This window comes from Mesoplodon densirostris, chromosome 17 (genome assembly GCF_025265405.1).
Source record: "Mesoplodon densirostris isolate mMesDen1 chromosome 17, mMesDen1 primary haplotype, whole genome shotgun sequence".
In the NCBI taxonomy this organism is placed as follows: domain Eukaryota; kingdom Metazoa; phylum Chordata; class Mammalia; order Artiodactyla; family Ziphiidae; genus Mesoplodon; species Mesoplodon densirostris.
In genome coordinates this window covers 15684731-15806585 of record NC_082677.1, presented here as the reverse complement: position 1 = coordinate 15806585, position 121855 = coordinate 15684731, and the positions used below count along the sequence as shown (strand labels likewise).

Below are 121855 nucleotides of genomic sequence, written 5' to 3'. Positions count from 1 at the left end.
GGTCATCGTGTCCCCTTACAGGATTAAGAAACAAACGTTATCCCCTGAGGAGTTACCTTGCTGACACCAAGAGAAAATTGCTGTTTGGGGGTGTGTGTGTGGTTTTTTTTGTGTGTGTGTTCTTTGGTGAGCAGGCATTTCTGTGTCTTCTAAGGGGATCTAGCTAATGTATAATGCACATGCACAATGCACACTAAAAAGGCGTAGTGGTAGAAACCGACAGAGAGAAAATTTTGTTTAAAAAATTTTCTTGTCCTGTCTTAAAAATAATTTTATTTCATCAAACCTCTTTTTTTAATCTCTTTTTTTAAAGCTGTAAGTGCTGAAAAACCTTATTCGTGTAAGTAAGTGAATGGAATTGGAAGTTTTGTTAAAAGTGACCCTCAATTCTTGCCTAGCTGTATGTCAAGAATTATATAGTAATCTATCACTCAAATTGGTTTCTAATCATCCATTAGAATCTCTTGAAATTCTGTTATAAGCAAAACCCTGCAAACCATCTGACTTTCAAAAGGATTTGTCATCCCATCAAGATTCATTCAATCTCTCAGTAACTATACATAGTTTCAAGTTCCCTGTGTTGGCTGGTTTGGAAATGTTTCCACCCTGGGGCAGTGCTAAGATTTGAGATGTCTAAGAGGTATCAAATACAGTATTTATGGAAGCCGAGTACCTGGCAATATCCTCTCCACTTGAGAATAGGCTGGATTTAGTGTCTCAGAGTGACTAGAAAATGGAAACGTAAAATTAGGAACTTACAGCAGAGACCCCGGCAGACACTGCCTTAGCCAAGAGATCAAGGTTAACAACAGCAGTAATGTCGTGAGGAGACGGCACACCCCTGACAGATGTATTGGGAAGGGCACTTCACGTCTGTGGTGTTCAAACACTCACGCTCAGTCCCATCATGAGACAAACATCAGACAATCCCAAACTGAGGGACATTTTACCAAACATCTAACCAGTACGCCTCAAAATTGTCAGGGTTCTGAAAAATAAGGGAAGATGGAGAGACTCAGAGACCAGAGGAGACTAAGGATGACCAAATGTTTTGAGTATAAATAATGGGGGATGGGAGCGGGGGTGGTGAAAGCTATAACACAGTTTTTGTATGTTAAGATTTTTTTAAAATGTTTAACTCTTTAAAAGACATACGTAGTCCACATTTCAGCAGACCTTTATTAATGATCCTACTGTAGTCTCACAACTATTTCCCCCTTTTGTTTATTTGAGCATCGTTCCCTATACCAGGCCAGGCTTATGCTGTTCCCATACTTTCTCCCCTGTGGGATCCCCTGCGAAGAGCCAGTTTCTTTAGTAAAATAGTCTCCCTTCACTAAAGCATCACAGGATGAAATGACAGGCCTCGGCACATGTGTGTCATGGTGACCCAGACGTGTTGGGGTCCTGCCCGCCATTAGGTCCACAACACTGGTTTCTGCTACTTGCTGTATGAACTTCTCACCTTTCGCCCCATTCCTTTCTCATATACAGGACCACCAACTTCTGACCAGTTCCATAGCCCACCCCACTCCTCCCATGGCTGATCCTCTGACCTGGGCTCTTTTGCGCATCCTGTGAGGGGCTGTATTTTTTTTTTTAACATCTTTATTGGAGTATAATTGCTTTACAATGGTGTGTTAGTTTCTGCTTTATAACAAAGTGAATCAGTTATACATACACATATGTTCCCATATCCCTTCCCTCTTGCATCTCCCTCCCTCCCACCCTCCCTATCCCACCCCTCTAGATGGTCACAAAGCACCGAGCTCATCTCCCTGTGCTATGCGGCTGCTTCCCACTAGCTATCTATTTGACATTTGGTAGTGTATATATGTCCATGCCTCTCTCTCGCTTTGTCACAGCTTACCCTTCCCCCTCCCCATATCCTCAAGTCCATTCTCTAGTAGGTCTGTGTCTTTATTCCTGTCTTACCCCTAGGTTCTTCATGACATTTTTTTTCTTAGATTCCATATATATGTGTTAGCATACGGTATTTGTGTTTCTCTTTCTGACTTACTTCACTCTGTATGACAGACTCGAGGGGCTGTATTTAAGGACAGCTGGTAGTTGGTGATCATTGAAGATGATTGATCACTACCCAGAAATAGGCCTTACTGAAAAATCACACACATTATTATGTTATAATTAAATATATTTAGATCCTCAAACCTTTAGGAGACATAAAAAGAGCTACATAGTAATAAGCATAAATCATAACAATGCAAATAATAACATTAAGGGCTGCTGTGATGGTCTAAGGTCAGCATCCCTATGAGGTAGGCATTGTTATCCTCATTTGTAGTTGAGGAAATTCGGGCTCAAAGAGGTTAAGTAATTTCTCACAGTCACACAAGTAGTAGGTGGTAGCATTCAATTTCTGTTCTGACCGCAAAGCCCAAACCTCATACCCATTCTGCTATGCCTTCTCCTCTGAACTCAAAAACTCATAAGAGCTCTAGATTTTTTATACCTTATCATACTAACCAGGAATAATTTTAAATATTCGGTTTCCCTCTCTTCACTCTGTTTCTAAAGGAAAATACACATCCCGTGAGTTAAGTATTATCCAAATATCAAGTCCTCACATTAAACATCTCCTCAGTGTGACTAAGGAACATTTCCTTGGGTGTTATCCATCAGACACTCCTTGCCAGCCAGCTCGCTGTTTCAGTTCTGATACCCAGTCAGAGTCGTCATCTTCCTCAAAGTCCCTGTGAAAAAACAATCTGGATATTAAGCCTCCATTTAAGGAGCACAGTTAATATTTGCCGATGGGTTCAAAGCAGTACACCACTGTAACAATACCGACATTTTTGAAAACTGAGCTCCATAAGGCAACTGAACAGAGGAAAAAAAGTGGTTAGCCTTCCAAAGGATCACTTCTTTCACTGTTTCTACAACTTTTTCAATATAAAAATCTGGTATATTAAAAAATAAGTCCAAGCTAAATGATTATAAACACATGGCTCAGTCAGGAATTCTGTGATAATACCATAATACATTACCCATGCCAGACAAAAGATCAAGATATAAATATTCATTAATGATGTAAAGTAATATAACCAGCTCCTGCTAAACCAGAAATGATTAAAGTACAATTTAAATGACATGCACGCACACGCTATCTGGGTACATCACTTACGTATCCTCCTCATCCGGTCCAGGTTCAAGTCTCTCTGGATCCAAAATGACAGAATCAGGACTTCCATCAACATCATCTGATGCGTCTGTTTCCTCACACAGGGGGCCTTTCAAGAACCTTTTTGCACCTTCAGAGGAATATTAACAGAAATTATGCCAAGTTAAGCAGTTTTTACTTATTTCGCTCATGTTGCACTAAATTCCTCCAAAGGCTTGTGGGCTAACTGAGGGCAGTGCCATGCTCTGTATCTTTCTGTAGTGTCTCCCTGCATTACTCAGCATGATTCTGGCATAAAACAGGCCCAGTAAGCACCAGTAGAGGTATTAAATTTTTAAACAGCACTTTCTTCAAAACCAGAACTCAGAAAATTATAATTAAAACCCTCAAATATACGAACCCATATTAAAGCATTAAAAGTTGTCTTTGGACAGCTGGATAACAGTTAATTTTTTCTTCTTTGAGCTCTCCCCTCCCCCTAAGTTTTCCCAATGGAGGGGAATAAAATTAGGGAATTAAGACCAAATGCATGCTGTTAAATTTTTTTCCAGGTAGTAATTACTTTCAGATTTTTGCTTACAAAACGATAACCTAACATGAAAATGTGGGTTCAATCTTTATAAAAATCCTTTCACAATAGAGCTATGATATATGTTTTAAATAGTGACCTTCCTGAAATGACAACATCTTCATCAATGGACCAGAAACAAAATCCAGGATCTATAATTGCTAACACAAAAGTCATAATCATTAACCTTCCTTAACACCTGCCTCCCAATGCACCCACCTCTCCTAGGGACGCATAACTGTCTGCACACAGCTCTATCAGACACGTGGTACACAGCTCTACAATGCTCTGCTTGTGTGTTGGTCTCCCAGATAACCAACTCTTTCAAGGAAAGAATTATGTTTTATTCTTTTTTTAAAAAATATTAACCTAGTACATGTTAGGCACTCAATAAATACCGATCAAATCAACAAATACACTAAATCTGCTACAATACATACAGTCAAGGCTTGCCACACCATGACATGCTCTCCTTGGCATAATTTATCTTAGATCTTAAACCAAGCAAGACGGCTCTAGTAATTGAATTACCAAAATTAAACACACGTGCACTCACACATACACACCCTTAATTCAGTCCTTTGGCCCCAATTCCTAAGGATAGTATCTTAAAAAATTATGTTGTATAATTTTAGTGAAAATGTCTGTAGAAACGATAAAAAAAGTCAAATCCTAATTGTTCATCTTTTTTTGTGTGTTCTATTCAATATAACAGAATCCAAGTACAGAGCCAAAGAAATCTTGAAGTTCCTCAGCGTTTACTAGGATAAAGTCTGAGCTACAGAGTCCCTAAACAGGGGCGTATTTGCACGGCAAAAACGGGTCACACTTCAAAGTGATCACATGATTATTAAAATAAGCAAACAAATGGGCAAACAGAAGGAATGAAGCTCTAGGGGAAATTTTAATTATGGCTTCAGACTGGCTAGAAAAGATTCAAGAAAACCTAAAACTACAATGCTACTAAATATTTCATAACTTTAAGATCAAAGGGTTTCTGGGAGGAGGGAACAGGGAGTTATTATCTAATGGATAGAGAGTTTCCATTTTGGAAGATGGAATGTGGTGATGACTGCACAATGTGAAGGTACTTAATGCTCCTGAACTGTACACTTAAAAATGGTTAAAATGGTAAATTTTAGGTTATGTATATTTTACCACAATTTTTTCAAAAAAATCAAAGGGTTTCCACAGTTACGTAACAGACATGAATCACCTGGTCTATATATTGTGTATGTTTGAAACGCCAAGCTGAGGTCAGCGTGCTTAAGAATGTTCAACAAGGTCTCAGGAGTCTCCTTGAGCCACTGCTTACGGGTATTATTTTCACTGTACTTTATTACAGAACCACCTAGTTGGGAAAAGATAAAAAATTAGTCCCAGATAAAAAAGATTTTCAGCATATATCTTCAGATCATATTTCAAGCAAAGCTAATTATATTTAACTCTCTACCCAGAACTATTTCACTTGCCTGAATGAGCAGCGCTCTGATGTGTGATAACCAAATATCCTTCACAGAGTGACATTAAAAAAAAAAAAAGAAAAAACTCTGGCTCCTTAAACAATTATCAGACAATGTTCCATAATAAAATAATAGAATTCAGGGCCTCCCTGGTGGCGCAGTGGTTGAGAGTCCGCCTGCCGATGCAGGGGATACGGGTTCGTGCCCCGATCTGGGAGGATCCCATATGCCGCGGAGCAGCTGGGCCCGTGAGCCATGGCCGCTGGGCCTGCGCGTCCGGAGCCTGTGCTCCGCAACGGGAGAGGCCACAACAGTGAGAGGCCCGCATACCGCAAAAAGAAAAAAAAAAAAATAATAATAATAGAATTCAATCTACTAACCTCTATCGTCCTCTGCCGTTAAACTGGAGGTGAGTAATGATGCATTTTCCAAAGCTGTAAGAGCTGTACTGGATACATTTTTCTCCCACTGTCGCCTGAGAGGACCTGACGAACTGGCTTTTAAAGTGTAAAGAAGAACTGCTGAGCTTATTCTTTTATTTATTCATCTATATGCACACAAGTATTTCTCTAAAAGAAAAGTATTTCTTTTCTCTTTCAAACTCAGATCTAACAACACTCTTTCAAGTCTAAGTAGTAAAGGGAATGAAAAAGAAATCCAAATGAAAAGGTAAAGCTAATCATTAAAGTGAATTTTTAAAAATGCTATGTATAGGGGCTTCCCTGGTGGCTCCATGGTTAGGAATCCACCTGCCAATGCAGGGGACACGGGTTCAAGCCCTGGTCCGGGAAGATCCAACATGCCACAGAGCGGCTAGGCCCGTGCGCCACAACTACTGAGCCTGCGCTCTAGAGCCCAGGAGCCACAACTACTGAGCCCGCGTGCCTAGAGTCCGTGCTCTGCAACAGGAGAGGCCACAACAATGAGAAGCCCGCGCACCACAATGAAGAGTGGCCCCCGCTTGCCACAACTAGAGAAAGCCCGCATGCAGCAACCAAGACCCAACGTAGCCAAAAATAAATAAATATATTTACTTTTTTTAAAAAATGCTATGTATATACTCACATATTACACAATGTACAAGAATTAAAGGCCCAAGAGGACTTAGGGAGACACTGTGTGCCAGGCTTTTTATGGTGGAGAGCATAACAAATACTATTTTTTCTGAAGCCTCTTATTAATAAACACGATTTTCTCTTTTTTTATAGGTAAATAAAATGTTCTTGTAACACTACTGGATAAGCAAACACAAATCTGCCTATCTACTTGCTTATGAAGCCTACGACCTAGTAAGGTGGAAACTGGTATTCCTTGTATATTCCCCAGTTCTCCACTTATACAATGATTAGAATTTGAATAACTTACCTATCTCTTCACTGTTTACTCTCCTCAGTGCACTTTCAACCAAATTTTTATTAATGCTTTCTAAGTCAGTGTGGCTACACTTTCCACCTGGTTCTTCCCTTTGCTTTAAAAGAAATTAAAAATAAAGGTTAAGTAATGCTTGAATTGCTGCAAAAAAAGGTAAACAAGTAGGCAAATACAGCTATTTTAACTTTAAATATAGATGGATTAAACATCAATAACCACAGAACCCCATACATCCATGTAAATTAAGTCATATAATCATATATATGTGTATATTAAAAACCATATATATGCACATACATATGTATAAATATATATATATTAATAGTCATATACCTTAATAGCCATTAATATCAGTCATTGCAAATGTGAAAAGGATATATAAAAATAACAGAGATATTTGAGAGGTCTTTATAGAGGAAATGAGCAATGAAAAATTTCTGTGCTTTTCATGCTGGAAATATCAAAATGAAATATTTTATAAAGTTACCATACAGACGGTCCTCGAATTACGATGGTTTGACTTATGATTTTTCAACTTAATAATGCTGTGAAAGTGATACACATTCAGCAGAAACTGTATTTCAAATTTTGAATGTTGCTCTTTTTCCCAGGCTAGTGATATGCTGTATGATACCCTCTTGTGATGCTGTGTAATGGCAGAGAGCCAAAGCTCCCACTTAGCCACATGATCACAAGAGTAAACAGGCGATACACTTACAACTATTTTGTACGCAGGCAACCACTGATTTTCACTTTGAGTTCAGTACTGAATACACTATATGAGATATTCAACACTCTGTGTTAGATGATTTTGCCCAACTGGAGGCTAATGGAAATGTTCTGAGCACATGTAAGGTGGGCTGGGCTAAGCTAGGATGTTTGGTAGGTTTAGGTGCATTAAATGCATTTACAACTGGGGGGATGGGATTTCTATGTCTTGACTGTGGTGCTGGTTATATGACTGTATAAAATTACCAAAATTCACCAAACTGCATGCTAAAAATGAGTAAATTTTACTGTATATAAATTAGGCCTCAATAAAGCTGGAAATAAACAGATATTACTAACAGATATTACTATGCAAAGAAAAAGTACAGGGGCAGAATAGATTCCATTTGTAGTAACATAATGGGGAATGGTGTTATTTATTTACAACCTAAGGTTCATTCAAAAATTTACAAGTTTAATTACTAGTACATTCCATAAACAGAATCATTTGTTGTTACTACATCTTTTCTTTTGGGAGTTAAAAGGTTGATTAAAATGATGAAGAAAGAAAAAAATTATCAATAGGACACCAGTTACTGGGTTGGGTGTGGCAAAACTGGAAAGTGGATTTGCTGTTACTATTTATGACTTAACTGCCGCTATCATGTAAAAGGGCACAGCTGCCTGGAGCCAAATGAGACAAACAGGACCTTGAATGCCAGGCTGAAAAATGTCCACTCAATTCGTGGGCTTAATGGGGAGGCACTAAAAGTTTTTGAACAGAAAAATGTCAAGATCAAAATAGTGATCTACATATTATTTAGCCATAAAAAGGAAGGAAATTCTGATACAGGCTATACCATGGATGAACCTTGAAAATATTAAGCTAAGCAGAAGAAGCCAGACACAAAGGGACAAATATTGTGTGATTCCACTTACTTGAAATATCTAGAATAGGCAAATTCATAGAGACAGAAAGCAGAATAGAGGTTACCAGGGTCTGAGGTGGAAGGGAGGGTGGGGAGGAATGGGTAGTTATTGTTTAATGGGTTTCTGTTTGGGGTGATGAAAAAGTATTGTGAATGTAATTAATGACATTAAATTCTTACAATTCAGCTTAAAAATTGCTGCAGTGATAAACTGTATGTTATATATATATATATATATATAGTACCACACACACAAAACCAACCAAGAGCCAGGCTAAAACAAGACTTTCATGCCTATAAGCAGGGCTAAGTTCGCTCACATCTATATTGAAACCACTTGTCATCAATAATTAGAAATGAAGGGCCTCCCTGGTGGCGCAAGTGGTTGGGAGTCCGCCTGCCGATGCGGGGGATGCGGGTTCGTGCCCCGGTCTGGGAGGATCCCATATGCCGCGGAGCGGCTGGGCCCGTGAGCCATGGCCGCTGAGCCTGCGCGTCCGGAGCCTGTGCTCCGCAACGGGGGAGGCCGCAACAGTGAGAGGCCCGCATACCACAAAAAAAAAAAAAAAAAAAAAAAAAAAAAAAAAATAATAATAATAATTAGAAATGAAAAAACAAATAAATGCGGATCTAAAGTGGCTCGGCTGGCAGTACAAAGAACAGCCTCCAGTTACTTCCCAAGCACAAAGATGAAAAACTCCTGAACCCAGGGACCAGGCAACAGTCTTCCAAATATATCCCAGCACCTAATGATGCCTGGTACCCAGTAGACAGTTTTAGAAATTCAACTTTAAAGCACTTACCACTGTGCTTGCTTCATTTTCCAAAGCTATCCTGATTCTGCTGGGGTCTGCTCAAAGAGAAAAGAGAAGGTAGAGAGAAAACACATAAAGGCTTCTAATATGATTTGCAGAAAGCCTGAGTAACAAAGACAAATGAAGTTTTTAAAGTCAAAGAACCAAAGCACTAGCCCATATAGTGATACCAAGCTTTAATTGCCTAATAATACACCTCAGCTGTTAAAGAGATTATTTCTGCTGTTTTATTCGAATGTTAACATCTGCAAGTTAAGACATCTCTATTCACTTATGCCAACCCATTTAGGCACCAGGAGGTAAGACGCTCTGTATACTCGGAAGGTCATTATCACCTTTAGCATAAGCTTGCTACCCAGTCTGCTTTCCTGACAGCTATTACAGTAGGTGGAATAGGTATCCCTCTCAAGAAATCAGCTACTTATTCCCTGAGGAGGGGCCAGCAGCAGTCATGGAGGCAGGATGGCTCCTGCCTTATTTTCCGTTGCCAGAGCCTGGGGTCCGTGTTCCTCATTCATTCAGCATTTTAAACAATTGCTACTGAGCATCTATGATGACAGCACTGAGGATACAACAGTGAGCAAATGAGACACGGTCCCTGCCCTCACACGGCTTTCACTGTTCTGGTCTCACTGGCTACAGACTAGATGGAGATACCACCAGACACGTGCTCCCCATATGGCTTACTCCTCTTTTTTTTAGAAATTGTAAAACTACACTTTCTTATCTTGAAACTACACTGTCTTGAAACTGTTCTTAGACTGCTTTTGTTGTTGTTGCTCAGCATTTTAAAACTAATTTCCCACTACCCTGGGATGTGAACAGAAGCTACGAAACAGTACATAAAATAAAATCAACACTAAAACTGCTGAAGCAAAGGTAACTAACTACCTCTTAAGTAACAGAAAAAAATGCTGAATTGTAAGACTGAAGGGTTTATATCACTAAAAGGGTTTACATTCTTACAAAAGTAACATTTAAAATGTAACTTCAAAAAAACAGTAGTTTAGAAATGTTTCTTTTGAAACTAACATGACATTGTAAATCAACTATACTTCAATAAAAAAGAAATTTAAAAAAAATAGGAGTAGGGCCTCCCTGGTGGCGCAGTGGTTGAGAGTCCGCCTGCCGATGCAGGGGATACGGGTTCGTGCCCCGGTCTGGGAGGATCCCATATGCCGCGGAGCGGCTGGGCCCATGAGCCATGGCCGCTGGGCCTGCGCGTCCGGAGCCTGTGCTCCGCAACGGGAGAGGCCACAACAGTGAGAGGCCCGCATACCGCAAAAAGAAAAAAAAAAAAAAAAAAAAAAAGGAATGTTTCTTTTGTAGTATATAACACTAAGGTAACAGGCACTAAATAATGGAGGTTTTACAACATCTCCCTACAGTGGATGACCTTCTACACGTCTTAATTCTTCTCTCTTATCCTGGTCATTGTAGGATTTCTTCAGATGAAAGATGTGTCATTGATGACAAATGAAAAGCAACAAAAAGAGCTTTGAAAAAATTGAGATGACAACTTCCAAAGAGACAATAAATTACATTTGAAATTTGCTCAGGATTGACTACAGATGTGTGGAAATTTTGTGCACCTATTATGTGGACAGTTCCAACTTTTAAAAAGACTCCATTAAAAAAATTTTGTTTATAAGATGGTCCTTAGGGATACAATTTCCTACATTATATTTTCATGGTTAGATTCCTAGGTGAGATCACAGAAGCCTTCTACCCGATCCATAACAAACTAGAGTAAATATGGTTCTAAAAATGAAACAGAGAACAATCTTTACATCTCTAAAATCTCCAAACTAGGTTTTTTTTGATCCCTGGAAAACTAAATGTATAAGATTCGGTATAGAATTATGCCTGAAGGAATAAGAAGCAAATTTTGATTTGAGGAGTATCTCTGGAAATCATCTCTAATAACCTGAAAATTGTATTTTTCCTTTTTGTTATACTGTATTTTTTTTTTTTTTTTTTTTTGCGGTATGCGGGCCTCTCTCTGTTGTGGCCTCTCCCGTTGCGGAGCACAGGCTCCGGACGCGCAGGCTCAGCGGCCATGGCTCACGGGCCCAGCCGCTCTGCGGCATGTGGGATCTTCCCAGACCAGGGCACGAACCCGCGCCCCCCGCATCCGCAGGCGGACTCCCAACCACTGCGCCACCAGGGAAGCCCTGTTATACTGTATTTTAAAAGAACACAAAAAATAAGCTTTTCAAAGTTCTTACCCTTTTTTCTTGGTGTACTATGTATAGATTTTTTGGTTTCTTCTAATACCTGTTCACCATATTCTGTGATGATCTGAAAGTTTAAAGCAGAGCATTTAAAGATGTGAAAGATGCTTTTCTTTAGATACTGCCATGACATCATTTAATTATCAATATTCTTCCCCACAGTAATAAAGTTGAAAAGTAGAAACGCCATTTAAAAGATCCATGTAGGGACTTCCCTGGTGGTCCAGTGGTTAAGACTCCGTGCTTCCACTGCAGGGGGCAAGGGTTTGATCCCTGGGCAGGGAACTAAGATCCCACATGCCGCAAGGCACAGCCAGAAAAATAAATAAATAAATAATAAATAAAAGATCCACGTAATTTAAACAAACAGACATTTATATACGTCCAAAAAGATCTGGAAGGATAATGCAAACAATATCCATGATTATATTTGGGGAATAGCATCGTGGAAAGAAGAAGAGGAGGGAAAGCCCGTTTCAACTTTTTATTTTATTTTTTTTACAAGGTACTTTTTAAATATATGTCTGCATTATTTGAATTTTTACAGGCATGTATAACATGTAATTGTGTTTAGAAGATAACAAACACTGGGAAAACTGTTCACAGTCAATCTCACATGTACCATACCTCTGGGGGTAAGCACTTCTGGATGAGCCGAGCTAAAGAGCCTCTGGAGAGAAGAGTTGTAGCTGAAGGGCGATATGAGGGGTTCTTTTTAAACATCTGCTTGATCAGATGCTGAAGCTCATAGGAATAATGGGACGGCAGTGGGCTCACGGACCCCTGACAAATTTTGAGGATAAGACTTTTCCAACTATTTGCCTGAAACTAAAAAGCAAAACTGAACTGTAAAAGCATATACAAGGAAAGAGAACAGAAATAAGTAAATACCAGCTGAACTGAATTTATATGAATTATTTTAATTTTAGAAATTCTTCTCCCTAGAGGTGTTTTTAAGGTGCTTTTCTCTAATCTTTTTTTTTTTTTACTGATCATACTTTTTTCTTCGTATTTTCAAAAAAATTATTTTATTGAAGTACAGTTGATTTATACTGTTAATTTCTGCTGTATAGCAAAGTGATTCAGTTGTACATCTATATACATTCTTTTTCATATTCTTTTCCATTATGGTTTAATCACAGGATATTGAATATAGTTCCCTGTGCTATACAGTAGGACCTTGTTGTTTATCCAACAAACTCCCACCCCACCTCCCAACCGGTACTATTCTAAAATCTTACGGTTGTTCAGGAGAAAGGTAAACATAAATAGTAAAAGATGTTCCCATCTGGAGGAAGTCTTACCATCAGTGCCCGTTTTGGGTACTTCATTACTCAAATCAACGTTTTCACAGATACACATTTTTAATATATTTAAAAAATCAAAGTAATAAATACATACGGCTTTTTAAAAAGTCAGATGATATTAAGGCTTATAATAAGTGTAACGTTTCTTTGCTTCTCTCCTCCTCAAAAGTCCCCAGGTCTGGGCTTCCCTGGTGGCGCAGTGGCTGAGAATCTGCCTGCCAATGCAGGGGACACGGGTTCGAGCCCTGGTCTGGGAAGATCCCACATGCCGCAGAGCAACTAGGCCCGTGAGCCACAACTACCGAGCCTGCGCGTCTGGAGCCTGTGCTCCGCAACAAGAGAGGCCACGACAGTGAGAGGCCCACGCACCGCGATGAAGAGTGGCCCCCGCTCGCTGCAACTAGAGAAAGCCCTCGCACAGAAACGAAGACCCAACACAGCCAAAAATAAATAAATAAATAAAATTTTAAAAATTAAAAAAAAAATTAAAATCCCCAGGCCTGCTCCCTGACAAAATGCACTTTAGACTTTTCCTATTTTAAACTTCTGCTGCAAAATCCTTTTTACCTTTCATGTCATCAAAGTAGTTATCACCGTTTGACAAGTAATAGAGTAGGATATAAAATGTCATACCAGAATAACATTTAAAGTTTTCATTGTATAATAAACATACTGCGGGGGCTTCCCTGGTGGCGCAGTGGTTAAGAATCCACCTGCCAATGCAGGGGACACGGGTTCGAGCCCTGGTCCTGGAAGATCCCACATGTCGCGGAGCAACTAGGCCGGTGCGCCACAACTACTGAGCCTGCGCTCTAGAGCCCACAAGCCACAACTACGGAAGCCCGCATGCCTACAGCCCATGCTCTGCAACGGGAGAAGCCACCCAAGTTCAAATCTGTGCCCAAAGAACAGAATTTATTTCTATGCAAAGTTAACACTTAATAGGGATCAGCACTAATTATTAATTCTGTGTAATAAACAACTGCTAAACAAGCAGGGCAAGTGATTTAACCTCTTTTTATGTTAAATTATTTTTAAAATATCTTTTAAAAATATATAATATAGAGCAAAGTCTATTTTCTCAGGATATTTCAGTTAGAGAAGAAACTGGAAGAAGTGAAATCTAAGTGATAACAAGGTAAGTATAAACATGGTGCAGCCACTCTGGAAAACAGTTTGGCAGCTCCGCAAGAAGCCAAACATGCAGTTACCATGTGACCCAGCGTTTCCATTCCTATGTGTATACCCCAGAAATTGAAAACAGGGATTCTAATGGATACTTGTACACCCATGTTCACAGCAGCATTATTCACAATAACCAAAAGGTGGAAACAACCCAAATGTCCATCAACAGATGAATGGATAAATAAAATGTGGTATAAACATAGAATGGAATATTATTAAGTCATAAAAAGGAATGAAATTCAGACATATGCTACAACATGCATGAACCTTGAAAACATTATATTATGCTATGTGAAACAAGCCAGACACAAAAGGAAAAATATGGTATAATTTTACTTATACAAAATAACTAGAATATGCAAATTCACAAAGATAGAAAGGGAGGGAGGGAGGGAAGGAAGGAGGGAGGCAAGCTAAATATAGAACTATAAATACTAAATCATGGAAATTTCCTATTAGTATATACTACAAAAGTAGCTCAAAGCAAAGATGACAGCAACTGGAAACATGAAAATCTTATAATGAATTCACCCTAAGGAAGCAAACCACCAGTTGAAATCTGGCACATCACTTAGGACTTAGCCCGATACAACCAGAGGCTGCCTTTCCCATTTTGCACACCATACTTACTGGATGCTTAAGGGTACAGAGTTCATAGAGAATGCATCCCAAGGACCAGATGTCACTGGAAGCATAAAGAAGCAATGTAATGATGAGTGGGTTATGAGTAATCATATGAAAATATGTATATGTTGTAATACAAAAAATAAAAAATTACTCTACCTTTGATAAGAACAGACATTGCAGGTACTTCTTAGCTATTGAAATAAAATATACAGCAATTTTGGTCTAACACTTAGATACGTACTAACAGTAATGTTCACAATAAAACTGACTGCTCCCCAACCCCTGCCCCTCCAAATCTGGGTTGTTCGGGTATCAGTTCAGTAGTATCAATACTTGGTGCAAGAGGAGTATCCATGGACTCAGATTATCATAGTTGGAAGAAGGGCTTTAGAAGTCAACCAGTACAGCTTCCACCCAGACTGCCTGCACAACACCTGGCCTTTGGTCACACATCCTGATGGACAGCTCTCTGTGCCCCCAGTGGCTGGCTCTAAGGGACAGCGTTCTTACTCTTCCACATAAGAGCTCTTCAGAGCTCAGCAAAGAGTTCTATAGTTTGCCCTATACGCCCACCCTTCTTCAAACTAAGCACCTCCACTTTCCTCCAGAATTCTCACCACCTTGTTGTCATCCCCCAGACTTTTTCTACATGATATTCTTTTCATTTTAACTAAGGTTGTTTTTTTCTTTTTTATCAACTATTTCCCCCAACTTTTAATTTTCTAAAGTTTGAAACCTACAGGAAAGTTCTAAATGCCCACATGCTCCTTCCTAGGTTTCTCAGCCATTAGCATTTGCCACGTTTGCCTGCTTTTCCTCTCTTCCTTCTAGATCTGAACCTCTTGAAGGAAAGGCTGCAGACATCAAACACTTCACCCCTAAACACATCAACATGGATCTCCTAAGAGCAAGGACACTCTCCCCCGTGAACACAACACCATTATCACATCCAAGAAATTTAACCTTAATTCAATACTATTATCTAATACTTTGTCTAAACTCAGATTTCCCCAGTTGTCCCAGGAAGTCCTTTCATAGCTGTTTTGTCTCCAATTCAGTCAATTTTACTCTTTTTTTTTTTTTTTTTTTGCATTATGCAGGCCTCTCACTGTTGTGGCCTCTCCCGCTGCGGAGCCCAGGCTCCAGACGCGCAGGCTCAGTGGCCATGGCTCATGGGCCCAGCCACTCCGCAGCATGTGGGATCTTCCTGGACCGGGACACGAACCCGTGTCCCCTGCATTGGCAGGAGGACTCTCAACCACTGCGCCACCAGGGAAGTCCCAATTTTACTCTTAAAGGAGTCTATTTATTATGGATTATCATACCCTTTTCAGAAAACAACTTGGCAGATGGTAACAAGAACCTGTGGGTGTTTCTCTTTCTAGGAATTCATGCCAAGAATGTGACAGACAACAATGACATATTTATGCACAAAAGGCATATTAATCACAGCACTGTTTAGGATACTGAAAATTGGAAATATATCATAAGGCCAATAACAGAGGAATGTGAAATAAATTTTGGAAGACCCATGTATTAAAATATTATGCAACCATTAACAATAATTATGCAGAGTTTTAACATGGGATAAAGTGAATATGATATAAAGTGAAAAAAGCAGGATACTAAATTGTATATAGAGCATATAAACGAAGTTTAGGGGAAAAAGAGAATGGATGGGGGAAAAAACCCAAAATGTTATCAGTAGTTGTGTAAAGTGGGTGATCACCATTTCCTTTCTTGTATATCTCTACATTTCCAATCCTTCCCCTGCCCACCCACTCCATCAATGAGCACATATTACTTATATTCAGAAAAAAATTATGCTTTAAATCATAAGGACTTCATACTATCTTCTGATAATCAATGAACCTATCAGTCAAGTGCTTATTATCTAGTCCTGTAAATGTCAACTCAATGACATAATCCAGTGGTTCCCCAATTTTGCCGCACATGGGACTCACTTAGTGATCCTGGAAAATTACTGATGCCTGCTGCCCACCCCCAGACAACTGGATTTAACTGATGTGGCTACAACCTGCGCTTTGGGATTTTTAAAGTCGGGAGAGGCAAAGTTTGAGAAGCAGTAATATAATGCATACTGTCCCCAGAAATGACTAGCCTTTCTTTCCGCATTTACATGTAGTTCCTCTCAGCTCTGATTAAAACAGCGGGAAAATTATGACTTTCATCTAGAGGCCTGGGAATTTAAATTCTACACTGCTTTCAGATATACATTTTTAAAAACCAAACTTCACCTGTAGGCTACAATGCCTGTACCAAACTGTCAGCCCTGCACCAACTACATACATCACTTACCTTTTATTGTTATAAGGCATGTTTTCCCAAATTTCTGGGGGCACGTAATAAGGTGTTCCCACATACGTACAAGCAAATGCCATGGGACTAAAACCAGAAAGAGGCACAGAATGATTACAGAGCGTTTCTGAATGATGATGTTTTGAATACTGTCACTACTACAGAAGAGACATACGTACCTGGAGAGAAGACGGGCAGATCCAAAATCACCCAACTTTACTTTTCCCTTTTGGGTGAGGAAGATATTCTGCATTGAAAAAGAAGAGCTCAGATTACATCTACCCTCATTCAAATATAAGGCAGAGATATATGTGGAACCTAGAAAAATGGTACAGATGAACCAGTTTGCAGGGCAGAAACAGAGACACAGATGTAGAGAACAAACGTATGGACACCAAGGGGGGAAAGTGGCGGGGCGGGGGTGGTGGTGGGATGAATTGGGAAATTGGGATTGACATATATACACTAATATGTATAAAACAGATAACGAATAAGAACGTGCTGTATAAAAAATAAATAAATAAACAAACAAACAAATATAAGGCAGACAGTGCCGGCAGAAGCTGTCTTTCAAAGCCTGCCGATGATGGAGATCAGGGGTAGAAATGCTGACAGCCGAGTCCTCGAATGCAACATAAAAAGACAAGATACCCTCTGGACAGCTGCACTTTCCTGCTTGGGAATTCAGGATGACTGATTAGAAATCTAACAGGCAAGCTTCAGATTGTATCGGCAGACCCTGCTCAACTGACCAGAGAACCTGTGTCCCGGTAACTCCAGGTGGCAGGCCCTGGTCTCAACCATTTTCCATCTGAGAACATGTGGTCTTAGGAAACAGTCACTAAGACAGCTGGAACTATTAACATACACTACTAAAGAGATTTACTGACCTGTTCTCAAGTAGTACCTTATTTGGCTAGCAAAAATACCAATATTACATTGAGAAATATTTCTAAACTAGATAAAAATGCCCCCAAAGGAAAGAGAATAACACAGAAAAAACATGGCATGAAATAGTTTCCGATTTTTTTTTTTAGGACCAAAATGTTTCCACTTACCTTGGACTTGATATCTCTGTGTAACACACGTTTCTTGTGAATGTGATTTACTCCAAGGCACATTTGTGTAAACCAATTAAGTATCTGTAAGGAAAAAAGCATGCAAATCTGCAAGAATGCAATAATGGGTTCATGGCAACCCAAAATCCCAAAGAATCATCTTCAGGCCCTGGCTGACCTGAGTTTTACATAATATAAGTACAGAACTCCTGAAAATTACATAGTTCAACTAAGATTCAGTGTTGCCTGGAGAAACTCAGAAAAGCTGTGAATCAGTCCCATATGTGTCATCGTGTTATGTATGATCCAAATAGCAATTTATTTATTTACTTTTTTGGCCATGCCACATGGCTTGTGGGATCTTAGTTCCCCCAGGGATTGAATCCGGGCCCTTGGCAGTGAAAGTGCAGAGTCCGAACCACTAGACTGCCAGGGAATTCCCAACAATTTATTTTAATAAAAATCCCAGGGCCTCCCTGGTGGCGCAGTGGTTAAGAGTCCGCCTGCCGATGCAGGGGATACGGGTTCGTGCCCCGGTCTGGGAGGGTCCCATATGCCGCGGAGCGGCTGGGCCCGTGAGCCATGGCCGCTGGGCCTGCGCATCCGGAGCCTGTGCTCCGCAGCGGGAGAGGCCACAACAGTGAGAGGCCCGCATAACGCAAAAAAAAAAAAAAAAAAAAAAAAAAATCCCACTATGTTTTTCTTGTATTTAACCAAATAAAAATATTTCTTAAATATACGTATAAAAGTAGTTCGCCATTTAGAAATGAATATGCTATAACATTTTATAGTGTAATCATTACATCAGATTTTCATTCACTTTTTCGGAATATTCATATGTTAACATTAAAAGATTTCATTATATTACCAACAATCCTTTGAAGCCAGGCTGACATGCTACAATGGAACCCATATTCTTAACAATACAACTTCTAGATGAAAAATATTTATACTAATATACTCTCAAAACATGTTATACCATGTATCAAACTAAGCCCCAGTAAAGCTGTTTATTGAAGTATTTTCCTTAGTCAACTCATTCCAATAATATTTAATACACAACTTTCCATTAAAAAGGCAGTATTTTAAGAGACTATGCTAAACTGTAGAAGGAAAAAGACTAAGAATACGTGTTCCTGAAAAACAGAAATGCAGGCTTCATTCTTCAGATGATCTGGAAATACAGAAGAAATCCATCTGCCTTCTAATATTTCACTACAAAAAATAAAAATTTTAAATGTCTAGTAGAAAGTATGATAAATAATATAATTTTGAAATTCTTCTAAACATGGAAGTGTTATTCCTTGATATTTTATAAACTTATATCTATTTTACTCCCTAAAAACATCTCAGGCAGCCAATCTCACTAAGCAGCATCATGGATACAGAAATGAGTCATTTCTAACTAGTGTGTCAGGTAAGCACAGACAGCAATGCTTTTACTTTAACACATACAAATTTTATGAGAAAAGTTGCTTCCAAAACTTGAGGGAAACTTATGTAAGTCGGTCTCTTACCATATCTTCAGGAAACAACTTCCCTTTCTGATGTTTAATCTTCTGCATCAGGTCCCCTCCATCACAATACTCCATCACAATATACAGATGTCCTTCAGCTAAAACAGATGTAAGACTCTTTAAGAAAGCCCCAGGGACTTCCCCGGTGGTCCAGTGGTTAAGAATCCTCCTTCCAATGCAGGGGACGGGGATTTGATCCCTGGTCGGGGAACTAAGATCCCACATGCCGTGGGGCAACTAAGCCTGTGTGCCACAACTAGAGAGAAGCCCACACACCGCAAGGAAGAGCCCACGTGCTGTAATGAAAGATCCTGCACGCCGCAACAAAGATCCTGCTGGCCACAACTAAGACCCGACGCAGCCAAATAAATAAAAAAAAAACAAAGCCTCAGTGGCCATGAATCAAATTCAGAAATGCATGTATTGGGGGAAATTCATATTTACCTTCAAATGATTCCTTAAAGGCAACAATATTGGGGTGTTTCATTTTGGCTAACAGAACAGCCTCCTTCCTAGAATTCTGTGTGTCAGAGAAAGCCTAGAAGGAGATTTAAATAAGCGTAAATGTAATACTAAAACTGAGAGTAAAACGATGTTATAGTAGTTTGTATGATATTTCAATGCTAGACACAATTTCATAGCACTGTACTTTGACCCAACTTGAGTTTATCAAACTCCACGAGAAAACATGTGCAGATTTTTCAACTATGGCTATATGCATGCTTAAGCTGACCTCTTGTATCTTTACAAGTATGGAATGTAAACTACTCTTAACATCAGCCTAAGTATAACCTGACTTGGAGAGCCAGTATGCCATCAACAATAGTAGCTTCTTAAAGAAAAACTAGGGTTTTCATGTTTTTACTGTCTGCATCACTTTATCAGCCCACTGGTTCAGATGAAAAATATATATACTCGTGTATTACAGCAGCATGGACAAAGACCATATGCAAAATAAGTTTACAAAACTGTTTATCCCCCAACTTACTCTATGAGGATAAAATCCTGAATGACTTATCTTATAATTAAGAAACTGCAACTGATTATGTACTAGCCCAAGGGGGCTCAGACCAGGAGCATCACCACCAGCTGGGAACTTGTTAAAAATGCAAATTCACAGGCTCACCAGGAACTACACAACCAGAAACTCAGGCGTAAGGCTCAGCAATCTGTTTTAACAAGCTCTCCAGGTGATTCTGATGCCCACTAAACGAGGTCAAGATTGCAGTGGGGAAAAAACATACTCTGAGAATTTTATTAAAATGTATTTTTTTTTAGTTGATCAAAATATTAGGCAGCCTCCATGGTATGGCTTCTTTCACCCGACAACTATGTTACATGGTGATAAATACAGTTTGACCTTGAACAAGGTTGGAGGCACTGACTGCATGCGGTTGAAATTCCAAGTACAACTCATAGCTGGCCCTCCACGTATGGAGGAACCCCTCCATTTCCTCGGTTCTGCATCCACGGATTCAACCAACTTCAGATCGCACGGCACTGTAGTATTTACTATTGAAAAAATCTACGTGGACCCACAGCAGTCAAACCTGTGTGGTTCAAGGGTCAACTGTACAGATAAATCAGCACTTTCCTCATCTTACAGGGAAATAAAACCTATAAACTAATCCACAGAATAGGTTCTCTGATACCAAAGGTTAGCATTTTAGGTCTCAGCTCTTCACTGTATGTTGATGTTCCTTTTTTCAATAATATGGCACCCGAGTTGCATTTGGGCAGCTTCCCTACACCCTTAAGTATGCAAAATTGGAAATTATCACAAATTATTCACAGATAAACAGCAATCACCACCCAAACCTTGATTATTTTTGTTAATGACAATATCCTAAGAACCATGTAAGATATATCAAGACCTTGTAAAGCTAATGAATAAATCCATTAAATCTTGTGCACAAAGGAGCAATTCCATGTTCAATTTCAAGAACTTGTTTTCCTATACAAATTACATGTACACGTTCAACATGAGCTAATTGCTTGAGCAGGGACCTTGGGAAGCCTTATTTCTTTCATGGCAAACATCTGATTACTGCTCTCCTGCTGAACCAAAAGGGCTCTGCCAAAGGAGCCCTCCCCGATCACTCTCAGGACCGTGTAACCGTCCATGCTGGGCACCGCACAGGGGCTCCACTCCCGCAGTCACCACCGGCTCTCCCAACCTAGATTCAAAAACAGAAACAACTGAGAATTACTGCAACGCAGAAACAGAGACACAGACGTAGAGAACAAACATATGGACACCAAGGGGGGAAGGGGGAGGTGGGATGAATTGGGAGATTGGGATTGACATATATACACTACTATGTATAAAATAAATAACTAATGAGAACATGCTGTATAGCACAGGGAACTCAGTGCTCTGTGGTGACTTAAATGGGAAGAAAATCCAAAAAAGAGGGGATATATGTATACGTGTAGCTGATTCACTTTGCTGTACAGCAGAAACTAACACAACACTGCAAAGCAACTATACCCCAATTTAAAAAAAAAGATTCGCCCCCACACACAAAAACAACTGAGAATTAAATTTACTTTCAAAAGGCAGAATTAATTCAAAGTAGCTCTAATCACCATGATAGGATGACTTATTCCTTTATTCATTCAACAGGTGGACACAGAGCATCCGTGCCAGGTTTTATAATCCTGAACAAATCTCTCAACATTCAGCCCTAGCCATCATGCACACTCCAAAGCAGATGGGACCACGGCCTCAACAAATGCAGGGTGGCGAGTCTTACAGGGAGAGTCATGCTGGCCCTCGGCAGAGGTATCCTGGGGAGTTAGGAAGATGACATTTAGGCTGAAGCCTGAAGATAAATGGAAGATATCTAGGCAAAGAGGAGGGACATGATGGAGGCAGAGGGAATCGCATAGTTAAGAGCAAAAGAGATTGTTTCAGGTCAAGGACTTGAAAGAGGACTGTAAGGCTAGTAAGGCAGACTGGGCCTTGCCTCAAGGTCACTGTAAGCAAAGTTCAGGTTGATGGATTTTATCCTGGGGTAATTCACAGGCTGTCTCTGAAGGGTTTTAACCAAGAGAGCAAATTCACAGCTTAGAAAAATTACTCATGCTGGCTGCAGAGCAATGGACCAGACAGGGGAAAGGGGAGGAGGGCTGGAGCAGGACTCCTACCACAGAAAAGGCAGGAAAATGATGACACAATGGAATAGGGGGGTGGCGAGGGGGATGAAGTCAACGGGAAGGAACATGTAGAAATAACTGGCAAGATTTTGGGTTACAGATTTATGGGGGACAACTAGGGAGAAGGGAACAAGGTAGACTCAGGTTTCTGGTGTAAATTGGGCAAATACTGATACCTTTCCCTGAGAAAAAGGAAAGGCATGATGGTTGTGTACCTGGTGTTTTGGGTTTGATTTTTCTGGCGGTGACAGTGGGGTGGGTGGGGAAAGGCATGGGGAAGGGAAACATGTGCTCCTTTGGGGACATGCTGAGTTGGAGGTGCCTGGGAGGAAGAAGACATGTTAAGCAGAGTCCTTGAACTTCAGTCTCCCTTTTATATTTCCTGGATGAAGCAGCTCGCTGGATCTCTTAATACATCAGAAAGCATGAATATAAAGTTCCTAACACTTTACCTGGTACATAGGGGGCCCTAAAAAAAATGGCAGCTATTATTATTATTAAACCTTAGAAAGGTAATGCTTTTTTTTTTCATTACAGAAAAAACACTGGAATGAGTTTACTTGATTTTCACAAAACTTACTTGTAGTGTCTTATGTTCATAAAAATCACACCACAAAGATTTATGAGGTCCAGAGAGCATGGCGGGTAAAGCAAAAATCACAAACCAAAACCTACAGTTCTAGCGACCATTTGTATTCCTGTTTACCTAGACTCACCAGGAATCTCTAGAATTTCTCCATGTAACCAAATCAGATGCATCGTTTTCAGAAACAATTCTTTTCAAGGACAGTAAGGTCTTTCTGGATATGACGTGAAAGAAAAAAGTTCTTTGACGCTATTCTAACTGACCCCTGGCATTACACGATTTGACAAGACCTAGTTTTCCCGTATTTTTATTCTTTTTTACTTCGGGTATTTATTCTGTGAGCGGACAGTAACTGATAAGCAAGAACAACCACTGACTTTTCTCAGCTGAAAATCACATTTGGTCCTTTCCGTCCACGTTTTCCCCTGTTACTCATTACACACCTAAGCTCATTAAAAGACCTGTATATGCTCTGAATGTGACAAAAGCGTCGCTTCGCAGGCCTATACCGATCAAAGGCTAATAAAGTGATGTGCAAATGTAAATGTAGGATGCAGCTTAGAAGGTGAGCGCGGTGACCGCACCTCAGGGGAGACCCGATCCTCACTCCCGGAGAAGCCGCTCCGCCTCGCATCCCTGCCCGCGCTACCCCCGCGACCCCCAGGCCCGGGTCCGCGAGCGCGGGAGCGCTGGCCCCGCTCGCCCCCACCCCGCGTGGGCGCCGCCGGCCCAGTGCCCAGCGCCCAGCGCCCACCCGCCCCCGCCCTCGTTCCCGCGGAGGGTGCCTGCCCGGCCGGCCGGCTCACCGCCTCACCGGCTTCCCGGAGTTCCTGAGCCGGGCGCGTTTCCGGGGGGCGGGCCGGCGGGTCGTCTCTCGGGTTGCCGGCAAAGGAAGCTTCCCGGGTCGAGCGGGAGGCGCTGTTCTAGGGGTAGCCGGGCCTACGAAGGGCGCGTTTTCAAAGTGCTGTTCCACGTCGCTCCAGAACAATGCCAATAATATTGAGGGAAAGTATCCTTCGCGGAACGTAAGTTCTGTCTCCAGTTTAAGCGAACAGCCCATGTAGATAAGTTTCATGGGCACAGCACTAAGCTTACCAGTTGTGTGAACTTGGGCAAGTGTGGAGGGGAGATTAATGGTCCCCCAAAGATGGCCACACCTATCCATTATTATAGATAACACACACAAGTTACGAGGGGCTAAGCACTCTTTTAAGTGACCTTAGCATGTAAAGTGCATAGAATAGGACTAAAGTGTTAGCTATTAACTCATTTAATCTTCAAAACAACCCTAAAGTTAGGTACAATTATTATCCCTGAGGCACAGAGAGGTTAAGTTCTTTGCCTCAGGTCCCACAGCTAATAAGTGGTAGAAGTAGAATTAGAACCCAGGCAGTTTGGCTCCAGAGTCTGACCCTTAACCACTACACTGCAATAATGTCAGAGACACTGCAGTGGTAAACAGTCTGAAAAGCTGACCCAATTACAAGGTCTGAAGAGAGGCTATCGGATTTAGCAACAGAAGGTCATGGGTAACCTTGAAGAAAGTATATCAGTGATGTGATGTGGGAGAAACCAGATTGCAGTAGCTGAGGTGAGATGGTCAGAAGAATCAAGGAGTTCAGGATATTTTCAAGATACTTAGCCTTGAAGAGAAGGAGAAAGGGTGATAACCATGGGTGGAGGGAAGCACAAGATTATTTATGAGGGTATTTTATTAATGGGGAAATTGTAGCTATATGTTGAGGGATAATAAAACAATGGAAGGAAAGAGAGGCTGAAAGTGCTAGCAGGAGGGGGGCCAGGAAGGTCTAGTTGATCCAAATAATGTGTTTTTATTTTTTATTTTATTTTATTTTTTTGGCTGTGGCTTGCAGGATCTTAGTTTCCCGGACCAGGATTTGAACCTGGGCCCTCTGCAGTGAAAGCGCAGAGTCCTAACCACTGGACCGCCAGGGAATTCTCCAGGAAGGTCTAGCTGAGATGAAAGGATGGCTTTTAGAGCCAGGAAGAGAATTAGCCTTGGACTAGATGAGGAACAGACAGATTTGCTTCTGAGACCAGAAGAGGAAATAAAGATGTGGATGGATGTAGATAATATCAAAGAAGGAGAAGGAATCTTGAAAGCCTCAATTTTCTCTATGAAAAAGAAAATTAAGTCATCTATAGCATATGGAAATCTTGAAGGGAAACTCTTTTTTTAAATCGAGATTTTTATATTATTTATTAGTTCTATACAGTAATATTCTGAGTAGTGAAGTTTTGATTGTTGTTTTCAGAATAACAGAAGAAGCTTATGTGGGCAAAGGTGATCAAGCAGCTCAGAGGTGATTCTAATGCATAATTGTGTAGTCATCTCTAGGAGTAAGAAATTTGGATTAATCCAAAATTGGGATTATGTAGATAACAGAATTACACTAGGACAAGGGAGTTAAGCGTGCTGATATAAGGATGATTGACGTGACACACCTCGGTGTCTAGACCGAATATCCCTGTGAAGGAAGTGAAGTCTAGAAGGGCACCATCCATTATGTAGGTACTAGACACGTGTGGCTACGGAGCACATGAAAACTGGCTGCTGGTGCAAACAGAAATGTGCTGTAAATACACACAGAATTTTAAATAAAATCAGGTGGTAATGGCTGGCTGAAGAGCCCTCCCCACTTGCTGGGAACAAGGCAAGGATTCTTGCCAGCCCATTTTACTCAGCATTCTACTGGAGATTTTAACAGGTCAATAAGACAAAAGAAAGAAATAAAAGGCATAAATATTAGAATGAAAGAAATAATATTGTCATTGTTCACAAATAAGATTATATCTGTGAAAATAATCTACAAACTTTAGAGTTAATGAATGAATTTGGCAAGATTACTAGATGAAAGATTAATGCTCAAAATTTAATTGCATTCATTTATCTATTTGAAAAATGTAAAACACCAAAAAAAAGAGTAAAATATCCCATTAATCCTTTGTGTATTGATTACCGCTGACTTGATTTTTTATTTTTTTGGCCACGCTGTTCAGCTTGCAGGGTCTTAGTTCCCCAACCAGGGATCAAACCCGCACCCTCAGCAGTGAAAGTGCAGAGTCCTAACCACTGGATCGCCAGGGAATTCTGAATTCATGTTTTTGAATAAAACATTATGAACTTGAATTGTACCTGTTTCTTTTAACTTTTTAAAAATACTAGAATATTTTAAGTTACATATGTAACTTGCAATATATTTCTATTTCTAGTGCTGGCCTAGACGGTCTCGATGATGAGCTAGAGGTCTGAATGAAGTCAAAGAACCACCATGGAGGGAACAAGGGAGACAGCTGGTGTGAGAGGAGTTGTGAAGAAAACAGGACCGTAGTCTCAAGATTTCAGAGGTGACCGCAGTTCTTTGCAAGCCAAAGTCCATGTTGCCGCCTAGGAATCAGTTGCTGAAGTGGGGGGCACAGTTCGTTGGAATGAGAGGTGAGGTCGTCAGATAGCATTAACAGGGAGACAGGAGCCGGTAATCTAGTTCAGGGTTTCTCCCCTCAGCCCTGTTGACAGTTTGGGCTGGATAATTCTTTGTTATGGGGATGAGGGTGTGGCTGCTTGCCTTGTGCCTTGTAGGTTGTTTAGCGGTTATCTCTGGCCTCTGCCCGCCAGATGCCAGTAGTATCCCCTGCCCTCGGTTGTAACAAACTGTCTCCAGATATTGAAAATGTCCCAGGATGGGAGGTGGGAGTGGAGTGGGGAGAACTGGCACAGAATAGTCCCTGACTGAGAACCACCAATCTAGTTGGATGCTCTGAACCTCAAAAGAAGGTGGAAAAGTAATGGTCTTTTTTTTTTCTTCCAGTTTTATTGAGATATAATTGACATACAGCACTGTGTACGTTTAAGGTGTACAGCATCATGTTTTGACTTACATACCTTATGAAGTAAGTAATGACCACAATAAGTTTACTGAACATCCATCATCTCATACAGATGCAAAATAAAAGAAAAAAACGTTTTTTTTCCTCGTGATGAGCTTTCATACAAACATACAACACTGTTTATACATTCTATTTATCATGTTGTATGTTACATCCCTAGTACTTATTTATCTTATAACTGGAAGTTTGTACTTTTTGACCACCTCCATCCAATTCCCCCTCCCGCCCCGCCCCTCTAGTAACAGCAAACCTGAGCTTTCTCTATAGGTTGGTTGGTTGGTTGGTTGGTTCGTTGAAGTACAATTGACCTACAACACTATGTTAATTCCTGGTGCACAACATACTAATTTGATATTTCTATACATTTCAAAATGATCACCACCGTAAGCCTAGGAAAAGTAATGGGCTTTAGGGGATAACAGCCTAGTAGGCATTTGCAGACAACACCTCTAGCTTTGCAGAGTATGGTGTACAATGAGCAAGTAAGAGCTGATTAGAGTCTAGTTTCCGTCCTGATAAGCCATGTAGAAACAACAGATATTTTCAAAATATTAAACAGATATGATGCCCAATGACCTTTGAATCTCAAAGTTAATTTTCCTGAGTTCCTAATGAGATAATAGTTTCAAACTCCAGGCCCTATTGATACAGAAAAAAAGATTGTCTTAATTTTATAAATAAGAGACAGAGTCTCTTCATCTTTTATTTATTTATTTATTTATTTTTATTTTTATTTTTTTTTGCGGTATGCGGGCCTCTCACTGTTGTGGCCTCCCCCGTTGCGGAGCACAGGCTCCGGACGCGCAGGCTCCGGACGCGCAGGCTCAGCGGCCATGGCTCACGGGCCCAGCCGCTCCGCGGCATATGGGATCCTCCCAGACCGGGGCACGAACCCGTATCCCCTGCATCGGCAGGCGGACTCTCAACCACTTGCGCCACCAGGGAGGCCCTTCATCTTTTTTTTAAAAATAAATTTATTTATTTTATTTTTGGCTGCTTTGGGTCTTAGTTGCTGTGCGCGGGCTTTCTCTAGTTGCAGCGAGCGGGGGCTACTCTTCGTTGCAGTGCGCGGGCTTCCTATTGCGGTGGCTTCTCTTGTTGTAGAGCACGGGCTCTAGGCAAGTGGGCTTCAGTAGTTGTGGCATGCAGGCTCAGTAGTTGTGGTGCACGGGCTTAGTTGCTCCGCAGCATGTGGGATCTTCCCGGGCCAGGGCTTGAACCCTTGTCCCCTGCTTTAGCAGGTGGATTCTTAACCACTGCACCACCAGGGAAGCCCTACTTAGTATGTTTTTGAGGTTCATCTATGTTGCTATGTTTATCAGTAGTTTGTTCCATTTTCTTAACGTCTGTTTTCTTTTGCTTAATTTCCATTGAGTGGATATAGCATACGATGTTTTTTCATTCACCAGTTGATGGGCTTTTGTGTTGTTTCCAGTTTCGGGCTCATATAAGACTATTACGAACATCTTTGTGTACAATCTTTGCCTGGGCATGTTTTCATTTCTCCTTGATACTTAGGGATGGAATTGCTGGGTCTTACCCTTACATTTTATATTTTTAACAGTTAAATGCCTACTAGATGGTGAGAGTAAACATGGATTTCTGTATCCTGCAGCCAAACATGATGAGTTTGTTAGCAAGGTAATTAGCTTCAGTTCTATTTTTTTTTCTCCTTGACACCTCTCCTGTTGATTGGAGTATTTTCATTTTATATAATGTTTTGTAATCTACAATTATGTGGATTTCTCTGTTTTTTTTTAATTTGGTGTGCTTAATGATTCTTTAAATCTTAGATTTACTTTTTATTTCACTGGAATAAAACCCCTAGGGATGCTTTCAGACAAGATCATGAGCGGTAAACTGAATCTTTGCATGTTTGAAAATGCCCTCAAACTTGAATTATAGCTTGGGCATAGAATTCTAGCTTCAGAGTACATTTTCTCGGAATTTTGAAGATCTCAGGTGTGGTAACGGGTCTGGCTTCTGAATGTCTCACACTTATTCCCACGGAGGTGGGACTCGTCCTGCTGCTAAATTCTATGAGCTCTGCCAACCCTTCGGTGTTAAAAGATTCCTTTATAAAAGAAACCCTCCCTGTCCTAAGGAGAAAATGTATTTCACATTTCCTTCTAATATACTTACTTAAATTTAACCATCTATTCTACCGGAATTAATTTTTGCAAGTGGTATAGAGATTGAAGTTTCTTGCTCTCAAAATGGGTAGGTAACCGACTCACAGCTTCTTTTCTCTATTTTGAAATGTAAACTTTACCATTTACTAACCTCCCATGTAGTCTTAAGTAATGTATTAATCCATGTCAATGAAGAGTTCCTATGACTTAAAAATGACTTGCAGAACCATACATAAAGTATGGTATTTATATCCAACAAAGCAAAAACAAAATCCACACATACACGTGTTTATATGTATTTATATCTGTGTATGTGTGGTAAATATACAGAAAAGAATTTGGAAGGTTACCATACTAGTATTACATTTATCGAGGGTAGTGGGGTTGGAGTAGGGGAATTTTGCTTTATCTGTATTTGAATTTAACCTCAAGAATATATTTGGATACACAACTGACAGGCTATCGAAAACCCCAGGCAGGCCTCCGAGGAGCCATAATCCTGGAGGCCCTCGCTCCCAGGAGCCATGTCCCTGCGCCCCGGCCCCCAGGAGACATAACCCCTGCGCCCCGGCCGGGACCCTAGAAAACCGCGTCCACAAGTCCAGGGGCCGGCGTGTCAGGCGCCGGGCTCACTCCGGAAGGGGGCGGGCGCCTCGAGCCCCGTCCCGCAGGAGCACCTGCGCCTCTGCCCTGCGGCCGCGGAGTCCGGGGGGCGCGGGGGACAGGAGCGGAGCGTACAGAGAGGCCCGGGCGCCGCCGGTCCTTGTTGTTTACGCCGCGGGCGCGCGGCGCTGCCTGCCCGCCCGCCCGCCCGCTCCAACAGGTCCTCAGCGCGCCTGCAGCCGCGCCCTGGGTGCTAGACCGCGCGGCCGCCGTGGGTAATGGGATGAACAAGGTCCTACCTGGCCTGTATATCGGCAACTTCAAAGTTTCCAGCACGCTCACAGATGGTGCCAGGCTGCTGCTTGCCAGACCTCGGTTTGAGCAGCAAAGGACTAAGTTCTCCTGAGATTTCGTGTTCAGGAAGAGCTTGTGCACGTGCACGTGGGCGAGCTGATGACCCCACGGCGGACCTTCCAGCTGCATTCACACTCGTTACCACGGTGCCCATGGCTCTAGACAGCCATCCACCAATAACTTGTAGTCCTGAAGAATAAATGTCATCATCCAATCGTGTTGGCTGACCACTTATGCACTTAAATGGGTGGACAGAGCCTGTGCTTATGGGAAAGAGTAATCCCAAGGTGGCGTACGCATGCGGACGGGGCTGCAAGAAAATAGAAAGGAGCACAGAGAAGAAGTGGCGGAGCATCTCCAGGAGTCACTTCTGTTTTCTCTGGGGCCCAACAGTCAGTTTTCTCATTTGTGGCATCGAGGGTGGTTGTATTCAAAAACAATTTTATCCCCAAACCGCCTTTTTTGTTATTGGTTATCTTAACCTGTGTTGCAAAAGTATATGGGGTGATGAAAATACTCTAAGGTTAGATTGTGGTGATGGTTAAACAACTCTGAATATACTAAAACCCACTGAATTGTACACTTTAAAAGGGTGAATTTTACGGTATGTGAATTAGCTCAGTAACACTGTTTTTTAAAAAAGGAGAAAACAAATATTTAAACAATCTTTAAAATTCAAGTCCTGGGTGGAGTCAGAATCTGGAAGAGCCTGGCCTGGAGTACCTTGCGCTGCTCTGGAGACTCTCCCTGCCCGGCTGCTCCGAACGCCTCTCCCGCCTTGGCTGCCCCACCTTGTCTGGGCGCCAAAAGCTCCAGCTTGACCTTGTTTCACTGCTTGTCTAAAATGCACATACTGGTGGGGACCGGAAAACCACATTCTGGTGAAAATGCTGCCTGCCTGTGGGACCCTAAATAATTTCAGTTCCTGCCAAATTCAAAACTCACTGAGGCCACAACTTCAGATAGTTAGGGAGGGTAGCTGGGACGAGTCCTGTGTGAGGGATGTAGAGGCTGCCTGGGGTTGCTGGAGCAGTTAAGAGAGTCTTAAAATAAAACCAACATTTTAAAATTAAAAAAAAAAAAAAAAAAGGAAAAGAAAAAAGAAAACCCCAGGCAGGAGTCCCTGCTTTTCTCTGGGTAGTTACTTCACTGTTCTCTCTGGTGACCTTTGCTCCCCAACCTTCAAACGGTCACCCAGTGCCTATTTACATTTTCCAGGTCCAACTACATAGGAAAGACTGACTCTCAGTCCTGATTCCAAACACCTGTGGAAAAGATTCTGACAGTCCAGCTTCAGTCAGGTGCCCATTCTGGCCATTCAACAGGGGGGACGGGCAGATAAAAATGATACAAAATGACCAAAACGGATTATCTCCATTTCACCCTTCAGAAACAGGAGATTCAACTAAGTAGCTTCTCCACAGTCATGTAACTTTTAAGAGAAGGTAGGAGCAGAACTTTTGAATGTAGGTCTGTTGGACTTCAAGGCTCATGCACCATCCATCACATTCTTGGAGATATTTAGCTTGGAACAAACCTAGGTCAGACATGTGCTAACTGTTCTCAAGCATCTGGAAAGGAGTTACAACTAGTCTATGACGATTTAGATAGATTTTCCCTGTTGAAGAGGAAAAAAAAAAACCCCACTCTATGAAACCTGTCCAAACAGAACAGTTTATCTCAAGCTCTCTTTCACTGAGATATTTCAAGCTATGTTATATGGCCTAATGAAACATATGGTATGGATATAACAAAGCTGAGAGTATACGCCAGCTTGAAGTTTATTTCAAAATGGCATATTTTGCGCCATTCATACAAAGGATGAAAAAAAACTAAAGAATTAGTTTTTTAAGTTTTAGATAAGTAGATTGATAATTTTTCAAAAGGAAATACACCATTAAGCACACTTATTTTAAGTGTTGAAAAACCTAAAGTCCAATCCCACTATAATGTATTTCAAAGGCAAGGTTCAAATTTATTCACCGTGGTTAAACTCCATTTTATATTTGTTGAAAGAAATGTCATTGCAATATCGTTATATAGATGTTTTCATTTATTGTATACATATTAGGTACACAGCTTAAAAGGAATAAAAACCCTACTCTCTAGAACATAAGACAATAAATAGAACAAAGACTGGCACTATTATACAACTGGAATTAATGAACATAAATAAGAATAAGTATGTGATTTTCAACCACATTCATATTTCAAAGTTTTAAAACTATCTAACCTTTTACGATGACTAAATCTTAACTTGAAACTGTAGAGTTGGTGAAGGATGTATGCCATTTAAGTATTAGTTCAGAGACTTACAAAACAATTTTACTGGTAGTATTTATGTATGGGGAGCAGAGACCTACTTACTGTGTATGACTATCATGTTTTAGGAGACATGATGAAGTTTTTATATTACAAGGAAGAAATCAATTTTAAGTATTAGTTATTTTAGAAATACTACCTAAACTAGGATGACATTTACGAAGTATTATATATTCCTTCTTTAACTGCCTTCTATTAGTCTATAAACTATATCAAAAGAAGTGATGGAAGTTAACATTTTTAACATTTTGGATAGTCAAGTTAGAAAAGGAACTAAAGACAGGAACTCAGATTTAAGGTTCTGAATGCCCACTAGGTTTGGCACATTTTCTTTCTTCCAACAAATTATCTTCTTTTAGAAATGGAGTATTTAGTTAACTATCCCTCTCGGGGACCTCGGCTATAATAAAAAAGAGGCCAAGAGACCACAGATGCAGACACACTGGCATTGCTGGAGAGTGACAATGAAGAACCAGGGGCAGAGTCTCAGGGACACAGGAGACCACAGCAGTCTGGGCTACTAGAATTGGGTGACAAAGCAAGCTAACTCTTGTCTTCACAAAATTTACCTGTCTTAGAGGAAAAGTCAGTCTATTGAGATCGACAAGGTAGGATTAGCTTTCCTATGCACAGAAGGCAACACCTGCTATAGAGTGGACATTAGTAGGAGCGCTGACTGCCGTGAATACTTAGGTACTTGGCGACTCTTGACCTAAGGGACATGCAAAGCCACAACAAACCAACCAACCAAACACCCTCGGAATAATACAACCCCACTCCTATCAGAGCTTCACTTCTCTTCTGTCGTGTCAGTCTCCAAGTACAAGCGGCACAGGGCTGCGTTGGGGCGGCACACAAAAGCATCAGTTTCACTTCCCAACTCTGTTAACTGCTCCAGTGAAGACACACAAGGAAAATGGTCTTTTAACATATCTGGCAATTTCGAAGTCTTCTCTTGAAGACGTCGAGATCGTCTAACTGGTGTGAGAAACTTTAGCTCTTTAAATGCAGAATTTGTTTCGTCAAACTGCATCTTCTTTTTCACACTAAAAAAACCACAAAATTATTCCCAGAGTTAAAAAACATGTTAACATTTTCACTTCACACTTTTATGCTATTTATCATACTATAACTTGTATTTTACAACCATGTCACTGCTTGTCCTACAGAAAGAGGTCCTGCAATAAGTAAGGAACTTATTCATTTCTCGTTGTTACAACTTGTACACAGTAGATACTTGAATATCTATAGAATTGGCTAATCGCTCAATTCCAAAACCCACTGTTATTAATAATACACAGAGATAAAAGTAAAATGATGTAAAAGTTTTTCTTTTTGAAAATGGCAATATTTAGGGAAAAGCAAAGCAAATACAGTATTTAAAAGGCGAAATGTTCCAATCACATTTTGTTTGTTTCAAACCTTTCTATTAACAAATAGTTCTAATCGGAAGCTATCTTAAACATTTTAAAATACCACATGCATTATCCTAAGCATAAAAACAAACCAGAGCACATTACATTTTAAAAGTTTACCTTTGCAAGTATGGAGTAGTAGACACATTATATTTAATTAAGCAACCCGCCCTAGTTTCTGATTTGGGGGTTTTAACATCACTGGTTGGATCTTTTGTTTTGTCATCTTGCTCTTTTTCACAACCTTGAAATACCACATTTCTAGGATGCTTATTTTCTATTTCCGGTTTTTCTGACCCCAGATTAACACTTATATCGTCAATGGTGGCTTCTTGGATTTGTTCCTTGGTTGCACAAGGCTCCTCAATATTTTCTCCTATAGAAACAGATTTATAGATTAAGCTTTTGGTCAAATTTAAAGAACAAAATCAGAAGACAAAGTTATTTACAGTTGGCCAGATTTTCAAAGTAAAGGAACCAAACTGCCATCTCCCAACCACTAGTTTTTCTAAGGAAATACTGCTAACAATTATTTAACAAATATTTACTATCTCCTATGTGTCAGGGATTATAGATACAAATATAAGAAGGAAATCATCCCTATCTTTAAAAAGTTCACATTCTGCGGAAGAGACATGCTTTAAAATAATTATAAAATGAGGAAAATGCTTTAATTGAGGTAAAAACAAAAGGTTATGGGAACCCATAAAAAGAAATAACTGACTTTGCTTGAGGGACAGGGAGATGGCAAGGGAAGGCTTCACAAATGACATTTAGGCAAGGTCTTGAAAAATGAGTACAAGACGAAGACAATTTCGATATGAAGCTTAAAAGAAAATGATCCATTAAGACAACATTAAAGGGCCAGTGTACTTAGAACATAGGGTAAGGAGCAAGGTGGAAATGTTGGAAGGAGGTGATGAGTTCAGACAGGTAGGAAGTTTTAGTTAAAAAAATTCACTGGAGAGACAGATACAATTAGATTTGGTCACTATACAGAATGGTTTAGAATGGCAGGGAATGATTTGTGGGACTTCCCTGGTGGTCCAGCAGTTAAGACTCCGCGCTTCCACTGCAGGGGCACGGGTTTGATCCCTAATCGGGGAACTAAGATCCCACATGCTGTGCAGTGCAACCAAAAAACAAAAAGGCAATGATCTGTGCTGGTAAGAAGACAAAGCTGTTATCACAGCCTGAGCAAGGTGGTAGTGGTGGACAGTGAGAAGGAAGGGCCCAAGTTTAGTGTTATTCCTGAGTCAGGACTTAACAAATTAATGCATATGAAGGTCTGAATGAGTGTGGATGTGTGCATTCCTTCTAAAATTTCTTGCTTCAGAGTCTTTAATGGCAAAGGAGGATTTTTTCTTTTTTTTTTTTTCTTTTTTGGGAGGAAGAGATGGTGGTATGAGGAAGCAGCGAGGGAAGACAAGGCGTTCTAAATAAAACATGTTAGATGTGAAATACTTGTGAGACATCCTGGTAAATCCACTGAGCTGAAAAGACCTTTAGATTTGATTATTAGGAAATTATTAGGTTTTCTTCCTTTTTTTAAATTGATACAGATTTTACTAAGTGATGATTTTAGTTACATGATAAAGTGAATGTGGTTTAGTGAGGATAAGGTGAAGTGAGGAGAGAGGGAATATCGATTCATTAATTCAACAAATATTTTTGCAGTAGTACTGGGGCTGCAGTGGCGAGGAAGATCAGACCCAGTCCTTGACAACAGAGTTTAGAGTTTGAAAGACAAGACAAACAAACAAGCAATCAAGTGCATAAAAGACTGCACAGAGAAAACCAGCGAGCACAAAACAGGGCATATCATCTAGTTGGGTTGAGAGGAGAGGTGGACATCCAGGAAGGCTACCTCAAGGAAGTGACAGGTGAACTGTGGTCTAAAGGATAAATACGAATTAGGTTAAAAGTAGAAGACTGGCTTGGAGAGACCCAGAGGCAAGAGAGATAGTACAGCCCCTTCTAGGAAATAAAAAAAAAAGTAAAGAAAGAAATCAGGGATGTGGAGGAGAAGGAGTGACAAGAGAGGCTGGGATCAGGAATCTAAGCAGATACGTGATGGGGCATTTTGGTTGCAGTCTTGAGAACAGACTGGAGCCAGAGTAGAGAAGCAGGAAACTAAGTAAGGAAACCATTGTTGTAGTCCACGTAAGAGCTGTCAGTGATCGTGACTATAGTAATGAGAGTAAAGATGGAGAGAAGTGGACGGATTTTAAGAGATGCCTAGGAAGTTAAACTGAATTTTATTGGCTAGGAAACAGGGGTGGGAAAGTGGGAAAAGAGAGAAGGAGTGAAATATAATCCCAAGATTTCTGGCTTGGAGAACTCGACAGTGTCGGTCACTGAGATAGGGAACCAAACTAAGGAAAAGGTTTAGGGAAAAGTGATGTAGTCAAGTTTGGATTTCTGGGATTAAGGAATCTGAGAGATACCCAAGAGGTGCTTCTCTCTCTTATTATTTGTCTTATACTTCCCAAAGATGTTTTCTTGCTGTTTACAAATAATTTTAATTTGTAAAATGTATTTTATACCTAGAATTTATAATTATATATTTCAAAAGCCAAGAGTTTATGGATAGCATTTCTTTTTCCATCTAAAGATAAATATTCTAGCAGCTGGAAAGATGCCACTAACTAGTATGATTCTATTAAGGAAAATAAAGGTAGAATAACTGAATCAGGTTTAAATACTGGTTTTCTCTTTCTAAATATCTCTAGAGCCAGTGAGAATTATGAGGAAGAAGGTTCTATAAAATTCTTATTTCTACTTTGCTGTCTTTAGCACAAAGACACAGGATTGGGTTATACTTAAAAAAAAATTTTTTTTAATTGAGGTATAAATGACATACATTAGTTTCAAGTGTACAACATGATTTGATATTTGTATGTATCATGAAATGATGACCAGAACATATTGTGAAATGAAAACATCTCTCCCCATACATAGTTACACATTTTTTTTCTTGTGATGAGGACTTTTAAGATCTACTTTCTCAGCAACTTTCAAATATGCAATACAGTGTTATTCTCTACAGTCACCACGCTGTACTTTGTATCCCCAGGACTTATTTATTTTATAACTGATAATTTGTATCTTTTGGCGCCCTTCACCCATTTCAATGGGTTGGGCTATTCTTAAACCTTTCTGCCCCTTTGGTTTGTGGTATCCTAGTCTTTCCTGGTTTTTCCTCCTGTCTCCTTGACCATTCCCTCTTAAGCTCCTTTAAATATAGCCAGTAAGATCAGAGCATATACATCTGTATGTTCCACTGGGGCATAATAACAGCAAACATAAATAGAAATATTCTCTGTTGAACCAAAAAGTCTTATAGATCTCATCTAGTCAAACTGCCTCATTTTTAAGACAGGAAATTAAGGCCTAGAAAGGTAAGGTAACTTTCACAGACACATGATAACAAATTTGGGTTTCAAACCAGACCTCCTAATTAAAAATTATTCATATTCATACTATGTAAAGCCAATGAATTTCAATGAATTTCAGAGGTATGTCAACAGAAGTATGAGGAAAGAAACAACTTAAATATTTAAAAAGTTTAAAAAGATAAAAGAAAAATAATTCAGCAAAGAAATTTAATTAAATCATAATTCACTTGAAGAAAACAAAAGAAACGAACTTACCAAATTTAACTTTTTCTTGACTCTTCATTGTAAGAATGTCAACAATTGCATGTCGCATCTCTTCAATAGGCTTAATATTTTTTTAATGAAGAAACCAGACCCATGTAAGTTTTATATTCTCAGACATTAACTAAGGTTGTCCAAGTTGAAAATATTAAAACCAGTGATAAAATTTCACATTTTATAACAAAGCAATGATTCTTGGACCATTTTTCTCAGAACACTTATTTTGCCACTCAAATTGAAAAAAATGACTGTCTTTTCCAAATAAAAATGAACTTAAGGTGGGCTTCCCTGGTGGCACAGTGGTTGAGAGTCCGCCTGCCGATGCAGGGGACACGGGTTCGTGCCCCACTCCGGGAAGATCCCACATGCCGTGAAGCGGTTGGGCCCGTGCGCCATGGCCGCTGAGCCTGCGCGTCCGGAGCCTGTGCTCCGCAACGGGAGAGGCCACAGCAGTGAGAGGCCCGCGTACCGCAAAAAAAAAAAAAAAAAAAAAAAAAAAAGAACTTAAGGGATAGAATTTCATCAGTTTAAACAATTTCCCCATAATTTTTCTTAAGCCTACGGTAAATATTACTGCTTACCTGATAGGAACAAAAGGAATGAACAAATAGCAAATTAAGACTATTAATATCTATCAAAGAGCTGATTATATTAAGTTTCTCTAAATTTATATTAGTTTATTCCTTTTCCCCTACATCCAAGTCCATGGTTATATTTTTGTTTCACATGCTATTAAATGCATTTCTGAAGAGTTCAAGGTTGATCAGCCTAACATTTCATTTATTCAAAAATTCAAGGGCCTCCCTGGTGGCGCAAGTGGTTGAGAGTCCGCCTGCCGATGCAGGGGATACGGGTTCGTGCCCCGGTCTGGGAGGATCCCATATGCCGCGGAGCGGCTGGGCCCGTGAGCCATGGCCGCTGAGCCTGCGCGTCCGGAGCCTGCGCGTCCAGAGCCTGTGCTCCGCAACGGGGGAGGCTGCAACAGTGAGAGGCCCGCATACCGCAAAAAAAAAAAAAAAAATTCAACAGTTTAGTAAAGCATCAATTATATGTCAGATATTATAAGCACTTACTATGTTCCTTTGAACCACGATGCCTGTTAATGCAATAAATTCAAAATATTATACAAAAGAGAAGCTCAGGCTCATATTCTTAATTCTAGAACTTAGTCCTGAACTACTCACCCATCTGGCTTTTAATTTTCTTGGCTAATTTTGATCCCTGTTTTCCAATTTCTGCTCTGGTCTCACATCTTTCTCTTTACACTACTGCTTTCTCTGTGAACACCTGGCTCTAGTTTTGCATCCTAGCTATACTGTCACAAGCTGCTGTAAGTAACATCCCTTCTGGTTCAATGTAGTAGGGACCTAACATTCTCTTCCAGGTGAGATTCGGTGAAATACAATTACCCTTCAGCAAAGTGTTTTACACATAATAGCCATAGAGAGAATATCTGCTGAGTATTTGATTTTTGATTCAGGTGAAACATCAAATAGCATTTGCTGGTTTTGCTGATACTAAAGGATATAGACCTTTCTTAAGAAAAGGCTAAAAAAGTTTTTAAAAAACTCTCTTTGCAAACAATTTCCAAGAATGCGTTTCTGAGAAACTTGGTCAGAAAGAAATACATTTTAGGAATATCTGCCCATAAAGACAACAAAACCAATCAAATCAAAAAATCCTCAAGATATCATTTTTTTCTATACCCAGGGTTGTTTTGGTAGCAGCACACAGGAAGAGGTGACAGGTATAATATCAAACCACTATGGTGGTAATAATGTCAGAGATATTAGTTTATTGCCATTTTCTGGACCAAACATATGGCATATAAATGTGAGTCCATAAAGATATACTCCTGAAGTGAAAGAGAATTCTCTCACAAAGGCATCAGAGCTTACTAACGTTTTAAAAGTTAATTTAATTCCATTTGCTTTCTAGTCAATAAATATATTTTAATATTGAAAATTCAGTTTCCCAGTAGATTTCTCAACTAGAGAATGTGCAAAACGACATGCTGTGCTAACATATTTCTCACAGCACGTTTCATGAAATACACATTTCAGCTTTATCCATTTTCTAAGGTCTGATTATCCCTAGTACGTGAGCAAGTTTTAGAAGGTTGAAAAACAGCCTTTATTATATGCAATCCTTGTGGCCTTTAAACATTCATCACTGCCACATATATAACCGCCATTTTATCAGGTTATGTGGTGATGCGTTCCAAAATAATTCTGAATTATTTACACTGTAATAATAAAGCCCAGTAAGTTTTAATCTCACCTGAGCTCCTGCCAGAATGGCCTTCTCATAGATTGCGATAATATTTTCAATAGGACTCGTGAGTGGTTCAACACGTGCAAGGCATATCCAATATTTAACAAGTTTTTTGGCATCTGGAATATCTTGAATCAGGTCGTTTAGTGTAACCAATACTTCTTCTTTTGGACATCCCTAAAATCGCAAGAAATAAAGTGAGTGATGTCATTTAGCCTACAAACTATGAACAATTAAGTAAACTTACTGTAATCAAGGTCAGTGATAAAGAGAGAAAAGGTTGGTAGAAAATTATTCATAAAATATTCACCATTATACTCCTTACTCCAGACTTGTTCTGAATGGCTAGCAAGAAGCAAAGCAGTCAAAAGTCAGAGAGAGAAGAAAAAAGAAATACTAGTTGAGAAAAATATTAGTAAAAAAATGACTAAAACTCTACTGGATCTTGATGTTTATCCTCTTATATATTATGAGATTCTATTTGTTATACTTTTAGAATTTTTGCATCTACCAGATGCTTATGAGAATAGCTTGCAACTTTTTTCAATTATCTTTGTCAAAAAGTTTTGATAGTAAGATTAAAATGCATCTGTAATGGTTTATGTACTTAAGAGCTATATATAGTTAAGTAGTAGGGCAGAAAAATTCCATAGTATCAATAAAAAACCCCAGATCAGAAATAAGAAGAGAATCAGTTTCCCTGACTATAATTTTCACTGGTTGTCAGAACCACAAAAAGTCGAAAGATGCTCATGAAGACTAGAGAAAGGTTTGAAATCACGCTCTATATGTTCAGTCTTGCTATGGATCTTAGATACTAGTGAGTGATGGGGAGATCAGCTCGATGCCTTGTGACCACCTAGAGGGGTGGGATAGGGAGGGTGGGAGGGAGGCTCAAGAAGGAGGGGATATGGGGATATGTGTGTGCATATAGCTGATTCACTTTGTCGTACGGCAGAAACTAACACAACACTGTGAAGCAATTATACTCCAATAAAGATGTATAAAAAGAAATTCACAACTATAAGCGACAGTTAAACAATATATTAAGATGATTTTTTTATAAATATTAAAATATACATGTATATATATATTTTTAAATTAAGGAGAAGTCAGGAAATTAAAAAAAACGCTCTGAAGTTGATGACCATACACATAGGAATTCTGGTCCAAATTGTAAAATTCTACAGTTCAAGGCCATGATGATATTGGTTTAGATTAGTGGGATTTTGTTTGCAACTATTTTAGTTAAATTTAATCTGTGATAATAATTTGTGTTGCTAGTCTTTGATAAAGTATGGGAATGAGTTGAAAAAAAAATTGTAAATATATTGAATGAATGTAAAAACAAAAGTATCAGAGTGAATATCCACCCCCAGCCCACTCCATGGTAACATCTTAGAGGAATACAATATTTACAACTCAACTGAAAAAAAATCTAAGTATCCATTCGATATATTTATATGAACTCAGTGAGAATGGAGTCCATTTAAGGCTAAAGAGAAACAATCTCACAATTAACAGTAAGTCTCCATAACACTGCTGACACATTAACTGGTCAAAAAAGATTGACAGTATAATTTAATGAGATAATGTTGATGAAGGTTAATTTGCAAACTATAAACTACTACACAAATATAAGACAAAGACTCTACCTCATTAATCAGGTTTAGGCATTCAGAAAATGTCTTGTTTACTTTTTCAGTAAACAATCGTTGTTCGTCTTCTTCTGCCATGGTAGTCCAGAAGGACCCGACTGGTTTTTCATTTTGTGCTTCGGGCTCAGGCTGGGTAACCACTGAGCTCGGAGGCCTTTTCATTACTCTTCCTTTGCCAGCTTTCCACTCACTCAGACGAGCCCTACAGTTAGAAGCAGCATATAAACATTACTGTGATACTGATAACAGAATTCTGTCAAACAGAGTGAAAGTTAATATTTCAGGTCTTTAAGTAATTCTACACTAGTGGCACATACATAGTTCACCAGCTTGAAGAAAAAGAAAGACAGAACCTATCAATGTTAATGATATGCTCACAAAGACCCCAAGAATGCATTTTTAAATGGAGAGGTAATAAAATATTTCTCAATTTTATTAAGCATTTTAACTTAGATTACATAAAACAACCTAATTAAACACACTCAAGCACAATAACTTAGGACATACTGTTCCACAATATAAATTTGCTTAAATTGATCTGCATATGACTGAAGAGAATCCATGTACAAAAAGCTCTAATACATTCAAGGAAATGATAAGCCAAATTCACAAATGGTACCCTACTAAAAATTAAGCTAACAAAATTACATCTACTTACTTTCTCTCCTCCGCAGTTTCTCTGGGCTGAGTCCATCTACTATCAATAGCTGCTTTCACCATGGTATATCTGCGCTGGTCAATGCTTTTTGACTTTTCTATCAGTTTAGTATTAGAAGACGAAGCAGGCCTGGCTACCATTTCAGATGTCACGCTTCTTGATAGTGTCTTATTTCTTTTTATGTCCTGAGAAGAACTCGTTTTGATAACAGACGAAACTGTATTTAACTGTAATAATTCTTTCTCTCGAGGCCCTTTCCGAACTGTAACATTGGCAGACGTCCTACTGATGCCTTGTTTCGTGGTGTCCTGGTTATTACTGTGGTGACTTCTAATAGAAGGTCGCACAAGTTGACTGCTCTGAGATGTAGTGCTCACAGATTTAGTGGCAGTCGTCATATGTGAGGCTCTATCACTTTTCACTGTTACACTGCTGGTGTGTACAGGCTGAGACTTTGTGGCTTTCAGGACAGTAGCTGAAAGTTTCTTCGTTGTTGCAGAACTCTCATCTTTGACTTGTAGAGGTTTTCTAAAGGAATTAATCTTAGACTGAACAATTTGGCCACGATAAGATCCAAGCACAGGTTTCTTGGGCATGTTAGCCTCTTGCTTTGGTTTTTCTGTAGTCATTTGTTTCTTTTTACTGTTGTTTTTAAGGTGAAATGCTTGGCTTAATGTCATATGTTGACTTTGGGGGTCATCTATAATCGGTAACAATGGCAGAGTTTGATTATTATCCTCAAAATTAGGTGTATCAACTGCTGTAGTTGAATTGGTTAATTCATTAGAAGGTTTTAAAGGAATACAGTTTTTTTCCATTGTTATATTATTCTTGATCCCAGTAGGTCTACCGACATTCTCTTTATCAGCCTAAAAGAGTTAAAGACAAACCTTTCAGAAAGAGTTTAGGAAAAAACCTTCTTTAGGAATGAGGGGAAAGGGAACATTTAGGAGGGCTATTCCGTATCTTACCATTTTTGCCTTAAGTTCCAGAACTTTTGTCTCTTCTTGGATCTGGCCTTCAGATGTCCTCACTCTCTGGTCTCTACCACTTAAAAAAAAAAAAAAAAGTCCATACCAAGGAAGCTTCCTTTTCTCGGGGAGGTATGGGAGGATATAACAATTATCTGACTTTGCAGTTTTAAACTGATGCAAGAACTGAGCTGAGATTTATTTGTCCTAAGCAAAACTCTTCTTTATTATAGGGTGATTTAATAGCGTAAACAAGACAGCTGGGGAATTTAAAGGTATCTTCTTACAAGCCTTAATACCGCCCCCCCCCCCGCCGTAATCTCATTCTAAACCATTCTCTAGTCATTCAAACAAGTCTTCAAAAATCTTTATTAAGCAACATTTTCTTTGGTTAGTTTTAAGTACTTAGTACCAGACTTACGTTGAAAAAAAAATTTTAAATAGCTCTCCCAAAAGAAATTCAAAAATTTCCACACACACTCACAACTTAATTAATCAATGTGGATTTTAGTTTCTAAATAGCATTGCATTTAGAATATATATCTACAAAGCAAAAGCTTCTTCAAGAATTAAACTTAAACTCCTTTTTTACAGATATAGGCTAGTCCAGGCTACAGTATACGTTAGTACAAGCTGTGAGAATCTCTTAGCAAGTGATTTTGTATTCCAAGAACGAAGGGAAAAAAAGGGTCAGCTGGATATGCCTTGGATTCTAAGGTAGATTTCAAGTTCAGAGACGTAAAAATGTGAACAAAATGTACATTTTAGAGTCAGCAAAATTTGATTTCTGTATAGTTGAGTTTAGAATGTTCTTTTCTTCCCACTGTGTATAAGAGTACTCTAAACCCCACGACCCAGTTGGATTCCTTATTTAAATAAGTAGTTGAGAGTCACTGTCTTATGTGAATTAATGTTCTCTTTGCTTTCTCTCTAGTAATCTCATTCCACCCCAAGGTTTTAAAGAAATACCATCTACACACTGACAACTCCCAAGTTTATATCTGTAGTCCCGTTCTCACCCCTGACCTTCAGACACATCGCTATTTGGCATCCCCACTTAGATGTCTTATTGCTGCCTCGGACTTAACATGGTCAGAACAGAACTCCCGTTTCTCCCACTCCTCCCTCAGGCTTCCCATCTCAATATATGGTATCGCTATCCACTCAGTTATTCAAATCAAAAGTCTAGGATCATCTTTTGTCTTAAACAAAAAATTGGGATTTGTGAAAGAAAATGTTTATTCTAAAGAAAAGCAACTAATTAATGTAGAGTAAAACAATTAAAAAAATTTTTATTTGGAAACAATGCCAAACTTATATAAAGTTGCAAAATTATAAATAATTCAAACTCTTTATCCAGATTTGCCTATTGTTAACATTTTATCCCATTTGCATTATCATTTGCACTCTTTCTGAACATGTCTGTGTGTGGAGTATACACAACTTTTTATCTGAACCTTTCAAGTTAAGTTACATACATGATGCCTCTTTACCCTTAAATACTTAAATGTTTATTTCCTAAAAATAGGAATTTTCTCTTACATAACCACAGAACAGTCATCAAATTCATAAATTTACCTTGATTAACCATTTTTAAAAAAATTTATTTATTTTTATATTTATTTTTGGCTGTGTTGGGTTTTCGTTTCTGTGCAAGGGCTTTCTCTAGTTGCGGCAAGCAGGGGCCACTCTTCATTGCGGTGCGCGGGCCTCTCACTATTGCGGCTTCTCTTGTTGTGGAGCACAGGCTCCAGTCGCGCAGGCTCAGTAGTTGTGGCTCATGGGCCTAGCCGCTCCGTGGCATGTGGGATCTTCCCAGACCAGGGCTCGAACCCGTGTCCCCTGCATTGGCAGGCAGACTCTCAACCACTGCGCCACCAGGGAAGCCCTGATTAACCATTTTAATCTATTGTTCATAGTTGAAAACTGACCTAATAATGTCCTTTATAGTATTTCACCTTCCACTATTAAATACAGTATAAGGGTCAGGTATTGAATTTAGTTGTCATATCTCTTTAGCCTCCTTTACCCTGGAACATTAAGGATCATCTTCAACTCTTATTTTTTCTTTTACATCCCATATCTAATCCATCACCAAGTCCTGCCAGCTCTATCTCCTAAACATAGCAGAATCTGAGTATTTTCCACCCTGGGGAAGGGTATGAAGCATTCATCAAGACAAAATATATCAATAAGTAGGGTACCTAATATAAAGAAATACAAATTAAAATACTGGATTAAATAAAATTCATTTCATCTTTAAAAAACAAAACTTTAAAAATGGGGTTACTAGCAAATTTTAAATTACATGTGTGGCTCACATTACATCTTTACTGAACAGCTCTGATATAATTTGACAGATGTGAAGTGAAAAAAATTTGACCTCACCTGGATAATATCTGATTTTCCTGTTTGTATGCAAAAGAAGTTTTTCTTTTTAACAGATGCTCCTTGAGTTTTTGTCTTCTTTGCTCTAAATAACAAAAGAGCTACAGGTCAACATCAGCTGCAATAACAACATCAAATAAAATACTGACTAAATGAAGATTTAACTTCGAAAAATGTTCTACTTGAGATTACATCTTATGTATAACAGAAAATTTCCCAGTTCAGTACTGCCTTTGAGAAATAATCACATTTTGAAATGACTGTTACTATAACTGGTCCCCATAACCACTCTGTACAAGAATCACATTCTCTACTGTCTGAAAGTGAAAAGTCTGGAGAACATCATTTTCAACATACAGCTCCTGAAAGCCAAGTTTTAAGAAGCTAAATGGTAGAGATGAGACACCAGACTCCAAGTTCTAATTTACCAGAATTGGGTGAGAATTTCTTTCCTGTTTTCCCACGTGTAGGACAAGAAATATCTATTATTTCTTAAGACGCAGCTAACCCTAGATTTCTATAAAGCCGAAGGCGACATGTGTTAAATCTGAAGCATCAGTTGAACACTCCCGTCCCTCCAGAAACTAACTCCCGACTCAGGAGGCGGGAGCGCCCTGCGCAGGCGCAGTCAGCTCCCAGCACCGACGCGGCCCTGCCTCCGCGGGCCCGGGTCCCCAACGCGGGTCTCTGCCGGAGCCGCGCACACTCCCCCGACCCCACCCCACCCTACCCCCTGGCCAAACGGATCCTCTCACCGAAGCCCGTCGCCGCCGCCAGTGGGTCGCGACCGCACGCGACGCGTTCAACGCGCACACTAACACCACGGAGCGGGCACCACTCCGATTGTCCATTTCACAAACCCTGTCCAGACTTCTCGCATAACTGAACTGGGCGGAAACTGGTCTGCGAACCCAAGGCCCTGATGGCCCGGCCCGAGCCATCCCCCCGCGGCCGCTCCGGCCGTTACCGGCACCGCGGCCCTCACCTCTGAACGCGGACTGGGCCCTCTGACTCGGGGGCAGCTGCAGGTCCTGGGGCACGGCTGGGGTGCTCATCGCAGCTCCGGGCAGGGGGACGCGTCTCCGACTCTACCACCGCAGTCTCCCTCAAGCCGGCGCGGCCGCACACTGCCGCAATACCCCCTGGGCTCGGCCTTAGACTGCGCGACCGCCGCCTCCGCCCATTGGTGCCCGGCGTGAATTGAATGGGCCAATGGGCGAAGAGGGGCGGGGCTTGAGACTGCCTGTTTCAGTTAGGACCTCTCGGGACTGAATCCCTAGGTTTTCAAACATAAACAGCGCTCTTGTCCTGGACTTGGCAGCTTGGGAGGAGTCGGACAGCGAAATCCCTGCCCTGTAGCAGATAGCTCTCGTCTTTAGACGCTCACAGTGCATTGAGGAAGGCAGAGGAGAAAAGTGCTGTTTGGAGTGTTCAGTGAGGCAGAGGATTATAAGCACCCACTACTGTACCTAGAGCATGTGTATTTCCTTTTCACAAATATTACTTCATTGCGGCATCACAGCTCTGAAGTGGGAAGTTATCATCTCTTGTTTCACAGATAAGGTGACAGGCTCAGAAGTTATTTGTCCACGTTTGCACAGATTGCAAAGAGGAACTGAAATTAGGGTCTACTTCCCTCTGTACTACCCAATTACCAGATGAGAAAAAGAGAGGAAGAGAAAGGGCTAAAATGGGGATAGACCTTTCTTTTATAATCCTGTGAAGGTAAAATCAGCATTTGTTGTATTCATTTTGTGTGTTTGTACGTTTAAGTGTGCTGCCATAATCTTTCAGTCCTCACCTAAAAATATTACCTCCATAAAGCCCTCACAAACACCCAGTGGATAAGACAGAATGAAATAACTCAGAGCTAGATGGTTTTGTGGGTGGTGCTGGGGGAGAGAGGGAGAGTTCTGGGCTGTGCCTTTCTGATTTTGAGCACAGGGGTCATACCATTTCTCGGCCTTGCTTGATCACTGAAGCTAGGTTTAGCTGGACTGTTTCAGCCAGGTTTTAAACATGGAGACAAAGATGACAAGATGCAACTTCTATCTTCCCTGCCCATGTGTGAGGGCCTCCACAGATGGCTCTCAACTGTGGTCAGTGTTTCCCATCTTTCCCTGCTTTTTCCGTCAGCATTTTATGCTAGCAACTTGTTAAATTCGTTTGGGAAGTTAATTTGGGATATTCTGTAGTTTTCTTGATGAAATGTCTCATTTTTAGTGTAAATTTGCCTACACTTAAGGCTAACTCTGGGAGGACCAACAGCCAAACAGCACGCATCACCATCCCTAAGACATCACTGCTGTTTAGATACTACTGTGAATATTATTGATTATTTACTAAAGTTTCATCAGACAGGTTGGGTAACCAGGGATTCCCATTAAGTAATGGAGAACAGTTTAACAAAATAGAACAGGTGAAAAATGACTCAAGGGACTTCCCTGGTGGTGCAGTAGTTAAGAATCCTTCTGCCAGTGCTGGGGACACAGGTTCAATCCCTGGTCCAGGAAGATCCCACATGCCACGGAGCAACTAAGCCCGTGTGCCACAACTACTGAGCCCTCATGCCACAGCTACTGAAGCCCATGCACCTAGAGACCGTGGTTTGCAACAAGAGAAGCCACCACAGTGAGAAGCCCGCGCACGGCAACTGAAGAATAGCCCCTGCTCGCTGCAACTAGAGAAAGCCCGTGAGCAGAAACAAAGACCCAATGCAGCCCAAAATAAATAAATTACAGAATAGATAAATCCATAGAGACATAACACAGTTTGTGGGCTGCCAGGGACTGGGGTTAGAGGGGAATGGGGAGAGACCACTTAACAGGTAAGGGGCCTTACTTTGGAATGATGGAAATGTTTTGGAACTAAGTGGAGGTGATGGTTGTACAACACTGTGAATGTATTAATGCCACTGACTGAACTGTTCACTTAATTTTACGATATGTGAATTTCAGTATCTTTAAAAGTGGGAGTGGTTAAAAAAAAGAAAGCGACTAAAATGTAACTGTGGAAGATCTCAATAGGCTGAAATGGTGAGGTTTTCCATCTTGGTAATTCTGCTCTAATCTCCAGACTCACCCATTCCAAGATGGGTATCGTTTAAAGACACTTTTAAAATATCATTGTCCCACAATTGTTGGGAGAGAAGGCAGATCATTTTCTAAAAGATCCAAAGAGAAGACTTCCTTCCATAACAGGTCTCTGCCAACCACAGCCGACCACGAAACTGCAGCCACCTGGGGTACTGACGATCAGCTTCAGTTGTTCGTCCTGTGGTCGTGTGAAACAGGGATAGTGCCTGTGAGGGGAAAGGGTGGGATCATCCAAGGAATAGAAGGCAGACAAGGACAGGGTGATGACACAAAGTCCAGGGAGGAGGGAGCCTCAAGATAGAGGGAATGATCCAGGGTTGACCACTGAAGAGGTTTAGTAGGATTGGGACTGGAAGGAACTGTTGGGTTCAGAAGCTAGGAAGTTCTGGCAAAACATTCTGTGCAAAAGTACAAAATGTTGTGGAAAGAAATAAATCCTAAATAAATGGAGAGATATAATATGCTTATGGATCAGAAGATCCTGTATTGTAAGATGTACATTCTCTCCAAGTTGATCTGTTCATTCCCATCTCAGTCAAAATCCTAGAAGATATTTCTATAGAAATTGACAATTGGATTCTAAAATTCAGATGGAAATGCATAGGATCTGGAGAGGCAAACAATTTTGAAACAAAAAGTTGGAGGACTTACACTACTTGATTTCAAGATATATTATAAAGCCACAGTAATCAAGACAGTGTAGTGCTGGTGTAAGGAAAGACAAAAAAATTAAAAATCACTGGAATACAATAGAGATTCCAGAAATATATTCAATCCTCTGTGGCCAATTGATTTTCTACAAAGTTTCTAAGACAATCTGATGGATGATCTTTCCAGCAAATTGTGCTGGGACGTCTGGATATCCACATACAAAATATTAACCGTGACCCTTACCTCACCCCTTGAACAAAAAAAACCTCAGAAAACAAACCAAAGTAAACCTCAAAATAGAACTAGACCTAAACAAAAGAACCCAATCTATAAAACTTCTAGAAGAAAACACAGGAGAAAATCTTAGTGGTTTCTTAAACAGGAGACAACATGAACTAAAAAAGAAACAATACACTGGATTTCATTAAAGAACTTTTTGTTCTTCAAAAGACTCTTCAGAAAACTACAAAGTAAGCTACAGAGTTAAAGAAAATATTTGCAAAACATTTGCGTAAGGGACTTTTATCTAGAATATGTAAGAACTCTGACAAAATTATTTAAATGTGCAAGAAAATTGCACTTCACAAAGAAGATATAGGAACTGAAGACAAGCACATGGAAAGATGCTTAACATCACTGGTCATCAGGAAGATGCAGGGACTTCCCTGCCGGTCCAGTGGTTAAGCGCCCCCTGCGTTAGTGGTTCTAATGCAGGGGGCGCTAAGATCCCACGTGCCAGGCTGCACGGCCAAAAAAAAAAAAAAGATGCAATTAAAATCACAGTGAGGGAGTTCCCTGGTGGCCTAGTGGTTAGGATTCCAGGCTTTCACTGCTGTGGTCTGGGTTCAATCTCTGCTCATAATGAAATACCACTCACTATGCAGCCACTAAAATGATGAATTACCAAGGTTTGGCGAGGAACCGGAACTCTCCTACACTGCTGGTACTAATACAAAAAGTGTATAGCTACTGAAGAAGACAGTTGGGCAGTTTCTCATAAAGTTTGACATGCATTTACCATATGATCCAGCAATTACTGTCCTTGGGTATTTGCCCAAGAGAAAGGAAAACAAATGTACACGAATGTTTATAGCAGTTTCATTCGTAATAGACCTAAGCAGAAAATAACTCAAATCTTCATCAGTGGATGAATGGTTAAACCAATTGTGACATAGCCATATAATCGACTGCTACTTGGCAATCAAAAGGAACGAAATACTGATAAACACAACAACAGGGATAAAATGGGAAAACTCAATTTTTTCCCTCCTAAGCGAGGAAAAACACAGTCCTTCTCTACTGTGTTTCTTTCCAGTGTGTATCCTTTACTTCTACATGAAACATTTCACTTCTGCTCACCAAATATTTGGAGGTTCCCACTGGCAATAAGCACTTCCCTGTGACACCAGCTGGGTGTCCTATAATTTAACTCAATTCTTAACACTACAGAGTCAGTGTCAACTCCTACAGGTTAAAGGCCCAGTCCCACAAGACTGCCCCCACCCCCTACACTTCAGATGCCAGTCACAAGCCCAGGTTATCACCTGTGCTTCTGATGAACTGACTAGAGATTGGAGGTTCCAGTGACCCCCTCCTTGGGTTCAATTAATTTGCTAGGGAGGCTCACAGAACTTAGAGAAACACTAACTTACATTTACCAGTTTATTAAAAGATGTGATAATGGATACAGATGAACAGCCATAAGGTGATGAAGATGAAGTGAAGAAGTGATCCATAGGGTGAAGTATGCGAGGGTCCCGAGCACAGGAGCTTCTGTCCCCGTGGAGTTGAGGTGCGTCACCCTCCTGATGTGGATGTGCTCACCAGCCTGGAAGCCCTCCAAATCTCCTATTATTGGGATTTTGTGGAGGCTTCTTCATGGAGACATGAGCAATTATTAATGCTTTTTCTAGCCCCTCTCTCTTCTCTAGAGAACTGGGGGTGTTATGGACCCAGGCCCTTGGACTCTTTAATCAATAGAAATTAACAAGGCCAGATGAGAAATTCAGGTGAGCTTTCATTGGGACTGTGCTGCAGCATGAGGGAGAGAAAACAAGAAACAGATACACTTGTTCGCTCCCCGAAGGGGCGCGTGCTGGTTCCTTAAATGGAGTGAGGGTCGGGGTGGATCAGTGTGTTGGGCATGAGGCATAGCTTAGGTGGTCTGCCCACCCCCTTGGTTGTGCTGTGTGCAACGATCATGCCCAGCACCCTGCTTTTGCTCTCAGCACCTCGGAAATGGTGGTTGGTTTGTGGCCTTTTTGTATCTTATTGTTCACAATTGCCCCAACTGGGGCATGCCTGCCGTTATTTTAGTTTCTTTGTATTCTGTTGCTGGAAGAGATGTTTGTCCAGGTGCAAGTGCAAGCACTCTGGTAAAGAGTACCAGGTCCCAGCCTATCTTAGGGGTGGGGATGGGGGCTGAAAATTCCAAGCTTCTAATCATGACTTGGTTGTTCTGGTGACCAGCCCCCATCCAGGAGCCCACCCAGAGTCACCTCATTAGAGCATGAGATACTCCTAGTGCTCTCATCACTAAGGAATTTACAAGCGTTTCAGGAGTTCTGTGCCAGGAACTGGGGGCAGAGACCAATATATATTTTCTATCTCACAGTGGATGCATCTCAAAAACATGGCATTACATTTAACAAGCCAGATACAAAGGACCACAGACCTTATGATTTCATTTACATGAAATACTAGAAAAGGCAAAACAATAGTGATAGAAAGCAGATCAGTGGTTCTTAGAGGCCACAAAGTTGGGGGGGGGAAGGTTGAATACAAAGGGCCCAAGGAAACTTTTTGGGGTGATGATAATATTCTTTACATAATGACTATGTATAATGGTAGTCAAAACTCATCAAATTGCATATTTAAAGACTGGTAAGGGCTTCCCTGGTGGCGCAGTGGTTGAGAGTCCGCCTGCCGATGCAGGGGACACGGGTTCGTGCCCTGGTCCGGGAAGATCCCACATGCCACGGAGCGGCTGGGCCCGTGAGCCATGGCCGCTGAGCCTGCGCGTCCGGAGCCTGTGCTCCACAACGAGAGAGGCCACAACAGTGAGAGGCCCGCATACTGCAAAAAAAAAAAAAAAAAAAAAAATCATTGTTATTGTTCTTAATCCCCAAACTCCCCCAAATAAAACTTTATCAGAGGGTATTTTGTTTAATTAATCTCACTTCATAGTTACCAAGACGAGCAATTTCTAACGTTTACATTTTCTTCTTTCAGAAAACCAGAAGGTTACAGGGAAAAAGTCTATTGCCATTTCAGTATAGAGGATCTTTTATATTCGGTTTATGTCTGCACAGATGGTTTTCTCTGAAAGAGCTACAGAAGATAAAGGAATTTTAAAGTAAGATGCAGAGATTGTGGCACATCAGGGCCTTGATAACCCCAGGCTGCAGGGTGCTCTGTGGCCAGTGTGTGAGCAACTGTTTGAAGATGTTCATTATCCTGCAAGCTTTGAAAGTATCTTTTCAACATCGAGTCTGGGATGTGCTACTTGTTTTTGACCCACTCAGATACAACATCCATACTATTATTACTTATTTTTTCGCCTTTTAAGAAACTGACATTACTCCTGTTCTATTAAGGCCCAAGGAAAAGCATTTTCTTCAACTAGTAGCTACGATGTCAACAAAAACAAAGAGCAGGCAAGGCACTGGATCCTTCTTTCTTTCTTTCTTTCTTTTTTTATTTGGCTGCGGGATCTTCGTTCCCTTACCAGGGATTGAACCCCTGCGCCCTGCAGTGGAAGTGTGGAGTCCTAACCACTGGACCGCCAGGGAATTCCCTGATTTGATTTTTATTTAACATTTAAAGCAATTGAAGTACAATTGACATATAACATTATATTAGTTTCAGATGTACAATATAATGATTTGATACTTGTGTATATTGCAAAATGATCACCACAAGAAGTCTAGTTAATATCAGTCACCATACACAGTTAGAAAATTTTTTTCATGGGATGAGAACTTTTAAGATTTATTCTCTTAGCAGCTTTCAAATATGAAATATAATATTATTAATTATAGTCACCATGCTGTCCCCATGACATTTATTTTATAATTGGAAGTTTGTATTTTTTGACCCCCCTTCACCCATTTTGCACACCCTCAACCCCCCACCTCTGGCAACCACCAGTCTGTTGTCTCTATGTTTTGGGGGAGTTCCATATGTAAATGAGATCATACAGTGTTTGTCTTTCTCTGACTTATTTCGCTTATGTAATCCCTTCAAGGTCCATCCACATTGTTGCAAATGGCAAGATTTCATTCTTTTTACGGCTGTATAATATTCCACTGTATGTGTGTATTATATGCCACATTTTCTTTATCTATTCATCCATTGATGGACACTTAAGTTGTTTCCATCTTAGCTGTTGTAAACAATGCTGCAACAAACACGGGGGTGCAGGTATCTTTTTGAATTAGTGTCTTCACTTTTTCCAGATAAATACCTGGAACAAAATTGTTGGATCATATAATAGTTCTACCTTTAACTTTTTGAAGACTCTCCATACTGTTTTCCATAGTGGTGGCAGCAATGTACATTCCTGCCAATAGTGCACAAGAGTTCCCTTTTCTCCACGAACTTGCCAACACTTGTTATTTGTTGTCTTTTTGATAATAGCCATTCTGACAAGTGTGAGATGGTATCTCACTACGGTTTTGATTTGCATTGCTCTGATGATTAGTGATGGTGAGGCCCTTTTTGTTGTTGTTTTTAATTGAAGTATAGTTGATTTACAATGTTGTATTAGTTTCTGGTGTACAGCAAAGTGGTTCAGTTATACATATACATGGATATATATATATATATTTCATATTCTTTTCCATTATAGGTTATTATAAGATATTAAATATAGTTCCCTGTGCTATACAGTAGGACCTTATTGGTTGGGTTTTTTTTTGGTAAATTTATTTATTTATTTTTGGCTGCATTGGGTCTTCGTTGCCGTGCGTGGGCTTTCTCTAGTTGCTGCGAGCAAGGGCTACTCTTTGTTGTGGTGCGCGGGCTTCTCACTGCAGTGGCTTCTCTTGTTGCGGAGCACAGGCTCTAGGAACGCGGGCTTCAGTAGTTGCAGCACACAGGCTCAGTAGGTGTGGCTCACGGGCTCTAGAGCGCAGGCTCAGTAGCTGTGGTACACGGGCTTAGTTGCTCTGCGGCATGTGGGACCTTCCCAGACCAGGGCTCGAACCCATGTCCCTGCATTGGCAGGTGGATTCTTAACCACTGTGCAACCAGGGAAGCCCTGTTATATATATATATATATATATATATATATATATAACATTTTGAATCTGTTAATCCCAAACTCCTAATTTATACCCCCATACCCGGCCCCCGCTTTCCCCTTTGGTAACCTTAAGTTTGTTTTCTATGCCTTAAGTTTGTTTCTGTGTTTCTGTTTTGTAAATAAGTTCCTTTGTATCATATTTTAGATTCCACATATAAGTGATATCATATGGTATTTGTCTTTCTCTTTCTGACTTACCTCACTTACTATGATAATCTCTAGGTCCATCCATGTTGCTGCAAATGGCATTATTTCACTCTTTTTTATGGCTGAGTAATATTCCATTATATATATGTACCACATTTTCTTTATCCATTTCTCTGTTGATGGACATTTAGATTGCTTCCATGTCCTGGCTATTGTAAACAGTGCTGCAATGAACATTGGGGTGCATGTATCTTTTTGAATTAGAGTTTTCTAGGGATATATACCAAGGAGTGGGATTGCTAGGTTATGTGGTAGCTCTATTTTCAGTTTTTTAAGGAACCTCCATACTGTTTTCCATAGTGGCTGCACCAATTTACATTCCCACCAACTGTGTAGGAGGGTTTCCTTTTCTCCACACCCTCTCCAACATTTATTATTTGTAGACTTTTTAATGATGGCCATTCTGACTGGTGTGAAATGATACCTCATTGTAGTTTTTTATTATTTTTTTAAAAATAAATTTATTTATTTTTGGCTGCACTGGGTCTTCATTGCTGCACACGGGCTTTCTCTAGTTGTGGCAAGCAGGGGCTACTCTTCGTTGTGGTGCGCAGGCTTCTCATTGCAGTGGCTTCTCTTGTTGTGGAGCACAGACTATAGGCACGCAGGCTTCAGTAGTTGTGGCATGTGGGTTCAGTAGTTGTGGCTTGCGGGCTCTAGAGCGCAGGCTCAGTAGTTGTGGCACACAGGCTTAGTTGCTCCGATGCATGTGGGATCTTCCTGGACCAGGGCTCGAACCCGTGTCCCCTGCATTGGCAGGCGGCTTCTTAACCACTGTGCCACCAGGGAAGTCCCTTAAATGAAAATGATTTTAATGTCAAAAATAAGGGTACAAAATAGTACTTACATACTGATTGAAGCTGTGTGAAAATAATTCAGGCCATGAATATTCATTTGGAAAAAAACAGTTATCATTTACAGCCTTTAATGAACATGGCAGCATGCTGGGCACTGACAAGAAAACGGCACAAATACGCAGGAATAAAGCACAATAAGAAAGTCCAAGCTGCGGTTTGGGCTCCCTCAAAGTCCGTTGTAAACTCTGTGTTTGTGCCTCAGCTGGACAAAGGATGGGGTGGATGTCCCCACCGGGACCTTGGCGGAAGGAACGCCAGGGGGCGCGCCAAGCACGTCGCCACGTCCCCCGGCGCCCCCGGGGCAGCGCGCGTTCCCCAGAGCGCCCGGGCAGGAGCGCTACCTCCCTGCCGGCCTCCACCCCGCCCACCGCCAGGGGGCGCCGCAGGCTGCCCGGCACTCGGCTCGCCGCCGGGAGCGCCAGCTCGGGCGAGCGGCGGAGGCCGGCCTGAGGGGCGGCCATGGACCGCTTCGTGTGGACCAGCGGCCTCCTGGAGATCAACGAGACCCTGGTGATCCAGCAGCGGGGAGTGCGCATCTACGACGGCGAGGAGAAGGTAAGGCGGCGGCCGGCCCGGCCTCGCTCCCGGACAAGGACTCGCGGGCCCGGCCTCGCCGCTCGGCGCCGCCCCCGCAGTCCACGCCGGCCCAGCGCCCGGCTCCGGCCCGACTTGGGAACGGCTCCGGGCGGGCGAGTCGGGCGGCGGCCCCTTTCCCACCCGGGGTGAGACCCCTTCGGGTGGCATGGCGGGCGCGGGCCGGGAGCCCTGATTCCTCGCCCCAGTCGCGGCGGGCGGGCGACGGGCAGGCCGGTTCCGCCTTTGTCCGGAGGCCGCCGGGTCCTGCGCTCCCGAACCGGGAGTGACTTCGGGCGCTGGGACCTGGGGGAGCCCGAGGGACTAGGCGGTCCCGGCCGGAGCGGGAGGGGGGTGGCTTTAAAAGGTTTTCCGAAAGGAGGAGTTAGCCTCTCCTGGGACGCCTTGGCTGTAGGCTCTGTGTGTTGTTTGTTTTTTGTTTGCGAGTGACAGTGGAAAGGCGGTTTGATTGTTTTGTCGAGTGATGGAGTAGGCCATGCCTGGTAATCCAAGCGTAAACCTTAGGAGGTGTGTTTGCAAATTGAAAGGAGAAATATTGCCAGTATTTCACAGAAATATTAACGTTCACTGGAGACTTCCGTCAGACTACAAACTATCATCCTGTTCTGGATGAAATGTATAAGCTGGAATTAGAAAAAAATTTAAAAACCCATTTACTCACTAGCATTTGTGGTTTTCAGAAGTTTTCACTTGCTACCTCTCCTTCCTTGCAGTTTCCTTAGAGAAACTTCCTCCTGTACTTTCGCAAACGTGGCTGGACCCAGAGCTCTTCCTGTCTGTGCTTTACAGAAGTTTGAGGCTTCCTTCCTTCTAGTGGGTGGAGGGCGGGGGTTAGTTGCACAGCCATCGGAGGCACCGGGGGCCCAGGGGCTCTCCCTCCTGGAGGGCATTTTTCCATGTTTCCATTATTGAGTCAAGATCTTTTTTTCTTCAATAATTTGCTTGGCCCTAACTCTGTTTACTGCTTCAATACTTTTGTTAACTTGATCTCAAATTGGATTTGCATGTTTTGGTTGGAGTGACAAGCTCACTGTTTTTGTTTTTGTAAACCGATGTTACACCTTTGGAACTGGGGAGAATGGGAAGCTTAATCAGCCTGCCCTCCCTCAGGGGCTTGGAGCTTGGCTGCACTCTCAGGTCCGAATATGGGTATTGACAGATGGGTCTTCAAAGTCTCCTCCAAAGCCACTCCCTGCTGGCTGTCTAGCTTTTGCCAATCCCCACACTCTGTTGTTCTATGGAATTCCAATATGCAAATTAGGGACACGTTGGCTGCACAAAACATAACTATGGTATGTTGGTTTTTTAAAAAATAAATTTATTTATTTATTTTTGGCTGCATTGGGTCCTCGTTGCTGCGCATGGGCTTTCTCTAGTTGTGGTGAGCAGGGGCTACTCTTTGTTGCGGTGCGCAGGCTTCTCATTGCAGTGGCTTCTCTTGTTGTGGAGCACGGCTCTAGGCATGTCAGGCTCAGTAGTTGTGGCGCACCGGCTTAGTTGCTCCACGGCATGTGGGATCTTCCCAGACCAGGGCTCGAACCCATGTCCCCTGCATTGGCAGGTGGATTCCCAACCACTGCGCCACCAGGGAAGTCCTTATGATATCTTTAAAACAATAAAAAGATCAAACGATTAGCACCCATATATGAGAAACCATTGCTGAACCAGCAAATTCTAGTTTTTGCTTTATTTATTTTTGCTTTTTGTTTTAGCAGACAGATATAGGTATCAGAGGATTAAGAAAAAAGTCATGGGAAATACTTAGTTGAGACCCTTTGATCTCATCAAGAATTCTTTTTTTTATAACTATTTATTGAAGTATAGTTGATTTACAGTGTTGTGTTAGTATCAGGTGTACAGCAGAGTGGTTCAGTTGTACAGATGTATCTATGCTTTTTCAGATTCTTTTCCATTATAGGTTATTACAAGATACTGAATATAGTTCCCTGTGCTATACAGTAGGTCCTTGTTGTTAGTCAAGAATTCTTAGCTGTTCTGCAAGCTGGGGGTGGTGCGCGAGAGCTATGTCTTGAAACCTAAGCAAAGCTCTAAGGCCTGCTCACCACTGTGGTCCCTGGGCTGGATCTACTCAGTCACTTGCTGAGCTGTCCCTAGTGTGGCTGAGGGCCAGACTGATTCCTGGGGGAAGTCTTGCGTCCTGCCTTTCTCCCTCTGCTGGAAGGCGTCCAGACCTCGCGTGGTCTGAGGTCTCCAGGAAGCTGCACACATCAACCTCCGGATCTGAGCAGGTGCCCTTTCAGAATCTCTCACTAGCTCCCGTGGTCTCCGTGCTGCAGTGCAGACTGCACAGCCTTCTCAGCTTTGCACCCAACATGTTCCCCAGTAGGTGCAGGGCTAAGACCAGTGGACGCTCCCTGCTCGTCCTTTGTATCTTCTGGCTCACTGTGGGTGTGAAATACATTAAAACAAAGAAACAAACACAGAACCTTGAATAAGCAGCGTACCTGCTACGTGCCAGGAGCTTTACATAATTTAATCCTCTCAGTGGGCATGTGAGGTGAGTATTTTACTGAATGAGAAAAGAACTCTCAGAGGCAACAGTGACTTGCCCTAAGATCCACTGAGTTAGTTCAGAAGAGCTGGGAGTTAAATGTCTATTGATCAGACTCCCAAAGACTGTGCTTTGTTCACTCTGCTGGAACGCTTCAAAAATACAGCAGTCGGGGCTTCCCTGGTGGCGCAGTGGTTGAGAGTCCGCCTGCTGATGCAGGGGACACGGGTTTGTGCCCCGGTCCGGGGAGATCCCACATGCCGCAGAGCGGCTGGGCCCGTGAGCCATGGTTGCTGAGCCTGCACGTCCGGAGCCTGTGCTCCGCAACGGGAGAGGCCACAGCAGTGAGAGGGCCGCGTACCACACACACACACAAAAATACAGCAGTTACCAGTGCCAGACCCTTTCTGTAGTGTAATATGTATGTTCTACGTATGTTTATGGAACATCCTCTGAAGATGAGTACACTGAGACCCTCAGTAGGTGGTTGAGAAAACTGCGACCTGTCCAAGGTCACACAGTTGGTAATGGGTAGAGCCAGACCACTGCTCTTTCCACTGCTCAGGTGCCTCTTGCTTGTTTATACAGGCACAGTCTTCATGGGCCCCTTATGACCGGATAATATGTTGTTTTCCTAAGCAGTGTGGACAGGTCATTTGTTTCAATTCACAGAAGCATCTGTAGCCTCAGCTAATTTAAAAAGTAATGTAAGGTTAGTGGTGTGTAAAGTGGCAAGTTGCCAGCTTATACTAGAAGATTTAGAAAATGTGTATTTTCTTTCAGCTTTTAGGAATTTACCCTTGGGAAATAATCAGAGATGCATAAAAATGTAATGAACAAGGATGTGCATCTCAGCAGTATTACATATATATTATTTATTATTATGAAGTATAGGGAAAAATTGGAAGCAGTCTGAATGTCCACCATAGGGAATGGTTAATTAAATATGACACGCCCTAATCAGCATGAGGCGTGGTTAACCATAGGCTGCTAAGTGAAAAAAAGCAAGTTATAAAACTATAAATATCTTGGTCTCATTTTATTTTAAGGTTATATCCACACACACTGGCTGGTCTGATTACGAATGATTTCATTTTCTTTTTTAGACTTAAAAAATGTTTTCCAGATTTTCAACAGCATATTACTTTTATAACAGAGAAATGTGAACTCAAAACAAAACGTAAGAGCTTATTCAGCGAATGCCTAAGTTGTTTTAACTATTGACTTTTAAGTAGTTGAAATTATTCTAGCTCTGAGTAGAGAAGCAAAGCAGCCTAAACTTGCCTGTCCCGTTGAGCTCATAATCCCTTGGAATCCCTGAAGGGAACAATTACACCGTGTCTTCACTGGGAGCAGCAATGCTTTACGTGTGCACATTGTTCATCAACATAGTAATGGAATGTCCTCTGGCTTCAGCTTTAAATTCACATCCTTATGCTTGGATTTCGGTCAGATAACGTGCAGTTTCCTAATCAGAACTATTATGTAGTTATGCTGTGTAATGTGGTATCAGGTACTCTCAAGTTGATAAAGTATTTGCTTCTGGAAAAGTGAAATCTTACTCATTGGCAAAAAAGAGATTTTTAAAATAGCTTAAACTCAATTATTTGGTTTTGCATATGCAGCATTAACCAAAACATTTGTAGCCAGGCCGCATTAAGTGCCAGGAATGTGAATGTGTTACTTCAGATGCAGAGGAAAGCGTGGAACTCCAAAGTCTTTTCTCTGAGGTGCTGAAGTGCTTGGTGGAAATCTCTTACACAGTGTCTTCGACCAGATGGTTCAGCAGTTTTCTTCCCATTAAAGCTTATTAACCATATTATTTAAACTTACTAATTTAAGATATTAGTAATACAGTCAGACGTTTCTCTTAGAAAATAATTTTTTAACACTCATGTTAAAAAGTATTGGTTATGTTATTATAAAGGACTTTTTTGACAGAGTGTTTCTGCTTATGTTCAATTTAACAAAAAATAATTTATATACATTTCAGAGTTGCATGGAGTTATATATGCCTGTAACAGATTTCTTTATCTTTTTTTATTAGACAAGTAATAAAGTTGTTAAATATGGGTAAACCAAAAGAAGGAACTTGAAATAATCAGTAATCCTTTACCCGTAAACAATTACTTTTGGCACATCCTGTGTGTGTGATTGTGCAGGTGTGTGTGTGTGTGTGTGTAACCGTGCTGTGTATATACACTGCTTTTTTCTATATTAATATTATGAGTATCTTGTAATATATTGTCAAATGCATACATAATTGCATTTATGAATATTTTTACTTAAGAATGATATATAATAATGTTCTAATTGGTTATTTACTTGATACCCATTTTTAACCACATTATTTTATTTATTTTTTAAAATTTAAAAAAAAAATTTTAATTTATTTATTTAATTTATTTATTTTGGGCTGTGTTGGGTCTTCGTTGCTGTGCACAGGCTTTCTCTAGTTGCAGAGATCGGGGGCTACTCTTCGTTGCAGTGCGTGGGCTTCTCATTGCAGTGGCTTCTCTTGTGGAGCACGGGCTCCAGGCACGCGGGCTCAGTAGTTGTGGCCCACGGGCTCTAGAGCGCAGACTCAGTAGTTGTAGCACATGGGCTTAGTAGTTGTGGCGCACGGGCTTGGTTGCTCCGCAGTATGTGGGACCTTCCCGGACCAGGGCTCGAACCCACGTCCCCTGCATTGACAGGCGGATTCTTAACCACTGCGCCACCAGGGAAACCCTAACCACATTATTTTAAACTCAAAGGGATTATTATTTGTCATAACCTGGACCCTCACTAAGATGCTTTCCTTTGAGTTTCTGTTTTATATTATAACTTTTGAAATAACTAGTTACTCCTCAAAAGGATAGAAGCATGCCCTACTTTATGGCAAATTCGACTTTCTAGTAACTAAAGTGAATAGAAACTTCCATTATATTTCGTGATTTTGACAAATAAAGGGGTTTGACTTATCAGTCTTTTGGGTTCCAACTCTAAAATTTGCTTATTTATGTAACTTCCAGTACATAATAACAAATTATGAGGATTAAAGGTTTGGTCCTAAAGACCTAGCTGGCATTTTTGTGATTGTATTATAGTTAAAAAACATTTTTACATTTATAATTTGCCTAAGTGACACAATCCCCTGATAAAAATTCAAAAACCACGAAAAGTTAACAGTCTTCCTCCCATCCTAGTCTCTCTGTCACCCACTTCCCCCTCAGAAGTCACCAGTGCTTCATTCTAGAGAGTCATGCGCATGTGTCATACACAGGTGTTTGCGTAAAATATATTGTTTTTTCCTTTTTAAAGTATAAACTTGTAATATACTATGCATACAGAGTTCTGAAACTTGCTTTTTTCACTTAATCTGTGTGGGGGGATTTACCATATTTCATTAAGTCTACGTGCACATTCTCTACCCCCCCACCCCCCTGGAAGCAGGATGAATCTTCAATTTATGGCATCTTAGATGTTATCAAATACATAGTCTCCTGATTCTTTTTAATGACTGAGTTGTCATTCCTTGTGTGGATGTACATTTCCCTGTTGATGGACATTTAAATTGTTTCCTATCTTTCGCTTTTATTTTTTTTTATTTTTTTATTTTTTTCTTTTTGCGGTATGCAGGCCTCTCACTGCTGTGGCCTCTCCCGTTGCGGAGCACAGGCTCCGGACGCGCAGGCCCAGCGGCCATGGCTCACGGGCCCAGCCGCTCCGCGGCATATGGGATCCTCCCAGACCGGGGCACGAACCCGTATCCCCTGCATCGGCAGGCGGACTCTCAACCACTGCGCCACCAGGGAGGCCCCTATCTTTCGCTTTTAAAAAACAACAATGGGGCTCCCTGGTGGCGCAGTGGTTGAGAATCTGCCTGCTAATGCAGGGGACATGGGTTCGAGCCCTGGTCTGGGAGGATCCCACATGCTGCGGAGCAACTAGGCCCGTGAGCCACAACTACTGAGCCTGCGCGTCTGGAGCCTGTGCTCCGCAACAAGGGAGGCCGCGATAGTGAGAGGCCCGCGCACCGCGATGGAGAGTGGCCCCCGCTTGCCACAACTAGAGAAAGCCCTCACACAGAATTGAAGACCCAACACAGCCATAAACAAACAAACAAACAAACAAACAAACAATGAATAACCTAGTAGCATATCGTTGTCCACATGTGTGAATTTGTCTGTGGGATAAATTCCTAGAAGGGCATTGATTGGATCAAAGGATTTGTGTGTTTATATTTTTGATAGATGATGATACATTGCCCTCCATAGCACTTGTCCCTCCAGTGATGTGTGCAAATGCTTATTTGCCCAACACGTCACCAGCACAATGTTATCAAATTTTTGGGCCCTTGCCAATCTCATGGATAAAAGGGGTATCTTGATGTTGTCTTAATTTGCCTTTTTCTTATCATCAGTGACGTTGGGCATCAATTAATGTGTTTAAGAGTCATTTGTAGGGCCTCCCTGGTGGCGCAGTGGTTGAGAGTCCGCCTGCCGATGCAGGGGATACGGGTTCGTGCCCCGATCTGGGAGGATCCCATATGCCGCGGAGCGGCTGGGCCCGTGAGCCATGGCCGCTGGGCCTGCGCGTCCGGAGCCTGTGCTCCGCAACGGGAGAAGCCACGACAGTGAGAGGCCCGCATACCGCAAAAAGAAAAAAAAAAAAGAGTCATTTGTAGTTCCTTTTCTGTGAACTTTCTGTTAACAGTCTTTGCCCATTTATCTAATGGATTATAGGCTATTTCCTTATTGATTTGTAAGAGTACTTTATATATTAAGGAGACATATATATTTGTCTCTGATGTGAGTTACAATTATTTTTCCCAGTCTGCCATCTTTGCCCTTGGTGGTTTTTGCCATGAAGAATTTGTGGGCATGCGTTTGTGTGGAGGGGAATTGATCAATCTTTTCCTCTAATGCTAATGGGTTTAATGTTTTTCTTAGAAAGACTTTCTCCACTCTGAAGTGATTTAAAATTTTTTCTTGTAATTTTTTTCTAGTTCTTTCGTAAATTTTTAACTCAAATATTTGCTCTATCCAGAATTTATTTTGGTACAATGCATTAAGTATAATCTTACTTTGTTCCCCCCGCCCCCAGTGGGCAACCCAGGTGTGCCAGTGCCATTGATTGAGTCTCCATCCACACTTACTTTGCATCTGTTTGTGTTTTTTTCTGGATTTTCTTATTGTTTAAAAATCATTTAAAAATTTATATGAGTGTTATACACAAATTTAATCTGGTGGTAAAAATGCACTCAATAGTGAGGTGTATAGTTTTGAAAAAGGGCCCTTTGCTTCTTTTTCACCCATTCCCTCACACTTTTTCTGAGATAACCATCGTTAACAGATCATTGAGTATCCCATTTAGACCTTTTTCTACTACTTATATGTGTATATATACACACATCTCTTTATCTATTTATACATCTATCTCACATGTAGTTTGAGGGATATGGAGTTTATATCTGTCTGATTACATTACATGCAATATGCTGCCAGTTGCTTCCTTCCCCACTAGCCCTATGTCTTTGAGTTCCGTGATAGTTCATGTAGCTCTACCTCACTATTCGTTTTAACCCCTGCATGGATTTCATAGTATGAATGTATCACACTTGATTTAACCACTTCCCTATTGTTACGTAGCTAGGTTGTTTGCAATTTTTTCCTAATTTTTATTTATTTATTTATTTTTGGCTGTGTTGGGTCTTCGTTTCTGTGCGAGGGCTTTCTCTAGTTGCGGCAAGCAGGGGCCACTCTTCATTGCGGTGCGCGGGCCTCTTACTATCGTGGCCTCTCTTGCTGCGGAGCACAGGCTCCAGACGCGCAGGCTCAGTAGTTGTGGCTCACGGGCTTCGTTGCTCCGCGGCATGTGGGATCTTCCCAGACCAGGGCTCGAACCCGTGTCCCCCTGCATTGGCAAGCAGATTCTCAACCACTGCACCACCAGGGAGGCCCAATGTTTTCCTAATTTTAGCAAGGCTTATGAAGTGTGTAGCATTGCTTCTCTTTAACTTGTGATAAATCTAATTCTAAAATGTTTATTTATGTGATTGACTTACTATTGTGCAATTCATGGGGAAGAAAATCTGGACCACATTGAGTGATATGTTATTAATATTTTGTGATGATCTTGTTTTTCTAGATAAAATTTGATGCTGGGACCCTCCTTCTTAGTACGCACCGTCTAATTTGGAGAGATCAGAAAAATCATGTAAGATCGAGTTTTTTTGCTTCTGTTCTAGGTTTTATGTCACTGATTTTTTTTTCTTTCTTTTTTTCTTTCTGGCAAAACTATAAATACATGTGATAAATTTTTGTTGGCAGATGTCAGAAGAGTGTGTTCCATATGGTCTCCCTGAACGGGGCACAGATAGAGGAGTTAGGGTCTGGTCCCTCATTCAACCCTAGCACAGTCTTCAGCTACTGTACAGAGAATCCTGGCGGCTCCTGGTTTTTAAGCACTAATCAGATTCTCCCTCACACCCAAGTGTCCCCATCAGTCAGGGGTCCTGAAAACAACCCGTTTGGAGGTCTGCTGCAAAGTGCAGGCTTCTACCTAGATACTGAGATGAACTGCCTCTCCGTCACTCAGCAAAAGGGGACCCCCCCCATTTTCGCATTTCTAGGAAGAGAGGACTCAGTGATATGTATAGACCTGATATCTTTATTCCAAAGAGCTTTACCTTGAATGTGTGTGTGTGTGTTTGTGTGTAAATTTCTGTGTTGCCAGTAAAAGAAACAATCTTTTCTATGTTATTTTTTAAATTGCTGGCTGCCTCCCCCATGAAATTTTAATTCCACAGGTAAACTATCTACTGTACTGAGGCTCTTTGCATGTCACTAACTGCTACAAACTCTGACTCTTTTTGCCCCCCAAGAACCAATTTTTCCCCCTCAGTGGTGATATTTTTTTTTTTGTTATTTGTTTTTTTGTTTTTTGCGGTACGCGGGCCTCTCACTGTTGTGGCCTCTCCCATTGCGGAGCTCAGGCTCCGGACGCACAGGCTCAGCGGCCATGGCTCACGGGCCCAGCCGCTCCGCGGCATGTGGGATCCTCCCGGACCGGGGCACGAACCCGTGCCCCCTGCATCAGCAGGCGGACTCTCAACCGCTGTGCCACCAGGGAAGCCCCTAGTATAATTTTTTCTTTTTTGATTATCATATAAAGGAGTTAATATCAAAACCCTTAGACCTATTAAGTGCCAGGCCTTTATAATAATTCTAAAAATCAGATATACTAATAAAGGGAAGCCATGTTAGTATTTTCTGTTAAAAATTAATTGTGGGTGGGTGAGTGAAACATAGAAAATTATAAAGAGGAAAAATCAGCTCTATAACACAGTCTTTAAAGTCATTTTGATTTACCTGCTCTATCTTCTGTTTTCCATATAAGAATATATTATATGTAAACAATTTTCATATAAATACTGCTGTTTAAAAGATATAGCTCCTGTAAAAACAAAGGTTGTTACAGCTGCTTTTAAACCTCTTATGTTCTTCCATGCAGCAAACTGCTACCACAGTATTGTCTTCATTCAGTTTTTCCTTAAGTTTATTTAAGGAAGAAAAAAACATTATTATTTTCTATTGTTATAATTACTAAGGACCTTAAAGATATGTGGCACCCCATTAAATCTATAAAACAAGGATTTCTGACGAGTGTTACGGATTGTGTTTTCTTTTGATTCCCTCCCAGGAGTGCTGCATGGCCATTCTTCTTTCCCAAATCGTGTTCATTGAAGAACAGGCAGCTGGAATTGGGAAAAGGTAAGGTCTGTATATTACAGTCTTTATGCACAAAATCATCTCCAGTCAAGCTGTCCTTGTTAACTTGGTTGAGTCATTGCTCAGTCAGTCATGGCCGTGACTGTGTGTGTGCAAGTGAATCAGATGATTGTGTCTGTTGGTCAGAGCTCCCCTAAGAAGGTATTGTCCTGGGGGAGGAAGGAAATAGGTGAGGGAGATTTAAGAAGCACAAACTTCCAGTTACAAAATAAATGCGTCATGGGTATGAAAGGTGCAGTGTGGGAAATATGGTCAGTAACTAAGTAATAGCTTTGTATGGTGACATAGCGTACCTAGACTTACCATGGGATCATTTTGAAATGTATAGAAATACAGAATCACTCTGTTGTGTAACAGAAACTAACATAGTATTGTAGGTCAGTTATACTTCAAAAAGAAACAACCAAAGTCATGGAAAAAGAGATGGGATTTGTGGTTGCCAGAGGTGGGGTGTGGGGGGCAGGGAAAATTGGAAGAAGGTGGTCAAAAGGCACAAACTTTCAGTAATAAGATGAATAAGCAATAGGGATGTGATGTATTGAAGACAACATGATAAATGTAATTAACTCCACTGTACGTTATCTATGATAGTTATCAAGAGAGTAAATCCTAAGAGTTCCCATCACAAGGAAGAAAATTTTTTTTCTATTTCTTTAATTTTGTATTGGATGTTCACTAAATTTACTCTGGTAATCATTTCATGATGTATGTAAGTCAAATCATTAGGCTCTACACCTTAAACTCATACAGTGCCATATGTCAATTATATCTCAAAACGGGAAAAATATGTTTTTAAAAAAAGAAGGTATTATCCTACTGTAAACTCATTGATAAATGGAAGTCATTCTTAAAGCATCAATCAAGTACTAAAGTTGCTGTAATATCCTCAGGTCATAATAAATAAGTGTGGGCTGGCTGTCACTGTATATATCTCCACAGACATTTGCTTTTTTTTTTTTGAGGGGGGGCATGCTGCGCGGCTTGCGGGATCTTAGTCCCCGAACCAGGGATTGAACCCAGGCCCTCAGTAGTGGAAGCACAGAGTCCTAACCATTGGACCACCAGGGAAGTCCCCAGACATTTGCTTTTATGTGTCTGTGTACGTATCATTCAGTACTTAAAATCATAAGTGACCCGTCTGAGAAAAATACTTGACTTGGCTCCTATTTCTAGTTGACCATAAAGTTTCTCAACTTCGACTTTTTAAGATATCAGTGTTGAATAGAGTATCACAAGAGTTATTGTCCAAACAGGGACATTTCTTAGAGTAATAAGGGACACTGCTTATAATGAGATCAGGCAAGCATAAAACTGCACTGTCCCAGGCAGACCAGGAGATGTGCTCACCTTGGTTTAAAGCCACAGGTTAAAACGTTTCTGTTTATTCAAGTATATAAAACATTTTGGCTTTATACTTTAGATGCATGTGATTGAGGGCAACTTATGAACAAATATTGCTGACAAGGAATTTTTTTCCATGTGGGCTTATCTTCAGCTTTTTTTTTTTTTTTTTGTGGTACGCGGGCCTCTCACTGTTGTGGCCTCTCCCGTTGAGGAGCACAGGCTCCGGATGCACAGGCTCAGCGGCCATGGCTCACGGGCCCAGCCGCTCCATGGCATGTGGGATCTTCCCAGACCGGGGCACGAACCCGTGTCCCCTGCATCGGCAGGTGGACTCTCAACCACTGCGCCGCCAGGGAAGCCCTATCTTCAGCTTTAATGTAGTTAGATCCTTCAGTAGAAGGGAAACAAATGTTAAACTTCCCTGGAAATGCAGTGCATCCTTAATTATAATGTTGTAGCTAGCATAAAAGATTGCTTATTTGACATAAAAGAAACTAACCAATATTTTGAAAAGATTAACAAGGCATAGATTTTTAGAGTAGGCTATATCTCTGATTTATATTTTCCACCTTGTCACTTTTCTCCATCTTCTTGAGTTTTTTCTCTTTGTTTTTGGTATGATCGACAATACAATATTATATCAGTTTCAGGTGTACAACCTAGTGATACCTAGTATTCGTATATACTGCTTTATATATTGCTTTCCTTATTAAGTTCTACAAACTTGGGCTTCCCTGGTGGCACAGTGGTTAAGAATCTGCCTGCCAATGCAGGGGACATGGGTTTGAGCCCTGGTCTGGGAAGATCCCACATACTATGGAGCAACTAAGCCCATGTGCCATGGAGCAACTACTGAAGCCTGCGCGCCTAGACCCCGTGCTCCACAACAAGAGAAGCCACCGCAATGAGAAGCCCAGGCACCGCAACGAAGAGTAGCCCCCGCTCACTGCAACTAGAGAAAGCCTGCGCGCAGCAACGAAGACCCAATGCAACCAAAAGAATAATAATAATAATAAATTAATTAAGAAAAAATCATATTAAAAAAGGACCATTTAAATAAAAAAAAAAGTTCTACAAACTTTAAGGTGTTCCAGATCATTTGACTTTTTCTCTGCTGTGTTCTAAGGAAATCTAAACTCTATAACAAAAATAGTTAAATATTTACCTTCACATTAGTGTCTATTTTTTAAACATCTCCAGTGAGGAGGAATTCGATAATATGCCAGGTTCACTTTTCTCAAATATTCTCTTTAGCTCCCAGTTCCTCCTCTCAAATAATTACCATATCTCATTGAGTCAAAGATGTATGTGCATTTTCACCTTTTAACATCTCTGTACTCAAGATGCTTCTTTGAATTGGTGGATTTTAAACTTGGCGAAATGTGGTAATTGAATCACCCAAGAAGTGAATATATGAAAAAATTAGCATGGATCTTTTTATTCTGACTTTGGGATGTTTAAACTTAATTTTGTATCATCTTTTAGCTTTTCATTGGGTTTCCTTTGACAAATTCTGATAGTTAAGGCTCAGGTTTTTTAGTTTTAAAGAGTGTATGATGCTTTTGCTTAGTCACCTGATCCTAATTGTCATAGTTTTATTGTTTACCTGACAGTTCATTTCACACAGTCCTGTGATTCTGCTTACACAGTTTTATTTGCTCACCTCACTTAAAGATGTTCATCACAAAGGAACCAATGAAGAGTCTGTACAAGCCTGGCTCCAGGTCACTAACCAAAGTATTTGTTACATCAAGGAGGCCCCATATGTGGTATTTCAATTTTAGGGTGATATTTAGGCAACTATATGGGCCTAAACAAAGTAATATTGAGTAATAGGTGTATCTATAATGTGGTCATAAAGAAAAAAGCTCTAAGCCAGGTATTCAAGATACTTCAAGTTTTTAGTTTTGCTAATATTTATAGAAGATTGTTTATTGAGCTGATTGGGAAAAAAAGACTTATAAAACTCAACAAATATAATGGTATTTTGATGGCATAGAAGATAATAGTAGTCATAAAGATCATGGTAGTTTGTGATCCTGGAGCAGCAGCATTTTGAGAATTGTTTTTGCTATGGGATATCTCTCTAGATCATGCTGCTGATTGAGAGGCGTTTTCCAAAAATGACACTGTAGAATGTTAGTTTTGGATGGAGTTTTAATAAAATGTCAGCTGGCCAGTTTTACATAGATAAGTTTTCACATTTTGTTTTCAAATGAGGAAGGTTGTATGCTTTGGCAGAAATTATAGGCCCCCTGGTAGCCTTTGGGGATGACTCTGTAGATGGAAAACCTAATCATAAACCAATATCATAAACCACCCCAAATTCTGCAAATTTATTTTGAACTTACTTCCTAAAACCACATTTTTATTTAGTGTATGGTGCTAATAATTTGAATTTTTTGGTTCACAGCTTATAGATTTTAAGTAGAGATATTTTTGAAAGGTTCATTAATACTGAATTGATACAGACCTTAAAAGGATTCCTTTCAGGATGTTGTTTGTTTCTACACAAATTTTAAGTGATCTGAAATATATTAAAAGTTATGAAAACAGAATGAGTGATTTTTAAAAAACAATTCAATACATTACATTTGCTCTTTCTTTAGTGCCAAAATAGTGGTTCATCTTCACCCAGCTCCTTCTAACAAAGAACCTGGCCCATTCCAGAGTAGTAAGAACTCCTACATCAAGCTGTCCTTCAAAGAACATGGCCAGATTGAGGTAAATTTCTTTATGAATACAATCAGACTAGAAATGTGTACTTGTTTGTATTTTTGTTGTTGTTTGTTAATAGGATGGAAGGCAATATTGTTCAGCATACCAGTTTTCACCATATTTTTACAATACAATTTTTATGATATGTTAAGCCTTATCAGTGGAGAATACGAAGTTTAGGTTTCAGTGGGAACGGGAGGCAGGAGGATGTAGTCACAGGAAAGAGTGGAGGCTGGAAACAGGCTAAGTCACCACACCAGGGAGGCTACTAGTTAAGTGTTCCGTGTTACCGTTTGGATAAAAGGGCAGAGTAATGCAGTGACACGTTTAACTGCCTCAGCATCTGAAAGTTCACCAGCCTTACATCAGGCAGTCTATCTTTATTAACTCCATACAAATCTAATCGCTTAAGTTCTTATCCCATAGTATCATGGTTTATATGTTCTGATTAATAAGTTGCTATGTAAGTATTCTTTTTTTTTTTTAATCAGTTATACATATACATATGTTCCCATATCCCCTCCCTTTTGCGTCTCCCTCCCACCCTCCCTATCCCACCCCTCCAGGCGGTCACAAAGCACTGAGCTGATCTCCCTGTGCTATGCGGCTGCTTCCCACTAGCTATCTACCTTACGTTTGGTAGTGTATATATGTGCATGCTGCTTTAGACCTTTATAAGTGTGTTTATCTCCCCATCGAGATCATAAATTATTTATGTTCTTTTTCTCTATAGCACCTGACCCAGTGTTCCTTGCACAGCAGGCACTGAGCACATTTAAGTGATCTAACTGAAGTCATTCTCACTGTAGCTGAAAAATATAGCTGATTTTTTTTTTTTATGAGCGTAGGCATGTTTTGACCCTAATATCTGGCCTCACATTTTAACTAGACAAATTATTCTCAGCTTCCTTCATGGATAACGGTTGTGTATTTTTCTTGGCACTGTGTCTGTTTCGCTACAGATTGAAAACAATCCACACATGCAGGATTGTTTAAAGTAAGTCTATTTACTTCATTGTCACTCATCTCTTTGTTGAGAATAGTTCACTTTATGTAGCAGGTCAGTTCCTTCTTTTTTTTCCCCCCTTTGTGCTTTCTGAAGTTGACCCAAGGAAAGAACTTCCTTTGATTTCTTTTGATGTCTCTGATAATTCTAGGCTTCTTGCAAATGACTAGACTTCCAACTAAAGAAATGTTAAGTAATGATTTGTACGAGGATGTCACAGCCTGACTGACTCACTTAAAGTGTATGCATGTGCATAACAGTTTTACAGGCGTTTATCAGAGGAAATGACACAGAGAAGATGGGAGAATATGCCAGTTTCCCAGTCATTGCAAGCAAATAGAGGACCCCAGGTATTTTTTCAGCTGTTTCCTAATCCAGTATTTTCAGCTCTGTACTTGCATCTTCGTTAAGGGAAAAGAGTTCTATGATTCTAGAACTTGCCAGAAACAAAATAATGATATTCTAATGAAAAACTGATGTTCACAGAACTTAATTTAGTGCTCTATAGATGGTAGACACTTAGAAATAATACATGACTACTTACCAGGGTAATTTCAGCATGGCAGAAGTTAGATTCCCCTCCTGCATTCTGTTCTTTATAATTAGTGTGGCATCTGAGAGAACAGACAGTACCACTGGGTGACATTTTCCAAGCCAGTCTAATTAACCACCAACATGGACAGACACTCAAATGTATAAAAGTAGCTTGTATAATAACTGTCAAGTACCAGAATTTTACCTATAATTTTTTGCACATTTGAGACCGTATTAAATATCTGATACCTATATAATAGCTTGCCAAAGAACAAAAATGAAGAGGAGGGGGCTTCCCTGGTGGCGCAGTGGTTGAGAGTCCGCCTGCCGATGCAGGGGACACGGGTTCGTGCCCCAGTCCGGGAAGATCCCACATGCTGTGGAGCAGCTGGGCCTGTGAGCCATGGCCGCTGAGCCTGTGCGTCCAGAGCCTGTGCTCCGCATCGGGAGAGGCCACAACAGTGAGAGGCCCATGTACTGCAAAAAAAAAAAAAAGAAAAGAAAAATGAAGAGGAAATTTAATTTATATCTAAAATACAGAGTAAAATATACCATCTCTTGTTATGTTCAGTTTTTCTGTATAATGATTTGAAGGTCATTATGTATGGCAATAAACCGACAAATATTTTGAAAGGAAATTGAATGTAACTGTGTGCTGTTTCCTTGGGTTCTTTGTGGGTCCTCTCCCACCACTGAAAACACAATGTAGTGGGTTACAAAAGATTGTGTCCTTCCTATTTTGGACGTTTTATTTTCTACTTTTGTTTTTCAGCCAGGAAGAATAAGGGCTGTAGGAATTGTAGGCATTGAAAGGAAACTGGAAGAAAAAAGAAAAGAAACTGACAAAAACATTTCTGAGGTAATTCTTAACAAGTTCCGGTCAGCCGTCTTCTTCAGCCATCTTTCTTATTCTTTTGGATACAGCTGTGAGTAACTCCGTTCTGTGTATTGGAGTATATTTAGTTTGCCTGGAGCCACACAATCTCTTATTCCATTTAAGGAGTCTACTTCAGGTTGGCATAATTTAGCCCAAATGTGTTTTAAAAATTTTTTCCAGAAAGGAATTTAAAAGAAATGCAAATTTGTTTTCTGTGAGGTTAGAAAACGTCATGAATTATTGTGTGTAAATTTTAAAGCCTGGATGGGATTGATTGGAGGGTCCTGCTAATGAATTCAAGGTCCTATGTATAATTATTTTGGATGTTTGGTTAACTTAGTTGAGGGGAAAATGCTGTTCTGTGGCCCTTGACTCTGGCTGAACACTACACAGTTTTATGCTGATGACCACTTGGGGACTAGGCACCGAGGTAGTAAGAATGGCTCAAACCAGCTTGTCACTTCTCCTAGGAGAGCACCCCTGAGCTTGTACTTCACAGTGTTTCTGAAACCTCATCCTATATGAGGAAATTCAAATGAAGGGGAAAGAACTCTAGTTAAGAAAATGAGTTATACTTTAGATTTTGGCAGTTAGTTAATACATGTAAACATATCGGTTTTCCCATGTTTATGTGGAAATGGTCTTGGATTTTTATGAAATGATTTTATGAAGTAAAGTAATTTTTTAGTTCTTATAATAGTTTGTAAGTAAAATTTCCATTGATTAGTGCTGCTCATAGAATTTCCAAGATATATCTCAATCAAATAAAGTCTAAACTGCAAATAGTTACTGAATACCTGTATTAGTCAAGGTTCTCCAGAGAAACAGAACAAATAGGGGATATTTATTTATATTCTTTTGGATACAGCTGTGGATATCTTTTGGATATCTATATGTGGATATCGATACATAGATACAGACATGCTGATATCTTTATCTCTTTATATATAGATACAGGTATCTGTATATCTGTGTTGTCCTATATATACACAATGAGATTTATTATAAAGAAGTGCCTCATGTGATTGTGGGAAGCTGCCAGCTGGTGACCCAGGAAAGCTGGTGATAGAATTGCTAACCGGAGTGTGAAGGCCTAAGAACCAGGAGCACTGGTGGTGTTGAGTCCCAGTCCAAGGGCAGGGTAAGACTGATGTCTTAGCTCATCAGTCAGGCAGAGAACTTCCTGTTCCATTAGGATCTCCAGAGGGCAATTCAGGAGGACGATCTCAATGTAACCGTTCGGCTCATTCTGCAGATTCGGATGCTAACCTCATGTGGAAACAGCCTCACACACCCGCTCAGAATAACGCTTGAGCAGACAGCTGGGCGCCCCACGATCTAGTCAAGTTGACAGATAAAATTAACCCTCATAACAGCCATATCTGGGCCCACTAACTGAATATGGATTCTTGTTGAGGGACCAAGGGCATTTGACCTATTAAGTGCTGTGGCCTAGGTTTTGCTGAGGCCATGTTTATGGTAACGTCGTGTGTGTTCCTTGGTCCTTTGTATTTCCCGCACGTTAGCAGCTGGATCCAGAGGCTTGTTCAGACTTGTGTTTGAGCCCTTGGTTGAGACTAGAGGCGACACTGTGTTCCTTCATCATGTCTCTTTTTATCATGTTAGCGGCTGTCAGTGTCCAGTGCATAGATCTTTGGGTCACTGGTGGTTGCAAATGGTGGTACTCTGTGATTTATTTTTCATTTATTTGTTGGGACACTTTTTAAAGAGATGCTTCCCTTTATTACTGTTTGGCTACTCAGTGATACGGCTCCTATAAGGATTGCAGAACATGTGCCATCTCCTTTATTATTAGGATGATAAATTGGTTCCTTATCATCCTCCTGAGGTGACTAATTAGGTTTTTTCACGTATTACTCTGAATTCATACATTTTAACATATTTGATGATTTCAGTCAGTTGCAATTATTATCCTAGTTAAAGCTCAAACTGTCCCATCTTTGGCCAGTGGGAGCCTCTTCAGGTTGGCTCCTGAGTGGTTTTGATGTGACCTGGTGGACTTTGAGAGCTTCCTTACTGCCTGGTGTTGACCGAAGTTCCAGGACCATCTTGTATATTTCCTGCTCCGGATCTGGAATCAACCATTATCTGAGAAGCTCTGGTTTCTTTTAGTGGGAGATGGTATTTCATAACCACAATCTGCCTGCTAGGAATTTGCATCCCTCTTGGGTTGATCTTTATTTCTAGGACTTTTCAGTGGAAAGAGCTAGGATTTTTTTTTTTTTTTTTTTTCTAATAAAGGTGCCTCATGAGGTCACACTGATGCTTCCTATTCAAATTCGGGACTACACTAGCGAATAATGACTAAAACAGTTAAAAAGGATTTTTTTGTATATGTTCTCCCCTTTCTTCCCACGTGTAAAACATAGGATATGTTTGTGTACAGTGTGCTGTATCTACACTATCTGAGCGTTCAGCCACCATGTACCCTCTCCCCCTCTAGCTGTCATTTAGTCTCATTTGTACAAGTAACTGTGTGTGATACCACCAGTCTTTTTTTTTTTTTTTCTTTTTCTTTTTTTTTGCGGTATGCGGGCCTCTCACTGTTGTGGCCTCTCCCGTTGCGGAGCACAGGCTCCGGATGCGCAGGCCCAGCGGCCATGGCTCACGGGCCCAGCCGCTCCGCGGCATATGGGATCCTCCCAGACCGGGGCACGAACCCGTATCCCCTGCATCGGCAGGCGGACTCTTAACCACTGCGCCACCAGGGAGGCCCAATACCACCAGTCTTTACGTTCACCTCCCTCTATGCATTTTGGTTGTCTGAAGCTCATCCTCTAGTAGATGTTTCAGAAAGTGCTCATGGGAACAATATTCCCTGAGTTCTGGCGTCTTGGTATTCCTTACACAGGAAGGTCGGTTTTGCTGGATTTGTAATCCTTGGCTCACATTTTCTTTCCCGAGTGCCTTCGTATGTGACTTTCAGTTTTTTGTCTGGCGTGAAGTATTGCTGCCAGAGTGATGACAACCTAATTTTCTCCCTTCTCTAAAGTCACTTGCTGTTTTTCCTAGATGCCCAAAGGATTTTTTTTTTTAAATAAAGCTTTGTATAATAATTTTTCTAGACTGTCTATGTGTTAGTCATTCTGGATTGTTATTCTCAGGTACACAGTATGCTTTCAGTATTTTTTTTTTTTTTTTTTTTTTTTTTTTTTTTTTTTGTGGTACGCGGGCCTCTCACTGCTGTGGCCTCTCCCGTTGCGGAGCACAGGCTCCGGACGCGCAGGCTCAGCGGCCATGGCTCACGGGTCCAGCCGCTCCGTGGCATGCGGGATCCTCCCGGACCGGGGCACGAACCCGTGTCCCCTGCATCGGCAGGCGGACTCCCAACCACTGCGCCACCAGGGAAGCCCTGCTTTCAGTATTTGGTTTCAGAAATATTTTCTTCTAATTTCAGGGAAGTTTTTCTCTAAATTTCCATAATTGCTTAGATTTTTTTTTTTCTTCTGAGACTTCTATTAGCTGTATGTTGCAGCTTTATGGCCTATCTTCACTCTTTGTGACTTTCTTTCCAACCCTTTTTATCTTTTCCCTCGTTTCTTTTTTATCTTAGAAAACTTTCCTTCTTCACCTGTTGTCTCTCTTAAGATATTATGTGTTGTATTTATCCCTCTTGTGTTTGTCTAGTATAGTCTTTCTTTCAGAAGTGATTAAAAATATTCTTTCCTGAGTCCTGTCACCTCATTTCTGATTTATATTGCCCTTTCACAGCTTCTCTCATTTTATTAACACCTATTAGCTCATTTTGAAATAAAAGGTAAACTTTTGGTGTGATCTATGAACATGTCTTTCTGGCGTGCTTTCATTATCTATGTTATTCTGCTCTTGATTTTCTTTTTTCTTGTATGAACTTTGGGTGGGATTTGACCTTGACACTTGCTCTTGCTAATTTTCGTGTGAAATTGGTTTTCTTGAAGTTCCAGAGGAAGGCCTAGTTCAGGGCGGCTCTTCTCATTCCACAAGCTCACTCTTCTACTGTGTGCCTGCAGCGTGAAAAAGGGAGGTGGCTTGCTGTCTGTGACCTCCTGACCCCGTCCCCATCCCCTGTTTTCAGCTGGACCTTGTCCCCTTCCTCTGTTATCTCTACCTTGCTCAGTTGCTGATTCCCGTCTCAGTAGTTTCTCCCCAGCGTTGGCTCCTCTCCTGGAAGGGAAGCCAGGAGGTTCACTTTCAAGGGCTGTTCACAGGCCCTTCCTGAGGACCCCTTGTGCCCACTTCCTACTGAAGTGGGCACAGCCCTACCCGTTTTAGTTACTGTCCTCAAGTTGGCCCGTCTGCTTTCGAGGGACTCCCGTGGGCTCTTTCAGGGGCTCTTCTGCTCAGACCTATCAGTTGCCCCGTTGCCTCCCTTTTCTTTTTCCCGCCTCAGTGCCGCCATCATGCAGGTCTTGTGGCTGTTGCTGGTGTGTCCCCACTTGCTTGTACCTTGGGGTTTTTGTGGCTATCTTGTCACTTCGTTTTTTAGTATATGCTGCCCGTGGGGTTTTGGTCTTGAGATCTAGTTGCCCCATTTTTATGTCGGGATTTGGAGAGATTCAAAACCTATGCTGCCATGGCCACCACCCTCCCAGAATCCTCTGTTCCCATAGAATTCCAGCATCTTAGCATTAGAGGGGTTCTAACTGTCCAGAAAAGGAATCATCTCAGGGCTAGTGACTAGATTTGGAACCAGGGTTATGAGAACTCAGGTTTCCTGATTTGCAGACGAGTGTGGTCTGCTACATCACGGCCGCTCACCGCCACCCAGAAGGTGCTATCACTGTCCTCTTTCAGTGTCTTTTGTAGTCTTCCTTCTGTGTGACACTTTTGGAGATGGCGTGGATCAGTGAGCTAATTTTGCATTATTAGTGTTTCTTTTTCTGAACGTTGCCATACTAACTTGGTGTTCAAAATAACGTTTTTCATAATTTATGAAATGTTATTTTGTCTCAGTGTAATTTTCATGGAGTTGCCTGGGTCAAAGGAGTGTACACAAGCATCGGGCTCTCGTGCAGGTCATGGATTTATTCAGCAGATGGTCCTTGCTCTCTGTGTGAGCCCTGCATCAGAGGTTTTGGATTTGTTGTAGTGCTCCAGACAGACAGGCAAGTAGGCGCTCTCTACACGGTGAGAAATGCCATGTTAGGAGAAAATAGTGGCTGCAACAGGAACACAGAGCATGTTCCCTGACTTCTAACGGGGTCAGGGAGGGCTTGTGAGCAGAAGTAACGGAAGTCAGGGCCTGAAAGTGGAGCAGGCGCTAGCAGATGACCAGTAGGGATAAGAGGATCCAGGTAGAGGGAACGGAATATGCAAAGTACAGAATGAAGAATATTGAAACAGAAAATTCAAGAATGTATTATAACAGTTACCGAAGCTAATCACCAAAGTAATGAATGAAAGTCGGTAAGAAAAAAATGCTATAAATTGGCTTAGGAGAGTATCCCATGGTTTTAAAGCAGATGCCGTTTTCTTTCAAGTGTGGAGTGGAAATTTGACTATGAATGAGGTAGAGGGATAGAAGGTTCTGTAAACTGGCAGATAAAATAATAGGATGGGCACATGCGTCTGTTTTGCATTTGTACGTATATTGCTTTAACTTTTTTTGTGGGTAGTTTCTCCACCCATTTTTTGGATAGTTGGCAAATACCAAATTTTAGAATAATAATAGAAATAGAAGTGAGGAAGCTTTTGTTTGTGTTTTATAATTACTTAAAATGTTTAATAGGTACTTCTAACAAGGTACTAAAATATTTGTATTTATTGTTTATGGACTATAAGCAGTAAGGCTTAATTTATGTATTGTATGTAGACTATTATTTTTAGCAAACTTTTTCTATGAAAATATAATCTAGTAAATAAAGTGATTTGCCGTATAAAAATTTAAAAGCGTTGCCTTACTAGTTTTCTTTACACGTAGGTAGAAGAAATCTAGTTACAGTTTGTACATGCAAAGTAAAAATCTAAGCATGTAAAGTGTCTGCGTTTTAGTTTTGAAAATGAGGTTGGTGTGTGATTTGCCCTCCATTTTAATGTTAGAATTGCCTTAGTTTCAGAGCTGGTGCCCAGAGTTTCCCACAAAAGGTTTCCTGCATCTGCTGGCTGTTGCTGATAAGAATCCAGTGTTTAAGCCTTTTGTTTATCTAAGGAAATTCCTGTTAGGTGTGTTCCCCTTTGTTTTCGGTAGTAGCCCAGTGAGTCGGCCATAAGAATTGTACACAACACTCTATTCTTTTAGCAAAATCCTTTTGCAGATGGGGGATACTTTCCTGCATGGAATTAAGATGGGCACCAGCCCGTCAGAACCTGTTAACCACTGTTCTGTATGGGTTGAAAGAGTTTTCAACTAATGATAAGCTGCTTAATTGGTTTTTAAAAATAACATCTGTGGATATCAGGTGATATTCTGCACTGGAAGTATATTTTTGGTAATTTGAAATACGTGAATTATAAATATGTCTAAGTTTGAAGAGGCCTTTGAAGTGGATATTCATTGTAGTAAATTGAACAATTGATGGGTTTTATTTAGATATGTTTTGGTGGTATGTTTTTCTTTTGTGATAGCCACTCTAGTCAAGGCTACAAGTATAATCTGTGTAATATTCAGAGGCTGAGGTTTATGGTTTCAGTTAAATCACACCTGCTATTAAAGCCAAAATGGTTGGGCCCAAAGAAGTATTCCTGCAGCTGCATGTTACCATTTTCAGCCAGGAAAGCTTTACACCTTTGATTCTTGAGCTCCTATCTAGAAATGGTTTTGGGAAAAACCAGTGACAAATTTTCTTACTTGTGTCAAAGAACAGTAAATAATATTTTCTGAACTATTACTTATGTCATCTTTTGTTTATTTAATCAATAACTGTTTCCTCTTTGAAAATTTGTTTTTTGCAGTTTGTTTTGGAAATTTTATGGTTTATTCCTAGAATAAGGTAGATTTAGTACCTGTATAAATATTCATATAAATAAATTGATATTTGTAAGAAAATTTCATACATTTTTACCATAGGGAAGAAAATAGAGTGCTTCATTGCTTTAAAACATCTAAATTCTTTAGACAGATTCCAATAAAAGCTCATTTCTCATTTTAGGCCTTCGAAGACCTCAGCAAGCTGATGGTCAAGGTATATGTCATTTACATCTATTAAATTCATACCAATTATGGTACACTTTTGAAAAAACATTTTGTTAGCAGACACTTTGGGGACATTATTTCTTTTCAATCTTTTACTGTTCTCTTGACAGGCTAAGGAAATGGTGGAGTTATCAAAATCCATTGCTAACAAGATTAAAGACAAGCAAGGTGACATCACAGAAGATGAGGTAAATAGATTGCTTTTTTAAGGCATTAGAAACTAGATTACACAAATAATGCATGGACGTTTCGGTGGTTTACCAGCTTGCTTTCTTAGTGTAGTGTTTGATTTCTTTTAGGAATTGAAGATATATGAAAGTACTAAAGAAAAAGTCAACCATAAAAGCTTTGTTAGTTCTAGCAGGATTAAAGGATATTTCAGTACCTTTTCCTGGAGTGTAGAAAACAGAGGTATTGCAATGTGTAAGAAGTGATTGTTTTAGACATAACCGTAATTTTGATATGTTTTATTTAAATTTGTTTACAGTCTGGTCACAGCCATTTTCCTTTCGAAGTTTTTGGTTGTATCACTTGGTTGGCATTAAACAGAGCATAGTTGTCATCCAAGTCTCCTCTGGCACCAAAATTGGGGGGAAAATGGAGTATAAGATACTAAGACAGGAGAAGGAAGAATAATAATTAGATTTATGCAGGGAAGTACTAGAAATCCACTCTTACATAGTTCACAGCATAGAAACACAGTAGAAGAGATGAGTAGATATAGAAATAATGGAGTAGAATTGAATGTCTGATGGAAGGATTTTATATGTTGGGTAGAGAGACTTATTCTGCATAGACTTTTTGTGCATTTTCTCCTCTCATTATAGACCATCAGGTTTAAATCCTATTTGCTGAGCATGGGAATAGCTAACCCGGTTACCAGGGAGACCTACGGCTCAGGTACACAGTACCACATGCAGCTGGCCAAACAGCTGGCTGGAATATTGCAGGCGCCTTTGGAGGTAAAAACAAAACCTAAACGGTCTCTTTAAATTGTGTTAAATTATTTCTGTGCCATCAGAAATCTTAAGAGCATATCTCCGTTCACGATATGGTTACTATTCAACCAACATGTTATTCTTCCTTTTGGTAATATTAAACTAGTTCATTGATTCTTTGTCAGTAATCTTCTAAATTGTTTTTAATTTCTATTTCAGATATCTAAGTCTATTTGATATAATTTTTTCTTATCTCTTGTTTTCAAAAGGAAATATATAATCTGTATATATTTTCATATATTGTGTACTATTAATTTCATAATACAGTTTCATCTTCTAGTCATTATTCAGGCAATCAAAGCTTTATTAAAACATTTGTATTAAGAAATATTTCAGGGCTTCCCTGGTGGCGCAGTGGTTGAGAGTCCGCCTGCCGATGCAGGGGACACGGGTTTGTGCCCCGGTTCGGGAAGATCCCACATGCCACGGAGCGGCTGGGCCCGTAAGCCATGGCCGCTGAGCCTGCGTGTCTGGAGCCCATGCTCCGCAATGGGAGAGGCCACAACAGTGAGAAGCCCACGTACCGCAAAAAAAAAAAAAAAAAAGAAATATTTCAAACGTATGACAAAATAGAATAGTGTAATGAATCCCTATGTGCCCATCATCCAGCTTCATCCGTAAGCCAGCCTCCACTTAAAATTGTTTTAAAGGAAATCCCAGACATCACATCACTTTATCTGTAAACATTTCAGTATGTAATTATAGTGATAAAGACACCATTTTTTTTTTTTTTTTGCGGTACGCGGGCTTCTCACTGCTGTGGCCTCTCCCGTTGCGGAGCACAGGCTCTGGATGCGCAGGCTCAGCGGCCATGGCGCACGGACCCAGCCGCTCCGCGGCATGTGGGATCTTCCCAGACCGGAGAACGAACCCGTGTGCCCTGCATCGGCAGGCGGACTCTCAACCACTGCGCCACCAGGGAAGCCCTAAAGACACCTTTAAATGTAATTATAATCCCCTTTCACATGTAAAAATTAAAAAATAATTTTTTAATATTATCAGATACCTAGCTAGTGTTCACATTTTCTCTTATAGTTGATTTGTTCAAACCAGGATACATTGCAAATGTTTGATTTCTCTCTCAAGTGTTTTTGTTTCTTAAAATTCTATGGGTTTTCCCTTCTCCCATACAATAAATCTCCCATACAGTAAATTTTTATTTACTGAAGAAACTAGTAGTTTGTCTTATAGAGTGTCTCAGAGTCTGGATTTTGCTCATTTGTAAGTCACCATGCTTCCCTGTCCTGTGTAGTCCCTGTAAACTGGTAGTTATATCTAGAAGTTCTTTCTTTTTTTTTTTTTCTGACAAGAATATCTTATCGAGGGTGTTGAGCATTTCCATCAGGAGGTACATAATATCTGATTGTCTTTTTTGTGTGATGTTAACAGCCACTGACAATCATTATCTAGATCTGTTACTTCATTAGGGGTTGCAAAATGGTGATATTATTATTTAATTCTGTAATTTCTTCAGTTATTAGCTGGAATAACTTAAAGCATTTAAATACACTTTTTGAAGGGACTTCCCTGGTGGCGCAGTGGTTAAGAATCCACCTGCTAATGCAGGGGACACGGGTTGGAGCCCTGGTCTGGGAAGATCCCACATGCCACGGAGCAGCTAAGCCTGTGAGCCACAACTACTGAGCCCACGTGCCACAACTACTGAAGCCCGCGCTCCTAGAGCCCGTGCTCCACAACAAGAGAAGCCACCGCAATGAGAAGCCCGCACACCTTCTCACTAGAGAAGACACTTTCTGCACTAGACACTTTCACTAGACACTTCTCACTGGACACTTTCTCACTAGAGAAGGCCTGTGCGCAGCAATGAAGACCCAATGCAGCCAAAAAAAAAAAAAAAAAAGATAAATAAATAACTTGATAAAAATAAATAAATAAGTAAATACACTGAAACGTGGTGTACAACCCCTCTTTTCATTTAAGTAAATGTTAAAACAGTAATAATGACAGTAAAGTCCAAATATGGAATTTGAAGTGCCTCGTGGTATCTGAATAGGTTCCCTGTGTGTAAATATAGTTTTCAAAAGCTTCTTAAGAGATTTTATGACTTCTGATTTCACTCTGCTTATGATTTCTCTTAAGAAATGCTAACTGGTCCTAATTATAATGCTTCTTTTTATTTTATATTTTAACAGGAACGAGGGGGAATAATGTCACTCACGGAGGTGTACTGTTTAGTAAACCGAGCTCGAGGAATGGAGGTAAGAATAGAATATCTAGATGTTCTTTTAGCTAAATATAGACTCGATATAATACAAATTCCCCTCCAGTGAATACAATTTGAGGAAGGGTTGTGAATATCAAAACTATTTTGAGAAGCATTGTGGCGCAGTGAAAAGAATACTGCCCTGGGATCTAGGAGATAAATTCCGTTCCTGGTTTTGCTGAATGCCCTTGAGTAGCTTCCTTAACCTCTCTGGAGCTCAGGGTTTTTTTTAACCTTTAAAATAAGGTTTGGACCGAATGATACCTTAAAGCTCTGAGAGCCTGTGTTTGTACTGTGATGAACAAGGTTGTGCATGATGCCCTTTCTCTGTGATAGTTAACTGTTTTGAGTGAGCCTGGTTGGACTCAGGTTGCCTGTAGGTAATACAGAAAGAAAGCCGCCCCGCCTCTCTGGCTCAGAATCAGCATTGGCTATACTTCAGCTCTCACTCCCTGTTCACACCCAGCTGTCTTTGGCCTCTAAGGGTCTGTCCGCGCACTCTCTGTGCCCTCGAAGTGGATAGAACACAGTTTTGTGGTGTCAGCAGTCACCTCCACGCAGACAACTCACACACGTCTCTCCAGCTCTCACCCCGGTCTCACGGGTTAAGCCTCTGTTCTGCGCTTTTATTTGAACAGTCATCATAACCACCACCAGTAGATACTTACCATCACTCTGCACGTGTTATCCATTTATCCTCCCAGTAACTCAGTGAGGTCGTTACTTTTACTGTCCCCATTTAGGGGATGATTAGGGGATGAGGACATTAAGGCTTAGAAAGATTAAGTAACCTGACCACGGCTGCACTTGGAGACAGTGTTTTAACAGGGACCAGGACCCAGGCTGGGCTGGCTCCGGAACCATTCTGTGTGACTGACACCTGTGCTGGTCACCACCACGCAGGACCGATTCTTCAAGGCCACATGGTCTGGAAGGGTAGCCACTACCTAGCTACATGTGATGACTGTGAACTTGATATGTAGTTAGTCCAAATTGAGATGTGCTGTAAGCATAAGTTACACACGGGATTTAGAAGACTTAGTACAGAATAAAGAAGTGTTAACTAGCTCATTAATGATTTTTTATATCAATTATATGGTGAATTTTTGCATCTATTAGGTTGAATAAAATATATGTATTAAAATTAATTTCGCCTGTTTATTTTCTTTTAATGTGGCTACTAGAAGATTTTAAATTATGTACATGACTTGTATTATATTTCTATGGATAGTACTGCTTTAATGAAAAGAAGTCTTTTGCTTCTTTGTTAATCCTATTTGCCTTGTAGTGATTAAGCCACCTAAAATCCTTGATACATGATAATTTTACAATATCCTCTTCTGTTTTAGTGGTCGTTATAATTATTATAGCATCACTCTATTAATTTGCAGTGTAAACTGGTAAACTGGATTTTTTTCCCCACTAGTTGCTCTCACCAGAAGATTTAGTGAATGCGTGCAAGATGCTGGAGGAGCTGAAATTACCTCTCAGGTAAAAGAACCTCTGCAGGAAGTTTGCCAACTATCGGCACGATTCCACCCCGAGGAGACAGGACAGCCCTGCAGGTCTGCCGTCCTGCGTGGTGAACTAGCATATATATTGCCCCTCTTGAAGTGTATATCACACATGGGCAGAATTCACCTGGCACCACGGACACCTCTGTCAACCCGGCTTCCATCCTTATCAGGCCTGTGCGGGGCCTCAGGGGCTGGTAGTCGGCCTCTTGCCGCTGGGCCAGGAGGTGAGAACGTGGGCTCCTCCCATGCGGTCACAGTGACCAGTCCCTCTGCCCTTAACAAAAAGTAGACAGGCATAGTTTATTTAGCCTGTAGATTATAGTTCAGAACTTCATTAACTGTTTATTCATGAGCTTTTTAATTAGGCCTTAGTTACCCATGGTCATTGTATGTGAAATGTTCTTCTGTGTTAATATTGCCCTCAGTCCTGGCATAAATGAAAGTAAGAAATATTTGCGCTTCCTCAGGGGCCCGAGATCCCAGATATTCACGGCTTTGTCCTCCCATCTGTGACTTTTAGGCTCCGTGTGTTTGACAGCGGCGTCATGGTAATTGAACTTCAGTCCCACAAGGAGGAGGAAACAGTGGCCTCAGCCTTGGAGACGGTATGGGGACCCGGTTTCCTCCCTCCGTTGTTAGACCTTGCCACAGAAGACCCCGACGCTTAGCAACTTGAGAAACAGGATTTCCTTTTAAATTCAACTTTACTGAAAAGTAATATTCACAGACCCAATTGAAAATGATTCCTCATTAACAACGAATAACTATTCATCACATTTATACTTTGAAAGCTCCTTGAAACTTGCCAATACTCATAACGTCTTGTGAGTAAGGGGAGTTAGAATGAGTGAGGTGCTCTTTCTGTTTGAAACCCAGTCTTGAAAATATGTTTTTAACTTTGTAAATCAGTGTTACCCATGACTGAAGTTTTTCTTTCAGTATGACCCACATAAGCTGCATTACCCTACAAATTGTTTTGTGAAAGAATTGCTTCAAAATATACGGAAAGCAAGTGTAGTTTAGATGGGTTTTACTGGGCAAACTGCTGATATTACTCATTAGGATCCTTGAAATATTATCGCCTCATAGCTTCTGTGGTGAGCCTGTATAATTTGAATAACTCGCAGTTATTATACTTCTTATTTTAAACTCGATGAAAGTCCCAAGGCTATAGATACTTCTATCACATATTTAAAACTAATCCTATGTATAACGGTCCTTCAGTGGCGCATGTACTATGCACTCAGTTAGAATTTGTTATATGTTCCTTTTCAGACTGTGGAATAGTTCCTTTTAGGCATTAGTATAGTGCCTTTATTACATTATATAGGGTTTCATGATGTTTTAGCTTTCACCGTGTTTGTTCTGGGATCTTCAACTTTTGTAGACTTAAGCATTAGTGAAGAAGATTTAGTTCTAGAGTGAACAGTCTTTCGAGTTTAGTAGAAAATTCAGTAAATTATTTCCCAAGTACACTGGCAGATAGTCTCCCCAGGTTAGTACCTAGGTGGCCTAAATGATCACATTTTTTCCTGCTGTGTGTTTCTGTTAGGTTTCAGAAAAGGGATCTCTAACATCAGAAGAGTTTGCTAAGCTTGTGGGAATGTCTGTCCTCCTGGCTAAAGAAAGGTAAGCAAGGGCTTTGCTCATCACTTACAACTATCATTTGTGTTTCTGAATGGGTGGATGATGGTGTTTTTATCCCTTGACTCCTAGGTTGCTTCTTGCCGAGAAGATGGGCCATCTTTGCCGAGATGACTCAGTGGAAGGCTTGCGGTTTTACCCAAATTTATTTATGACACAGAGCTAAGAGTTTTGTATCTGAAATAACTTGTTACCGGGATACTTGTATCATGTAGAGGTCGTATGACGTTGAGCTAAGGGTAAACCCTGATAAACCGAGAATTTACTGGAACTTCACAGTATAATATAAAACCCTTTTAATTTCTCCCTAAATATTATGATCCAGGAAGCTTCTTTAGGATAAATATAGGAAAATATAGAAAGACGAATGCCAATATGAATTCGAAATCATGCTACAGTTGTGTAGAAGCCCTCCGAGTTTAACTTGAAATATGGTGGATTTTAACTTGATCTTCAAATCTGACCATTTTTGAAAGAAGAGAATTTGGTTCATGGGGGAAGAAAGAGAGAAGTTTCATGTTTGGACAGGTTAGATCATTATTTTGGTGTGACTAAAATTCACCTGAATTATAAATGAAGTTTTTCTCTGCATTTAGTGTGCACATTTTGGGGGGTTTTCATGAAACAATTTATACCTACAGTGTAGTTTAAGAACCTGATGACATTGGAGCAGAATATCCAACTGCAGGATATCATCTGAGGCTCTTCCTAAGGGCTTTTAGAAGCAGCCATAGGCATGTCTTCAGCAGACCAAATAAAGCACCTTAAAAACAAGAGAATTTTATTTGACTTACGTATATATAATCTGACGAGTTTCTTTTTTTTTAAGTGATGATTTCATGGCTGGCATTTAAAGAATGCAACTCTGTCATTTTGTTTTTAAAATGCTGTAGATTTTGAAAGTGACTGAAAGAGCTGTATAGACATGCCCAGAGATATGGGTACAGATTTGGGAAGTAGACGGTTCAGGATTTCCCTAGGGTTGCTGTGTGGTAGAGGGACTGGCAGGATCTTTAACTCGCTTTACAGGAACCTTGGTGCTCTTTTACCTCAAAGCCAAGGATGGAAAATAGGGAGCGGGAACATAATATGTCTCCTTTTCCTTCCCTAAAGAAGGAGTTTCAGTGCTGAACTTTTAAAATCTTTCTATCATATTCTAGCAATATTTTTTTCCTTTACCCCACACATTATAAGTTGTGTGGAGAAATTGTCTCACTAAAAAGTTATTACTGAGATAACAAAAACCGGCTAATATATTGAATCTAGATTGCTTGAGTTTTCCAGTGGACTGCCTGACTTTGTTACTGCTACATAGCGTACAGTATGTTGCCATTACCTCAAACTCAGGGACCCCCAAAGAGACAGAAGGAGAACCCCTTTCTAAGACTGAATTGGCAGTGGAAGGTAGTGATGGGTTTTGGCCAAGCATCTAGAAGGGATAGTATCTGTATTGAGAGAACCTTTAAGACCGGGAGGTGGGGATACCCAAGCTCAGACCCTGGGATCCCTGAGATGTCCTCGCTGAGAGGTGGAAGGCCAGTGCTGGGGCCTCTGCAAATGCCCTTTGGGTAAGGTCCAGGGATCCTCAGCTGCAAACCCAGGGAATCCCTCCCAGTGCAGCCAGAGTCAGTCCCTGATCCCTGTCGCTGCTCCGCACCCTCCAGTGTCACGGGAATGTTGTGGCCGAGGCATCCTGCCTTAGTCTTCGTTTTCCAAACCTGTCACTGATTCCACGTTGTGATGACAGATCCCTTAATTCCCCCATCGCTCAGCCTCAGGTTTGTTTGGGGGGAAATTCAGTGTCTGGCTACCTAAGTCTTTCGGGCCATTGTTATGGTTGTTTGTGTATCACTCCTCTCTCTGGGATGCACTCACTCTCACACTTCCCTGGCAAACTTGTATGCATACACACACACACACACACACACACACACACACACACACACATACACACACACGATATCTCATACACACGATATCTCATCTGCCTAAGGCTTTTTAAAACTACACAGATAAATAATCTGTTTCACTAGTTGGAATGAGTTGCAACTAAGATTGTTTGAGCTACTGGGTCTGGCTGTAATGGTCTGGATTCATTACCGCAAACTCCTATAATTCAGAATATTTATTTACACTAGTGTGACAACACATGAACAAAAATGGAGCAGTCTGAATTGTATAAAAGTGACATGGATATATTTTGCATATGTCACATTAGTTAAAAAACAGGTGTGAATGATTTTATTGTTATAAAGTGGGCATTCTTCAGTTTCCAAACCTCTGTATGTATATTTTTATCCTTTTTTTTTTCCTTTCTTTTTGCCAAATAAGGTGTCATTTTGGTCCTTTGTTGGTAGAGGTTATGTTTAAATACAACCAATCAGGCCCTAAGTGCAAAAAATTCTGTCTTGGTGCTTATCACTATTATAATATTATTTTTGCTTTTCTAACTTTGCTCTTAGGAGCATAAATCTGTTTGTAGCTTTATGGTAACAGAATATTTCTAGTCACATACTGTCAAAAAATTTTTTACATTGTGCAAGTGAAGAATGTTTTCAGGGTTAAATGATTGGTATTAACGTATACCAATCATTTTGCAATTATTGCAAAATTTAAAAATGAGTTTTTCTAAACTTGGTGTTCTTTTTAAATACTCTTGGGAAAATATGTGAAAATGATAACCCTTTAGTCAGAATAAGCCCATGTGTTAAGATTTTTTCTTTTAGATTTTATAATCAAGAGTTCGTTATAAATATTTATGACCTCAAGCTCCTACTATTTTAGTTGTTTTAAAAGAATGGGAAATGGCTCACAAACTTTTTATTTTTAATTCTTGATGTGAATTCCACTGTCGATTGACTGTGTATATTTGTGTGAGTGCACTATCTCTTCTTCCCTGTTACCAGACTAAACCGACCAGCATTTATCATGTCATCATTCTCATGCTCAGATACTTAAAATGGTTCTCCTCTGCCCAACAGTCTCAGAGTTTCCACTGTGGTACAACAGAGTCACAGCTCAGAAGGTGGGTGGGTTTTAAGGGCTGTGCTAAGGATGGAATCGAGCATGCTCAAAATGATCCTTGAAAATCTCTATATAATCTTACAATTCGAATGCCTGTAGAGTGATACATGGGTATGAATATTTTATGAATATAGTAAGTAAAATATATAATAAAAAACTACATGTCAACAGTAGACTTTTATAGTACCAATAATTAAAACTATTTAAATGTGTCTTTTTTTCACTTTGCTGATAGGTATGGTTGAATTTATGTAAATGTACTGCTAATCCCATCCCTTACGATAGATCGTAAGTGTAAGCTCCACGGGGCAGAGATTTTTGTCTGTTTTGTTCATGGATGTGTCCTCAGAGCCTAGAGCGAGGCCTGGCACGCAGTAAGCATTCAATAAATGTCTACCGAATGAATGACCTCCAACGTGTATGCCTATTTATCATTTGGCTTCACTTTACCCTACTTTATCTCCCATTCAATTCCATACAAAGAAACGTTTTTGAATACCTGTCGACTTTGTGTGAGGAACAGGGCCACTGGGGGATACAGAAGTGAATGAGATGCGGCCCCTGCCTTTAAGAGGGTGGCCTCGTTGGGAAATAGACGCATAGCAACCTTAGCTGATGATGAGACGAAGTGTGTGTCATGGAAGGGGCACAGGTACCGTGCTTGGAGGACAGGGGAAGAGGCCTTCAGTTCTGACGGAGGAGGGTCTGGGAAGGCCTCATGGGAGAGGAGAAGCTGGTGCACTAGTTTCACAAGAACCCAGAGATGGTCAGGGGCAGGCACTGGGTCAGAGAGCAACAGCAGGTCTGTTCCTTCCTGCACCTGGGGCACATTGTCCTTGTCCAGACTTCCCTTTGTTATTTCCTCCCACCCACCCACCCCCACCCCCACCCCCACCCCCAATAATCAAAACCAAACTTTGCTCAATCCCACCTGCTCTGGAAAAATCTGTTTCCAGTACACAACTCTGCTATTCCTAAACTCCATTAAGAGTTGTTATTGTCTCTCCCATATACTTGACTGTCTTTTGCCTTGTTCTCTAATTGTTATCTTTTTTTAAAAAATATTTTTCTAATTTTAATAATGCTTTATTATTTGACCTACATGCTATTTATGATTGCATTGATTAATTAAAAAAATTTTTTTTAAACCCCACAGTTGTTTATTTATTTATTTATTTGGCTGTGTTGGGTCTTCGTTTCTGTGTGAGGGCCTTCTCTAGTTGTGGCAAGAAGGGGCCACTCTTCATCGTGGTGCGCGGGCCTCTCACTATCGGGGCCTCTCTTGTTGCAGAGCACAGGCTCCAGACGTGCAGGCTCAGTAGTTGTGGCTCACGGGCCCAGTTGCTCCGTGGCATGTGGGATCTTCCCAGACCAGGGCTCGAACCCGTGTCCCCTGCACTGGCAGGCACATTCTCAACCACTGCGCCACCAGGGAAGCCCTCTAATTGTTATCTTAATGCCGTAAGAAAACAGAGAAATTGGGTTTCTTTAAGTTCATGGAATATCATATAACACTTTTTTGGAGTTCCCACTGGCCTAGGTCAGTGACTGTACATGGTAGATTCCTAGTTAAGCATTAACTAAATCGAGTGGTTTTTGAATTATAATGTATCATGAGTTTGAGTCTGAAACCTAAGTCTGTATCCTTTACCCTCTTCCCAAAAGGCTTCTTATCCAGACTTGTCCAGGCTCAGCCTGTCTGAGATATGCTGTCTTAATTCAGATTCCATGCATGGGCCATATCCATGATGTGGGAAGCACTCCAGAAAAGTCAGGTTAACACACATGTAAGATCTTGTTATCACAGTGTGAAAACTGAGTCATTCGTGTTCTTCCCTGTGTTCTGATAATCACGAGTCAGTTAAAGCTTGTCTCTCAGAGTATTATCTGGGGGGAAAAACATCTTCCCATTTATTTAAAGGGTGTATTGAGATAGTGAATACATTTTACACAATTTGCGAAAGATCCCTAGACCAGTCACTCACTCAGAAAAAGAACTCAAGATATCTTGTCAGCCAGCTTGTTTTAGTTCAATACAGCCAAGACAGTACCACTGTTCTTTTGAAAGCTTTTTTCTTCACATCTGTGTTGCCTTCTTTTACTTTATTTAAAAATATTTTTTAAACATCTTTATTGGGGTATAATTGCGTTACATTGTTGTGTTAGTTTCTGCTGTATAACAAAGTGAATCAGCTATACATATACATATATCCCCATATTCCCCTCCCTCTTGCGTTTCCTTCCCACCCTCCCTATCCCACCCCTCTAGGTGGACACAAAGCACCGAGTTCATCTCCCTGTGCTATGTGGCTGCTTCCCACCATCTGTTTTACAGTTGGTAGTGTATATGTGTCCATGCCACTCTCTCACTTCGTCCCAGCTTACCCTTCCCCGTCCCCGTCTCCTCAAGTCCATTCTCTACGTCTGCGTCTTCTTTAGTCCTGTCCTGCCCCTAGGTTCTTCAGAACCTTTTTTTTTTTTTTTTTTTTTTTAGATTCCATATATATGTGTTAGCATACGGTATGTGTTTTTCTCTTTCTGACTTACTTCACTCTGTATGACAGACTCTAGGTCCATCCACCTCACTACAACTCAATTTCGTTTCTTTTTATGGCTGAGTAATATTCCATTGTATATGTGTGCCACATCTTCTTTATCCATTCATCTGTCAATGGATACTTAGGTTGCTTCCATGTCCTGGCTATTGTAAACAGTGCTGCAATGATCATTATGGTACATGACTCTTTGAATTATGGTTTTCTCAGGGTATATGCCCAGTAGTGGGATTGCTGGGTCATATGGTAGTTCTATTTTTAGTTTTTTAAGGGACCTCCGTACTGTTCTCCATAGTGGCTGTATCAATTTACATTCCCACCAACAGTGCAAGAGGGTTTTGCCTTCTTTTAGAAAGGATTAAACTATCTTAACTGTCCAGTAAACAGTAATACAGTTGGGCAAGTATTCTAATTAAAGCAAAAATGACCAAGCATCTCAATAAAGGTCTTATTTAAAAAATGACCAAGCACATTGATCTGGGCACTTGCACCTGGATTTAGGCAAAGAGTGGGTTTCTAGGAAGAGTGTGTGTCTGAAAGATCAACACTGAGCAAGTTGCTTTCTGTATGTTTCACTCAGTCACCCCAAAACTTCAATATAACTATTATTAGATAGATGCCTTTTACAGTGGAGGAAAAGAGGGATTAAGTACTTACCCAAGGTTACAGAGGCAGGGCTGGACTTAATCTCAGCTGTGTCTAACTCCCACTCTTAAAATGAGCTTTTGCTTTCAAAACCAAAAATGGCAGGGCCTGTGGCATGTATTTAAAAAGAGTTCTAACTGACGAGTAATAGATGTTGGACTAGATAATTCTGACGGTGAAATTGGATGATGACCTTTGCCAACTAAAAATTGTCACTTGCCACCTGTCTCTACAACGATTAGGTCACTAGCCCCGGCAGTCACTGACCTTCAGCATACCCTGAAAGGAGTTCAGGGTGGAGATCAGGAGTGAGGCACTCTGTGCCCTGGGAAAACTGGCAGAACAGACATCAGATAGTTAGATATTTTCAGGAGAAGATTTTAGGAGCCCGATTTCTTGCATCTTATATCCAGAAAAGCACTAAAATCATTAACAGAGACACCTGTGGCGGGTGACGAACAGCATCCTTCTTGTGACTAGCAGCAAGCCTCTGCCAAAACGTGTGCTCGGTTGCAGCATCCTCCTTCACACAAATCACACATACACTGACCTCCCACACCCTACCTCTTCGGAGCAGTTCTTCAGGGCTATCTGAGAGGTGTATCCTGGGCTTTAGTCCTCATTTTGCTCCAAATAAAACTTAACTCACAACTCTAACGTTGTGTACTTTTTTCAGTCCACAACCTTAAAGCCTTTTTTGAAGCTTTGGCAGGATTTAATCAGTATTGCTAGCATTATTTGACAAGATGGGTACTTTGCAAATTTGGTGCCTCTGGTAAACTCTGATAGCTCTGATAATTGAATACTTGTGCTACTTTTAAAAGATTAAGTAATAGATTCAAGGACCTGCAAACGATATATTTCTAAGAGTTAAACACTGAGGTAAAATTTACAAGCAGTGAAATACACAGATCTTAAGTTGGGTGTTTTGACAAATGCGTAATAAATCCATGTGATTCACACCCCAACCAATAGAATGTATCTATTATCTCCCAAAGTTTCCTGGGGCCTCTTTCCAATCACCTGCTCCCCAGGGGCCACCAAATCTGTGCTACGAGTTCTGTTCCCACACATTGGTATGTTAATGGTAAACTGCATTGCACTTTGCAGCCTATTCAAAAACAAGCACGGCTGCTAAGGTGGAACTCTATCCTCTCGTATTCTTTTAAAAACACAACTTTAACACTTCTGGATTAGAGTTTTAAAACTATTTTAAATTAAATAACCACTTCTGGCTCCTGAGAAAGAAAAACGAAGATGCACTTTACCTGAACTATTCTCTTTTGAACCTCTTCAGTGACATTCGGGGAAAAAAAGTTTACAGCCCACCGGTTATACCACTTCCATGCCTGACTCGTGGTCCCCCAGAAGACAATGACACGGGGGCGGAGGGGGGAGAAATGATAGGATCGGAAATGCCGGGAGACTGTCGGCTCGCCCTTAAACCCGGCTCCCGCCTGCGGGAGGTGGGTGTGCGTGGCTGGCATCCGCGTCCCCTCCCCGGCCGCGCGTTTCCTGCCGGGTTTCCCGTCCAGTAGCGGGCCAGCCGGGCGCGGGCAGGGAAGGATGCGCTGCCCAGAGCGGGCGGGGCGGCCCTCGTGAGCTCCCAGAGGCCCCCCGCCCGCCGGGTGCCGCCCTCCCCGTGCAGTCGGGGGCGGGCCCGGGCGGAGCTGCGGGAGCGGCGCGCGGCGGGCGGGGGGCGCAGTCCCGGGACGCGGGATGCTTGGTGCGCTGCCTCGCCGCGCCCCAGGCCACTCGCCCACCTCGCCACCTCGCCCGCCGGTCCCACAGGTAAGAAGCGCCTTCCGGAAGCGACCCGGCGGGAGCTCCCGCCGCGGGGTCCCCGGCGGCTCCCGGGACCCTTCCGCCCCACCCTCCCCGCCGCCGGAAAGCACTGGTGGACGGGACCGTTCTCTGCACGCACCCGGTCCCCTTCCCTCGCTCCTTGGTGCTCAGCCCCCAGGGACACGCGTTAAAAAGTGTCGTCTCCGGATCTCTGAGTCTCGACTTCAACCTGAACTCGGCGCTTTCCTGGCGCAGGTGTGGCCGAGTGTCTGAGGCTGACGGTAGATTGATGGGTGTTGAGTCCGAATAGTTGGGACCCTTGAAGAACAGCTTCTGGGGTACTCTGCGTTTCAGAACAGGTTTGCTTCTTTCCATAAAGAAATCCTTACAGGGATGCAAGCAGTATGAGGTATATGCCTTGCAAAACGGTCCTCATTTTAAGAGATTTTGTGCTGGGGAACACCGGCAGCCTTAGATTTCCAAGCGTAAACTTGACTCGCAGGCCTGGAGAAAGCTGAGTAGATGTGGGGAGCGCGCAGCTGAGTAGATGTGGGGAAGCAGCATCCAACCCGTGGGACCAGGCATATATTCGCCGATTGGCCGGAATATATAAATACAGCCCGTTTACACGAGCCGCTTTGGAATTAGCGATTTCCTCCTAATAAATATTACTATTAGATATACACTCGAGCGTGTGCATGTTTGTCAGAAGGGACAAGATCACTTTGCTTCTTTTTGTCTTTCCTTTTATTCTTTCATAAATCATTGGTCCCATGGTGTTTAGCATAATTCAGTTTCTTTTTCTGCAGCTCTGAAGACACTAGGGGATACAGAAGCGTGTATCTTAGCTGATTTCAGCAAAAAACATGGGATCTGAGCTTAGCGTGGTGCCCTTAGCCACTGAGAATATTCACAACTTCCTCCTACCCTCTAGCTGATACATTTAGAATTTGTCTGTAAACGTTTATGGGTGTGAATGCTATATGGAAGTTTTAAAAAATGTGTATAAAGTATATCTAAGTTCCTATTTTCTCAAAATGATTCTCAAGCTAAACATTGTAAGTAGCCAGTTGTGGTATTGGGAACACGTGTTGGAGGAAAATAAGCAAGCAAGGCTGAAAAAAAATTAAAGAAGCATGCTATTTTCTTTAAAACAACAACAAAAACGTAGTGATTTTTTTACCCGGCATTCCATTCCATTCTGGGATGCTTTGTTAACATCTTCAAATTAGTGTTTGAGCTAGTGAAAAAAAATCAGCATTTATTTTCAAAAGCTTGGGAGCATTAAAAAAAAATCCGTATTATGTAAACCATCTTATGGCTTATAAAATAAAGCAGCCTGTTTTCAGGTAGCCTGGATTATCTTGTAATTCCATTTCCATCCAGCTCTAAATATAGATTATGACACTATTCTCTTTTACTAGTCTTCTTCATAAGAAAGAAAATGTGTTATAAGCACAAAATCAGTTGTGATTAAGAACTTCTTTAAAAAAATGGTTGTCATGGGGAAGCAAGCAATTTGGGAGAAGCCAGTACAACTTTTGGGGGCCAGGGATAGCTTGTTTCTCCTTACTTTGATTACTGAGTAGCAGTGACTAAAAGGAAGCATTTTAATTGCCCGAAGTGCCTACACTTGCCCGGGAGATACGATGATGCTCACCTGCTGTCTTTGGTCAAGTTTCCCAATTCATATTCAAGGAAAGGGTTGGGTCAAATCCATGCCTAATTCCAACAAAACTGAATTTTCTTTTCTTTTTATGGGGAGGGTGGGAGCCTTAATCATCTGCATGATTACACTTCCTATCTCTGCTTCTCTTTGAGGAAGTACAGCATTTCCTTTGCTCAACCAACTCCTACAGAAAGAAAGCTAATAGAGACACACCAATTTCCTTTCCATTGAATTTCTGATTATTTCAGTCAGTCCTCTTAATTCCCTTAATTTCTGTCTTATCCGAAGGGATGTGACATACGTATATTTGGAATATAGTATACTTATTAAAAATAGATTAACTGCATAATGGAGGGGAATGTAAACATTAAGAAAATATATATTTGTTTATGTTTAGTACCCCATAGTTTCCTAGACTCAAGTATGAAAAATACGGGCTCTTAAATGCCCCGCATCTTATTCTGTTGTCTAATAGTCTGTTTATATCAAAATAAGTGCCTCTTCCCACAAATCATTCTGAACCACAGGCCATCAAAGTCTTCCCTGCCCTCCTAGGTGGTCTGGGAAGATTGCTGCATGAAATCATCCATTTCCTGATGCATGCCAGCCAGCAGCAACAAGTATTGGAAGGCTGACAAAGATGATAGCTGTTACTTGTTTTCTCTTTAGAGTTCCCTAACCAAGGGAAGTCTGGACCACCTGGAGTTCATATTTAATTGCAATAATCTGGGTATCTTTTTTTTTAAAGGTTTGATAGTTTTGATATAGCTCCTAGGCATTAAGAAATGAAGCAATCCAGATAACACACCAATTGTGCAAGAAGGACAGTGTTAATAAACCCATTTGTGGAAGCAAGGCAAGTCTACACAGCACGATGCAAAATGAAAGTTTGGCAAAATTTTAGTCAGTTGATTAACTGGCATATTAACTATGCCAAGCATATAAATATGTGAAGATATAATATTATCCAGGTTGGCAAGGAGCTTTGATGAAATTAAGCAGAGAACAACCAACTCTCCACTTAAGGATGTGCTATAAAGGTAAGAGACGTGGTGTTTTGCAGAGATAGTCTTGGTGTTGGGCAGACCTGAAAGCTCTTAGCAGGTGAGCTATAATGGAAGGAAAGGACATGTAAATTACAGATCATTTCCCTGGGGGAACAGTAATGTCCTTGCTGTTTTCTTTTCAGTATTAACTAGGCAGTTTGACTTCTTAGAATGGTTTTGTCATCTCAGGATTACTATTTTATGAATCACACTGAACAGAGCCAACGTTTTTTTGAAGTTCTACTTTCAGGTGTTTTTGAAGAAAAATTCACCATTTGGATGTGAGAAAGGACATGAGGAGACCAAAGACCTGGGATTTTGCTGATCAGAATGAAACAAATGTTGAAAGACTTTTCAAATCTATTGTTGGTGGTGCTCTGTGACTATGGTGAGTGTTGTGTGTACTTATGCTGTGGGTACCAATGAAGAAACATAAATGGAGGGTTTATAAATGCATGGATGTCGATGCCCCTACATGAAGGAGGCGGGGCAGGGACTACAGTGCAGTGCCTTTTAAACTGTGATTCTTGCAACCCTGGATTCTCTTAAGGTTCTGTGTTATTAATTCAAATTTCACTTTAAATACACTCATTTCACAAATTGGAGACAAGCATGTAGCCCTCAGTTCTCTTTGATTGATTTCCTAGTATTTCAGTATTATATGTTTAAACTTCACTCACACACGCAGGAAGTGATGTTTTATATATTGGGGTTCTACATGAGATTTCACTTGACAAGAGAGTTTGCTGCTGGAATACCTTTGGAACAAATCTGAATTTCAATCCTTGCCAGTTGTGTGCCTTTGTCTAGTTTCTAAATCTCTGTCTGTGCCAGCAATAATATTGACAGGGTTGTTATGATGATAAGATAAACTCAAGAATGTGAAATACCTGAATGTCTGAGCACATAGTAGGTGCTTAATGTTAGTTTTCTCCATTCATCTTGATTCAACTAAAAATTCATTTCTCAGAGAGTTTTATGCAACTACTGAACCAGTAGATTCAACCATATAATACCCACCAGTTTTCTTTTGATGATTTTCAAGTATTTCAGACATCTAAGCAGTTGGTGGTATGAGAGTGGAAACTGTTTTCAAATTGATGAAGAAATTATCATCCAAGAGACAGAGAATCCTGGCTCGTGTAATATCGGTTGGATGGACCAGAGTGTGTACTGTTACTTTTGTCCAGTGAGTCTCCTCCCTCAGTCTTTTATTTTTTTACTTTTATTTTTATTTTTATTTTTGCGGTATGCGGGCCTCTCACTGTTGTGGCCTCTCCCATTGCGGAGCACAGGCTCCGGACGCTCAGGCTCAGCGGCCATGGCTTACGGGCCCAGCCGCTCCGCGGCATGTGGGATCCTCCCAGACCGGGGCACGAACCCGTATCCCCTGCATCGGCAGGCGGACTCTCAACCACTGCGCCACCAGGGAGGCCCAGTCTTTTATTTTTTAAGAAGTTTATTTAAGCAAAAAGACACTTGACTTGCAGAGAACCAATCTGGGATCATTTCTTTTAAAGTCCTTTATCCCTACTTAAAAATAGATTGCTCTATATGTAACAGCCTCATTCAAAAAATTATAAAAGCTTGCTTTGTTTCATAATGATAAAGACATCAAAAATTTCCATTTAAACAGTCTGCAAGGACGTTTGTTATTGTTGAGAGCAGTATATCTTACTGCAATATAAAAATAAAAGTTGATTGAGCATAAAATAGAGCATACAAGTTGAGTACAAAGGCTACTGCTGGAAAAGGAGGTATTTTCATAGACCTGGATTTTTTTTTTCTCTTCTCCATTTGATTTTGATCAAAATATACCATTACCAGTTAGTGTTTTTTCTTTTTTAAAGCAACCTGCTTATATTGAGACACCGGTTCCTTTAACTACAATAAAGGAATGGGGAGAGAGGAAATGAAAGAATGGAGAAAACTGTACTGTAGTAGTCAGGATGTGGTACAACCAAATTGTAGTTTTCTAAATGAGTGTATTCTTGTCTGTAAAAGCAAGAGTTTGAGAGTAAAGCAGCAAGTTCCCTCTTCAGTACACACCTCCTTTGTGCTGCTGTTGGAACCCATCCGTTGCAGTCTGTTTCCTCCATTTCCAAAGGGCCATGTGTATCTCTTTCATCGACAGGCTGCCCATCAAATCAGAATCTGATCTGCCTCATTGGTGTCCGTCATTGACAGTTCATTAGCTAACTAAGTGCCGTGTGCCTCTCACTCCTAAAATGCATCACAGAACCATTCTGCCCCATCAGATTCAAATGAATATGAGCTTTGTTCTCGGTCCTTTGTTCTCAGCAGTCCTTCCTGGGCTACTGTGAGTACTGGAAGCTCTTCAGCCCCCTGTTCACAAAAAAGTATCAGGTCCACCCTGAACAAGCACACAAGCTGCACCGAAAGGAGCCGCCTTTGGATGAGCTGTCTCCATCCAAAAGGGAGTGTCCCTCAATTTCTGTACTGACTAAAATGAAAACAAAACAAAACAAATCAAAACAACTTTATCCTATTAAGGTTTTCAAGTAAGTGCTGATTAAGCATTCAGGTCTATCCAAGTTTTATATATTTTATTTCACCTCATCTTAAATAAGAAATGGGTGAAGTGCTGAGCTAATTAAAACAAACCTTTATGTGCCAATATTTTCATGTGCTGATTCTAATAATCATTTTTTATATCTTTGAATAGTCTATTTTTCTTTTTTAAAAATTTTTATTGGAGTTTAGTTGATTTACAACCTTGTATTGGTTTCTGCTGTCCATCAAAGTGAATCATCGAATAATCACTGATTGAGTATGTTTAAAGACTACCAGCCCAGACAGCATATTGTCCTTTGGACATATATGATATGTACACATTATTATTATTATATTAATATAATATTATGTTATATTATCATGTATATATAAGAAGACTCATAAATTCATACTTACACATGTTGTTTTTCAAACCAAAGGGCACTGCGGTTCCTTAACTCTAGAATGTTTCTTACCCTAGTCACAGGCCAGCTGATTGATGCATTGCCACACTCTTGTCTCCTTTGATATGTACTTGGACAGGGTTCAAAATAGAAACAGGGATTCTTGTGTGTCTGTGCTCTTCCCACTCTTTACTTCAGCTGCTCTGATGGGTCTCTTTTTAAAAAAAGATAGAATTGATCCTAACAGAGTGATACTTGTGGGCCAGTAGCCATCTGTCCTATCTAGGCCAATAGCAGTTACTGTAATGTCATTAAAATTGCTAAGGACAAGCTTAGCTATTCCATAAATGTTCACTCTATCCCTTGAATAACCCATGCAGGATAGAATGTTAACATTTCTTATTCATCTGAAAATTTCTGCCTTATACAAAGGAAAGGCCTTTACTGGTGAAAATGCTCAAGCACTTGTCTTGAATGTCAGAAAACAGTAACTTAGAAGTTCAGTTGATCGTTGGACAACACGGGGTTTAAGGGTTAAAGGCTCTGATCTTCTGCACGGGTATAATTTATAGTCGGCCCTCTGTATCTGCTGTTCCTCTATATCTGCTATGTGTATCTGCGGATTCAACCAACCACAGATTGTCTAGTACTGTAGTACTTACTACTGAAAAAAATTTGTGTGTGTGGAAGTGAGCCTGTGCAGTTCAAGCCCATGTTGTTCAAGGGTCAACTGTATATTTAGGGTCTCCCATTTTAAGTAATCTAGAGCAGTGCGTATTGTAGCATTTAAATCAGGCTTTCTCTCATTTCACTGTAAATCCATTTTCCCCAAATACCTAAACACTTCAATATGCCTAAAATGAGAAAAGTCAAGTGTTGGATTTTTATCATGAGACTTGTCAATTGTTACTCATGCTTATTAGGTTTTCATCACTGATGTATTACATTGTTGACTGTTGTGAATTCAGAGTATTTATCACTAATTCATTATTTTCAACAAAACCATGAAAAATGGAGATGCAGGAACAGAGCCACTTTAGAATGGAAGCAGCTCAGGGCCCAGCTCCCAGAGTCAGCACTCAGCAGCATTTTGCATCATCCTTGACTCAGTTCAAACTTCTCTCGTGTCTGAAATGCTGTTTCCATCGATGTCACCAATAGTGCCGCTCAGATATTCCTTTTTAAAACCCACTCTGACTATTTCCTTTCAGTTCTTGGAGAAGCTGAATATCTCCTTCTGGGGGAACCGCGCCATGTAGCACTAAGCAACAGGACAGTGTCTGTGGATTTCCAGTATTTGGATGGTGCCAATGGGACGCTGAGGAATGTCTCTGTCCTGCTGTTGGAGGCCAACACCAATCAGACTGTTACCACCAAATACCTCCTGACCAACCAGTCCCAGGGGACCCTCGAGTTTGAGTGCTTCTACTTCAAGGAGGCCGGCGACTACTGGTTCACGATGACTCCGGAAGCCACAGACAGCAGCCCTCCCGTCCCCTGGTGGGAGAGGAGCGCCTTTCTGAAGGTGGAATGGCCTGTCTTTCATGTTGACCTGAACAGGACATCCAAGGCGGCTGAAGGCACCTTCCAGGTGGGCCTTTTTACCAGTCAGCCGCTGTGCCTGTTCCCCGTGGACAAGCCCGACATCTTGGTGGATGTCATCTTCACCAACAGCCTTCCAGAGGCAACAATGAGTCAGGGCCAGCCGCTGGAGATAAGGGCTAGCAAGAGGGCAGAACTCGCTCAAGGCCAGTGGGTTGAGTTTGGCTGTGCACCTGTGGGGCCAGAAGCCTATGTCACTGTGGTGCTGAAGCTGCTTGGCCGAGACTCGGTCATTACGTCCACAGGCCCCATTGACCTGGCCCAGAAGTTTGGATACGCACTGGTGATGGCGCCAGAGCTCACGTGTGAGTCCGGGGTGGAAGTGAGGGTGCTGCCCCCGCCATGCATCTTTGTCCAGGGGGTGATCGCTGTCTTCAAGGAAGCCCCCAGACGCCCTGGGGAAAGGACCATTCGGCTGGCTGAAAACAGTCTGACCTTGGGAGAAAGCAGAACAGTATTCAACTGCACTTTGTTTGACATGGGGAGGAATAAATACTGCTTTGACTTTGGCGTTTCAAGCAGAACCCAGTTTTCTGCAAAGGAGAAGGAGTGCATGCTAATTCAGAGAAATATAGGTTGGTATTGAGATTTTAAAGCAAATTTTTTTTAATCAAATTGGTGCCTTCATGCAATCAAAATTATTATTTTGAATTTATGTGAACTTGATTTTCTATGAACTGTACCATCATTTCTATGGTTCACTCCTCATAATGTCCCAAATGACATTAGCATCCTTATCTGAAAAATGAAGAGTACTGGTTAGCATACCCAGCTCACTCCTAACTAACCGCTCCAGGTCTTAGTTTCTCCGTCAATAAAGTGGGGATAATAAGAGTATCTACCTCAGAGAGTTGTAAGAATTGAGTGAAATCAATGTGTACAGTTCTTAGCACAGTGCCTGGCAGGTTGGAAGCAGTGATAAACGTCAGCTATTATTACATTGTATTTTTTTTAATGTTTGTTAATTTAATTTTTATTTTACATTGGAGTATAGTTGATTTACAATATTGTGTTAGTTTCAGGTATACAGCAAAATGATTCAGTTAGACATATATATACACACACACACATATATATATATATCCGTTCTTTTTTCAGATTCTTTTCACATATAGGTTATTACAGAATATTGAGTAGAGTTCCCTGTGCTATACAGTAGGTCCTTGTTGATTATCTATTTTATATATAGTAGTAGGTATATGTTAATCCCAACCTCCTAATTTATCCTTCCCCCACCCTGACCTTTCCCCTTTGGTAACCATAAATTTGTTTTCGAAGTCTGTGAATCTGTTTCTGTTTTGTAAATAAGTTCATTTGTATCATTTTTTAGATTCCACATATAAAGTGATGTCATATGATATTTGTCTTTCTCTGCCTGACTGACTTCACTTAGTGTGATCATCTCTAGGTCCGTCCATGTTGCTGCAAATGGCATTATTTCATTCTTTTTTGTGGCTGAGTAATATTCCATTGTATATATGTACCACATCTTCTTTATCCATTCCTCTGTTGATGGACATTTAGGTTGCTTCCATGTCTTGGCTACTGTAAATAGTGCTGTCATGAACATTGTGGTGCATGTATCTTTTCGAATTATGGTTTTCTGTGGATATATGCCCAGGAATGGGATTGCTGGATCATATAGTAGCTCTGTTTTTAGTTTTTTAAGGAGCTTCCATACTGTTCTCCATAGTGGTTGTACCAATTTACATTCCTACCAACAGTGCAAGAGGGTTCCCTTTTCTCCATACCCTCTCAGCATTTATTGTTTGTAGACTTTTTGATGATGGCCATTCTGACCAGTGTGAGGTGATAACTCGTAGTTTTGATTTGCTGTTCTCCAATAATTAGTGATGTTGAGCATCTTTTCATGTGCTTTTTGGCCATCTGTATGCCTTCTTTGGGAAACTTCTATTTAGATCTTTTGCCCATTTTGTATTGATTTGTTTGTGTGTTTTGATATTGAGCTGTATGAGCTGTTTGTACAGTTTGGAGTTGGTCGCTTCGTTTGCAAATATTTTCTTCCATTCTGAGGGTTGTTTATTCGTTTTGTTTATGGTTTCTTTTGCTGTGCGAAAGCTTTTAAGTTTAATTCGGTCCCTTTTGTTTATTTTTGTTTTTATTTTCATTTCTCTAGGAGGTGGATCCAAAAGGATGTCGCTACGATTTATGTCAAAGAGTGTTCTGCCTATGTTTTCCTCTAAGAGTTTTATAGTATCCAGCCTTACATTTAGGTCTTTAATCCATTTTGAGTTTATTTTTGTGTATGGTGTTAGAGTATGTTCTAATTTCATTCTTTTACATGTATTTAAACATTCTGTTATTACATCGTGTGGCAAGTCCATGGCAGGTATGATCAGAATTCAAAGCTAAATCCCAAATTGTACTTAGTAGCTTTTCACTTCCTCTACGACGTCCTCAAACATGTCTCTTTCCTCTCACCTCCTTCATTATAAGAACGAAGCCTCTTTAGTGAGGGTTCAAAGCAAGATTTCTAAAAACTTCTTGAAATTTTGAATTCTCTGCATAACGGCCTCCCTAATCACAAAGAAGTGGGGTTATTACAATTTCATCCATGGCCCAGGCTCCTCTTTGCGTTTGTTTCCCTTTTCCTGGGTGCAAGCCTGGTGCTGGCAAGAGGTTAATCTGGCAGGGATTGTCCTGATCATTTACACGTGCTCTTATTTCCGTCCCTGCTAAGCCTGTGCTCCCTGACGGCCCAAGCCTCTGAGCAGCTTCAGTGCCCCACGTGTTTCTTGCTCCAAATTCACTCACTCCTTCTCCTTAGAAGTCCCTTTCCTTTGACTCTCTCCCCACCCACTGGCCACTTCCTTGCTTGCACTTACCTCTCTCTCCAGCCTAGATTCCGTGGCCCATCCCTTTAATCACTCTCCGACCAATACCCTAAACGCCTCTGCCCCGATATCCTTCTGATCGCACCCAGCCACCCCCCGGCTCTGCGTGGATCCAGCCACCTGCCAGCCGCCCTCTACACCCGGGCAGGCCGGGCCTCCACCCTCCCCTGGGCCCACCATGCTGCCCACCCTGCTACTCACTGTGCTCCTGCCCTGCACAGCAGCCCTTTCGGCCCTCTTCTGCTCTCCTCGGACCTCACCCCTGCCCCTGCCTAACTCTCTGAGCTGACTCGGCTCCGGCCACACAGAGCAGCGGGAAGCCATCAGGTGCGAGCTCCCACCAAACTATCCGTAAGCCTGCAGGCAGCCATCCCACAATCTCCCCCTCCTTTGCTGTCCCCAGGGAAGCAGTGTCATTCCTTCAGTACCAGGTCAACCCTCCCCCCCACTGTGGGTCCCAACCCCTCTGCTCTATCGGCAACCTTCTGTTAACCGTTATCCCCCTATCTGCCCCGTCTCTAACCGTCCCTTCTTTACTGGTTCATTCCCATCAACTTCGAAATGTACTTAGTTGTCTCATCTAAAAACGAAACAAAATCACCCCTCATCCCCTGGTTCTCCCCCAGAGCACAGCCTCTTTCTCTCGTCTTCCTTTTATAGCCCCGATTCTTGAAAAAGCCACCTGTACTTTGGGGTTTATTTCCTCACCCCCCCATTCACTTTTCAACCCACTCCAAACCCACACCCCTCCCCTGCAAACGCTCTCACTAAAGCAGCCAGCGAATGACTTCCAGGTCCCAAACTCTGGGGACGCTTTCCAGTCCGTATCTTCGTTGACCTTGATTCTGTGACATTACACTTGCCTTGTTTACCTCCTGCCTCCCTGGCTGTTCCTTCCAGGTCTCCTTTGCCGGCTGGTTCCATGACCCCATCGCATCCCTTAAGGCTTGGACGTCTGCATCCTATATTAGCACCTCAGCATTTTTCATTCTTCACACACTCGCTAGGTGATCACTGTCCTGACGCTGATGACTCCATACTGGTATCTCTCCCCTGCATCCAAGTGCTGAATAGCTGTCACCCCCCAGATGTCTCCCAGGCACCTCGAAAGCAGCATATCTGGAACTGGACTCATCACCTCACCCCCTAAGCCTGCTCCTCAGTACAGGACTCCACCCCATCTCATTGTTCAAACCCCAAACCCAGGAGCCTTCCTCTCCTTCACTTCCTATGAATAAATCACTAGGTCCTATGGATTTTGTCTCTTCAAAAAATCTCTGTCTCAATCTCTGCACGTCTCTCCATTTCCACTGATACCGCTTGGTTCCCTCCCTCCGTCCACTTCATTCTCTCAAGGCAGCCAGAGAGGAACTGTTGAAAATTCAGGTCAGCTGAGGCTATTCCCTTGCTGAAAACGTATCAGTCACCTCACTTGACACCTCACTCTTATGGGGATGGGCATCCACGGATGGGCTGGAGACTGGGCAGCCCTCCTCCCACCTTCACTGGGTTAACATTAACCCATCCCCAGGTCTCCTCCTGGGTGACTCTTCCTCAACCCCAGACTAGGTAAACTCCCCGCTGTACGCTGGCCCAGCATCCGAAGTTCCTCTTTCATGGCATTTATCACTTCTGTCATTGCTTGTTCAGGGTCTTTCTCCCCACGTTTCTCCCCTGCCCCACCCTGCCCCCAGATTGGAGAAGCTCCTTTGGCGACAGAAGCCGACTTGGGCTGCCAGGAAGCTATTTATGATCTTTATTTGGCCCGCTTTGTACACCTGCCACATTAACAGGTACTCAGTATGTGTTTATTAAAGTGAAAATTGCACTCTGATGTCTGAGCTAGGTATCAGTGGAAAAACAATTATGTTAATCATTCAAGATATGCTTGCCGTTTCAAAAGAATGTATTGCTTAGAGGGAAAAAAAATTCTAATGGACTGAATTTAGTGGAAGCAAACCGAGGGGAGTAAAGGAGTTCGGGCCACGTGATGAAAGACCTTGGGAGTAGGAGGTCTTTGTGTTGGTTCTCCCTGGGAAGGAGCAGAACAGGAAGTGATGCTCTGTGTCTAGGCTGAGGGTGCTCAGGGCTCCCTGTGGGGCTGCAGCAACTAGACACGACCGGGCAGTAGGGCTGGAAGCAGTACCTCGAGGGGCTGAACATTCCTGGAGACCCCAGATTCTCTGTGTGGCCGCCCAACAGGGACTCTGTTTGGTTAATCAGTGAAATTGACGCCAGTGGTGGGAAACTCCGTGCCTTTGTGTTTTTAGTATAAAAGTTGATAACTAAATCGAGTTCTTTTCATTTTCCATTTAAATGGACAGCTCTGACCAGTAAAGACTGTTTTTTTTTTTTGCCAAATGGCATCATTCAGGAACCCCATTGAACCTACCATGAGGTGTGACCCACCGACTCACAATGAATTTCTCATTAGTTCCTTTTGGAAGGGGAATAAAGGGTTTGATATGTTTGTCTCTTTTTCCAAATACGTCTTAGGACCTTAAAACCATAAATACTGATTTACAGCAGAAAGATGTCAAACATGATTATTTGTGACCTCCATTTATCCTACTTAGTATGAATGTTTATGTGTTTCTCTGCAGAAGCGTTCATGTGTGTGATTATGGGATGCTGCTAGGGGAGTATTAGTAATATCTGGTACAGGCGCTGTAATAACATGCAAAAGTCTAAATTGAGAAATTCTAAATTCTGAATTCATCCGCCCCAAGGTTGTCAGATAAGGGATAATGGACCCTGGATCTCAATGCAAAATATGTATTTAGGGCAAAGTTGAGAATTAATGATAGAGGATATAAATTCATAGTCACATAATTTTTTTACTTAGTTTTTTTGACAAGTAAAAATTGTATATATTTAACACATAGTTTTCTTGATAATTTAAATTTGTTGGCCATCTTCTTGTTTCTCTGATTAGATGGTCTTGTTTTTCCTTCACAATGTGACTGAACAAGAGCTTTTTACCAAGAAGAGTAGTCCTGTCATCCTGTCATTTGCTTCTTATTTGCAGGTGCTTAATTATTGTATCATCTTTAATTCTTTGCCAGAATCTTTATAAGCCATTTGTCCACTTAATTCACCTAAAACTAGAGAATATAATTAAATATAAGCAGGCCCTTAGGTGGTTTAATACTCCACAGTTCTCTGAAAGTGAATGAACCGGTAAACCCTTCCACCTGGTGTAACTCCTGCTCTTCCTTTGGGATTTTTTTTTTTTTTTTTTAGAATAGCTGACATACTGTATGTGACTTTCTGACATAATAACATTTATATAGTGATTACTTTGCACCAAGAACTGCTCTAAGTGCTTTATGAATATTAACCCATTTAATCCTTATAATAACCCTGTGAGTTAGGCTTATTGTATTGTCAATTTTAGAGGTGAAGAAATGAGGCACAGAAAGGTTAAGTAACTTTTCCAAGGTTGGTGGCTTACCCACTACTGGTGGTTAGACTGACTTGAGCATTTGCTATTCCCACTATTCCATGCTGGCTCCCATATAATCATCTATCAATCTAGATAGTAAACAATATGAAACTTTTAGATCAAAAAAGTTCCAGTATTTTCCTCCTCATCTCATTGGTTCATCTTGTGCTTCCCACCCCTCCTGAAAGACATGTAACCCACTTTGGAGCCCACTGGCCCAGGCCTAAGCATGATTGGTCTAATATGAGTGAGCCTGTGTGGGGCACAGAAAACCTGAACTGCTTATCCAGGTGCCTTTGTTCCCACTGCTGCTTTTGGCTACTTACTCATGTCTATAGAATTTTCTTTCTTTTTTTTGTATATTTTATAATAACTATTTTTTTAATAGAATTTTCTTCTAAGGATGTTTTGTTTAGTTACTTTAGTCTCTTGAGTGAAATGTCTTGCAGATGTGAATATTTCATACTCTGTATTCCTTCAGATATTCTTGGGAGTGGAAACAAATCTCCCTTTTCTTATTCCAGACACATTTTGCTCATTCAGAATTAATATCCTCTAGAGTGGCCTGAAAGGCATTTATCCTGGTCACACGGGTTTGTTACGCAGTGGGAGTGCATGTATGGACATCTAAACGGGACAAAACAAAACAGCCTTTCATTCATGAAGTAAGACTACTGTTTAGAATAGTGGTCATCTTATTCTTCATTTGTAATATGTGAACTATAGCTAGCCAATGAGTTCCCGTTTTGCCAAGTATTTTCCTCAGTGTTATTAACAGAAATCTTCAGGGAACAAATAAAGGTATTTAAGACATTTTTAAAATTTTGGCTGATTAAATCTGTTCATTGCTTTATTTGAGTGATTTCCCCTGTTTTCTGTTCGATTAGTTTGGTTTAGCAGTAAAAGAACCTAAAACTTAGTTTAAATGTTTATTTTTTAAATTGCTGATGATCCTGCCAGCCATAATTTTACTTTCCAAGGAAAAAAACACATTTCAAAGTGAGATTTTTGACATTAAGATTCATGCTTTTATCAAACCTTTGATTTTTTTTTTTCCTGGTGCCCACTAATGGAATTTTTGTTTTTAGTTTGACAAATGACTTTATGTATTTAAATAATGTCTAAGTAAAGTAAAAGAAGAGTTAAGAAAGAATAAAAAAAGGATTCTCGGCTTTTGTAATTCTGCCTTTTGTGGTCTTAAATATGAGCACAAGAGAAGGATAAACTATGTATTGACTTTTCAATTTAGATTCCACAGTAGTGGAATTCCCAGTAAATTTTTCAAAAAATAAATCACAATACTTTAGCTCAGAGAGACTTAATATGAGATTCCCAAAGCTTTGCAAGCACTGGGAGCTCAGTGTCTCAACAGCTCTGAAGCTTGAGGACAAAGCTGGCTTGTTGTTCTGCTATTTGAGGAGCCACAGAGTGATCTGGGAGGCACAGAACCAACATTGTGTTCAGCTGGACCTCTGGGTGGAACATAATTACCACACCTCAGCTGATGTTGGTCCAGGACACTGGTTTGTAATGCTCACACTCTTGTGACAATCCAAGACTTTTAATTGCTGTAAAGAAGTCATATTCCATGACTCATTCCAAAAATTGCACCACTTGGCTCACCTGAGAATGTAACTGCCCTGCATGTTTTCCATATGTTTTTGTAGTGCTTTGTATACCCTTGACTGCATTGTGAGTTTTTGTCCATAACGATAAAGAGAGACTTTTATGCAGAGGATATCTTGTGCCTAGTGTGGGCATGACCTGGTAGGTCTTGGGATTGGATGGGTGCTCACAGAGAAGGGACTTTAGGATAATTATTTGTAGGGAACTATTCAATTATTCTCTCTGGCAGTGATTACTTATATGCTTGGAAGAGATGTTTGCATTTGTCAATCAATAATGACTGTTCTGGGAATGTTTTGTAGTAAGTATTTTGAAGCTCTGGTGTTAGTTGCATCCCTGGTTATGGTTGTTAAGGCAGCTGGCTGAATTGACCCTTTGGTCATTATGTAACATCCCTCTTTATCTCTGGTAATACTCCTTGTTCTGCAGTCTGCTTTGTCTGATATTAATAAAGCCACTCTAGTTTTCTTTTGATTAATGTTTATAAGGTATAACTTCTCCCACCTTTTTACTTTTAACCTATTTATGTATTTATATTTAAAGTGAGTTTCTTCTGAACAGCATATAGTGGGGTCATGCTTTTTTATCCAGTCTCACAAACTCTGTCTTCTAATTGGTGTTTAGATTATTTATATTTAGTGTAATCCTTGTATGGTTAGATTAAGATCTACCATCATGGTAGTTGTATATTTTTTCCATCTGTTCTTTGTTTCTTTTTCCTCTTTTCATCTGCCTTCCTTTGGAATAATTGACTATTTTTTATGAATTACTTTAACCACACTATTGGTTTATTATTTATACCTTAAAATATTTATTAGTGGTTGTCCTAGAGCTTACAGCGTATATTTTTAATTACTCTCAGTCTACCTTCAGATAATATCTTGCTTCATGTATAGTGTGAAGACCTTATAACAGTACAATTCCAATTCGTTTCTCCCATTCTTTGAATGATTGTTATACATTTTACTTTATATATGGTATAAACACATAATACATTGCTACTGTTTTGCTTTAGATCATCAATTATATTTTAGAGCATTTAAAAATAAGAAGAAGTAAATTTTATCTTTACCTCTGTAAATGCTAATTCTAGCACACTTCATTCCTTTATATGGATTGATGCAAGTTTGCCTGGTATCACATTCCTTCTGCTTGAAGAATTTTCTTTGAACATTTTTTATAGTGAAGGTCTGTTGGTAGAATTAATTAATTCTATTAATTTTCATTCATCTGAAAAAGACTATTTTTCCTTCATTTTTGAAAGATATTTTCACTGGATATGGAATTTGGGGTTGGTGATTTTTTCTTCAGTACTCTAGAGATGTCACTCCATTATCTCTGGCTTTCATGATGAGAAGCGTGCTATAATTCAGATTTTTATTCTTCTGTATGTGATATAATTCCACCTTGCCCCCTCTCTCCCACCACAGCCTTCAAAGTTTTCTATTTATTTTTAGTTTTTAGCAGTTTGAGTGTAGTGTGTTTAACTTTTTTGTTTGTTTGCTTTTTTGTGTTTATACTGCTTCATGTTTTCTGAGCATCTTGGATGTAGTTTGGTGTCTTTCATTAATTTTGGAGAACTCTTGGACATTAGTCTCTTTTTCTTCTGGGATTCTAGTCATACGTATGACAGACTATTTGATATTGTCCCACAACTCTTAGGTATTCTGTTCTGTTTTATTCACTCTTTTTTTTCCTCTCTCTCTTTGTGTCTCAGTTTGAGTGATTTCTGTCGATATGTATTCAGTTTCACTGTTTCTTTCCTCAGCTCTGTTGAGTCTTGTTGATGAGCCTCTAAAAGGCATTCTTCATCTCTGTTGCCATGCTGTTAATTTCTAGCATTCCAATGAACTCTTTTTAGTTTACAATTCTCTGATGAAAATTTCCATCTGTTCATGCATCTTATTCACATTTTCCACGAAAACTTTAACATATTAATCATAGTTAATCTCTCTCTCTGACAGTTCCAATATCTGGGTCACATCTGAGTCTGGTTATCTTAATTACTTGGATATTTTATTGTTTTTTTCTTTTTTTTTTTTTTTTTTTTTGCGGTACGCGGGCCTCTCACTGCTGTGGCCTCTCCCGTTGCGGAGCACAGGCTCCGGATGCGCAGGCCCAGAGGCCATGGCTCACGGGCCCAGCCGCTCCGCGGCACATGGGATCCTCCCAGATCGGGGCACGAACCCGTATCCCCTGCATCGGCAGGCGGACTCTCAACCACTGCGCCACCAGGGAGGCCCTATTGTTTTTTTCTTGCTTCTTTGTATGTCTCATAATTTTTGGTTGAAAGTTGGACATTTTCTTAGAACTGTAGACACTGATAAATAGCATGTATGCCTGGAAATTGGCCTACCCTATTTATGCTAGGACTTTAGTGTGGAGATTGGGTCAATATAATAAGGAATTGAGCTGTGTTTGAGTTTTTGCTGTTGCTATGGCTATCCTCAGTGCACGATCGAGTTCAAAATTTTCTAATGTTGCTTTTTCGAGTTCAGAATTTTCTAATGTTGCTTTGTGTTTCGGGTAGGAATTGGGTTGCCAGAGGGTTTTCTCCATACTTCTGTTGCACCCTCAACTTTAGGCTCAAGCCTGCACATGAGAAAGGCTTTTCCTTGTCACTCTTGCCTCTCCCCCTGCAGTAGACTCTTGTTATTTGATACTTGGCAGTTGCTAGCCTGGAGCAGGGTGGGTGTTAGGTGGTGGAAGTGGAAGAACATCTTGTTCTGGTTCAGCCTTAGTCTTAGGCAAGCACCCTGCCTCTGAGTCTCAAGGATGGGGCTTTGTCATGATCCTGCCCCTTGCCGCTGGTAGAAGCTGTCTATTAGTCTGGGCCCAGGGTCTTTACTCCTCCTCTCTAGGGGTGAAAGATTTTCTTCTTTTTCCATTCCTTGGCAGCACTACGTTTCAGCTGCTGCTCCTAGAGTGACAGGGTTTTCTGCCCTGTCCCCAGTGGTTGGGCTTTGGTTGATAGAGCAGCTGGGGAGGAGGATCTGGGCGAGGTTTGTGTCTTTTCCACAATGCTTCTCCTCCCCTCCTTGGCCTCCACCATGAGGGAGGCTCTCCCTGGTCTTGTGCCTGCCCTTGGTCCCCCTTGTGAACATCTGGTGAGATCCGTGGAGAAGAGCCTGCAAGTGGGTACAAATTCCCAGTTGGGTAGTGTGGCTCCCAGGGGTTCTGTATTCTCACGCTAGCCCACACCAGGCTTCTGGCGGTTCATTATATTTTTAGATGATTTCTCACCAGCTTGTATGAGGCCTGGCATCTGCCCCAGGAAGCAATGTTTGCATCCTGGCTTTCCTTGGAGGAGTCTGTCTTTCCTCCGAATTCAGGCCATTTGGTTGTCCTGTGACCTTAGCTCTCTGAAGAGTTCTAGAAAGGTTGATATTTTGCAGATTATACAGCTTTCCTTTGTTGTAGGGGGAGCAGCAACATTCCAGCTTTCCACTTCTTTGGGAATGTTCTTCTTTACTGACTTTTCAAAGCCTGAGGTTTGAGTTTTGCTGCTTCATTTGGGTGCAGTTAAATTCTGATTCTCAAGTGAGTTAGCATTAAAAGCCTGGCCGATGTCCTTGCAGAAACTTGGGGACTGTGGCAGCCGTGGAGCCAGTGTAGTGCCACGTGTGGGGACGGCGTCAGAGAGCGTCGCCGCCTGTGCCTGCCCTCCTCCCCCTCCCGACCTGGCTGCCCTGGAATGTCCTCGGAGAGCTCCCCGTGTTCCCTGGAGGACTGTGCGGGTAGGTATCCATCCTCCTTCGCAAGCCTCTTCCCAGAGGGACTGTCGATCCCAGACCTGCGTGACAGTCGCCAGTCTGAGTTCAGGAGTGGACGCGACGCTCTGTCGCTGCTGCTTCTGGCTGAACAGACTCTGTGCCCTTCAGTGGGTCTGCGACTGGGGGTGTCTTGCCAGGGAGATGCCAGGGGACTTAACACGGCCGAAGATGGGGAAATGACCAGGACATCGGTGTAAAGGAAAGATTCAGACGTAGGAAATCATGTTTAAAAAATACAAAAAATGGGAGGGATGATGATTTCTTCCTGATATTTGTTGTTGTTGTTGTTGTTTCTCCCTCCTTTACTTCTCCCCCCAGGAATTGTGGGAAAACATTAAAAAAAGAGTTTTTCTCCTCCTCATCTCCAAGAAGCCCCAGGGAACCAAAATGGACATTATTTGTCCCAAACGGGGCAAGGCACCCTATCTTACCCCCTGAAGGGCTCTGTGTTTATTCTTTTCCCACCCGCCCAGGAGGAGAAGGTGGGGAAGTTCATCTTGCCCTCACCTGGGGGCTGGCCCTTCCTTCATCCTCTGAGCATCTTGAAATGACCGCCACTAGTAGGTGCCCAGTGAGTATTGGAGGTGGGTGGTCTATGGTGTGGTGCTCAGGTCACTCAGTTGGGTTTGCTGCAGCTTACGGGGCTGAATCCCATTCATTTGCCACAGGTTACAATAAAAAAAAGAATCCTTGCTCCTCCCACACACCATCGCCCCTTCGGAGACACAGCCAGCTCCCCATTTAGTTGACCAGCCTTTGCTGTGGTCCTGACCCTTAGGTGAAGTCCTTCTGTTCAGTCTTGACTTCTTCCACTCTCCAATTCCAGGTTGAAGACCATCCCTGGTTCCTTGTCCCTTTGGGATCATGGAGGAGTGTTTTTCTGTCTTTGGTCTCAGAGCACCTTGTAGCCAAGACCACTGGCACCTGACAACACCTTGACCAGCATCCCCACCTGTGACCTTACAAAATTCTTGCTGTCTCCTCTTTCCAGCCCGTGCTGTAGGCCTTGTTCCCTTTATTCCAGCATCCCGAGGACATTCTCTCTCTGTGATTTTCCTATTACAACCTCAGACCCAGGCTCTTCTCCCAGCCCCCAGCCCACCATCTTCTTTCATCAGCCCTGAGCCCCACCCTGAATCTGTTCTTTCTCCAGTTGTATCTCACACTGTCTTCTAAGGCTCTCTTCTCTGTCTGCTCTTTTCTCTACAAGTCCCCTTACTCTCCACAGCTCCTTCCTTGTGTATAACTTCTTTCTCTCCATTCTGGGATGGCGTGTTGTATTATGATATTTCATCTAGAGTCCTGTAATGCTCAAATGAATTAAAAATCAACTGCCCCTGGCTTCTACTGCACTTTTAGAAGGGACGACAATATCAACTATTTATTACATTATCTCACTCAAAGCTCACAATAACTCTACAAGGCAAGGATTCTTATGCTGGGCTCAGATCTTGAGAGCTTGCTGCTGCCCGGCATTTTTTCTAAGTGCCTTGCAGGTATGAAGTCAGTACATCATTATCTACACATACAGGTGAGGACTTTGCAGCAGAGAGAGAGGGTACGTCACCTGCCCAAGACCATAAGGCTAGAAAGCAGGGGACTAGATCTGACCTCATACTAAGCTAGCTATCTTGAACACTTTGCCTCTACGTACAGGCCAGTCTAGCTTTCTAAAACCATCTTGGAATTAGCAATCAGTTTTTGAGGCTGTGTGGTATTATTTCATGCTTTGGCATCTTAATCTCTTTAATCCTGGGTGGGAACTGGAAATTCATACATTATAAATTAGCAGAGAGGGTAAGTGCTACAGGCACCCCTACTTCTACTATAAGTGTTCCTCAGAAAAATAAATGCTTGTGTGGATAAAAATGATCATTTCTTCAAACTGTTCACTTTTTCCAGTTCAGCCTGTTTTCCACTCCTTGGAAATGTAAAGATCTGTTTGCAGGCTGCTTAGCGTCAGGAAGTCTCCTTCACTTCAAGGAAAAGAGGGAAGACAAGATGAGGCAGAGATGGGTGAGGTCAGCAGCTTTGGGGCTTTTCTCCAGCTGCGGTTTTGAAGGGTTCCAGCCAGAGTCAAGTGTAACAGCTAAGAGGTCCACGTGTACATTTGCAGTGCTGCTACCCACTGACGGAGCAGCCACTGCAGACGAAGACATGGTCAGTCAGGGAACAAGTCTTTCATCATTCACCTATTTTCACTTGGTTGAGAGTCTAGAGTTTTGCTTGGCTTTGAAAGGATGTTTTTACGCCAAGGTCTGAGTGAAGTAGTTCTACGTTAATTTGTTCTATCTTGTTTACCACGAAGAGCGGGAGGGTCCAATTGCCATTGCGCCCACGTTCCATCTGATGGGGTGTTGATCAGTTTGCTATTACCTTTTTAATAATGAATCTATCAATGAATATAACATTAATTGAGTACCACCTCTTTGCCAGTTATTGACTGGGGTTGGGAGGATATAGATAGGCCATGTCTCTGGAAGGGGCTTACGATACAGTAGCTCAGCAGACACCAAAGCAGGAGTAGCGTACAGTGCAATAGAAAGGTATCCACAGCTTGCTATGGAAGCTTGTGACAGTCCATGCTGGGAACACCTCTGTTCCTGGAGGAGGTGATATTTGAGCTGAAGATTGAGAGCTGAATAGGCGTCACCGGTGAACTAGGTGAGAAAGGGAATTTTAGCAAATGGAGCAATTGGATGAAAGCTTGGAAGATGATGGCGTACTATGAAACCCAGGGAACCTGGCAAGAGTTGGATGTGGCCGCAGGATTGAGTGTCAGGAGAGAGTGAGAGAAATGAGGCTGGACAGGGGAATTCCTTGGCGGTCCAGTGGTTAGGACTCTGCACTCTCACTGCCGAGGGCCTGGGTTCAATCCCTGGTTGGGGAACTAAGATCCCACAAGCCGCACAGCGTGGCCAAAAGAAAAAAAAAAAGGCACAAAATGAGACTGAACAGGTAGGCAGGGGCCAGATCCCGAGGGCCCTTGAAGACTGGACCTGTGTTGTAGAGGGATCTCTTGCCTGTAGTGTGGAGTACAAATCAGAAGGGCCAGGGTTGGCAGCACTGAGGCCTGTTAAGAGGTTTTCAGTGACCCAGGGGGAAAAGGAAGCACCGGCAGTGGGGATGCAGAGGAGAGAAGGATTCAGCGACTCTGGATGTGGTGAGTGTGGAGAGGGGAGTGTCGCGGGTGAGACCTAGGATTTTAGCGCTGGCAGCTGCAGGACAGCAGCACCATTCCCGTGAGATCAGACGTATCAGAGGAGGCACAGGTTCCGGGGGAAGATGATGAGTCCTGGGCGTGTGGAGGTGGAAGTGTCGGCAGGACGTCGATGGAGAGAACAGAGCTCGTGGAACCAGGATGGGATCTAGCTCTCCCTGGCTCCAAAGTCCATGTTCTTCTCTCCGAATTAGAGAATTGTTGAAACCAAGAAGAGAAACAGTCCCAGGAAGGGTCGGACAGTAGCCAATGCTGCAAAGCTCAGGGAATAGCAGGACGGAACTCCTTTGCATTTGGCTATTAGGTGGTTAATGACCTTGATAGGAGCTGCTTCACTGGGAGCCTGGGGGCAGGTTGCAGGAGCCATAGGTGACGAGGAGTCAGCACACGTGGACCCTTCTTTCTGTACGTTCCACTGGGAAGACAAGGAGCGAGATATGGCCGTGGCAGTAGTGAGAGGGCTCTAGAAAGGTCTTTGTAAAGTGCGAAGAGCTTGAACATGTTTCTGTGGAGCTGCACAGAAGAGGAGAAGCTGGAGATAATAGGTACAGAGGGATGATCCCCCTGGAGAAGGGTGGCCTAGAGAGCACCTGGTGGACTCATCTTTATGGGAAGATACTGCTCCCACTAATTCCCTAGAGAACGAGGGAAATGGAGACGTGGCTGCTGCTGAGTTTATGGGGGAGGAGAGGATGGCAGAAGAACCTGGGGGTGTACTTGCTTGATAGCTTCTAACTTTTGTGATCTAGTGGACAGCTGAGGAAGAGGATTAGTGGTAAAACTTTGAAGCACTGTTGTAGGGGGTGGAAGAGAGGGTTGCTTAGGAACCTGCAGAAGGAGTTGTGGGCAGTCAAGTTTGGGCGCCATCAGTACACAAAGGTTCTGGCCTGCATGGGTGCATTATTTTCTCCACCAGGGCTCAGGGGCCTGCGTGCAGCAGCTGATAATCCACGTGTCTGGATTTTTCTAGGAACAGACTTTTGCTTCTGAGCAGGGGAAGGGATACAGCTCAGTGTTAGAGGTCAGAGAGTTGAGATGATTGACAGCAGAAGGATCTAAGTGATGGATCCTGGGTGTAGGGAGAGAAGCGAGGGCAGAAGGTGGCTGGCGGATGGAGAGAAAATGGACGGGTTGGAGAATCAGATGCTGCAGGGAGGCTGAGTAACCGTTGTATGAATAAGGAGTGAGCGAGAGGGGAGGATACAGCCAGAAAGTGGGTTGTGAAGTTTTAAGGTTTCAGAAGAGGAGCAGCTGCAGCCAATGGGAAGGTATGGCAGCTTGGAAGGACAGTGAATGGTCCCCGCTATGGGATGGTGAGGAAGACTGGACCCAGGTGCTAGTAACTGCTGGCTGCCCTGAGGTGGGGAGGTGACGGAGTTGAGGGGGAGGGGTAGAGAGGGTGGTCTGGGGGGATGGCGTGGGCGTCAGAAGATTAGAACTTCTACACGGAGGTAAAAAGTCGGCTGAGCTGGCAGCCAGGAATGAGGAGGCTGAGGAACACGCCCTGCTCTGGCTCTGCTTCTGATAAAGCTTCACCCAAGAGTGGGCCGGGGGGGGGGGGCTGTGCCCTGAGGGATGGCCTGTCCTCAGGTCAAGCAAGGAGACACACAGTGTTTTGTGGAAAGTTTCTGCATCGTGCGGAGTTTGGTCATAGGTGTCCTATAGGGTGCAGTGGAAAGGGGAAAGGGGAGCAGCGGGAGGATGGAGATGGGGCACAGAACTGGTGAGGGTAAGACTGTGGGAAGAGGAGATAGAGGACATGTGACTGGAAGGGCTTGAATGGTGAACAGTGACCAAGGAGGAAAGAGGGGTGAGCCCTGTTGGCATTGGGTGGTCTCGGGTTCCCGGGTACTACAGGCTGAGGCCCCAGGTGGCGTCTGAGTCTTGGTGAAACATTTTGATGACTGTGAGACACACCAGTTTGAGAGAGCGGGTAAGAAGAAGAAAAATCAGTGCCACGTGGAAGGTAGGAAGTGGAGTGAACAGCTGAGAAAACAAGGGTGAGAAAGCAGAGGCTTCAACACTTAGGAAAGGCAGTTCCTGGACACTGGGAGGGAAAAGTGAGCTGTAGTATATTGCCAGAAGACGTATTTTCACCTATTAATTTCTCTTGAGATGTGCAAATTTAGCTACAACCTGCCTAAACTGTTTTGCATTCCAAGTGTTACACTTGGCAGAAATTTTCCGAGGTGCATCTCAAAGGTGCATTTAATTATACATATCCCATGTTTACCTTAAGTGAAAAACCTTGACTTTTACCTTGAAACGTTCCTCATGAGGCTTCTTTGTAGAAAACTGGGGACAAGTGTCAGCCAGAGCCAGTGAGCCAAGGGGTCACCTTGATGTGGCTCACCTGCTCACCTCGCTTCTACCAGTCTTTGTTTTTCAGCTTGGCTTAAAAGCCTGCCTGCAGAAATACATGTAAGACCAGAAATTCCAGTCCTTGTTTATTTTCCTTCCTTCTTTAATTGCTACGTACTTAGAGCAAGCCACTCAGAGACCTTAGACCCAGGCAGAGAAAACGATACTAGAGAATGCATTCGTTCTTCCTTTTTTTTTTTTTTTTTTTTTTTTTGTAGCTTTCCAGCCATCCAGTCCGTCTCCTTTCCAACCCCAGGCTCCCGTGAAGTCCAACAACATCGTGACGGTCACTGGGATATCCCTGTGCTTGTTCATCATCGTGGCCACCGTGCTCATCACGCTGTGGCGGAAGCTGGGCCGCGCCCCCAAGTGCAGCACCCCAGTCCGCCACAACTCCCTGCACGCGCCCGGCTGCCGGAAGAACTCGGACGAGGAGAACATCTGCGAGCTGAGCGAGCCCTGTGGTAGCTTCTCAGATGCGGGCGACGGGCCAGTGGGGAGCCCCGGGGGCCAGGGCATCCCTCTGACCTACCGGCGGAGCGTGCCGGCGCCCCCCGACGACGAGACCTCGGGCAGCGAGAGCTTCCAGTCCAACGCCCAGAAGATCATCCCGCCCCTGTTCAGCTACCGCCTGGCCCAGCAGCAGTTGAAGGAGATGAAGAAGAAAGGCCTGACGGAGACCACCAAGGTGTACCACGTGTCCCAGAGCCCCCTGACGGACACCGCCATCGACGCCGCCGTCGCCGCGCCCCCGGGAGGCTCCGAGAGCCCCGAAGAAGCCGCGGCGGCCGGCAAGTTCCGCCTCAAATCCCCGTTCCTGGAGCAGCCGCCCGCGGTCGGCGCCGGGGACAGGCCCCCCTCCCGGCTGGACCACCCGCTCTCGCCGGCCAGCTGCGCCATCAGCCCCAGCCAGAGCCTCCTCCGCAAGTCGCAGATGAGGAGCCACCCCCGGGGGTCCCATTTCCGGAGGACGGCAAGTTTCCACGAGGCCAGGCAGGCCCGACCGTTCCGGGAGCGGAGCCTGTCCACGCTGACCCCCCGGCAGGCCCCCGCCTACAGCTCCAGGAGCCGGACGTGGGACCAGGCGGGAGAGCGAGTCCGGCCCCCGAGTCGAGGCGCCACCCTGTTTCCGGAGAAACGGGACCACTGTCCAGGGGCAGGTGGAAGCAGCGGCCCGTTAAGCCCTTTCCCTAAACCCCACACCCTGGGGCAGCCCAAGAGGAAACCAGACCTGGGGGATCGCCAGGCAGCGTTCGTGGCGGGAGGTGAGAGCACGGAGCCTCACCGGCCTCGGAGGGGACCGTCCCCCAGTCACAGGAATGTCTCAAGGAAGCGGCCTTCCTCCCCGGCCCCCAGAGATAGCTCCCAGAGGGTCAGTGCTCTGAGCCCTTCTCAGTGTCGGAAAGACAAGTGCCAGAGTTTCCCCGCCCACCCGGAGTTCGCCTACTACGACAACACATCCTTCGGCCTCACGGAGGCGGAGCAGGGGATGCTGGACCTCCCGGGATATTCTGGGTCAAACGAAGAAGATGAAACCACAAGTACGCTGAGTGTGGAGAAGCTGGTCATCTAGACCGAGATCAGCCTGAGACTTCACACAACCGGGGTCCTTTGCCCAGCTCAGGGTATCAGCTGCTCGCATTGTTCTGTGGACTGTTTTGTGTAACGATTTGTACAGCAGGACAGGATGTGGGGAGGTGGTAACTGACACCGGTGTCCGCATGTGTTTCAATTCGTAAGGAAGAAGTTATTTATCCGGAGCTTTTCCCTTCGTTATCCTGTTTCTATTGGCTTATTACTACTAACTCTGATAATAAAAATTTAAACAAGAGTGAACTAGGGCTTGGTCTCTCATGTGAATATGAAAAATGACAAGATGCAACTTGGCAGGTTCCAACTTGAAACAAACCTGGGAGTTTCAACAGGAAGAAGGGCTGGAACAAAGTAAGCTGCTAATACAACCCTGAACTGTAACTTATTACGTTTGAAATCCTTCAGAATTTGACTCCTGCACGGGCAGTATTGAACAGGTTTTATATTTGACTGATTAAGTCAATTATGGCTATTCCTAGGTTACCTAGACTTGGTGATACCACAAGATATTCCAGAAGAACTTTCAGGCCAGATTTGGGTGATATCTTACTGTTTTTTACGCAAGAAAGAGTGCTGGGGACTCGACACAAACTTTATGTGAGTTAGTTCTGTTTTGGAGAAAGAATATAAGAAGCTGATTGTTCAGGTAGTGAGTCAAATGAAGACCTATCCATCATTGTTCTGAGCAAAAAGTAAACATTTTGGAAAGGAAGGTGTTGTCTCCCAGGAGAGCATCAACTGGAACCTGGGCCGTGGATGTTTGTCAGGATGCTGCCTGGCATCAGGATGCTGACTGTGTGCTCCTGGACCAAGCTGGCAGCCAAGACCCCAGGAGTGTCATTCTGAAACTGGTGTGTGTATTTTTTTTTTTTTAATAGAGGACATTTACTGTTTCTTTGCTGGTCAGGTAGAACACAGATGGGGAGTACACAGGGGAGGGGTGCCTTGTAAAGGGATGTATGTGGCGGTTTCTTGGGAAATAGTCCAAGGAGTCTTCTCAGCAAAGGGACTTGGGCTGGTGTGTCATAAGCATCCAACACACCCAGTCCTTGGCCTTAAGTTGGGGTCCCCCCCATAGGCGGTCTGTGGAGAGTCTCACTTTTTTCCCAGCTCCTTTGCTGGAATCCACACTCCCAGTGTGATGGGGCGCTTGGTCCTAGAGAGGGGTCTGGAGAGCCCCCAGGAAACAGCCCAGGGTTGGTAAGAGGGCTCCTGTGCCCACTGCCCAAGGGGACGAGAACCCTGCAGGGTGCTAAAGGCTGCCCACTTCTCCTCTGCCCTCTCTCCTTCCCCCAGGCTGGGCAAGAGAAGAGGAGAGATGAGTAGGGCCCCCAGCCTCTACTGAGTCCCAGGGGCCTCAGGGTGGGGTGGAGGAGGGGTGGAGAGTGAGGGTCTTGGCCATCAACAGACGCTGTAA

General features: G+C 41.7%; 4 protein-coding genes across 8 annotated transcripts; 2 read left to right on the top strand and 2 right to left on the bottom strand.

Moving 5' to 3' along the window:
- Nucleotides 1-1748: 1748 nt before the first annotated feature.
- On the bottom strand, nt 1749-23863 carry NEK3 (NIMA related kinase 3). Of its 4 annotated transcripts, XM_060079689.1 has the most exons (17): nt 23573-23679; nt 23119-23202; nt 21251-21420; nt 19688-19781; nt 19244-19341; nt 17727-17810; nt 16848-16915; nt 16669-16755; nt 14353-14407; nt 11858-12058; nt 11225-11297; nt 8985-9031; nt 6539-6641; nt 5554-5670; nt 4927-5061; nt 3146-3272; nt 1749-2714 (listed from the first exon to the last, which is right to left on the bottom strand). In XM_060079689.1, exons 3-17 carry the CDS (start codon nt 21365-21367, stop codon nt 2633-2635), a joined length of 1488 nt encoding a protein of 495 aa, XP_059935672.1. In that variant the 5' UTR covers nt 21368-21420; nt 23119-23202; nt 23573-23679; the 3' UTR covers nt 1749-2632. The 4 variants fall into 4 exon arrangements, with proteins under 4 accessions (XP_059935672.1, XP_059935674.1, XP_059935673.1 ...); XM_060079691.1 differs by lacking the exons at nt 23119-23202; nt 23573-23679 and adding an exon at nt 23795-23863; XM_060079690.1 differs by lacking the exons at nt 23119-23202; nt 23573-23679 and adding an exon at nt 23803-23827.
- An 8113-nt stretch (nt 23864-31976) lies between these two features.
- Nucleotides 31977-46478, bottom strand: CKAP2 (cytoskeleton associated protein 2). Of its 2 annotated transcripts, XM_060079979.1 has the most exons (9): nt 46317-46478; nt 45332-45416; nt 42944-43022; nt 41973-42841; nt 41312-41516; nt 39663-39833; nt 37377-37446; nt 33844-34099; nt 31981-33354 (listed from the first exon to the last, which is right to left on the bottom strand). In XM_060079979.1, exons 1-9 carry the CDS (start codon nt 46384-46386, stop codon nt 33099-33101), a joined length of 2061 nt encoding a protein of 686 aa, XP_059935962.1. In that variant the 5' UTR covers nt 46387-46478; the 3' UTR covers nt 31981-33098. The 2 variants fall into 2 exon arrangements, with proteins under 2 accessions (XP_059935963.1, XP_059935962.1); XM_060079980.1 differs by lacking the exons at nt 45332-45416; nt 46317-46478 and having other exon boundaries at nt 31977-33354; nt 41973-42862; nt 42944-43005.
- Nucleotides 46479-55832: 9354 nt separating this feature from the next.
- VPS36 (vacuolar protein sorting 36 homolog) lies at nt 55833-89760 on the top strand. Its single transcript, XM_060080250.1, has 14 exons — nt 55833-56001; nt 64685-64753; nt 66239-66309; nt 70281-70395; nt 71656-71745; nt 72702-72788; nt 79895-79927; nt 80049-80126; nt 80766-80900; nt 83090-83155; nt 84587-84651; nt 85198-85282; nt 86230-86306; nt 86394-89760. Exons 1-14 carry the CDS (start codon nt 55906-55908, stop codon nt 86485-86487), a joined length of 1161 nt encoding a protein of 386 aa, XP_059936233.1. The 5' UTR covers nt 55833-55905; the 3' UTR covers nt 86488-89760.
- Nucleotides 89761-94299: 4539 nt separating this feature from the next.
- THSD1 (thrombospondin type 1 domain containing 1) lies at nt 94300-120627 on the top strand. The gene is made up of 5 exons (XM_060080005.1): nt 94300-94336; nt 97284-97433; nt 101175-102140; nt 113070-113228; nt 119064-120627. The coding sequence occupies exons 2-5, from the start codon at nt 97376-97378 to the stop codon at nt 120416-120418; spliced, it is 2538 nt and encodes an 845-aa protein (XP_059935988.1). The 5' UTR covers nt 94300-94336; nt 97284-97375; the 3' UTR covers nt 120419-120627.
- The last annotated feature ends 1228 nt before the right edge of the window (nt 120628-121855 follow it).

What these genes read in the sequence shown, in the direction of transcription:
- VPS36 (XM_060080250.1), top strand. Translation starts at nt 55,906, where the DNA reads ATGGACCGCTTCGTGTGGACCAGCGGCCTCCTGGAGATCAACGAGACC. An exon ending in AAGAACATGGCCAGATTGAG is followed by an intron (nt 70,396 to 71,655) that starts GTAAATTTCTTT and finishes TGTGCATAACAG; the next exon opens with TTTTACAGGCGTTTATCAGA. An exon ending in CTGACAAAAACATTTCTGAG is followed by an intron (nt 72,789 to 79,894) that starts GTAATTCTTAAC and finishes TTCTCATTTTAG; the next exon opens with GCCTTCGAAGACCTCAGCAA.
- NEK3 (XM_060079691.1), bottom strand. Translation starts at nt 21,367, where the DNA reads ATGGACGGTTACACGGTCCTGAGAGTGATCGGGGAGGGCTCCTTTGGC. An exon ending in CTTTAAGGAATCATTTGAAG is followed by an intron (nt 19,342 to 19,687) that starts GTAAATATGAAT and finishes CATCTGTTTTAG; the next exon opens with CTGAAGGACATCTGTATATT. An exon ending in ACAGAGATATCAAGTCCAAG is followed by an intron (nt 16,916 to 17,726) that starts GTAAGTGGAAAC and finishes TTTTCAATGCAG; the next exon opens with AATATCTTCCTCACCCAAAA.
- THSD1 (XM_060080005.1), top strand. Translation starts at nt 97,376, where the DNA reads ATGAAACAAATGTTGAAAGACTTTTCAAATCTATTGTTGGTGGTGCTC. An exon ending in GGTGGTGCTCTGTGACTATG is followed by an intron (nt 97,434 to 101,174) that starts GTGAGTGTTGTG and finishes ATTTCCTTTCAG; the next exon opens with TTCTTGGAGAAGCTGAATAT. An exon ending in GCTAATTCAGAGAAATATAG is followed by an intron (nt 102,141 to 113,069) that starts GTTGGTATTGAG and finishes ATGTCCTTGCAG; the next exon opens with AAACTTGGGGACTGTGGCAG.
- CKAP2 (XM_060079979.1), bottom strand. Translation starts at nt 46,386, where the DNA reads ATGAGCACCCCAGCCGTGCCCCAGGACCTGCAGCTGCCCCCGAGTCAG. An exon ending in TGGAACTTAAGGCAAAAATG is followed by an intron (nt 42,842 to 42,943) that starts GTAAGATACGGA and finishes TAACTCTTTTAG; the next exon opens with GCTGATAAAGAGAATGTCGG. An exon ending in ACTACTCCATACTTGCAAAG is followed by an intron (nt 33,355 to 33,843) that starts GTAAACTTTTAA and finishes TGGTTTTTTTAG; the next exon opens with TGTGAAAAAGAAGATGCAGT.